The sequence below is a fragment of the Falco biarmicus genome, chromosome Z, assembly GCF_023638135.1.
Source record: "Falco biarmicus isolate bFalBia1 chromosome Z, bFalBia1.pri, whole genome shotgun sequence".
NCBI classification, from domain to species: domain Eukaryota; kingdom Metazoa; phylum Chordata; class Aves; order Falconiformes; family Falconidae; genus Falco; species Falco biarmicus.
The window spans coordinates 69,263,918-69,408,096 of record NC_079311.1 but is presented as its reverse complement, the minus strand read 5'-3'; the positions used below and the strand labels follow the sequence as shown (position 1 = coordinate 69,408,096).

The 144,179-nt window shown below is 38.0% G+C and overlaps 1 protein-coding gene across 1 annotated transcript; it reads right to left on the bottom strand.

Annotated features, from left to right (window-relative positions):
- Positions 1–25,414: 25,414 nt before the first annotated feature.
- FGF10 (fibroblast growth factor 10) lies at positions 25,415–92,461 on the bottom strand. The gene is made up of 3 exons (XM_056325697.1): positions 91,851–92,461; positions 31,644–31,747; positions 25,415–27,671 (listed from the first exon to the last, which is right to left on the bottom strand). The coding sequence occupies exons 1-3, from the start codon at positions 92,182–92,184 to the stop codon at positions 27,474–27,476; spliced, it is 636 nt and encodes a 211-aa protein (XP_056181672.1). The 5' UTR covers positions 92,185–92,461; the 3' UTR covers positions 25,415–27,473.
- Positions 92,462–144,179: the final 51,718 nt, after the last annotated feature.

Sequence of the window (144,179 nt, the reverse complement as noted above, 5' to 3'; positions counted from 1 at the left end):
TTTTTAATTATCCTGTGTAGAATACCTCAGGAATGTTGTAAAGTCCCATAGGACTCCATGGAAGCTGTTCTAAGAACTGCAGAACCCAGTATGAAATGCAATTCTACTTAACATCATTCACCTGTTCCTGTGGTATGACAGGTTAGCATCTGGTAACAGATCATAGCATTTCTGTATACCCAAGCCTGAGGATGCTCCATAAGGAAGGTCTGAGTAGTTGTGATTAATTAACTTGTCTGGAAGAGAAGGCAGAAATACATGATTATGTTCTCTATGAATGTGAAAGGTTGTTAAGAGTAAGAAAATAAAGTCTTTTCTTAAGTTGATATGTTTATGCAACAGTATGGGAAATCTGAAGTGAACAGGAAACAGAAACCCTACAGTTTCTAAAGACAGATAAATCATTAAGCAGATTTTTTGGAGATAATTTTGGGATCTCCATAATGGAATGCTTCAGAAATTGGATCTAAAAGGTGTCATTCAGGAATGATAAAGAGAGAAGTTGATTCTAATTTAGACAGGGCAGGGGCATAGGCTAGAAGTCCCCACAAGGCATTTTGGACTGTATGTATAGTTTTCTATAACAAGGGTGACAATTTTACCTCAAGATGTGTATCTCAAATCATAAATCCTATAGTAAATATATTTGCATGTACAGATGTAGTCATTGTTCATGCCTTTCCATTCTCTAAATATATTTATTTTTGAAGTTGCTCAGTCTCAGGACATTAATTGGGGTGTTCTGCAGTGTATGTGGAAATCTGACTTTGGGTTAAATTGTTGCTTGCTTGAATAATGTTCACAGAATAATACCTGCCTTTTAGTATTGACGCATTTTTAAGACAACAGTCATATTTTGTAGTTCTAATAATCTGAATAAAATGAAAGCATTACAGTGCTTTGTTTAAAACATTTAGCCATGATGAAGAGCTATTAATTCTAAAAGTAAAAGCCTTTTCGTATTCCTATACTTTTGTTTATATTTTCAAATAAAGTGCAACTTTATGTAATTTCTTTAGAAATTTAATGTTGCAATGCTTGTTTATTGAACAAGAATCAGTGATGTTGTGTTGAATTCCTTTTTCCATTCCTGTGTTGACTGGCCAAATCCTGCAGAAGTGCGAATCATGTAACATACACTGAACTGAGTGGTGTTCGAGTTTTATGGACTGAGGAATGACCATAAATATATGGATTCCAATCTTCTTTCATCTATGTCTCTTATGGGTCAGCTGACACTTCTACAGGGAGATGGTATGAAGACCAGGTAAGTAGAAGGAAAAAGGATATTCAATTTTTAAAGCAAAGAATATCCTGGTTATGGGTTGTCTTTTGGTGCATGATTTTTTTTAGTGGTAAACAATTTCTATGATCTGGTGCGCTCTTGATACAAAACAGTCCAGCAACGTTCCCCTCAGCTGATAATACTTCAGCTTTTCTGGAATGGCTGTGAGGCATTTGCATCTGACAGCATAACTACTGCTTTGTAAGCAACTCCATAAAGCAGAGTGGGTGAGGAAGTAAGCAGTCCAAATTTAATTTGGTTGCAGTAAGACCTAAAAGTAAGATCAAAAGGGAAGACATGGAGGTCTTTGCATGCAACTGAAAAGATGCTGAAAATAAGAATAAGAACTGGATGTAATTAAACTGCCTGAAGTGAAGTGGCAGTAAGAGAGAAGAAGGATAAGGATAGGCGTGAGAAACAGATGCAACATTTTATACAGATTATATTGGCTTTCAGTCAGTTCTGCTTGATTTCTAATAAAAAGAGAGCCTTTGAATGAGAATGGCCTAAATAGATGAAAAAAATAAATGGAAAAGGTAAGAAAAGAGGAAGAAAGATATGAAAGCATATAGATTGAATATTCCATTCTCAAAGTACTGAATAAAACTGCCTTAAAACATGATAGACGTATAAAAGAAAATTGCCCCAAAGTCAAAGACTTTTCCATTCAGATCACAAGAGTTCCATAAGCTATGGTGGGATCCTAATATATCTGCCCTTTTCTGCACTCAAAAAGTGTTGAAACTATAGGCATGGGTGCAACAATGCAAACCAAAATATGCAAAACAAGGCAAAACAGAAATAACTACTTTATAACCCAAGTTACTCCGCATTCAGTATAAGACATTTGATGTCTTTCAAGGAAATATAATGTCATCGTAAAAATGGTTTCCCAGTCTGACACTTGGGTATTGAGTCCAGCAGCACATTTGTTTTCATAATATTTGAGAAACCCATTTTCTTTTTCAAATTTCAGTAGTGCAAATGAATAAACACAAACAAAACAAAAAAAAAAAAAACCAAAACAAACCACCCAAACAATGACAGAAGTTACTGCTTTAAGGTTTTCTTCCACACTTCTCTAACTCAACATTGCATTGTTTTTTTGCAATTTTTCAAAGTCCTCCCAATCCACCCTGTAGTGGTTGTGGAGTCGTACTTCTGGCTACTCAAGGAAATAAACATTTTAAAATAACTAAATGCATTATTTTGGAAAAAATGTTCCTGCACATGTTTTGCCACAACACATTAAACCAAAAATGTCAGACAGTTTTAGAAGTGGAACATGTGGAAGTTGCACGGAGACATATAATAATAAGCCACAACAAGGGTGCACATTAGCAGATTGCTGGTATACTACTTGGATGTGATGTGAGCCTGGAGACCAGAGGCCGAGAGACTTCAGTATCCTCAGATGTGGGTTAATAGCACACTGCTGTACATCTTGACATGATTAATTAGTCTTAAATGTAGCTTGCTGCTAACATATTTGATTGAACTCTCTAGAGTTTCATGTACCATATCTTTTCACTATGAACAATAAAGACCAGTAGAAGAATAAGAGAAAAAATAGCTGTGATTTTCAACATACTCTCTCATTTTAAACAACTTTTCTTCTCAGCCTTCTTGGCTTATTCAGCCCTTTTTTGATGAATTCTTTTTGCTCCATTAAGCCAGCCTGTCCTCTCAGTAGTAGTTTCAGATGCAATAGCTATTATCTAAAAATATCAACGGCCAATTTGAAATATTGATGAGATCTGCTTCACCTATTGTTTGTGTAAATTTAACTGTCTGTTAATGCTTATTGTTATTATGGACTCAATGTTATATTTCAGTGTAATTTCCATGTGATAGAGGTTCTGCAAATGCTTCTGGTAGGTTTAACTGAAAATGCAAGTCTATTCAAATGCCATGTTCTTTTTCACGGGCAGAACAGAACTCCTCTTGGGTCTTCGGTTCTTGGGATTGTACATAAGAAGTAGTAGGAGGAAGATTTTAGTTTTCTGAATAGGTATATATGCTTAGAAGTGACTTCATCAGTGGTATCCGAAGTGCAGACATGTCAGAGGTGTATTGTAACTGCCCTTACTCATTCTGTTTATGCTCAGTTAAAGAACTATACATTTTGTGGAGAAGTTGTATGTATCATTTCCGCAATATGCTTCCCACAGAAACTGTGAAGTGGTGAAATTACGCATCACTTGATTTTAATGGTCTTTTTTTCGTTCATGGCTACGGAAGTGGCCTGTGTCTGAAGAATGACTGTCAGTATATCTGAAAGTACACATTTAATATTGTTGGAAAACTAAGGGTGAGATTTTTCTCATCTGCTTTCTTAGACTGATTGACTCCTTCTGATGGTCAATGGAAGGAGGTTGTCACCTCTGGAGAATAACTCATCCTAAAATGTAACTTTGTACACTGAATAAAGAGGGGTCCCAGTTGCCAGTTAGATGCCTAAAGATAAATCTTTATCTTTATAGAACCTATATCTATAAATCTATTTATACCGTCTGAACTGGCAGGTTTAGAAATGTACTTCAGGAAAGAGTTTCTTATATAGCACACTTTTTATTTAACTAAAATGTAGGAAAACCAAAGATATATCATATCTGAAAAAGAAGTGGAAATTGCAAATATATCTGTTTAATAAGACAGAACCATGTTAAAGGATCAAAATAACGTTTAACTATTTATAATTTTGCAGTCTGACAGACTGTCCATTGTAATTAATGTAGAGGTAAAACCACAGCATTACAGTATCGCTTCTACAAAGGAGGATAGCATTCTTCCAGATTTCATAAACAAATGCTAGATTGGCTACTATCAGTTTATATGGTAAGGATCAATATTTTCATCACATTTTTCCAGTAGTGTGAAATTACACTAACTGATTATATTGCAATGGTTCTACTAAATGGTTGAAGAAAAGTATGTATGTGTTCTTAAACTGTAATTAGTTTTTAGCAGAGTATAAACAAAATAAAGAATCTTTTCTAATGTGCCATAATCTACTAAATTAAAGTCTGGAAAACAAGGATTCATCTTCTGGGCTGCCAGCCTAACCACAAATTCTTTGTAAAATACCTGGCTCAGCATATACTATTTACTTTATGAGGACAGGGAATGCCCAGTGGCATAATTTCCTTTTTCTTTTAATATAAAGGAGACTGAGAATGTAAGAGGGTGAGTTTTCCTTGAGCCATATTCTTCTGTGAGTACAGGTACATACTAAGAAGTTTCTAGCAGGCTGATAGAGGGCTGAATTCCTTTCTTTTCCCTCAAGTTTTTAGTGCAAGCTTGTCACAAACAATTTTTCATTACTTTCGCTGGATGAAGAATCTAAATCTTTTAAAAGTTGTTTGGTTTATGTAACTTTAAATCTGTGCTGTTTTCATTTTCTGTGAATTGCATTTTGACCTTTGGAAGCAACTTCTTACGTTCAAAGACAACAGCCATTCTTCTCTGAGTGAGGCTAGAAGACAAAACATATAGCTTCGCACATAGGTATGTCTTTTTCATTATGCTCATTTTGCAGATTTCATTGTGCAGGAGTGCTCATCCCAGATTCAAATTCTGCCTTGGAGTTAACACAGACACACTGAAACAGATCCTAAGAAGATATAAACCAGCATAGATGTCATTAAGGCAAGTGGCACAGTACCTCGTCAGAGAAGGGTGTGGTCAAAGGTTTCTCTGTTTTTTCTTTTCAAACTGAAACCAAACGTAAATTTACTACAAACCATCCAAATATCCATCCAAACTATCCAACACTTTTTATTCTGCTAGTCAGGATCGATTCAGCAGTAGGGGCCAACAGACCTGTATACCTGTGACCATGGCTTTGTGTCATGCACACTCCAAATCTTCAGTTGGTGGGAGAAACTGCGTTTCTGAATTGACAACAGCAATTCTGTGGTGATGTGCAGTCCTGGTAGTAATGAGAAAATTAAAAAATAATGGAAGGAATGGCTGTTTTTCAGAAGTTTTTGCAATGAGACAAATGTCAGTATTTTTTAAATCAAGTCAGCAAAACTAAAATGTTGTCAATAAAGTCAAACTGTGGGGCTGGTAAGAAAAAAATAGCCTCTTTCTCCATGTGTGACTCAAAAGTTAGCAGTATTGAGTCTAATAGTAACTCAATAGCACACTTCTCCCAGAGTAGCAACAAAAACGGTTGTTTATTATACACAGTATTAGAGCTGTAATGCTGTCTAGCACTCAGTGAAAGTAAAGGCAGTCAGTATTTGTTAAGATACATTCATATTATTGAAAATCCAGGATTTCTGAATTTCAAAGAACCCATGTGGGACTATCATATTACAGATTTACTTCCCTAGTAAGATTCAGTCATAAAACTAAGACAATTGTCAGCCTACAATCTGCAAAAAAGTGAATTCCTCTAGAAGACTTTTTGTAGGTGATGAACATTTTGAATAAAAGAATAAGGTATTTTATAGTTATCTCTTTTTATGATTTTCACCTTTAGCTGAAAATTTTAGATCAAATATTTTCCAAATTTCCTTTAGTACCTCCAGGGAACTTTGAATTAGTCCCTGAACCAGTCTTTTTCAGACAGTGAGGGAGTACAGTGTATGCTGGCATGCTACAATGTAGGTATTAGAATTTTTCGGTGTTTACTGTCCCAAATATTTTTCTTTATGTTGATATATTAACTTATTCTTGTAAAAGCTACTAAAGCAGCATATTACAGTCCGCAGGTAAGTTTTTGCTGTCATTGCATTTAATTAGAGGTATGACTGTGCTAAGCTAGTTTCATTTCTTGTTAAAACATTTTATCAGGACATGAAATAAGTGGGATACGGTTTCTGTGTACAAGCTTTGTCAACATTAGCTAGATGGGGATAAATCATTGGAATCTGAGTGCATCCTTAAGTAGAAAATAGGAAGATTTGACCATCAGATCATTTCTTCATTTCTTTTTCTGAATAACTTCCAGCCCAGCATTTCCAAAAGTTTCCTGTTAGGATGTAGTCTCAATGGGCCACAAACTTAAATGTCCTGTGTGGGTTTCTATGTACCCTGCCTTTCATTTTACAGGGTTCTTTCCATCACTGATCCTATTTCCAGAACTAGGTATTGTGCAGCAGGGCAGAAAATCTTCTACCTTTGATGTTGTTTGAAATTTACAGAGCCAGAACCAATATGGTAAAATCCTTGGACTTAGATCTGTCTGGAGTTATTTCTCAGATATGTCAAATGAAACCACTCTCAATACAAATATTAACTGGAAATTATTTAAAAGTAAACAAAGAATACAAATAAGAAATAATGATTGTATTAGTATAATTAGAACATGAAATTGTATTCTAAGATGCAAAGTCTGTACTTAGTTCCTAAAAGTCACTACAGTAAATAAGAGCTTTGTGTCTTTGTGTTCTTTGTGATACATTGTAAGAATCCAGGGGTACCATAATTAAGTGCCACTTGCCAATATTTTCCAGCACTGTGTAAAGTTAACTGCACATATAAAACATATTGTCTCCTGCTGCTGACTTTTTATGGTCCTGTGTCTGTATTAAATGCTGGACTGGTATGCTTAAGGATATAATTTTGTGCAGGAAACCACAATAAGGTCTGAGAATATTTGCAACACAAGACCAAGATTAAAAGATAGAATTTTGCAAAAATCATTTGACATTTTTATCAAAATGTTTTCTCTAAATACACTAATTGTAATGATCAGTTCATGTATAAAGATAAATGTTAGCAAGAGTAACTGACATTTAATGTTGCCACACACCAAAACAGTTACATAAGGCTTGATCAAGCCATGACATTCCCTTGTCATCTGATTCAACTCTCGGCTTGAAAACCATTTTGTTATACTATTTTACAATCCTTCTAGCCATGAACAGTTTGGCTTTAAAGAGTATGTGTTAGATACAGAGTTTGGCTCAGTCTTACATGAAGCTGTTCTTGAGGAGAATTGCCAGACCCAGAGATCTAAACAAGACACGGTTTAATATAGTCTGCCTTCCATTATAGTTTATTCCAATGGAGATTTTCTTTCTGATGCATGAGGTCAGGAGAAAAAAGCTGTTTTATTCATCGGCTTCCTCTTTGTTTTATTCAGGAGGCCTTCTCTCCTTGATACAAAGTGGAAGGTTACCCTTGCCTCCCTGACCCTTGCCATTTTGCACAAAATTCCCTTTGAAATATTTTTTCTTTCCTTTGAGAGGGAAAAGATTTGATTTATGGTTCCAATGTTTCGCAGACAATTCAAAGCAAGTCCACAGCAACAGAACAAGCAACACTGTAATCCATACAGCATGTGCCATCTGTAGAGGATGTAATTGCAACAGTGTTATAAACTCTTCTCTGTGGGCCAAACATGTGGAACATTCTCTAGACGTTATGTTTGGCTGAAAATGTTTAATGTCGTGGTATTTTGAATTGGGATGAACATCCACTAACAATGTACTGTTCCTAAGCATTGAACAACTGTATCAAACACGGCATTTGAAGAAGGGCTTGTAAAACACAAGAGCTTATAAACCCCATACAGACCTCCTTGGGGTCAGAATGGAGAAGCTGCACTTCAGAGCTTTGGTATAAGATTCATGAATTACACTTAACTGTGTTTAGTTAAACTAATCTCATCTTGATCTGAGGACTTAATTCATACCAGTAGGTCCAGTTGGACCAAAGAAATAAAAAATGAGCGGCTACTTTCTTTCTGTAGTGGGCAAAGAGTAGAAAACGTCCATTAGTGCTTTTTGCTATTAAAATGCATTGCTTAAAATAATGGATAAATTCAGAAAGTTCTAATTTTTAATAACAACACCTTAATTGCTATTTGTTGCCACAGAAGCTCCTATCAAGATTATGGACATTCTGTGGAAGGAAGTGGCACATAATAAATACAGTAGTTTTCCTGAAGAGATTAAAGTCTTAGTTGGTCCAGTCTGCCTTTAGCCTTATGGAAGTTAGTATCTAGTCCAATCTGGATACCTAGGCTTCTCTTGTGACTAATGGGGAGACAGCTTACTTCTCAGGCAACACATTTCAGGCTGAGAGAATTTTCTGAAGAGCATAGTTAACCTATATTGAGGTAACTTCCTGGAAGTTTATTCTTAGGACCCTTGGAAGCATCGCTGCTGCACATGATCCTGCCCATGACAGGAGGAAAAGGCTGCAAAATGGGAAGAACAAGTTAATGAAAGACAAACTTAGAGCTCTGCCTAAGTCTGCAGTTTCAAGAGAAATCTTCACGATTCACCATTTATTTCTATAAGAAATGACAATTATTATTTTTTTTAAGTGCAGGACAATAAAACAGAACAGACTTGAACATAGATTTTCTACTTCCTTGGCAGATAATCTAACCTGTAATTTAGTCTAAGCAGTAAATTAATCACTAAATGGGCCATAGGTGAGTCAAGAACATTGTAGAATTCTTATGCTAGCCAGGGGGAGTTGACTACTGTGAAGTACCAGAAGAAAAATTTTACAAGCAGTTGTTAGTCTGTCAATTTAACCAGTTAAATTAAATGTATTTAGTTGTTTCCTTGGTAATTGCAACTGCAATGTGATGGACAGAGAGAGGGGATTTGTCCCACAAGGGTGGATGAATGCCTGAAAAGGTCATACTTACCAAAGTTCTGAGAACACTGTTCTGAGTGATAGATGAGGATAACAGCTCTGCCAGCCACTGCGTTGTGGAAGACAGCAGCCATTTTTTTGCTTGATTTGGTTTTGCTGATGTAAGATCAGCTGCCCAAATCCTCAGCTCCCATGAGTACCTAACACAGAAGAAAAACATGTTTAGAAGGGAACTTGCAACTGAGATGATTAATCACAATGAGAGGTACAACACATACAATGTAGGGACTCTTGACCAAAAAGACAAAAGTGCCTATGGAATTTAAGCAGCAACCAAATGAAGGCTGTCATATTACAAATTCTGATCTGGGCACCTATCGTCTGCTGCGGACATACTTTTTAATCTTTATTTTAGGCATTTTTATTTATATCTGACTCTGCATAGTTTTTCAAGTTCATATATAGCCATTCTGGTGGCTGAGATTTGAGGTCAGAATTCCAGTCCAGTGTGCCTTACCCACAAAATTATCTTTATGCTTAGATACTAGAGACATCTTTTGAAAAGTTTGGTTTGTGGTTAAGATTGCAAACAGATTTCCTGTCTTCTACAGTAAACATTTCAAAGAGGGATAGCTTTTGGTTTGAGGTGACATGAGGATCTAGCACTCAACAGTTGCCCTTCAGAAGTGGAGCATAAAGATGTAATAATACATTTAATATGGGTGTTCTTCTGTTCTCCCCAGCTTAGGCTGGAAAGAATTTCATTCTGTCAAAGACAAAAAAAAAGACAAAGAAGTTTCATATTATTTCACCTGCTTTCCTCATCTGTGATTCCTTAATGCTTCAGTATTCACATGAGTCTGAGAACATGCTGAAAACCATTTGAAAAGCTTCTTATTCAAGGCCCTAATTTCAGCAGTAAATAATTGCAAAACTAACTAGTCATTTTGTAATTAAAGATAGACATTTAAATCACATCACAGCACCAGTCTTGGCACATTAGTTTCAAAATCAAGCAGGCTTCAGTAAGGCACTCTATTCAGCAACCTGCTCTTAGGATGCACCATAATATCAGAGCCTCTGTAGATTTCTAGTTTCAAAGATAAGCTAATCTTCATACTGCTCATTTATCACCCAAACACAATCCACTGTATTTTAAAGATCTGTCTCACTTCCAATCCCTCCTGACCCCCTGTATCATGGATTCTTAACCTCTTGCTTTACTGGAACAGTGGCAGAGAAAACATCCCAGACAGTGGTAGCTGAAATCTTAGCAGATATATTTACAATGTTTTCCAAGTCACATCCTGCAAAATTGTAGGCTGCCTTCTATCTATACATTTTATAAGTTTTTGCAGCTGATGACTTGCTGCTTTTATTTGATAGGTTAACTAAATCTCCCAAGTGTCTTTTTAGAATAAAAAAGAATAGCTTATCATTAAACAACAGAAAATGAAGAAAAATAATTGTCAGAAATAGTATTTCCTTTGTCTGTTTCCATGAATAATGTGAACAGATAATGATGCTTTGACTCTGTATATGGAGGATTGACACTGTAGGGTGCAGGCATAGAAGTATATGGAGTCTGAGCTTAAAGAAAAGAAAGATGAGTAATATATTACTTATAAAACTTACCTAGTAACTACATAGTGACCAGTTCTGGAGAATGGGTTATCAAGGCAGTTTCTTGATACTTGGCCTTGAAAATAAAGGTCAAAACCTGAATGAAGGATATGATTTTTCTAAAAATTAAGAGGAAGAATTGGAGGTGTACTGGGTTTCTTGGCCTGCACAGCAGAGTGATGGTGCCCAAGCTGACTCACAGAAGTCCATTGGTCTCCTTGCCATACATACATCTCTGCTTTCATTGTGTGTGTGACAGTAGGGTTCACAGTGCAGAACCAGTCCCTTATAGATAAAGAGTCTGGCTAAAGGCTTTATACTTCAAACACCATTGACTTTGTGGCTACTTTTTATTAATTGCAACTAGAAAAGAAAACAGCTCCACCAGTCACCTTTCATATAATAATCTGAGGGCACTTACCATTCCCTGGCTCTTAAGAAAGTGACATAACCATTCATTTAGAAGGTGTGCAGGAGGTGGCCATTGTCCAACATTTCCTCATGAGGATACTGCTGTAGGGCCAAGGGACCAAATTAGTGTGGCCAGAGAGGAAGGAAGGAAGGGGAAAGTTCTATCCATTTCAAGGACGAAGATACTTTCAGAGACAGAGAGTGTCCTAGGTTCTATTCCTTGGTTCCAGGACATTCTTTACATTAAGAAGCAGCTTGATGTAGGCATGATAGCTGCTATAAATTGCTTCAAGTTGGACATAACATCATAGGGAGAATGACAGAATAAAATTCAAATTTTCTGCCAACCTTCACATCCCTTCTTCAAAGAACAATGTTGCTAGATTTGCTCAGTGTAAGCTGCTCTAATGTGTTTTAAAGACAGCATGTTTTTAATAAGGAATGTTGCTTGAACAATGTTCTTTTTCACTTCTGACATTTGGCTTCTTGTTTACTAAGTCTAATGAAAGGTAATTTGCATTTTGACAAAAAAAAAAATCAGCAGAGTAAGATTGCTCCAATAAACTTGTAGGTGGCATGCAATGATGAAAACTCTTTGTATTTGTCTACTCTGTTGAGCTGAAGTGTTTTGCATTATGACACTAATTTTCTGGAAAAAAAATTATTCCAGAATCATATAATCCTTTAGGTTGGAAAAGACACTTAAGATCACCAAGTCCAAACATAAATCTAACATTGCGAAGTCCACCACTAAACCATGTCACTAATTGCCACATCTACACTACCTCCGGGGATGGTGACTCCACCATTTCCCTGGGCAGCCTGTCCCAATACTTGACAACCCTTTTGGGAAAGAAATTTTTCCTACCATCCAATCTAAACCTGCCTTGGCACAAACAGGACATTTCCTCTCATCCTGTCAGTTCTTACTTGGGAGAAGAGACACTCGCCTCACTAATGTCTCCTTTCAGTTAGTTTTAGAGAATGATAAGGTCTTTCTCCCATAAGCCTCCTTTTCTCCACACCAAACAACCCCAATTCCCTCAGCTACTCCTCATAATACTTGCACTCCAGACCCTTCACCAGCCCCCTGCCCGTCTCTGGACACGCTGCAGCCCCTCTGCGTCCCCCTGGCAGTGAGGGGCCCAACCTGAACACAGGAGTCGAGGGGCGGCCTCGCCAGTGCCCAGTGCAGGGGGACAGCACTGCCCTGGCCCTGCTGGCCACGCTGTTCCCGGCACCAGCCAGGGTGCTGCTGGCCTCCTTGGCCACCTGGGCACACGGGGGGCTCATGCCCAGCCGGCTGCCGACCAGCCCCCCCAGGCCCTTTCCCCCCAGGCAGTTCCCAGCCCCCAGCCCCCAGCCCGCAGCGCTGCGGGGGCTGGTGTGACCCAAGTGCAGGACCCGGCACTGAGCCTGGTTGAACCTCACACAACTGGCCTGGGCCCATCGCTCCAGCCTGCCCAGACCCCCCTGCAGAGCCTCCTGCCCTCCCGCAGATCAACGCTCCCCCCAGCTGGGGGTCACCTGTGAACTCACTGAGGGGGCACTCCATCCCCTCGTACAGGCTGTCGATAAAGCTATTAAACAGAACCGGCCCCAGCACGGAGCCCTGCGGAACACCACTGGTGACCCCTCGCCAGCTGGATGTAACTCCATCCCCCACCACGCTCGGGGCTCGGCCAGCCAGCCAGCTTTATACCCGGCGCAGAGTGCACCTGTCCAGGCCACGAGCAGCCAGTGTCTCCAGGAGAATGCTGTGGGAGATGGCGTCAGAGGCTCTGCTAAGGCCCAGGTAGGCAACATCCACAGCCTTTCCCTCATCCACTAGGCGGGTCATCTTGTGATAGAAAGAGATGGGGTTAGTCAAGCAGGACCTGTCTTTCATAAACCCGTGCTAGCTGAACCTGATCACCTTGTCCTCTGTGCAATGTGTGAAAGAAGAACCATGCAAGGCAAATTGTTACAACTATACCGGCAAGTAGGACTAGTAGGTACAAAGAAAATACAGCAAGAGTGGAGGAGAACAACATGGACAGTGTAGAGGGAAAGCTGTGCCTTTATGAAAAAATTATGAATAATGTGGTTTAATCGATTCACAGTACCTTTGTGGTATTGTGTACCTGTGTTTGCAAAAAGGACTTTTTTGGTCCTTGTACACATACAGCTGTTTCTTTGCTCTAGTGTTATTTTATCTTGAGATTTGTCTTTCATGAGATCAGTATGGAATTATTGTTGGAGTTCTGAGTCCTGTGTTTTGTATTTTCTTATTACACATAAAAACAATCATAGGTATGCTCACAAGCTAAACAGCGTGCATTTCATGGATGTGCTATGTCCTAATCACTCCTGTTCTAAGGCAGAGAAGCAAAAATGGAAAAGGCTTTCTAGTCCTGATCTCAATTAATCAGCTTCTTATAACCATGACAGATGTTCCTGTTTTTCTGTATTATATAATACTGGAAGTAATGTTCAGAAAATGGCCTTTCAGAGCATACAAACGAAATACTTATTCCAGATATTTAAAACATGATACTTGGGATGTGTAGGATTGCTTTAGATTAGTATAGATGCAGTTAGCTATCAGACACTTAGGCTTGGCAAGTGTTAGAGTAAAGTAAGCATGTTACACGTGTTACATGTTAGAGTAAGCTAACTAAAGTAAATACTTGCCTATATAAGGTTTATGTGAAAAAACAACCAGTTTATCTTGACTCTTACTTTCTGGATCTCAAGAAGCAAACCTGTTAATTGAATTGTTAGAGCAGGAGTAGATAGAAGGTAGATAAGCATCTGTAGTAAGTAAGGTTGGAAGGTGGAGAGAGGAGATTCTTCACTTATTTGTATTTTGGCTGTGGATGGTAATAATCACAGTCTGGATTAATACTTATCTGCACTGGTTGGATGCTTTCTCTGCAGTCCTCTGTTCTGTGCTAAAGCAAGCTAGGGACATAGGGTCTCAGTGAAACTAGTATAAAGTGAAATGATTGAAAACCACCTTACCTATCATTTACTGACGACATGAATAGCAAATGGCCAAGAACTGGCTTAGCAAATGCAGGAAACATGTTGGGGACACAGATGAAAGTGAATATGCATTTATAAAAGAGGCAAATGTAATTCCAGCAAGTTAATAAAAACATGTCTCTTGTTAGATTTAGGATGTGTTTATTTCATGCTACCTGGTATTGGTAAGCACTTTTGAGGGAGGGGGGACAATTTTTCTGAAAGGCACAGAAATTGGAGATAACTTATCATAAATAATATGGATGATAAGCAGTTTAGAAAACGTGACCTCCAAAGAAAGTATGAAAGAATTTCATTTGTTTAGTCTGGGAAAGAGAAGAATGAAGAAGAGGTATGATAACAGGCTTGACATGTATAAAAGGTTATTGCAAAGAAGATGGTGATCAAGCGTTTTCATCCTTACAAAAGATAGAACATGAATTAGTTAGATTATTAATGAATTGTAATCAACAAAACCAACATGGATTTTCTTATTTGTTATGTTCCTACAGCAACCCGTTGTCTTAGTGATTAGATGAATAAAAATTTTCAGCCCATTTATGGATTCAGTGGAAATGGAGATTTGAACCTATGTTGGCAAATTAGGCATATTGGTGATAGATTTTTTCTTAATCCTTTGGATTCTTTATGAACTATCTACACAGAGTACATTCTAAATTAGTGAATTAAAACAGATTCCTTATATGTAGCACGTAAAACTGTAATTATCATCAGAAAGGCATGTGGGATAACTCAGGGGTATATAAGCCAGTCAGCTTTATATAATTCCTGCTACAGTATTTGTGACCCAGAGAATGAAAACACAGTAATAGCTAATGGGCCTCAAAGGAAATTTAGACCTTATGAATTAAATTAGATTTTCTTTGGTAAGATAATAAGTTTGATAGATAAATTAAATGTGTAGATATACTACACTTTATAAATTTTAGCATCATATCATATTGTAGCTACAAAAATCAACATTATGAAATAACAGTAAAACACATGTTAAATGATACACCAATTGGCAAAAAATAGCAGTCAGAGAAGAACAGTTGAATAGAGAGTTTAGACTGGAGTTCCAGAAGTGAGCATATTAAGCCTGATGCTATTCAGGTTTTTGATCAGTGACCTGAACATAAACTTTTGACATATCTGTATGAACTAAGTTATTAGAAAAGTATTCTGTGGCAAAATGTGAACTAGTCTCATCCTCAGACTACAAGTAGGGGTGTTAAAGTTTTGTTAGAAAGTTTTGTTTCACTTCTGCATGGTAGGATACTGTAGACACTATATATGCTGCCACACAAAAAAGTCCTAAAACATTATCAGCGAAGGAGCAAGGTACCGTATGCTGATCAACTGAAAGAATTCTGTCTATTCAGAAACATTGAGAGTGTTGTTATTCTGGTCCTTAATAGAGAGTAAAACACTGGGTATTACTGCCTTTTACCTCCAGTGGAAAAAGGTAGAATTGAAATAAAGATTTGCATAAAGCCAGACAAACACAAATTTTAAACACAGTATGTAACTGGAACAAAACTGGACTCAGTCTCTCTTCAGATACTTCTGTCAAGGTAAGATCATTTTCAAGAGGATATACTTTAGTCAAACACAAATTAGACTATAGTCAGTCACAAATGTATTGAGCTAAATATAGCTACAATAGAGAAATTTGTGAAGATGAAGTGACATTGCCTGCCAGCTTCATGCTTTTTGGGTACATGAGAGAAAGATGAATAAGTGTCTTGTTGGCAAGAGTAATTACTGGAAAATTCTATATCTGAGTATGTGTATGAAACTATTGGTGAAATAATTATTCATGACTGAAGGCACAACAGTCATGGGAGTGTGGAAGCAGTGGTTCATTAAACAGTGTCAAGTGTTTTCAGTGAATGATCAGATTGTTTCTTGCACTGATGGAGTTCTCTTGGTTACTACAGGTAATCACACCAGTCCAGGTCTTCCAGCCCACTCTGTAGCCAACTTCCTGCATTTTCTACTTCAGCCTTTCTCCTCTTGTGTCTTGACTTCATTAATTTTTCCTGAAGTTTTCTCTCCTCTTGCTTATGGAACCAATATTTAGTATGGAGTGGAGTCTTTACCGGAACGTGTCATATAAAACCCTGACTACATCAGCCTTATCTGCCCTTTTTCCACTGTGTAAACTACTTCCATTCTTGCTTTACAATGCTGCTCTTCCAAAGAGTGAAGTTTGATGTTGTGTGGCAACTGAGGACTGCTGCTAAATTGAAGAAGTTATTTCCCAATGGATTTTCTCAAGCATGTTCAATGATAGAGATCTGGTTTATCACTCATGTTAAACTGTTTCAGTGTCCCCTGTAGAAGTCCCTGGGTTGGCATGGATTTCATATCATCTACCTGGGTAAACACAGGCTGCTGCATAGTCCCACAGTCAATGTTGTGGTTCCGTACAGTACTAGCTATATGAATTTGCGGGGAAGAATAGAGTGAGAGTGTGTCTTGTTCAGTTCTACCTAGGTGACAAGAAATCTGTTGTGGATTTCACGCTCAATAAAAAAAGACAGGAAACAGCACAAGATTTCTATGTATTGCAATAGTACTGCCAGCTGTCCTCTGTTTAATTAGGGCTGTCCTTGTTGCATGGTGTTTGTTTTAAATGTGATCTGGCTCAAGAAAATTCTCCATTTTTATATAAAACACAATAATGTTACCAGTAAAATGTTTAAAACAGACAATCCAGAAGAGTCTGAAAGAAACAAAAATCACATTTAATTTATTAATTAGAACCAAATAGCAGCTTGCTTCTAGGACTGGATTTGAAGAAAATTTGAACTTCTCCCTAAGGCTCAGGCGCTGGCCAAAACTTACATTGGACTTTTTCTGTGAGGTTCTGCAAAGTTAATTTAAATCATTCTTCCCTATACTCCTTATTACCACTTCTGTTCTTCCTGGCCACATTTAAATTCTCCTGTTGCTTTTGTGATGTGACGCCTGTCCTTGCCCAGCAGTTCCTTGCAGTGATCCCCTATGCATAAATCTCCTTATACCACCTTACTGTACTTAGGCCATGCCTTCTAAGTAATGGTTAAGGCTCTGATTTTGCTCTACAATGCTGATACGATCCCTTTTATTCTCATGTAATATAGCCCTGAGCTAACTATTTGTTTAAACAAGCAAATAGAGGCAAAATTTTTCAATAAGTTTCATGTGTGGCTCTAGATCTATCCACTCTTCCCTCTCTGCAGCTTTTGGTCCACACAGTTGATCCTGCCACTTGTGAACAACATTGACAATTATGTTGGTCATTACAGTGCATTGGCAAGTTTCATGTTATGCTCCTCTGAAATAAATGTAATATTTTCTTCCAAAGCACAACTGTATTTGCATGATTAATATCTTTTTCTCAGTAACAGTTTTCTAAAATAAAATAATGAAGTCCCATTTAGAGACCATTTTCCAACAGGTAAATACCAATTTACTTTCAATTCCTGCCTGAACCTACTGAGAAGATGTGCCTTATTCTGAGAAGACCATAATGATCACATACTTAAAGGATTTTGTCCTGTTACTGTTTGGCTGGGATGCCAGCTGTACTGTGTCCCCACATTATGAGCATTAAGGAGACAGCTCCTAAAATAATTCTTCCATCACAGGGCTTGGCAACCCTTCATTGTCTTTCTGTCTTTGACCACGCTTACAGAAGAGGGCTCTATAAGATTTTTTCTGATCTGCCTTATATGATTTACTGATCTTATGATACTAGCTGTGACTGGTATCTCTGACTTCAGTATGTCTGCTAGGGTTTAGTACGTGCTCCTTCTTTTGGTCTGAGGAAAAAGAAAAATCCTTCAAATGAAAATCTGTATAGATTTTACTTTACTTGTCATAAATCTCTCCCTGAATTCCACCTTTCAGTAAGGACTATGTATATAATGCCATCCTCCATGATACAGATTAAAGGTATGCATAACAATACCTTAATGATAACACTCTCATCTATTTATTGTTCTCTGTCATATGCCACCATATCAGATAAGAAAGTTGTAATCATACTGGAGCAGTAACATGTATTCTCTTACCTTTTATTGTTTGGAACCTAAACCAATGGAGTTTTGATAACAGTGGTAGCAGTAGCTAGCAATTGTACTTTTGCTATGACTAGTGAACTGATAGCTGCTAAATACATAAAGAAATGAGAACACCTACCTTAATGACTTTGAGGTACAAGGTTTTGTCACATGCATTTGTAAGAGCTGTGAATCGTAGAGATGGGTACTATCTTCAAAGGATGCTGATTAAGCTAATTTCCTACCGAATTTACAGAAGCAACAGGAGGGGATAACACCGGTGCTCCTATGGGGTGAAAAAATGAAAACAATATAATTAATATGGCAGGAAACTGCCAGTGGTGTAAATGTGTGCATTTGTGTGGTACTCATGACTACTGGGTATAAATATTGTTGTATGCATTAACATAGACCTAATTTAAGAAAATGAAGATCAGGATGTGTAGTATACTATATGTTTCATGATATATCTGTATCTGGTTAGTGCTAGCATTAACTGAAAAATAGTTTTACCTTCTTCCTCCTGTAACTTAGTTATGCTGAATCCTTGACACACTTGCAGAGTCTAAGCAGTAACAGAATAGTCATAATCGTTGTATATTTTCCCTCTTCCGCAAAACAGTACTTCTTTTCAGGGCTTATATAAAATGGTGATACAAAATCTAAGAAGAAGAAACTATGAGTGGCTAAGCTGTCCCCAGTATATACAGAGGACTCTATATTCTAGGGTCAGACTGTCATTTGATCAACTGCCACACTTACTTTAAAACTGAACAAAAGAAAATAAACATAAAATAAGCAGAACAAATTATTGAGCTGCCATCAGATCAAATATTAAATAGAACAAATTGATTTACTGGTTAATTTATAGTGCCGTTCGTGATAGATGAAATAAGTAAAGATTCTTGGACAGTATCCATAAATCAACCGATATTAGGGCACAGTATATTTTGAGGAGTGGATTAATGGAGAGGTTTATTCATTGTGGCATTATTCTTGCAAGAACCACTTAAAAATGTAGCAATTATCTACAAAAATTATCAGTTCATTTTTGTGCAAGTTACTAAATGTCAAAAGGAGGTGGATACTGACCTTTGCATATTGTAACTGCCTGGGTCAGTCTTGTTTCCTGCAATCAGCGTGCAACGGAAGCTTGAGTCAGACCCAGATTGCATCTCTCTATAATGGTTAGTAAAAAGGGACCAAATACCATTTTGCTGACGTTTTCTGGAAAGGTTTGTGCTGTGCTTAAAAAACAAACTTGGCCTGCTTTTAGCCACTCTGGTTTCTTTTAGTTAGAAATATTTTAGCTAATTATGGTTTTGTCCTGTTCAGCACTGCAACACACTCGTGTAAAGTAATTGGGGTGGATGGGCAGGGGCAACTGGATTGCTCTTGGTATTGTTTTATAGGATCTCTGCATGCTACTGGCTTAGGTTCGAGCCTGTCGGTAATAATTGACAGTTATGACTGCAGCTTACTGCCTAATGTTTTATATAGATGCAGCTGGTGATTCATAGAATCATAGAAAATACTGCAGTAAGGGTTGCTGGAAGAGAACTATTCCATCCTCTTGTCTGTGGCAGAATCAACAAAGTAAACCATTCCTCATAGTTCTTACATGTTTAAAACTTGGAAAGAAAGTTGTACAATTATCTAATGAATTTACTTCAGAGCTCTTAGTGTTAAGAAAGTTTTTCCAAATATTTAAACTTAAATTGCCCTTACTTCTTGATAATTGCATGCACTTACTTGATATTTGTTCTTAAACTAAAATATCCCTAAAAAATAGGGATATTTGATTTATCAATGTAACATAATAGCCTAACTGGACATGTATCAAAAATCAACATAGCCAGTTTTGACTGGTCTCAACATATTTGAAGGATTAATGTGTTCTAATGGTTCTGGAAACAGAACAGCTTCCTCAGTAGTAGTGGTTCTATCTCAAGTCAGATGAGGCGAGAGGTACAGGGTGATATGGAAATGCTGCCATATGACGGTGACAAGCATTGTAGCTTTTGAGAAGAGCTGACTCTCTAGAATTATCAATCCAGGATTATTTTGCAGAATTTGTTACTGGATAACTCTTTCAATGCAGTTTGATTTAGTAACCTAATATAAACATTTTAGGCAGAAATGTTCAAGTATTTCTTATGTAGTGATATACGTTTTTTTATTTTCTTGGACACAGATATTACACGTAAAGCAGAAGCTGAGGGTCTGGCTTTCTGGAGTATGTTGTATGTACCATGTCTGTGTTTCACAAATTACTTGGGTACATGGGGTCAGTCTGAATGGAGCTGGGCATGCCCAGCTACTGCAGTACTGCTTGTGTGTTGATCTGCATATGAGCAGTGGCTAGGTGGGCATTTTTTGGAAGTCTAGAAGCCAAAATGGAATTATTGGTGTGCAAATTAAATACAAGAACAGATCTATTGTGCCAGACTGAAAATTATCCTCTAAAATGTTCTGCCTCCAATAGTAAGCATAAATGAGTGGCAAAAGGGATAAGCAGAATGAAGCAATTTTATATCATTTCATTAAAGTACACTACCAAAGTCCAGCACCAAGAAGCTCAAGTACTTCCTGTGCCAAAAGATGGTGTCTTGTATTAATATCCCTCAGTGGACAAGCTGAAACAACTGTCTGAAGTCCTTTATGGCAAAATAATTCACAGGTTTGGGAAAATCTAATATATGTAAGGCTTAATACCAAACAGAATACCTGTCACATAAGTGCTGAGGAGTAGCCTGCTCTTACATACAGTCCTGTGTCTCACAGGCAGTTTTCAGCAATGCTTGTGTTTGCAAGGTGCCACCTTGATTTTTTGTCACAAGTGAATTTTCATCCTTACTGCTTGGTGTACATAAGATGCCGTGTTAGAAACCTCACGCTGTACTGCATTCCAAGTGCAATGAGGAAACACTGTATTTCTGTCAGGACTCAGACAAGAAGTCCAGGGAAAATGTTACAAGAGTGAAGGGGAAGAAACACAATTGCTGCAGGTGACTTAAACTCAGTCACTGTCACTTTCTGACTGAAAATAGAATTTGCTTCACATTCTACATCTGTACACATAATCAATCAAGTTTTTTGTAAATTTAATGTGGAGAATGGTTAAGACACTAGAGACGTCAAGGGAACAAAGGGCCTACCATTGCTTCTAGATAACTGACTTCCTGCATCTGGAGGCCCAGGCATTAATTTACAACTTGATGGTGGCTTCCAGTATGAATATAGGCTGAACCTCACTGCAGGATTTGGTATTGAAGTATTTTAACTGGCCTGACACTGTACCTTCCCACTGCACCTCCCAATTACCATGCAAATGTAATCATTGTGGCTATCAGCAAGACTTTTCTTTCATACTGTATCATTCATCTCAGAACATTTAAGAAGCAATCAGTTAAATAAATTAATGTATTAAATCTTATCAGTCGCTGTCAGGCAAAGGATACAGTACACATTTAATAGGATAAGCAGAGCTATATCTCTTCTTCCTAAGCTGGAATCTTTTAGCTTAATCTATATTTAAGTGAGCATAAACTGTATGCTGTATCAGTAGCACTCAGTAAGTCAAACTGGCTGGCCATGAGGAAGAGAAAAAGGCTGACCTTTCTTTTACAACATTGCTGGTATCTCTATTCTGTTTCATCACTGAAATAAGATCCAGTCAAAGACCAGCATAGGTCATGTATTGGCTACCAATTAAGAAAAGCAATGAAGAATGTAAATAACTATAATATATTCTTTTCTTTTGTTTCTCTTTTCTTTAGTGAACCATGGAAAGTGAAAGAAGGTGGTAAATATGTTTTCCTTTGCAGTGTATCTTGTGCACAGTAGTTGTTATATTAGCCAAGCTATCCTCACAATGCATATTTAACTTGTGAACGTAATTTGCATGTTTATATTACGTATATGGATAGTTTCAGGGGAGCCAAGATTTATTAAAACACTGCAGTATCACTGGGTCTCTGTCATGTTCTACATCGAACCAGAAATGAGAGTTGCATTTGTGGCGTTAATGAGTGTGTACTGCAGACACCAGTTGTGCAAGCTCGCTGAGCAAACCATTTATAATTTTTGTTGTTTGGGGGCATCACTACATGTAAAAGAAGGAAAACATCATAGAAAATTACCATAATTGGACAAGAAATATACTGCACACACGAGTACAAAAGTAAACCAAAAACTTTATATTTTGAAAATATTAAATGAAGATTGTAGGGTTTTTCATGCTCCCATTTAGTGCAAATTTTAAAATATCTCACATGAATACTTAAGTTCTGATTTTTATTTACACCCAATACCATAATTTTTCAAATTGAGATTTGTTAGAAATATTGCCTGAAGGGTTCTAGCCTATTGACCCTAACATCTAAAAGGTTTTTATTGATTTTTCTGGAAGATTCTGCTCTTCCTGAACTAGTCTTTCTACAACTGAGTATAAATAAAACAGTTTTTTTTGAGTAGTTAATTGTATCTGAAGCTTACTGATATGGATACTAGAAGATCATGCTCAAAACATTTTGATTGACCTGAATGGATTATTTCAGTACAATTTGGAAAGAATGTTGAATTGTCTGTACAGTGTCCTGCTAAGGCAGTTCCTTTTCTGAATGCTGTCTCAACTTGTTAAAAAAAAAAAAAAAAAAAAAAAAAGGAAAGAAAAAAAAAAAAGAAAGAGAGATAAAAGGAAAAGCCAAAGTGCTCATATGGTTTTGTGATGTACATTTGGGAAACATGGGGAAGTCAGACTTCTAGAGTATTTCTAATACAAACAAGTATACAGATTTGGACATCATGAAAATAACAGAGCAGAGAGATTCACTTTTCATCCCACTCAGATACACCTCACTGAGTAAGGCAAGTTCCTGTGTGTACAACATTGAATGTAATCTGTTTTTCCAGCTATTTATAGGTAGAAAAAAGTGCAGATTCAGGTGTAGACCAGTGTTTGGCCTTTTCCCAGGCTTCTGTGAAGACTTAGCAAATAAAAAAGTTGAAAGTTCATTAAGCAATTAATTAATTAGAAAATTAAGCATTTTCATAATAAAAAAAATAAATTAAACCAAGCCACAGAATAGTTTGGATGGTGAAATAGTACATCTGGAGCTTGAATGAATAGCTACAACAAAGGTAGGCACACTTTACATTTCAGTAGTAATAAAGAACCTGTAATATCTTGATTCTTCATTTACTATGTTATCAGAAGATAAATATAGAGTCTGAGCTTTGATGTAAATATAGACTCTCTTTCCACTGTGGTGCATTTTCTATATACTATCAGTGCCCTAAATATCTTGCACAGAACCATACAGTGGGGTATTATCTGTGGCTTTTTTCAGATATTGTGATTCTCATAACCTCATAGTTGAACAGTGGTCTGATAGGACATGTATTTCTGATGTCACTACCACCATATGCATTTATTCAATTGCATGAGTTAATATTTTGCAGTAATGAATACATTTTATACTGGCATCACTAAAGGTCCTGGTGAGGAATTTCAGAAGTGTGAATTCCTCTCATTTGTACCGCAGTAACTTAAGAGATCAGTGTTCCCATAGCAGTTACTTGAGGCTTAGTAAAGGTTCCTTTATTTTGCCTTTCACTGGAGCATATTTTCTTTATGTTGTTGCGGTGGGCAAAGGAAAACTGCATTTTTTTGTCTGGAATTAATGAGTGAGAAGACATCAGTCAGGTATCTGATACCTACCATGTTTCATTAAAAAATCTCAAATTTTATTCCAAGAAATCTTCCATATATTTAAACTTGAAATCCAAATATTTGAGGAGGTAAGCATAATTATAAATCATAATCTGATAGACTCAAACCCAATTGATTTTTCATATTCTATTTGTTGCTTATAGTATGAAGGGAAACACCTTTTTTTTGCATGTGTTACTTGCAGTTGCACTGAAATTTTTCTAATCAATGAGCTTTTTCTGAAAAAATAACATCAGTCATCACACACTGACTAGCTGTAGCAGAAAATGTGTTTGTGTTATGCATTGTACTTTTATTTCTCCAATTTAATAGGAAATTAGCAGGATGAATTCTGTCCCAAAATCTTAACAGAGTAAATAATGATACTTGATACTTCAAAAGAGGAGCTGTCTTCATGCATTAGTTTCGAGATCACTCCTTGAAGCAGTTACAACTGATGTGTGAATAGGGAGAATCAGTTTCAGCAGGGGCATGAATTACAAAGTTATGCTCATATACTGGTATTCTTGTATTACTAAAGCTTACTAACAGTTAAGGAACTTTATAACCTGAAATGTCTTGGATGACATCTTATATAAAATGTAACTATTTTTCCATATCTGAAGTTTACTTTAAAAATATGAGTACATGTTCTTCCTAAATCCTTCATTCCTTCATAAAATGTGCTTGCTTTAAATTAGTTGCTTTTTACACTGTATAAACTAGATGGATTTGAGTATTTTCAAGAAGAATCTGAAGCATTTGGTTGTTATTAGTGTGGAGATATCTGACTCACACATGCAAAACATTAAAGAAACTTGCAAATGTTCAAGAAATTTTTGTTTTGTTTTGGGGCTACACAGCACCAAACCACATCCTGTAGTACAACAGATATTTTCCCTTTTCATTTTTATTGTATAGTATTATTTCAGGTTCATAGAACAAACAAAGACAATACTCTTATTCTCTGTTCCCCATGTTTTATTATTTTTATTTAAATACAACATACTATACATTGTTCCTCAGTGATTTTTATTTCCCCTTTTTTTTTCTTAAATCCCTCCCTCTGTTTTCCTGTTACTCAGGAGTCTGTTATGCTGAGGGTGATTTAAAACAGAGCTTATGGTTGAAGATCTGTGATATTTTAGATAGTGTCTGCAGTTTGCTCCCACTACAGTGGGTATTACAGTATACCAAACACACAGGAATCATTGATTCCTTCAAGTGTTTTATTTTTATTTTGGTTAATTTTCAGAAACCACAAATAGCTCCTGACGCACTTTGGAAAAGTGATATTTCCCCATATTGGTCTTTTAGCAGCATGGTGTTTTAAGTACTACGATAATATTTATGTACAATTCATCCCCTGACCACATCATATAGGTAATTCTGTCAAAAGAGAATTTCATTTGTACCCTAAATGTTCTTTAAGTGGTCATCCAATATTGCATTCACCCAGGCCCACACTGAATGTTCACTGCGGGTGGTCCATTATGTCTTGTCAGTTTTAATTATGATTACAAATTTAAAGAGAAACTTGCCTTTATCACGGCAGTTAAGTTTTTCTGTGACCTGCAATTACATTTAAAATCTGAAATCCTTATTTCTTTTCAAAAAAAATCTCATTTGTGAAGAGAAAGCTGGAGATAAAGTACCATCAAATACAATGTCAGCTATCAGCTAAAATGTTGTCTCTCAATGAATTCCTAGTTTTAAAATAGTTGACTTTATTTAAGGACAGAAAATACAATCTGCCCATTTTGTATTTTTTTTGCTTTTTTCTTTTTTTAAATGGCTAATATTTAAATAACAGATTAAGATTGATGTGCTGGTTAAACATTGACTTAAATAAGTTATAGAAGATTCCAACAACACCAGCCTTTATACAGGTTAAACATTCTCAAAAAGACACATTAAGCAAGGCTCTCCTTTGTACCAAAATACAGTTTCCAAACAATAAAAATAAAACCAACTTTTTCACAACAAGAAATATTGAAGATAAAACTGCAGCATCAATATAATCTCATAGTTATCACTTAAAGTATTTAGAACAAAATAATATTATACTACTTTTGTTTCTTACTAAAGACACTGCAAAGACTTATTTATTTACTTAGTGGAATACAATGTGAAGACAGTGGTACAAATTGTTTGATGTACTGTTTTCTACTTATCTGCTCTAACAAAATGAATCTCAATATGGTTACATTGATGAGCTATCCAGAGCTCTCTAAAATTACAGAGTAAAGCAAAACATAAAACAAACCTTATGTACCTTTAACTGAACAAAATTCATATTATGCTTAACTTTATTATACTGCAGTTGCTCAAGTTAAGCCATGGGACTAGTAACACGTCCTAAAAATGTGCTGGATATTATGTATTTTGAGCCACCAATTGCTATGATGGATATGAAAGGCATGCTAAAGCTGGATACCAGCACAGCTTTTTAGTTGGCTCTCATATATAATATATGTGTGAGTAATAATTTCTGATAAATGCATGAGCATGATTTTGGATCCCCGTCCCTCAGTCTTTACTTAGGTATCACTCCCACTATATGCCCATGATTCTGCAAGCTGGTAACAAGGACAAACGTGCTGAATGGGTGTATTAATTAAAGAAGGAGTGCAGGACTGTGTTGCCTTATTACCTACCTTTCAGAGGCCAAATTTTACACTTGGGAATTACACAGTGAAACATTTGCAATCTTAGTGACTTTAACAGGGCTGTCCACACCTAGGTTCCAGCCCAACGCTTCCTGCAGAATACTGCACTGATTGCAATGCGTTAGAACTTAGCTCCACATTGAAATCAGAATCAGATGAATATATACACAGATGCATTGACACCAAAGTACAGATGTATCCCCTTCTCTCAATTTCAGAAAAGCAGAAAGACCCTTTGAACAAAGTATTTCTTGAAGTTTGTTCTTGAGTGCTGGTAGAGTAAAAGAAATGCTCTGCCATAGAGACACCCAATACGATAAATCCAAGCGCTGCTCATTTGGTCTTTTTGCTTAAGTGCAAGACAGTTTAGGGAAAAAATGGATTATACACATTAAAATCTGCCTTTAAAGCCTTGTCTAATACCTATTCTCAGAGTACTTCTGAGGTTTTGACATTTTAACCTATCAACCTCCAAGTGAAGTACTGAGAAAATGGGAAAGTAACAAAGAAGCAAATGAGGAAACATTTCAAATCAAAAAGATATTTAACATCCTATTAAATAAATAACTTAGAGAGAAATAAAAAGAAATGAATTTAGAACATACAAGCAAACCATACTATTCGTTTTGTTAGAACAGTTTCACACTACTTTGCTTATATTCTTTAATCCTATTCATTTTTCCACAAGGCTTCTCCAGAAATTTCATTATTTGTGCATATGACCCAAGTGCTTCCAGTAAATGCTTGTGTATCTAATTGTTCATTGGATCATTAGGCTTGACTGAGCAATTAAGGTCTTTGATATGAGTTAGTATTCCATAAATAGCATTCCCCATGAAGATCATTCAACAGATTGTCTTATGTCCCATAAGTTCTGTTGAAGAGGTAAAAAAACAATTGTTCACACTGGCAATAACTTCCATCCCATTTGATCCAGCTTTTATCTTGACTATAAGATATGACACTGAACTAAAAAAAAAGTATTTCACGTGCCAGGAATGAGTACAAAACCTTCAAAGGCTTCCCCTGCTCTCTTTTCAAACAAGCAGATGTCTGCACTATTTCTTTGCACTTACTCTTCAGGATTACCAAATATTCTTGAAATAAGAGCCTTTGGTTCAACTGCATCAATAAAATAGTTCCTTTATCTAGGACATTACTACCATTGGAAGAAAGTGAGCTGAAGTATTTTTCCTTCTTGTTTTCTGCCCTCTCTTTGTGGCTCCCCTTCCATTCAAGGCCACAAACATTTGCCTTCCATTGTGCTTCCAATTTAAGGACGCGTATGTGTTATAACCATTTTCTTCTATTCTTTCCTTCAATTTGCAATCACTGTTAAACTCCTTCTGTTAAAAGAAGAAAACAAATTCAGAATAAACATAATATTTAGAGTTGCAGCATACTGCAGGTAAATAGTTTCTAAAATTCTAAAACCATTTTGGAAGATTTCAATGTTCTGTATGTGACACCTTTTTAGGATTCCACAGTGTATTTAAAAAAAAGTTTCAGTGTGCCCAGAGCATTAAAAGCAACATCAGTTAGACTGAAAAAATGAAACAAAAAAAAAGACATAGTCAATTATTCAGTACATAATTATAGCAGAGATATGATATAATTCACTCACAGATGAAATTAAACTTCTCTGTATTAGAATATGGCAACAATATTAAATCAAATTCCCAGTCATAAACTCAAAGTATGAGGTGGCAATCTCAGAATCATTCATCATATTCCAGTTCTAACAAATATAACCATTAAATATCCTGAATGAGATTATTGATACTGTATGTTAAACAAATACGCATGACATAGGCCTACTTCTTATTTGAAGTAAGATCCTTATCCTTTACACCACACTGGACATGAAAAAGGGCTTTTTTGGTTGGGTGTAAGTCACTGTTATGCTGCTGTTACAATGGAAGTGAGGCCTGTTTACTCTGCTGACCTCAAAAGGGGCTTAGTCAAAAAAGAATAATGTACCATCCCGTATCTTATTGACTAAAGAAAGCAACTCTGCATATAGTACTATGGTTTAAGATTTTCTGTTTTTAAAGGAGAACCAGTTACCAGTTGGGTAGAAAGAATAAAAAATAGAAGCATGTAGGAGGAAATGTTGTTTGTTTTTTTTTTTTTTCTGTTAAAAGCACTCTTACAAAGATCTTCTTCTCTATAATGAAGCCAAGAATGCTTTGTTTTCATAAAAAAATAATCCCTACATATAAAAACCTCCACTTTTATCAAGTTACTTATATTCCATTTAGAAGGCCTTCAAAAGTGCAACATTTACAACATCCTTAAATTACAACCAAAAATTAGCATTTTGTTATTTCTGTATTTCAGAAAATGTCATTTCACACCTCAGGCAGAAGCCAGTCAGAATCTGAGAGTATGATATACTAACTACATGTGGCATTTTTAATGTGTCTATTAACAAGGTAAGAAATATGTCTGAATAATAAAACAATTTTCATGGCACAGATAAGAACTTCTGGCATGTTTTATCTTTAATTATGATCAAATCCCTCAGATATTCAGCTATTAAAGACACAGAAAGTATCCACATTAATAAAAAAGGACATACGAATATTAAGATATATTTTCTATTCCTATTAATTTAAATTGGAATTTTTAAAGTAGTTAATGTTCAGTACTTTGATACAGTAACAGTTTTTGGGTCTATAATTAATGTTTTACTTAGCTGCTAGGAGCACAGAACAAGTTTATGTTTTCCTAACAAAACTGTGCATAATTAAACTCAATTTGACTTCCAACATGCTCTTTGACATTGGGAATAGTAGTTATTTGAACCACTGGTGGGGAAGACACTATCAAGAGAAGAGTCTACAAATCCACGCTTGATATTTCTGGTATTCACAAAGCTACATATAGGTCATTTAATATTTATTTACTGCAATACATCACCTCTGGCATCAAGGTATTAAGAATGCAGCTGGACATCAGTCACAGATCCAAACTGCAATAAGTTCTCTGACCTACCAGCGGCTTATTTTGTTAAAGAAACCAAATAGTGAGTCTTCTTTTGCTCCCTCAAAGTCAGTCAAATTGAACAGTATTTGATAAACATCGAGTCTTACTTGTTTTCCCAGATGCAGAATGTTACTCAGATCCAAAGTTTTATCTCTATTCTTAGATAATAAAGAGAGAACAGATGATGTTGTGATGTGGTTAAGAAGTCTTATTGGCAGGGGTCTGAATGTTAGGCCAGGACTGCTTTGCTCATGTCAAACAAATGTCAGCATAACCCTGCACCAATGTCTATTGTGCACATGCTTAAGAGTGTTTTTAAATTTTTTATTGGTTCTGTTTTTCATATCCATCTGCAGGCTGCCACAATGTAGTAATATAGGTCTAACTGCAAGTCTTGGAGGATGAGAAAAATAATAACAGAAGCATTCTTGAAATCTCTGAAGCATTATGGAATAGGTTTTGATAAGTCATTATGCTGTGATTTTATGATGTGAATATTGAAAAATTATCTCAGCTGGAATTAAAAAAAAGGCTTTCCACATTCGTATCCTCCTGTCAACACTATTTCAAATACACTATGAATTACTGAACCTTATGGCAGCAGTTTCCACCTATGGTACATGAAAGATACTTTGACTTCTTTTGTGTGTATGTGGGGTTGGGATGGACTCTCACCACACAAGCCACAGCTAACAACTTGGGTAGGAAAACTTAACTCAGGCTTTGGGACAGGCCATCAAAAATGACTAAACACTGTAAACTGAGATGTGTGAATTGAAGATGGTGATTTATCCTGACACCTTCGTATGTGTACAGAAGCATACCCATGATCAATGAGTGTAGCTTAACTGACAGATAGTAACTTTGTCAGCAACTCAGTACATGCTTATACCTCTCAATGGTGCAGGACTGAGCATTGATTGTCCTGTATTTCTGATCACTGTGGTTCTAGAAGTTAAAAACCACATTTACAGGAGTTTCAGAAACATTTCTCTATTCTGGCCTTTCCTTAATGTGGTTCTCTGACACTGTCCAGGAGTTTAGAAAGTCAGAAGTCACCTTCTGAACCAGGAGTGACTAGCTACAGTGCAGATGAGGGAGGATAGTTTATACAGCTGTATGAACTAAACCCACCTATAAAAATGTTTCCTTAAAAAAGAGGGTCAAATGACTTCAAGCTCGAGTCTTAGTTGAGACTGGCATTACTTCAGTATTTTCAGCAGAGGCTTAGCTACATTGCCTAAGGATAAACCCAGTGCCAGTATCCATCCGTGACCTGCTGTCTTTAGAGCATCTATGGGTGCTCTGAACACTGAGCAATGTGATCAGCTCATAATCTTTGCAGATGACTTGAATAAGTTTACATTTCTGCGGGCTCAAACTCACTGGAACTGGAAAAAGTTGCAAAATTTTAAACCAAATCAGATATAATACCAGAACATCTGGTGTTTGTGTAATCATGTGGATGTGTGAGGGTACACTTGAGTTTAGCAGTCAGATTTATAGACCATATTGCTTCCTATTAAAAATATTTGGATAGTTACTGGGTTTTGTAGGGTTGGGGTTTTTTGTTTGCTTCCCTCCCACCCCCCCCCCTCCCCCCCCCCTCCCCCCAGAAAGTATCAGTAAGCCCAAACTTACATAAATGCAAATACAGTTTTCAAATGATACCCAAATTCTGCTCAGACACGAAGCTTATTCTGATAGAAAGTGCCCCTGCTTATGGCAGGGGGCCTGGAATTAGATGATCTTTAAGGTCCTTTCCAATCCAAACCATTCTATGATTCTATAATTCTATGATGTATCTGCTGATATATAAGTCCGTGCCTGTCTGTGTTGCCCACAATCCTGTTTATTAATTAATACACTCAATTTAAAGCTGGCTACTCTAGATATCTTCCCCTTCAAAGTCATAGTTTGATAATTTGGTGTGTCTGCTCCACCAGCTGAAGTTTCAAAGATTTCAGGTGCACTTTATCCCTCCAAGATTTGCTGCTAAATGTGAATGTACTGCAGAAAACCAAGGAAAACCAGCCCTAAAGATTACATTTTGTAGGATACTCTCCATTGGCCACTACTTAATAAGAAACCTGAGTGAAACAGTAAGCATGATAAATCCCTGCAGCTGCTTTGGTATGATATGAGCTTACCAAACAACAGGGAGCTTGTGCAGACTGGGGCTGATGGTTTAGCAGAGAATGAAATTTTGATGAACAGCTCATTTCAGCTCTAATTAGTAGTATATACACAGACAAGTGGGGTTTTCAGTGGGTAAGAGATGGAACTGTGCTGTCTGCTTCAGTCCCTTTGCAAGGTAGAAAAATACTTACAGAGCCGTAGACTTTTCCTTTCTTGTTCATGGCTAAATAATAGTTGCTCTTAATGGACTTAACTGCCACAACTCCGATTTCTACAGATGTTATCTCCAATATGCCTAAAAAATAAAATTTGAGCTATTTAATCTCTTCATTAGAGGATCTTCTTGCTATAGAAATCACAGTAAACCTAAAAAATACTAAACTTATATTTGGAACCAACTGACCAACAAACTTCAGCAAAATTCTTCTCTAAACCATTGCAAGAATATATACAAACATTGTTTCAATTAACATGTTTCCATTGCTAACCCTGCATTTTAAACCCCATAAATACTGAAACAGCTCCATTCTTCTTAGCGTAGATTTTACTAAAATTTATCAGAAGAGACATCTGAACCACAGCATTAAATTAAATCTATAGCATATGTCAATAGAATGTGATATTTCTCCCAGTCTTCAAAACCAGTGGTAAACTATTTATTCCTTGTAGGACATTTAGATAAACTAAATCTCTTGGCTGCACTGAGCTGGTAAATTCTTTTTTGGCAAGTGTGTTGACATTTTGGGATACAGTAAGACTAACCCTAACGGCCGTGTTATCTTTGTCTTTCAGATATCAGAAACATTTTGTTCTGTTTGTAATAAATATGATTAATTTTTTTTCTTTAAAACAAACTCTTTCTGGGATAGTGGATGGCTCAAGGGGCCAGTAATGGGAGACAGAGTTTTTCACCCCTACGTTTTCTGCCCAAAAGCATAGTGATCTGGGAGTGGTAGAAGTTACTACAACTTAGGTAGTGACTTCAGAGATCCCTTTTCAACTACTGATAGAGTACCTAGATGGCTATGTTGTTTCAGCATTGAGTCTTAACAGAGGATAAATATGGCTCCAACCAAACAACTTCTAAATGTTTTATCCCGGTTGTACGCCTGGCTGTAACATTTCTCCTGATACTAAAGTAGTAGTCAGAACAATAGCCCGTCTAACCCAGTGGTCACTAAGGGCCCAATGAGGAAATTACAGGAGGGGCAGAAAAGGACATCCTAGGCTGAGCCAACAAATATAGTGAATAGATCAGCTGGAATAACGCTGATGACTTGTTACCTGTTTAAAAAATAAAAGAATTTGGAGTAATTTCCTCCTAAACATATTCTATACTTTTTGTCTGAGCAGAGTAGTACTGAAAAATCCATATGTTTTTTCATTTACTTAAAAATTCCTTATGGTAACTACACATCAAGTGAAGCCAACAGTGTCACTTGGGATTCAGTGCTTTTTCTGTAAATGCTGATATTGTGTCCCTGAAAAATGAACGCATTCTGTTCAGCCTGCAGAACCATGTGGACTTCAGTGTGCAGAGACATGAGGAGGAAGTTTTTTCACTGTATTTTTTTTTTAAAATGGCTGCTTTGTATGTGGTACAAAAGCCATTCTGTATGGCCATTGAACTGGTCTGTGCAGTTCAGGAGTGTGGCTGTTATTTATTCTGTGACTGGAAGTAGAGGCTTTGATGTTACCTGGGCAGCAACTGTGAATCAAGCATGAAAAAGTAATAGCTGTTTTTTATTCAGAAGTAAACATTATGTAGTTTATGGATGTGAAGAAGAGGGAGAACATCAAACTAGGCAGTTTAACATGAATGACCTCCTTCTATTGTCAAGAAAGGAGAGGTGGCCTTTCCTGGATGCATTTTTCAATATATTTAAAATTCTATATTTATATATGAAGTACTTGATATGAAGATATATAAATTCCAATGCAAGAACCAGAGGCTCTGGGTTTACTTAGCAAGAAACATTAGCTTGGCCACAGTCACCAGGTCTATAGTACTTGCATATGAGAAAGACTTCAGTGAGAACATCAAGAGAAACAACAGTAGGTCTAGGATGTAGTAAGCCCTTCAGAAAATGGACCATATTAAACCAGACATAATATTTAAAAAAATTTCCTTGTCCAAACCTATGAAAAGATGCAAGTGGAGGATTATTTTGTTTAAATACTCATATGAAAATGCAAATATAAATGTTGATAGACAAAAATGATGATGTAGTATTAAAAAAAAATCAACTGATAAAGCCTTCTGCTGTAAGATTTTTATGGTAAGAGTCTTAATTGCAGCATGAAAAATCATTATTGCTAAGGATGCAGTTGCATATATAAACTAAAACTTCACCTACACTGTCAAAGATCTGAATTGCCCCTGAGCTTCTTAGAGCCGTTTGAAAACAGTTCTGCATGAATTGCCCCTCAGGCCTGAAACCCAGACTTGAACAAACAGAGTGAATGCACAGTTCTGTACAGCACTGCAAGTCTGCTACCTGTGAGGGAGTAAAAACAGCAGTTCCCAAATCAGCTCACTCTGCCATCAGTAGTATCCAACTCCGTAGCAGCAAAGGTCCCTCTAATAGCTGGAGCTGTCTAACTACTGCAAAGCAGAAAAGTTATGGCTATTTATTTAAATGAAAACTCTAAGCACAATTTCCATTATTTAATTATATGTAACGTTAGCTTGAGAATTAACACAAGGTGCTTAGGTGTAAACAAGAGGATACAACTTAGGGGAACTGTCATCTAGGAAGACCCAGAAAGAGTCAGTTAAGGCCAACGATCTATTTCTAGGGCTAACTTGTCTACTGTTGCAATGCAGACATATATCACTTTCCGTATGTGAAATTAAAAGAATTATACTCTCTAATCTCAATAGAAGTTGTGAGGGCTCCCTAATTAAGTCTTGATGGTCATCTTATATATACCACTGTCATGCCATTGATACAAGCAGATCAATGAGTCCAATCCAGCCAAGGCCTATTATACTTGGATTACTCTTGCACAGCTGCTCATTTTCACAGCAAAGAAAAGCCAGTTTCTTTCTTGCTTTTCTGTGAAAGCATTAATACAGAGCAGTGGACTTTAATACTCCTTTCCCATGGGACATCTCTTCAAGTATTTGTGCTCAAAACCAAACAGAATTAAGCGGAGAACCTTAGGCTATGTGGATGACGAGCTACTAAAAGGTAAGAATGTGGTGCAAACACTGCTACAATGCCCATTTCCTTTTACAGAGTGATGTGTATTTTGTATTTTCCATGCCAAAAAGTGATGAGAAGAATTTAGTTAATTCTTTCTACAGAAATTAATTGCTGTAATCCAAATGTGGCACCACTAAAACTAGGCTGGGTCCCTTTCTAACAGCAGCAGGAACAAAAAAACCACCACCACCACTAAAAGAAAAAAGATACTGGCATAACATGTGCCATCATTACTTTTTATGTTGAAATGGATTAAACTGAATTACATTTTGTCACATTTTCCTTGTAACAAAACACTGTATTAGACCATTTCAGCTATGGTTCAACATTTCAAAACCATGACTATTACACTTGCAGCTGAAAGAGAACAGTGCTTAAATAAGAAACTTGTTCTGAATTAACCCGTTTTAAGTGTCTTGCACTTGAATGATGGAGATACACTGCTCTTCAGTTCAGTACTTAAGTTAAAGCCATGGAAGTATATGAATGTATACTAATTAATGAAAATATAGTATTTTTTTCTGGTAAAATTTGTTTGCAATCATACTCCATTATATCCCAAATACATACTTACTCCATTATATCCCCAGTGGGAGAGCTGAAAGGAGGTCATGAGGAGAAATGTTACTACATTTACATTATATCCACAGTAACTGGCTTGATTATACTTAGTTACACTATTTAACTGGAGCCAAATGTAGCTGAATTCTTGAGAACTATTATCAGGTTGATCTCATCACCAACGATCCTGGATTTATTCTTACTGAGTGTGCTTTGTGTATTTGGAAGTTGAAAAATTATAGTCTTCAGTGACAATTTTGCATATTCTAACTTTTGCAGTATTTTGGGAGGAGAAGGGGAAATTTTAATGGACGTTTTTCCTTACAAATTAATTTAATACATGATCTATTACCCCTTGGGTAACAGGGACCTGATTTGGTATTTATCTACCCTGCTACTCCCTGTATACCCTTTATCTACCCTGCTACTCCCTGTATACCCCAGAGACTTCACTGGAGTTACATGCTAGTTAAAGCACAGAACTAGCTTTTGTCTAGATTGCAAATTATTTAGTATTATTTACAGATTTTCTCAGGAGAAGATTGTTACAGGAGTTTTATAGAAATCTACTGAAGGCAATAGGAATCTTTTCATAGGTCTCAGTGATGTAGACACAAATTTCAAATGTCAGCATGAAAGCACCAACTCATCTGAGTTGGACCTACAAGCAGAAGTCATAAGGATTTTTCAGAACTTTGAAATAGACTGGATGTAAATCAAATGCCTTGGATGTAAGGGTGAAAATATGTATTTGATTATTAAGTCATTATTAAATTAAGAAGAAACATATAAAAATATAACTGACATTTACATTATGAAGGTTAAAACTGTAGCGTTTTTCTCACCTAATGAAATTGACTTCTTTGAGGGCACAAAAATTTTTGCATTTTCCTCAAGGTTTATGTAGTAGAGTCACAGGCTCTGATTGGACTTATATACTACTGCAATAAAAAAATATAATTTCCATGGGCTCTCAAGATCAATTTGACACAATTTCATATTCTTCAAGAGCTGCAGGATTGGAGGTATGAGCCTATGTGTAGTCACAGCCTATACGGCTGAAAGGATGCCACATCACTGTGGATACTCCACTGGACTTAATTAGGAAAGATATTCTTGATGGATGGTTGTTCTCAGACACCTTCAAAACCTGAGATTCTATAACCCCCTGGTAGCCTATTCTACCATTTACGTTAGAAAATGTTTTTATTGTCCAATTTAAATGGCCTTGTAATTTGAGCCCATTAATTCTTGTTTAAACTGTAAACTAACATGAAAGAGATGGTTTTTAATTTGCAGTAACCTTTTACATATTCAGAAATTATTATTAAACCTACATATCTACCTACCAGCTTTCACTGTCTAAACAAGCCCAGCTTTAAAATGCTTTCCTTAAAGCTTTCAGGTTTTCTAGACCTTTGAACATGCCCGTTGCTTGTGCCCACAGCATGGCCATAGTATTTTAATGAAGCCTTACCAGTGTTGATACCTGAAGGAACATTTCATATTTCCTGCAAAGGATATATGCATACTCATACATTTATGCATAATTCCTCATTTTTTACAGTAATATGCTAACAGTGATTCTTGTTTGATTTGTCATCCACCACACTCGGATACACAGAAGGAATGTAAGCAACTATTTCTCATTCTATAGTTGTGAATTTGATTACTCCTAATTAAATGTTGTACTTTGCATGTGTCTCAGTTGTGGCCTTTTTGTTTGATAATTTCTCCAATTTGTCAGTGTTTTGAGTTCTTATTCAGTCCTCCAAAATACTTTCAACTATTCCAAGTTTCATATTGCCTGCAACTTCTATAATCCTAGTTTCAATTCCTTCATTCAAGTTCTTAATTACTTTTTACTAGGAGATATGTTGAAGAGACTCTTGTGTAAATTGATGCCTCTGTTCAGATTGGCAGTGAACAACTGCTCATTCCGGAGTACGGCTTTCCACACTGTAAGGCTTTCACTTAGATTTTGCTTGCTGATCTTGGTTAAAAGAATATCATTAGGGACATTAAGTTTCAAAAATCTTTCCCAAATTTATGGTATCTGCTGCTTCTTTCCTATGCATGAAGATTTTTATCTCACCACAGATGAAATTTAGGTTGGTTTGGTATTGTTTTTATTTCATTAATTCTTTAATTAATTGGGTTTGGCTGTTAATTTACTAGGTGCTTATAAACATTTATTTAAAAATTACTTTTGCTGTATTTTTTCTTAGGATATGCTGACTTGTCTCTAGGTCTTTTTCCCTCCTTTTTTAAAGACAGGTATTACATTTACTACATCCTCAGTTATCTGGGGAGTTGTTTTTTTCCTTGATTTCAGAATTATTCTCTAGAGGCTTGGCCAACCTACTGAGTACAGCAAGTAAATTTTATCAAGTAAAAAACAGATAAATCATCCAACTCATTTTCATTTTGTTCTTTTTCTATTCCAACTGATGAAGACCGAAACAAACAAGGCATTTCAACTTACTTCCTTGTATGTATCTTTTATCTGATTTTATACTATTGCTTGGGCTCAGCCATTTCCAAGCATTAAACTTTTCACTCCAAGAGAATGTGTAAAGTAAATAACTTCCATGTTATAATGTGACTTGTAATTAGGTTTGATAATAAGCACTACAAATCATTAATATTATTGGGGGGAAAATTCTTGTTAGTAGTTACTCATTTCTGGCTTTGTGCTTTTTAGGAACTTGGAAAGGAAACTAAAATAATTAAAAGAAAAAAATATGCTGTGGCCTCCATTATGGTTTTAAAGCAGATAGCACACTATTATTTTACAGCCATAACTCTGTAAACTTCAACAATTATAACTAATCCCCTTTGACCACATCCACTGTAAAAGCATAGCTTTCAATACCCAAACCATTTCCAACTCATTATAATTAGAAACATTTCAAATATCGACTTGAAACGTGCCCTGTAGCTATGCATGTGCTCCCTTTACAGGTCCCGAAGGCTAGAAACATATTCCCAATAGAAACCAAATATATTTAACTTAAATAAACTATTTTTATAGATTATAAAAGTCATCATTATATAAATGACAAGGCAACAGAAAGCTGACTGGCTGTCTTGCTCTGCACAGGGTGGCTATAAAAAACAAAAGTGAAAAGTGGCACTTTCATAATTCTGTATGGTAATTCCAAATGTCCCGTGTTTTTATAAAAATGCTGGTAATATGAAGCAAAACATTTACAAAACATCCTAGAATGTGAGTGATTTGTTAGGAAAGCAATTTGTTAGGAAAGACAGCTTGACAGAGTACCAAATGTATTATCAAGGCAGTACTGCAATGGATCCAAATATAACCTGCAATGAGGATCACTTGATTCTGGAACCAAATTCAACTACTTTGCAGTGTGAGACAGTGGCCATTTTTCTGTAGCTGATCCTGTTTGTGTAATAAATTCTTAAAATGCACTTTAAATGTCTGTAACCCTAGTTGCAGTCCTCTTAATGTAGAGGAACAGGACCACCTTGTATCTTCCTCCCCCTTTCAAAGATTATCCCATATATGTGGCGATCCACAGACAGCCCCCCCCTTGCTTGCATTTTCTTCTGTCTACAGAAATACCACAGATGAAGAGTGAGTTCATCTGGATGGAATGTGAAGATGACTGATGGCTTCCAAAACTTCCCAGTTTCCCAAATGGTGACAAGAAGCTGCTGGGCCTGTGACAGCAGCTGCTGCTCTTGGTGGGTAACTGGACAGGACGAAACTTGGTAACATTCCTCTTTTCAGAACTTTGGTTTGTGCACCCTGCAGGGAGCTTCTCTGAAGGGGTACCTTTGACTAACGTTGGCTTGAGTCAGATAAAGTTGGTGATAAGGCATAATGTTAAAGATTTCATAGTTCAAAAGTTTGCTTTTAGAAGGTGGTTTAAAAAAGGGTGGTTTAAAGAAATGAGAAGACTGGTTGGATGTGGTCATGAAAGAGTGAAGTACTAAGCAATATGAGGCCACTGACCCTGTTTCTACTCTGTTGCACCATTTACATCTGCACAAACTAAGCTGAAAACATTCCCAAATGAGAAGTTATACAGTTATTCCTATCTCTTATTTGTCTTGCATAAGAATTATTGACAACAGAAAGAGGAAGATGGTGGAGTAGAAGATAAAATAAACCTAGGAAACTGAAGATGGGCTAAGCAAGATGTGCCTTTAGAAGCTTTATAATGAAGCAAAGTAGTTCCATTAAAATGTAATCTTACAGGCTTTGCAGTTGCCTTTGGAAGGCATTTTAAGATAGAAATCTCACAACCCATGATACCACAGTTATGGGCAGAAACCTCAAATAATGACCAAGGTGAACCATAACCTCAGCTGTCACTCAGAACTAAAACTTTATTTGAAGTTAAAATCCATTTTGTGCTTGTTATTATTATTTTCTGAGACCTCTACCCTTCCTGCTCTAAATCAGAAGTGAAAGTACTGAAAGACCACAGAACAAGCTGCTAATGTGTCATATTTAAACTATAGCCAAAATGTGAATGTCCCACGAGCTTTCCAGTCCAAATTCCCTCATCTGATGCATTTGGATAAGATGTACCTTATACATGTATCCAAACTTCTTGAAGACTGTGGGAACAGTATCTCTAAGCCCTCCTGCATTAGCACAATATTAGCGTAAGGTGTGAAGTCTCTATGGTGCATAAAGACCATGTAAAAGATTAGTTATTCAATAATTTTCTCAGAACCACAAGGGGATTTAAGGAAACTAAACCACTTCTCTTCCCTTTTCTACTGCTTTTATGTCTTTAATTCCAGAGCAGAGCGAGGACCACTCAACCAGTGATTCTCTGTAGACCAAGTAAATGGGAGGGTGGCATAGCATGGCAAGAAAGGACCTCTTTAGTGATGCAGTAGTGAGAGCTGTTGGTTAGCAAAGGAGATGTTTAAGTTTACTTACAAGAATGGCAGGAATCAATTTAGCTAGTATATGTCCTGACATGTAACAGAAACAAATAATTCATAAGCACAGTTAGCCTATGTTTTCCCCTCTTGTCAGTGAAAAGAGGCGACTCCAAAAAACAATTCCAAACACCAGCACTCCTGTTAAATGTCCACAGTTAGACAGGTTAAACTTCAGTAAAGGAAATGCAGGAAGTGACTTCGAGGACACATCTATGCTGCCAGTTAATATGAGTTCAGAGCTGTCCTCAAGGGCACCTGGTCCATCACTTTCATCACCAGCATGCAAGTATGCCACCAGATTTAGCCAAAGTCCTTGCAGGAGGGAAGATATCACATTTGCTTCCTTCACATGGATTTAATTCACGTTGTGGAGGTGGAATGGCTACAGACAGAGCCAGCTGTACTGAGCTCTATTAATCAAAACCCAGATTTTTTGAGCTCCATGCTTGGGCCAAGATGGGAAGATGTATAGACAGCAACATGAATGTTGATGGAAAATATGAGGGTCTGAACACCTCTGCATGCTTGACCCCAACATTGCAAGATTTGATAACTTGTAAACCGGACAGAGACAGTGTCAGAATTCATTATCAGATCTGTTTCTGGGATGAAGAGAAAAAAAGAAAAGCACTACTCCCCGTCCCTACCTCAGTATATATGGTTAGATGTATGGTTGTAGTTATCTGATTTGCTAGATCTCTTGACAAAGGCGGCAGCTTAAGGAGTCTCCTTAAATTCCATTCCCCCAGGTATTTTTTTCTGCCTCTGTGCTGAAGTTCACCAACCCTTCAAATATAACTGTTTGTGGAGCAGCCCTATAAACAAAATCATTGGAAGGATCTGGCTTAAAAATAACTCTCAATAGAAAATAAATCAACCTATACCCCTAAGGATTAAACAATCCAAGTTTTTTAAGTCATTGTGAGTAGTATATGTTTTCTAGACCTCCTATTGCTCTCCTTCTGGTCTCTTTCCAATTGGCTAATTTTTTTTTGAAGTGAGATGCCCAAGACTGGACTGACGTTCTAACTAAGGCCTGATGGGTACTGAATTGAGCAAAAAGATTACTTCACATGTTTATAAGGAATCTTGGATCACAATCCAAATCCTAATTGAAACTTGGCAGTCCATACATGTTTCCATTTAGCAGACAGGACCAGGCACTCAGGATTTCTGTCAAATCTTAAATTTCTAGGTCTCCACAGAAATACACAGGAGAATAGAAAGCTTATAACAGACTAGTACAACTCAGTAAATTTTCTAAGAGTTGTGTGGAGCTGCCTATTTCAATCTGGGTGGAATGCCAAGTTATCTTCCACACTCATGATCATTATGTTTTCCTCCTGCATTTTACCATTTGTATAAATTTCAATATGAATAATTGCAAATTGTAAGAAACTGAATGGAGTTAAAGCTGTTCACTTATTGCCCATCCTAACACACAAGGAAGGGACAATGCAAAAGAAACAGTCAAAGTGCATGGTGACTGCCAGGAGAAGTAGCTGTCCATCACCTGCAATATCAGGAAAGGCAGGTCTTCATTGCTCAGGCAGTCAGCTGCCGTTCAGTCAGGAGCTTCTAGCAGATACAGTAAACATATTTACAAATAGGGCACAAATTATAATTAAATCAAGCCAGTCCTACTCAAGTGCTGACAGCTATGAGCAGACAGAAGTGAGCCTGGGTGCTAAGGCAGTGTATAAACAGATGAAAAAAGGTATCCCTATGAAATGTATGGAAGTTGTGAGACTTACAAAACCAGTGTGCTGCAGATGGCCTCTGCTACTTGTCTGTCAACAATCTTTATCCAAATGACAGGTTTGTTGCCTCCTACTGAGACTGATACATACTGTAGCTGTTCATGTGAAGGCTGCTCAGCTGCACATCAAAATGAGACAATTTATTTCAACAGTTATGTTTAATTTTGGGCCTCATTTGTTCTTATTATGGATCTCAACCTGACTCCCCATTGTGTAAGACAACAAGACTGGAAAAATATAGTTTCTCATTTGCTAGTTTCAAGTACTTATCTTCTTGTGGAAGGTGGGAGACAGAAGGAAACTCACTGTGTAACTGTACCACAAAGATTAGCAATGTGCATTGCACTGTCTGTGGCAAGTAGGATCTTTTCCTAAACCTGTACGGGCATAATGACCTAGTAATGGGGTAGAACAGAAAAATCACAAAGTTCTACAGGCTTTTTTTTAAGAGACCATGACCAGATACAGATAACAGCATCCCACTACTGCTGTGTTTCTCTGAAAAAAAAAAAAAAAGTTTTAGTGTTTTCCCTGCAAATCAGAAAGTTGCCAAACACACTAATTCACCACATCAATTAGCTGTTGGTTCTAATGGTTTATGTCTGTCTGCCTAACACAGGAAAAAGGAATCCGTGGTATTTTAAAATATGTGATCCATATGTTTATAATGCAAGACTACCACTGGACAGCTATAATATTCACTGTTTCACATAATTATCCTTGGTGGCAGTTACTCATCAACACTTTCAGCAGTTTTATGCTACAACGCAACAAATATTCCCAGTATTGCTTGGTCACAATAATAATTCTTTTAAAGGAAACTTTATCATGACTGTGGGAACAGAATGAACACCTGAGAAGTGTAGATTAGGGCAGCTGTATAGTATGGGTGATCAGCATTAAGAAATGACTACAAAAAATATTACAGTATATTTTAAAATAGCTAACTGTTGGTTTTCCCTCGTAGCTTTTTTCTGTCCACAAATTATTTTCTTAACTGACCTGGATGTGTTCAAATGAAAGACAGGTCTCTGACCTTAATACTCTTACCAACATAGTCTGGGTCAATGTTGCATATGATTTAAGATGACCAGTCACAGATTGTGGGTAGCTCATAACCCCCTGGGTACTTTGCAAACAAACTACTGTCCAAACTTTTTCAGCCAAAATATTTATTGAAAGGCACAATTACTATAACTATTGTTATTGGACAGTCTTGGAGTAAATAAAAAGAAATTAATTACCAGTTGTTACTACATGAAAAGAAGTTAAGGTTAATAGTTTAGCAGCTGAAAAGAACTGTGACCTCTGATCACCAGTTCATTGCTTTGTTCATTCATTTTTTGTTTTCTCTGACATAAATATTTATGTGTACTTAATTCATCCTAAATTACAGCTAATCCAAACTAAACAAAAAGACAACATTCAATAACTGTATTATTCTTGTTATAATGCTACTTGATCAGCTTCTCATTTTTTAATGCTAGATTTGTACTTCATCTTACATATTCTGTACATTTCTTTCATCATCAAAGGTATGTTGAAACACTAAAGCAAGTATCAAGATCTATATTCTTGCACACAGATGTAAACTATTGCCTGCTATAGTGCAAGCACCTGATATATGTCTTTCACAGTGTTTTCATCTTTAATACTTGACTGTCTCCTAACCTGGCTGGAGCTGGTATTTTCAGTCTTCTAGTACAAACAGTTTTTTTAAAACTTTGATGAGCAGCGATAAGTGCTGTCTTCTTAAACATTCATTCAACACCTCATGAAAAAGCAAGATGACAAAATCGTCAATCTTGCACAGAAACTTAAAAGGCTGATCTGCAGAGCACAATCACTTCACACCCTTCTGCTTTCATTATCTTCAAGTCTCTTTCTATATTGTTTCTCATCTTCCCTGCTGACATTCTCACATAACAGTTAACAAGCATGTTTTGCACACAGGATTATGTGATCTAATTGCACGTGCTTCTGCCTCATGTCTTGTCCTTTTATACAAACTCTGATTCCCTAGCCTGGGCTGCTGAAATATTTTTGGTTTTTCCTTTTCTTGAACTATGTAAGTCTCTTGCACAAACACTCAAAAACCTATGCCTGGGACAGTTAATGAATGGTACGATTCAGAAGGTTTGATACATTCTTTCCAGCTTTTCTACTCAACTTTCTCTATTTAAATTGATTTTTCTGCTTGCTGGAGTCCAACAGCACAAAATCCCGTGCAGCCAACAAACCCCAATCAACCACTCAACTGACACTGCATTTTCTGCTGTGATTCCAGCAGAATCCTTGCCAGGGGACATGTAGAGGGCAGGCGAAGAACCTCCTATCTTCTCTATGTACTTTTATGTCAGGCTCAGAGATACCTTTGCTTACAGTACTGTCCAACATTGCAAAGAGCACCTGGCCCCTAGGCCATTTGGTGAAAACTGGCTGACAATCATATTTGCACCTTCTAGGGTGGTCTAGTGCATCCCTGAGAGTGCTTGGTTCAATTCTCCTCAACTATTACCTCTAGAGACTTTACCCATAGCCCTCAGACATGTCTGTGGTTTTTCTGTTCTGTGTCTGACATACTGTGGAGGCGTGTGGCAGCCCACTAGTCTGCTGTTTGTATAGTCTGGTGTCAAGGTCAGGTAGACATCCTCTTGCAGGGCTGGCATGAAAGTGTATAAAACCAAAGGAACCAAAGCCGGCTTGGTCTTGTCCATACTCCCTCTTAGGAGTGATCCCTGCAGTGAACTGTCCTGGTCCCGAGAATTTTGTGGAGGTTCATTCCAGGAGGAAATAGTTCATGTCAAAAAAAGGCTAAGTGTGAACTAACATGTGCAATGCAAAAGGTCAGGAGTGCTGGATCCGAAAGCTACCCGGGGAGCTAAATTATTTGACAGTGTAAAACTAGCCTTAGACAGCTATGGAGATGAGCAGCTGAAGAACAGAGCTGCCACGTTTCTGTCTGGGATTTTGCATGTGAAGACAGACATTTCTAAGCAATGTCAGAGCTCAGACACGAGCTGTGCATGCTGCCTGTGCAGCTTGGCCACAGGCAACAAATACAAAACCATGTAAAAATGTCTTATTGCTTGTGCATGAAACAACTCCACAATTGTTTCAACAACCATACGCATGTTGTGTAGCTAATGTATAGACAACAATAAATAAATAAGTACTGGATTAAAAATAGGGAACAAAATTAATCAGTTTTCTCAGGAAAGTAATCAGCAAAATCCTGGTTTTGTCTGTGCTTAATGTTTTCATTAATGATCCACAGTAATGCCATGACAAAAAGTGTTATTTACACTAAACTATTCAGGATAGTAAAACTGAAGGTACTGAGAGTAACTGCAGAAGAATCTCAGGATTCAAGCTGACAAGGCAATAAAATACCAGATAAAATTCAATGCAGGTGAATGTTGTAAAAAGTGGTGCACATAGGGAAAGTAATGTTCGGTTTATAAACACGGAATGTGTTACAGAATGGCTTATGGCCCAGCTATCACTTCTTGGTCTTCTAATAGATAACAAAACAAAAATTAGGAATGTACAGGACAGGAGTAGGGAATGTTTCGGAAATGGGTAATAGAGCAACAAAGTTTAAATTCATCTGTGCTTGCATTTTGAACACACATGCTACCCTAGTCTCTCATCTCGTAAAAAATGAAGCAGAACTGGAAAAGCTACAGGAAAGATCAACATGCAGCTCAGAAATAAGGATTAACTATTGTTTGAAGAATAACTAAAACCTAGGGCTTCACAGGGTGGAACAGGAATTAGTTGAGGGGGAATCTATAAAATTGTAGGCAACCTTGAGAAAGTGAAGAAGGGGCAACTATACACTGAATCTTAAATGAAATTGTTGGGCAGATATTTAAAACAAAAGAAGGTACTTTTTCACACTTGTTAGATTACAGCCATCATTGGTAGGATGTCCATTTACATGAACTAAAAAGCAATCAGAACAACTGATTAAAAAAATGTGTTCCTAGGACAATTAAAGAGATGTCATCATTAGTCTTTGAATTGCATACTGATGGACACTAGGAAAGTGTAACAGGCAGTTATCACTTTTTCTTCTCTTCAAGCTTCTGCTACTGCTACTGTCAAGAGACAGGAAACAGACTGACCTTTAGTCTGAAGTAGGGGAGTTGCCCTTTAGTTCTTACTTACACATTCCCTCATATAGAGAAATGAAAGAAAGTAGAGAAACAGTCAACAAAGATTTTTCAACAGCAAATTCTCTTAGATCTTATTCATTTTATGACAATATGACAGGTCATTTCAGGGAAAGAGATACATAGTTAGGCTTTTGACACTATCACATTACATTATCATAAATACAGTAGTTTCATATAAAACTGTATTTTAAGAAGGATGAAAAGCAGGTTAGAAAACTGTATTTAGAGAATAATTCTCAATTATTCACTGCCAAAATGGAATGAAGTATTAAGTAAATACATACACAGGTTGAAGAAAAATGAGATACCAATTTTACAGAAAAGTGTCTGGGTGGTTAGTGGGCCACAATCTGGACTTGAGTGAACAATATGAAAATCAAATATCTTTCTAAGATGTATAAACATGAAAATAGTGTGTGAAACGTAGAAGAAAATCTTTCCACATCATCCAGCATTTGGAAGGCTTCACCTGGGCTCCATGCTCATTTCAAGATGAGGAGGGTAACCAGCATGGCCATAGAAAATATGATTTGAAATGGAAAATTTAATAAATCCAATCCTGTTTGTCTTAAGACAAACTGTGGGAAGAGAAAGCATACCAGTAACTTTCAAATACTTAAAAAAAATATCTGGAAAGAAGAGAGGAATGTTCCATTCAAAAGGCAACAGAAATAATGGACTCAACAGCACAGAAGAGTAACAGAGGATATTAAGAATAATAAGATTTTAATAAGGGTGGTAAAAACTCTCTGTATTCATTAAAGGTGCTTTGGAGCGTGTGCAGTCTTTAAGAGCAGGTAATAAAAGTGTCCAGCAGAGCTGATGATAGATATCATCCGTATGTACATTGTGGGACAAGGGAATGCACCACATGATCTTCTGAGATTTCTTGCAAGCCTATAAAGCTGTGTTTCCACACACAAGAAGTTAATCAAATGTTTCTGAAAATGTTGGACTTAATATGCTATAGAGCACTATTCTGTACAGTATTTGCATAGGAAGTCAAACACTTCTGGAAATGTATGGACTTACTGAGTGCATGATGTGCAGCTGATATAATGAAATTTTCACAATTTATGGTTACACAGAAACCAGTCAGAACTACTGTATGATACTTCTGATCAGTGCCTTGTAATTCCAGAAGAAATGCAAAGAATCGTTGAAAGGCCCAGGCAGCAGAAGAGGTCAATTCAGATATGTGGCAGTTCTAGGTGACAGTAGGAGTGTGATAATTTAGATTTTGCTCACGAAAACTTCAAAACTATAATCTGTGACAAGTGCATTGTCTTTACAAATCATGTATAAACTTTGGAGATCTTGCTTTTAAATTGTGGAATTTTCATCCCTTATCCTCGTGTTCTTCATTTGCAGGTTTGTGCCTGTTGATTCTAACTGATATCTTCTGAACACATGCAACACTAATCGTAATTCCTTTTTGTTTTATTAGAAACTATTCAAACACTGTAGTCAGTGTTCTTTAGAAATAAGACACCCATTTATTTCTGTATTATGAAAAGCATAATTATGACAACAGTACGAGGACTGCCACACTGAAATTTGAAGGGACTTCTACTTTAAAAAAAAAAAAGAGTTTGCATACTGGTACATCCTACAGAACAGTATCTGAAAGCTGGACTCCCAACTGAAGTTCCTACAAGACTTACAGATTCATGGGACTCCTTTCACAAATCAGGCTCATAGACAGCTGGTCTTCTGCAACACAAAGCATGAAGATAACAGAACCACTTCTAACAATTTTGATTCTTACAGTCCATGTTCCTCTGCCCACCTCTAATGAATTATTTTCTTTCTATTCATCATTTTCCTGGTGCTTCTTTTTCCCCTCAAGCCCACACTGTAATCTCCTCTGTCCTTGTGGTAGACACTAACAAAAGAACTTGATAGAAAAAGATTAAGTTGAAATGTATGGCTAAGAATCGCAGTGGCTTCCTTTAAGCTGTCAGTCCATTTATTTACTTTATTTACTTTGCTGTTTTGAAATCCGTGTGTGCCAAGACCACGCTCTGGGAGCTCCTTGCTGTGTATAAACTAACACAGTAATCAACAATTACAAGACGCTGCTAAATCTATTGTCATGCATCTGCACAATCATAATTCACTTCAATGCAACTACAAAGCAATTGGACTGCCTGACTCTGCTCAGTCCCACCAGCTGCACTGTCAGCTGCCTATGAAAAAAAGAAAGCCCTCAGAGAAAGCAGAAGATAATATACCAGTATTTGGTATGAAAGAGAGAACGAATTTTTGTATCAGGATAGAAATTATATTGCAAATATTTCCTTTGTTATGTCAATAGGGTAACATCAATACATTACTGACACTATTTGCAGGTGATTTTTTTATTTCCATGTCCTGTATGTTTCACGTACATGCTGAGCAACAGCTAGTGCTCTGTAAAATCTTTAACAAGACAGAGATGACAAAATCCTAGCTGGCAAACTGCCTTCTCAGTTCTCTAGTGTTAAAGTGGAACAGTTCTGGTGCAAGGAGTCTAGCACACAGCCCGAAGGATCTCAGAGCTATCAGTGCCACTGCTGCAAATCTCAGTTGACAAGACTCAGCGCCCACTGACCTTAGGAATCCCTTCTAATTGATCTTAACTCTTTGAATATCAGCCTCTGATTTCCATTGTAACAATTCCAGTGCTGTCAGGCACATAAAAGGGACATCTGTGGCCACATTCCCAAATCAAGGAAGACTACCCACAGTCAGGAAAACCAGAAGTTTCCAAAGGCTGACCTAAGTTTTTGCCAGATCTATCCTTCCTCCTGAAATACCATTTCAACAAAAGATGTTAGACGAATTGGGAAGTGCCTAGTTTGGCACAGTTCTCAGCTGGTTCACCATTATTTGATCAAAAATATCTTAAGTCCAGTGCTTAGAAACAGAAAGATTTTAATAAGAAGTAAGCTCTGATTTATGAAGCTTCATCTCTTCTCCTTAGTTAATGTATAACTTGTAGAGCCAGTGATCAGTACTGTACCAAAACATGCTGTAATAATCAGCCTATATTCAGCAATTCCTTATTTCTGTGTTCCTTCTGACAAAATTACATAACTCTGAAACAAGAAACGTTCTTGCAGATCTGTGGCCTACAGTTGATTAAATCTACAATTTTTCTTAGCTTAAAACTAATAATTTGTCACTTCTTTGGTTGCTTGCCTATTGTCTCGTAAGAGCTGTATCTCTGAGCTATTCATTAACAAACCTGAAAGAAAATTTCCAGCAGATGCAAAAGTTATTAGAGACAACCTGCACGATTACTTAGATCCTGCTTCTTCAAGAAACTTGGCTTACCTCTTAGTAACAAGTGAGCTAAAGGAAATCACTGATGGATTTGTTATAGGACCATTCTACAATGTCTTTCCACTCTGCCTTCATAAAATATTTTTATCATGCACATCAAAAACAGGCTATTACCCATTTACTCTTAATAGACATGCCCCTGAATGCCATTTCCCCTTTATGTATGTGTTAGTATATATACATATTACAATACCTGGAAAAAGTGTGACCCTCATTCCAGGATCATTAGGTATCAGAACCAGGAAGCTTATACCATTGACTCAGAAGACCAACAGCTTTGCAGCAGTGACCCAGCAGAATAATAACAAAGTTTCAAATAGGACTCTGCTATCTGAGTTCTATTTCAGTATTTTATCCAGCGAGGCTACAATATCTAATAACAGCAATCTTCCCTGTTTATCTTAAATGAGCTGAACATCAATCTCTGATTCCCAACTTTAAAATTCCAGTGTTGTGGGACACAGATAAAGATTTCTAGATGCCTTTCCAATTCAGACAATAATTTAGGTTGGAAAAGGCCTTTGGAGGTCATCTGGCCCAAACCCCAAGAGCCAAATTCAAAGTGTTGTTACATTGTTCTAGTTCTTCCTTTTGGTATCTATGTTATCTTTAACATGGCTGTCCTGGAAAAGAGTTAAGTGTCTTCCATGACTGAGGATCGTTTAGAATCCTTCTCTGTCGACAATCTCTTGCAAAACTGCATCTGCCATTTGCAAACTGAAACCTCAGTGGAAGTCGCTGTGGTAGAACTGGCATTAGATGGTCCTGATTCCACTGGAAATGAATCAGAAGCATTAAGCTTGGAGAAGATCACTGACTTTTGACAAGAAGGTGGCTAATGGGGCACTGTAAAACATACGCAAAAGACAGTGACAGCTGATTCTGATTTCTTTTCCAACATGTGGATTATGTTACATCCACCCAAGCGCTAAGCTTTCATCTCAAACAGCTGTGAAGGTGAAGGCTTCTGGGGGTCTCATTCTCTAATTATGCCTGACTTACAATTCACTTCACTTAGAGTAACACGGATAGGAAGTCAAGTTCTGTTAGCTGCTCCACCTTTCACCTTACCACACATCTGGGAAATATTCAGATCAAGATCATAACCTTGCATTTTGGCATTAGCTACCTAAAAAAACATTAAGATATCACCAACAATTTGCCTTTGACTTGGAAAATTAGAAGCATATTTGAGATGTAAACACTGCCGTGGCACTAATATTGCTGGTAATGATTAAAGGCTGCTACTTTAAGTATAATGGAATAAACCAAAACTGACAGTCTTAGTCCATGCCCATTTTCAGTTTAAACAAGATAAGGAAATCCCAGTGGTATATCATATTTTGAGTGAAGGGGAAAGCTGGAAATATTTAGAGATGAGTATTTGCAATGAAGTCTACAAAGGGAAAGCAGTATGTGTAAAGTACTGTAACAAATTTGTGGTTACAAAGCAGAAGTGGGGATAAGACCCAGTTCATTCTGCTGTAACAGGCCTCTCTGCCACTTGAACTTAGGAAAAATTGTCTTTAATTGTTACCAGGCTAGACCTATGCATACCCTAGGGCTGATGCAGTAGAGGGCAGCATTCATTAGCCAATTTATTTCATATTCATTAGCCAATTTATTAGATTATCATCCGCATTATTATTGTTATACTTCACAAAAAAGTTATCAAAAATGAGAAGCTGGTAACATGGGAGTTTGAGGGAAACAGCAGCTGGGGCTATCCACAGGCAGGAATGGGGGGAGCCAAACTCCTTTTTCCCTGCTGTTTCCAACTCAAACTTCAGAACTCAAGTCTAAAGTTGGGCCTATGTTAGGAAGGTTTGCTATCACAATCATACTGGCAAATTTGCTCACTTCTAGGATTATTTCTGTGTTGAAGTTTCTGCTCGTTTAAAAAAAAAAACAAACAAAACCCAAAACACTGGCTGCCTAATGTAAAATACTCAAAGACTGAGCAAAGTCAAATTGTAGAAGCTGAAGGCAGTAAAATTAATGATGAATGAAAGCACTTTAATGGAAAATTTTGATGAGGCTTTGGTACCAGCTATCAAAATAAAAACGAAGATGCTTTATATATCGATGTGTTTAAACCAAGCCTGTTTGGGATGTATGATTAGCTAAATATTAGTTATGCTCAGACTGGAAGTTACGCTCAGACTGGAAGTTACTATTGTCTTTGCAGTATTAACTGTAGGGAATGCAATAGTTTGTGATATGTAAGCAGTCAGACTAGATGTTATTGATCTATCCATACAAATAAGAACTCTAAGGATTGCTGTACATAAGCAATTTATTATGTTTATTTACTTTTTTGTTCTTCAAAGTTGTATTTTTAGGTTAGAATTGTTGTGAAAGATGAGATTTCCCTGCAGAAACAAGTGTTTCCTACTGTATCAAATTTTCACCTCAGTAAGCAGCCAAAATAGTAACTCTGACAAATCATGAAGCTGTATATGCCTCTAAAGATGGTGAAATGAGATACAGCACATGTTACAAAAGCATCTGCCTCGCATGTTTAGTTTCTTAAGCCTTTGATGTGTTTCATATATTGGTAGGGCCTTTTCCTCATCTTCCCATTGCAGTGCAAGTTCAAAGAAAACATAAAAAAGCTAAATTGTAACAAAAGCTTCCTAGCAGCTTTGCACTGCTGCATACAGCTTTAGCATTTACAAGAAATGCTATAATATCTAACCTAAGATAACTAAACATTTTTTGTTGGTTGGTGACCATTTATCTAAAACAGGAAAAAATAAATGAGGGTGGTGGAAATAGACTATAGAAGCCTGGAGGCATCAGGAGTATACAGGTAGTATACTGGCTATAGGATTTATTGTGACAAATTCAGTTCTGTAAATCAAATGTATCAACCAAGTTTAGCCAGAAGAAAGCAGAACATTCTAAGCATGCAAAAACTTGGTTCAAGATAAAAATAGTTATTTTATCTTTAACTGGATTTGAATATCATTTCTTCTCACAAAAGTGATACACATAGCTCATAAATGAAGGAACCACTAAATGTAGGTAAGCTCTAGGAAAGGCAGAAATAGATGCAAAAAATTGAAGCCACAGCTGAACATCACCCGACAAAGGGAGGAAGAGGGACACAGAGAAAACATAACTTGCAAAATCCAAGAGGTAAGGCATTTTCATAGTTCCCTTCCAAATAAGTTAAGTTAATCAATAACTTATTAGATTTATCTAGTCAGTATATGCTTCAATTTTAATATCAAAATTTAGTATGTTTTCTCCTTTGAGATAAAAAGAAAGCTTGCCTAATTCTGCCATGTTTATTCCTTAAGATTCTCCTCCATTCTCCCTCTGTCGCTTTGCCTGGAAACACAGGACAAATCAATATTGTGCACAACGCTGCATACTTACCATTACTTCTAGGTATGCAAGGCTAAAATAGTGAATGCTAACACTTAAACTAGAGTAACTTTAGCAATCGTTTCCTTCAAACAAGCATTGGTTTCAAATAGAGTTTTTTGAACATAAGTGACAATAAAATTCTAATAGGTATGTATGATGTGCAGAAGCAACACGTATAATCAGATGTGTAGGTGCTGGAGGTAGGAGTTTGCCTGCCAGACAGAAATGAAAATACCACTGTGTGAACTGAAAACCACTCTTCTGAAATCCTTGGAATTCATTAGTGTTTATGACTAGAGAAACTTGAGTAACATCACTTACCAGAACAATTAAAACAAAACTACAGAGGTTTTACAACAGTTGAACCAGTACAGAGAATTTTTTAAAAGGAAATGTGATTTGTCTGCTTGTTAAGATATCTCAACATCTTGAAGAGCAGCCCATCTGTGTGACAAACTCCCATGCAGGCTAGGAGCTTGTTTAATTTGAATGTAATGCCTTTAGAGGTGTTACATTGTGTCTAATAAAAAATAAAAAATAAAAACCAAGCAAATAATATGTTTAATGTGATCACATTTTTCAGAGGAACCATCTCCTATTTTGTACTTGTACTGTGTTTAGTGTAACAGGATTAGCACCACGGATTTCGAGTGCTCAGCACGCAATGCGTTAGCTCTGCAGAGTGATTCAGCCCAGTGGCTTGATTGCTGCTGATACTCAGGCTAGATAGTTTACAGTGAGTTTGTACAGATTTGAAATATTTTTTGGAAAAAAAAAAAAAGTGAAGAAATCCTTGGTCTATTTTCCAGAATACCTCTCACCCTTTCTGTGTGACTGATTCTGATTCTCTGTGCTTAGCCGTTCTCCTGCATTAGATGCTATCTCTTTGTAGGCCATTGGTCCAGTTGGCTGGTGGTGTTTTCACTTTTGTTCCTATCTTACCACGTCTTCAGATAATATTTATAAACTGGCATCACCTACTAAAGGCTAAGTTTCCATGAACAGTTTTGCATGTCCCTTTACCCAAAAGACACCAGAATAACAAATGTTTCTTTATAACCTTTTTATAAGTTATTTCTAAGTTTTATTTATTTTATATTTCATTATTAATATTATAATTTATTTTATAATAGATTATTAATATTAGAAATATTTTTATATTTATAAGTTATAAAGTTATAAGTTCTGCTATAAAACTTAACTGATGGAGTTCCTATCTTTATCTATGCACCTGCAAGTATCTACATTCATCTTGCTCGCTACATTAAACTGCACGTAGGAAAAGGTTTTTTTCACATATATATTTTTGCATATGCACTAAACATATATATAATTGTATGTATGTACCTCACTCTGCCTCTCTGTAAAAATACAGATCCAACCATATGAATGTTAGCTACTGAAATACTGTTTATGAAGACTTCTTATATAGAGACAGCATTTCACATATAATTTAGAAATGTACTCCTGAAGTCTGAAGTACATCTATTTGTATGAGAAATCCCTGGTATATTTCCTATCAGCCGCTAAATCACTGCATAGCTAGCAAATTGTTCACACTCAAATTATATTCAATGTGTATAAAGTGCACTATCTAGACAGAAAATTATGCAGAAAAAAAAATTACAGGATTCTATGTGCAGACAAAATGATAGTGACCTCTTGTAAATACCTCATGTGATCCAAGGACACAGGGTGAATTTGCTTCTCTTAAAAGTTGGTGTATTTCAACATAAGCATGAGACACCATTCGTCTTCCCTTCTCATATTTCTATCCCCAAGACAGATGCCAATGTTGTCTAATAGACAGATCCCATCTAAGCTATTTCCCATCTGGAGGCAGGCCAAACAAAAGAAATAACAGCTAGAACCAGAGGAGGATAAGTTTCAGAACATATTTTAAGCTTTTAAGTAATTATGGGCATCTTTTCAGCTCAGCTGTGTTTAGCCAAAATTTAGCAAACATCTATGAAAAACATGATCTGGTTTTGGTGACATCAGATAACACGTATGTTTACATTGATATATCCCTAAAGATAATAATATCTAATAATAATAATCTAGTTGATTAATATTAAGCTTATTAATGCAGGTGGTTGCATCTCTCTCCACACCACAAAAATTTTCTGCCAGATGTCCCAATGCATGATTTTTCAGTATAAGTAAGCAAAAACATTCTCAAGTGACACAAAAGAAAATAAATAATGAAAACTGAAACTGATGCACTGTATTGCAGTGTGCACTTTGGCACAGGGCTGAAGTGTATTCACACAGTATGCTCACAGATTAACCACAAATACATCACAAATGCATCATCAAAAATTTTGTCTGTATAGGGACACTTCATTAATAAAGAAGAAATCACAATGAAACATTTGGCTGGTTTTGCTGAAAAGGAATTGTGGAATCTAATCATGAAATGCAGTGTCTGAAAATGGGTGCACAAAATGGCTGGAGTTTATAGTTTTTCTTCCTGTGAGCCATGAGCAGGGCTGGAAAATACAGTGGTGACAGCACTTTTAGTAGAGATGTGTCAGCTATAGTTAAATCTGAAGTTTGCTCTCTGACTTCTCCACATAAAATACTTTCACTTTACCACCTGGATGTCTTGCCAGCACTGGAAACAATCTACTGCTTCAGAAAAGGCTCAGGTCCCTGAAAACATCATGAAAAATCAGTGTTTAGTGAACACTGCAGAATTAGTAGATATTATGGTACACAAGAGCATTCACAATTCATCACACAGCTTCCTAGGCAACTTTATTTTGCCTTGTTTATTGCAGTAATATATTATGCGTGCCAGTAGAGTCAGCAAATAAGGTAAATGCACAGTGACATTTAAAACTGGCCTAAATGTAAACAGTTCATTCTTGTGCTAAATCTGCTTCCACTAAAATCAATGTTTAATTTCTTTCAACCCTGCATTACCCCTACCCATTTATAATATTACGCCTCCTCAGTTTCTACTGATCGCGCATTTGGCTCTTAGATATATAAACAGATAGTTCTTTGTAGTGGGGTGTACAAAAATCTGAATACAATATTGGGTTTTGTACTGGTTTTGGCTAGCATAGAGTTAAATTTCTTCATAGTAGGTTGTATGGCGCTGTGTTTTGGATATGTGATGAAAAGACTACTGGTAATTCAGGGATGTTCTAGCTATTGCTGAGCAGTTCTTACACAGAGCCAAGGTCTTTTCTGCTCCTCAACCCACCAGCGAGGGGCTGGGGGTGCACAGTCGGGACAGCTGCCCCCAGCTGGCCAAGGGGACATTCCATACGTCATGCTCAGCATATAGAGCTGGGTGGGAGAGGGTTTTTGGCCAGGGCTGCCATTGCCTGGGGGCACTAACTTAGCTTCAGTTATTGGGTGGTGAGCAATTCTTAGGGTTTTGTTTTTCTTTTTGGGTTTTTTTTTTGGGGGGGTGTGGTGGAGGTGGGTGTTCATCACTTCTTTTTCTTGATTTTGTTTCTTTTCCTTTTTATACTTTTTTCTTTTTTTCTTTTTTCTTTTTTTAAATTATTAAACAGTCTTTCTCCTGACCCAAGAGTTTTGTCACTTTTACCTTTCTGATTCTTACACCTGTCCCACCGGGTGGGAGAGTGGGCAAGTAGTTGTATGGAGCTTACCTGCTTCCCAGGGTAAAACCATGGCAGTTTTTAATGATGGAAGTTGCTTAAATATTTATTATAGGCAATGCTACAGCACTCCCCATTATTAAAATGTCCACCATGTGTCTCTCTTGCAAAATTGGAAAAACAGAAGTCTGTAGCACTAGATTTTTTAAAAATAAAAAACAATCAGTGTTTTTATTTACTTTTGATCTGATATTTACTTAGCTGGTTTATTTTTCATTTAATAAATACTATCTAATGAGAACTGCTGCATGACAACATATTAAGACTGACACTAAGATCATGATCTTAAATTAAGTAGTATAAATGCTAATCAAGTTAGGTGTCGAACACCTGAGTAGTAAAGGACATGGATGAAACACTTTGTCTCAGAGTTTCAGCAGAGAAAATAACACCTTTGTTATGACTTATTCATGCCCATAAGTCATCCTTTCAAAGTTAAGAAGTGATTAGGATTTTGAAAGATAGTGAGATTTGTAACAGGAAAGAAACTAATGATTAAAAATAAGGTGTCAGAAGGTGAGTTCCTACTACTTTTGAAACTTCAGAGAAAACAGTAACCAGAAACAGTTTAGCTCACTAACTGCATACAATCCTTTTGCTTAATATATTAGTCCATACTGAATGCAAAGCCTGTTTTGACAAATTACCCTTTATGTTTCCAACATAATGTCATTTAATGTAATTTAGTTAACAAAACAATGGTAAATTGATGGGTTTTAATTTTTTGTAGTTATATGATAATTTCTTGACAAAAGCCATATGTAAATAAATAACTTACCATCCACCATTTTCTAGAAAAAACAAAAAGGAAAAATTGCAAATGTGAATAACTGTTCATTAATCCATGTAACTATGGATATACAAATCTGCAGATACTTTGTGGTTAGTAAAGAGGAGCCTTAAACTATCGAACAGTGAGAACCAACAAAATTACTAAAATAAACAACTGCAAAATCATTGTTTTTAAATTAAATACTCCTGTTGGATGCTTTAAATCATGGGAGTATATAGTGGGGTAGTAAATCTGAGCTCAATTACTATATGAAGCAACCACATCATATAATCATTTCATAAACAGATAAACCTTAATATCTGCTTAGTTTTTTGTTGAAAGTGCATTTCAAAAATCTCCTGTACTGTACAATTAAAAAACATAAATTCCAGCAAAAATTTGAAAGGGTCAGTTTTTACCCATTTTCTTCTGTATCATTATCTCTTTTAGTGTAACCAGTCATCTTGTCTCTTTCCATATCTGTAAGGTTACTCCCTTCTATCTTTCTGCTTAGATATATTCACAGAGAAGTCTTACATCCTCTTTCAGCCTTTCTTTTGCTTGTTTAAACAAGTAAGTTTTTTTCAGAATCTCTGAAAAGTGCCTCCCCATTGCAGGGCTATCCACAGCGTCATATCTGCCTCAGCTCACATTTCCATTTTTTTTCTTGACTAGAATAATGCATTTTATTTCAGATCAGCTCTTAACAGTGCCAGAGTGGAACCACAATTGCTCCACCTCTACAGGAACTCTCTAATGCAGAACACTAGAAGCTTGTGTTTATATTTTTCATAGCTGCATCACATTAGAAATTCTCACTCATTCTGTGATGAAGCTGTATGCCAAAAGCCTGCTTTCAGATTAATCTATAGTTGCCTATACTATATATTCTTGTTAGTAGCCTGTAATGTTATGTCTTGCCCTTTAAACTACCAAATTTCCTCTCACCTCTCCACTCAGGAGTCTCATGAAGTACTTCCTATATACTTCTACTGGTTTATATTTTAGAGATTTCTTAATGTCACACCACAAACTTTAATTTGCTTTGTTGCCCAAGTTACTATGGAAAGCAATGAAAACAGATCAACTCTCCTGAAGTGCAGTCAAATAGATGAGATCTCATTTATTTTCCTTGTCTAGAAAAAACAATCATCAAAGAAAGATCACCCTGACATTACGCTCTTTTGGAAAATCCATGTTAAATTTTATCCAATTTTCTATTAATTTCCCTGCATTTAAAGTGAAGAAAGTTGAAGAAAATAATTATGTGTTATGATTTTTAGATTATCTGATTTTTAGTTGTGTGGATGAGTCAAAAGGGAAAATTGGAATGGAATGAGCAGAAGAATCTAAGAGCAGTCAGAAACAACAGTCTTTCTTCTCCTAAACCAGCACTAGATCCCAACATGGCTGAACGTTTTTGCCTGATGACAGCCAGTGGCAAAGCATCCCATTTCATTTTTGACACCACTCAGTAAAGAATATATAATGGACAGGTGTGGCCAGCTACCACAGGACAGAAGGCTCAGGATAAAATTTTTTGCTAAAACCTGCCTTTAGGGTTCTACGTCCTTTGAAAAACAGCTCACCAAGTGGTGTTTTTCTGAAAAAATGCCTGAATTCATCTTGTGGGGAAAAAAAAAGTTTGTCTCCTACACAAGCAGGATGGCACTGTAAAGAACCACAGTCTGTCCTTCTTCATCAACAGAAGGAAGTGAAATTACAGGTTTGTTGTCTTCACGCAATTGAAAGGGTGACTTGCACATGGAAGTAGGGAATGAATATACTAATGGTGAACAAGACAAAATGATTCCTCTTATAAATATGCTTAAGCTGACCTAACATGCACAAAGTTTTGTGTGTAGGAGTGAATTACACCAGACCTTTGTCCATAACCATATCTTTACATGGTCTTCCATAAACCATCTAAAGCACGTTTCTTGCTTCTTTACAATGACAAGAAGCATTTTCCTAACATGGAAAATTTGGGCTATGTAGGCAAGTGCACACATCAAAAGTATTTCTGTTTAGCTGCAATGGTGCTTGGACATCTCATGTAGGATGTACCTCTCTATTTTACCAAGTTCTGTATTCATGCTCATTCTTGCAATGACCCTGGTCCCAACAGTTTCCACCCCAAAAAAATATTGACAAGATGCAACAAATAGTATGTGAACACAAGTTAACATTGTAACAGTGTGGTGAGGCCAATTAGCAGGTTTTCTGAGTGTGCTATGCTATATGAATTGGAAACAGAGAATGGAAAGGATGGTATAATGGCTTTTACAGACTTTTTGAAAGAGTGAGAAAGATGAGAAGGAACAGAAAAGAAATAGCAATGACATTCGCAGAAGCCGGAGTAAATGGTAAGTAAAGACTAACATGGTTATCAGGAGCCAAACAAAGCTTTATGAAGGTAACAGTTTTCAGAATTCGTACTGACAGACTTTGTTCAATGAGTCATAGCTTTGTGCTTTTACCATTTCTTTGTGCAGATAAAAATATTCCAATGATTAATTCTGGGAATAATAATGCCTTCGTGAGAAAAATGAGTTGGAAATTGTTTGAGGGAAGATTGGTGGGATATGAGAGAGAGCGATGACAGTGAGATCATCTCCAGATGTCAGAGACCTGAATCTTTGAGGTCAGCCATGTGTCCAGTAGGGCCCTTTGAGACAAAATTGTGTTCAGAATAAGATAATGTCAAGAATGAGTTCAAAGTCATGTTGAAATTGCTATCCAGGATCATTTTTCAGGAGGACACATGCTTATCTCTAAGGCAAAGCAAGATATTTTATACTTTGCAATCCATCCCAAGCATACAATAATTTTTAAGAATCATTAAAGCTTGGAAACATAGAATGGGAATCTTCTGGGGTACTCTGAGAAAGAGGGATATAACGGTTGCTGGGCTTTTCAACCTTTTTATCTAAAACACACTTTAATTCTTAGCTCTATTTAAAACAAATATTCTGCCAAGACAGCCATGTTAGAAGTTGATTTATCTCGAAAGGCATTTAAACCTGATTTAAAAACTCTCATTTAAGAGTTAAGGTAAAGAATAGTTCTTGAAGACAAGAGGCTTAAAAAAAAAAAACAAAATAAAAGTCAACTGTTTGTTTGAAAGATTTTTTCTCCTGACCTCGCAAAGAAGTACCTGCCTTTTAACACCACATTTTAACAATGTAGGGAGCAACCTCTCTCACATAAAATAATGATTTACACAGAACTGAATTTTTTGTGTTGAAACTAATTGTTGTTATCTTCCAGTTGTGAACCAAAAGTGCAGAACAGTATGTTCAAGTAGGCATCCTAAATTTGACATTCATTAGGGACCAGATTTAAAGTTCACTGGAGTCAGCAGAAACATTTCCATGAACTTCAGTCTGGACCCTTTAATGGCACATATCTCAGTGAAGTCCATTTCCTCACAACTGAAACTCAACCCTCAATCAGAATAAATATTACTTCATCACAATCTGAAAATGTACACACAACACAGAAAATGTCTGTAAAATAAAACATACCAAAATTATGTATTAATGGATGTTGATGATCAGCTATGTCTGTGCCAGATACAGTCAACAGTTGTTTTTTATCAATCTACAATGAAAAACATACTTTTCCTCAAAAAATAATAATCACTCTACCAGCAACACTCAGCAAACATATGCAATGGGGCACTTCCTATCTGACCTTTTAAGAGTGGAATATTTGAATACCAAAAGCAAAATAACAGAAATGCTATCAAGCCTTCCCACTCACAAACAAAAACTTGTGTAACTCAGTAAAAGGGTCAAACTCTCATCTAGCTGATATCAAAGCTCCTCCTCTGTAATCAATAGAATATCTTCTTTTGTCCCTCAATGAGGTCTCACTGTGTTTATTAATGTTTTTGGGTAGTATAAAAAACCCCCTTTTAATTAGTTTCTTGGATATGAGGTTGTTTGGATTTTGTGGGTGGGATGATATGTAAAGGCCCTGGTGATACATAACAGTCTAACAAAGTTTTTGGTTTCTGGCATTTCAGTGATTTAGTAACTTTCAAATAGGGATGGCCCAGAGCTTTTGTCATCTCCGGAACATTGCTAGTAGCCCACAAAGAACTAATGCCCAGAAAATGTTTTTCTGCTTTATTTCTATCCCTGACACCAAATTAAGAGGCTACTTAAAAACACAAAACGACCTCAGCAATTTCAACAGAGATAAATAAGCTTGAAGCTAAGGCACCCAAGAATCTGTCTCAAATTGTCAGTTTGCACACTGCTATGCTATTGCTTAACTGCATAAAATAAAATGCCACTCTAAGACAAAAAAGTGAGGCTTTCCCTTGCTGCTAATGAAGTGGTCTCTCTACTAAGATTTGCTATGCACCAAGACCACTTTGGGAATGTGTCTGTCAGTGACTTCTATCTAGGGCAATATTTTTTCTACGGATTATTTCATATGAGACAAAATCTGTGTGACAGTTGTGACACTTCTACACTTGCAGGTTGTGAAAGGTAGTTCAAGGGTTGCTTTAAAAGTACCATTCTTCTTCAGAAATCAGTGGTTTACACTCTGGTGAAATGTAAGCTGTCCCTACTCCCAATGAAGTCAATGGCAGAACTGCTGCTTTGAACATCAGGTCCTGCAATTCCAGCTGCTACTTACTTACTATAGTGTAATACAACAAAACAGATGCACTAAATCCACTGAGGACATGATACTGACTTTGTTGGAAAACTAACTTTTGCCAGCCTAGGAAAGAAGTTTAAAGTGGTGTATTTTGTTACTTGATACCTATCACTGATAGGAGATTGCACCACAGTGTAGCAGGAAGACAACTTTGATTTACATTATAAAGAAAACGTTTGCGTTTGATTTAAGTAAGAGTTTAGTGCTTTCCACCAAAGAAACAACAGGGTAAATCAGAACTGTGCAAATTACTTGAAGTAAAAAAATAAAAAAAAAATTAAAAAATGTTCCCTTTTAAGGTTTATTCTGCAGTTTTCTGTCTAAAAAAACCACACTAACATGCATTAACTGTTGAACTTTGCTTCCCTTGTAGTGAAAGTTGTGGTTTCTAGCATACTGCCACTGTTACTCAAGCAAACAGAAGGGCAAGGGCCCCTTCTAGTGCCTTTCAGTGCTCAGTTCCCTTAGTTTAATTCTCTGAGTTTGCACCAAAAACTAATCTCTTCTTTCCCTTTCATCCAACTCAGTAAATGTGCCTGGGGCACGGCTTAGTCCAGAGCATGTTGCAGTTGTTCTACTCAATCTTCTTACCCTAAGCTTACACTTCGAGAAGAAAACCTTTTGCTGTTCCTAAAACTGGGAGCAAATGACTCATTTTGTATGCTTAAGGTCCTCCAATTACTACAACAAATCCTGAAATCCCCAGTTTGATGAAAATTCCTGACATGTCCTCTTCCTGTTCCTCCTTTCCTTGCTGCTTCCAAAGACACTTGTGCTGAGACTGTGCTTTCTAAAGTGCTTGTACAGCACCTTACAATGAGGCCCATGTGGTCTCAGAATCCAACTTCATACAAATTTTCCCCGAACCACCAAACGACTAGAGACAATGAAAAGGCAGCCTGACATCTTTTAAGTCTACTTTCAAAAATATTCAGTACTTCATTTTGTGAGACAGGGTAACATTATTATAGAGGAGAATGTATCTCATGTCTTTAGCTTGCAAACACACACAATTTAGGGAAATCTTTCTTTCAACTGCAGCACCAGAAAATCAGATTATTTTACTGGCTGTTTTATTAGGAAAAAGGAGGTTGCATTCACTAGGTGCTTACTTACATACAAACTTGCACTTGGTTTTAATTCACAGCTTTGGTTTTCCTAAGGTTTGGAAATAGAGGGATAAGTTACTGAATGTGAACCAAAACAAAATGAATTATCAATTGCAACTGTCTGATTTACTTTGATATTTTTTTAATTAACTTATCATATATATACTTCCTTTTTTTTTGCTTAAACAGTATCTATTACAAACAGCCGAATGGCAACGTCTGAATGGCGGTGTTTAGCACTTCCATACAGAGTTTAGACTCCTCAATCTCTCCTCCTGTTTTGTTTGTACTTTTATTATGCTAGGCAGTAGTACTTATGAAGTAACGAAATATGGTGACATGATGATCATGTAATTTTAAGCAGTTAAGTGACAAGAATACTTTGAAAGCAATCTTAAAATGAAAACCAAAAATTCAGATTTGAACTAGAGGATACACATTGAGGTGCCGTTGTGAGGTTTTCTGCATGGACAAGCACACCTCCATGCTCAATTACCTCTCTGAATTGCTTGTACATCTATGCACATAGCATAGGGAATAAACAGGAAGACTCAGAGACCTGTGTGCTGTTGCAGGGCCACGATCTCATTGCAGTTACAGAGACACGGTGGGATAGCTCACATGACTGGAATGCTGTTATGGATGGCTCTGTACTTTTTAAGAAAGACAGGCCAGCAAGGAGAGGTGGTGGAGCAGCTCTTCATGTGAGGGAGCAACTGGAATGCATTGTGTTCTCCCCAGGGGGGGAAAGCAGAACAAGTTGAGAGTAAAAGTAAAGATTAAGGGGTAGGCCTACACGGGGGACACTGCTGTGGGTGTTTGCTACAGGCCACCTCATCAGGAAGAGGAGGTCAGTGAGGGCTTCTGTAGACAATAGGTGGTAGCCTCATGATCACAGGCCCCAGTTCTTATGGGCAACTTCAGCCACCCCGGTATCTGCCGGAAAGACAACACAGCTAGGCTCACACAGTCCAGGAGGCTTCTTCAAAGACTGATAATAACTTTTTGACACAGGTGGTGAAGGAGCTAATAAGGCAAGGCGTGCTCTCAGACCCTGCCTTCACAAACAAAGAAGGGCTGCTTGGGGATGTGAAGGCTGGGCTGAGACTCTGCTTTCTAAAGTGCTTGTACAGCACCTTACAATGGGGCCCTTGTGGTCTCAGAATCCAACTTCTTCATATAAAGAAAACTGTTCCAAACTAGAAACAGTGAAAGGACAGCCTGACACCCTTTAAGTGTACTTTCAAAAATATTCAGTACTTCTTGGCTGCAGTGATGATGAGATGGTGGAGTTCAGGGTCCTGCATGGAGGAAGCAGGGCAATAAGTAGGATTGTAGACCCAGACTTCAGGAGAGGTAACTTTGGCCTCTTCAAGGATGTTCTTTGAGGAATCCCATGGGCTCTAAAAGGTAGGGGTATCCAAGAGAGCTGGCTAATATTCAAGCATCACTTCCTCCAAGCTCAGGATCAGTGCATCCTGATGAGTAAGAAATAAAGCAAAGGGGGCAGGAGGCCTGCACAGATGAGCAAGGTGCTTCTGGCTAAACTCAAACAGAAGAAGAAAGTTTATGGGATGTGGAAAAAGGATCAGGCCACTTGGGAGGAATATAGGAACATTGTCAGAATGTGCAAGGAAGCAACAAGGAAGGCTAGGGTCCATTTGGAATTAAATCTGGCAAGGGATATCAAGGACAACAAGAAGGGCTTCTTCAAGTACAGCAACAGGAAAAGGATGACAAGGGAAAATGTGTGCCCCCTGCTGAATGAGGCAGGTGCCCTGGTGATGAAGGATACAGAAAAGTCAGGGTTACTGAATGCCTTCTTTGCTTCAGTCTTCACTGCCAAGGCCAACCCTCAGGAATCCCAGACCCTGGAGGCAAGAGAGAAAGTCTGGAGAAAGGAAGACATTCCTTTGTTGAGGAGGATCATGTTAGAAATCACTTAAGAAAATCTGACACTCACAAATCCATGGGAACTGACGGGATGCACTCCCAAGTGCTGAGGGAGCTGGCAGATGTTATCACCAAACCACTCTTCATCATCTTAGAAAAGTCATGGAGCACAACAGGAGAGGTGTCTGAGGACTGGAAGAAAGCCAACACCATACCAGTCTTCAAAAGGGGCAAGAAGGAGGAGGCAGGAAACTACAGGGCAGTCAGCCTCATCTCCATCCCTGGAAAGGTGATGGAATAGCCCATCCTGCATGTCATCTCTAAGCATGTGGAGCAAAAGAAGGTTATCAGGAGCAGTCAACATGGATTCATCAAGGGGAAATCATGCCTGACCAACCTGATAGCCTTCTGTGATGAAATGACTAGTGGAGTAGCTGAAGGGAAAGTGGTGGATGTTGCCTATCTTGACCTCGACAAGGCTTTTGACACTGTCTCCCTTAACATCCTCATAGGTAAGCTCAGGCAGTGTGGGTTGGATGAGTGGATGGTGATGGGCACTGAGAACTGGCTGAAAGGCAGAGCTCAGAGGGCTGTGATCAGCAGCACAGTCCAGCTGGAGGTTCATGGTGCTCCCCAGGGGTCAGCGCTGGGTCCAGTCCTGTTCATTTTATTCATCAGTCACCTGGATGAAGGGACAGAGTGTAGCCTCAGCAAGTTTAATGACTATACAAAACTGGGAGAAGCCACTGATACACCAGAAGGTTGCGCTGCCATTCAGCGAGATCTGGACAGACTGGAGAGTTGGATGGAGAGGAACCTGATGGAGTTCAGTAAAGGCAGGTGTAAGTTCCTATTAGGAACAACCCCACGCACCAGCACAAACTGTGGCTGACCTGCTGTAAGGCAGCTCTGCAAAGAAGGACCTGGGAGTGCTGGTGGACAGCAAGGTGCCCATGAGACAGCAGTGTGCCCTGGTGGCCAAGAAGGCCAGTGGGATCCTGGGGGGCATTAGGAGAAGCGGGGCCAGCGGGTCAAGGGGCTTTATCCTCCCCCTCTGCTCTGCCCTGGCAAGGCTCCATGTGGGGTGCTGTGCCCAGTTCTGGGCTCCCCAGTTCAAGAGAGGCAGGGAACTACTGGAGAGGGTCCAGCAAAGGGCTGTGAAGATGATGAGGGGACAGAAGCATGTCCCTTCTGAGGAAATGTGGAGAAAGCTGGGCCTGTTTAGCCTGCAGAAGCGAAGACTGAGAGGGGACCTGATCAATGCATACAAGTATCTTGAGGGTGAGTGTCAAGAGGAGGGGACCAGGCCCCTTTCAGTAGAGCCCAGTGACAGGACAAGGGGCAATGGGCACAAACTGCAACCCAGGAAGTTCCACCTGAATCTGAGGAGGAACTTCTTTACTTTGAGGGTGACAGAGCACTGGAACAGGCTGCCCAGAGAGGCTATGGAGTCTCCTCTGAAGATACTCAGAACCCACCTGGATGTGATCCTGCGCAACGTGCTGTAGGTGAACCTGCTTTATCGGAGGATTGGACTAGATAATCTCCAGAGATCCCTTCCAACCCTGACATTTCTATGATTCTGTGACCTCTATCAGCTTTTATATTTTATATGAGATCATGATATAGCATCATTAAAAACTGCTGTTTCAAAGAGTTAAGATCTGTGAGTATTAAACCTTCAATGTGCCCCATGAAATGAGGAAAAACTCTTAACACAGTGAAGCCTAGAGTCTACTTAGACCCCACAGGTATAATGGGAGTGGGATAGTAGTATTCCATGCACCTTACAAAAGGAGAGGTGGTCGTCTGCTGTCTCCAGCCACATTTGCCTTTGGGCCAGGCACATAATGGAAGGCCACAGTGTGCAATACATGACTCTTGGACCTGAGGTCTCCAGTGAGGACCGGCTATATGAACCATGACTTATTCTTTCCCTTTTCCCTCACAATACAAGAACAATATTTTCTCAAAGGAAAAGAATAAGTGATATTTGCCAGAAAGTCATCTTCTAACTGAGCTAAGATCTGTATCTACTGGAGCGGAACCAAAAGACTTCTCAGCTCCTTGGAGCATATTAGTTACAAAAGACAGGTACACAGCTCAGATTCCTGGTTTCAGCTCACAAGTTAACATGGCAAGATATGTGACACTCGGTCGGCTTCCAGCCAGTCTTTATACAATGGAAGACATCTTCAAACTGCTATTTATCAATTTCAGGGTGACCCTGTTGCTCTCATACCTTTGTGCCATGAATTTCTGAGAAGTGCCAACTTCAGAGCTGACAGCTGCCAAAAGTTGTCTACTGTCTGTTCCCTGCCGTGTACACAGAGCACTGCAGTGCTCTCCTCTGCAGGAGTCAGCCAGAGGACTCCGCTTTTGTCGGTCCTTTGCTTTCTGCATGGCTGAGGTTTTCAGCCCTCAGAGACACCAATTTGCCTGCAGGCCTGAGTTTGTAATGAAGGTCTTGGTGCCAGGATTTTGTACATTCTATTCTGCCTTTAGTCAGGATGAGGAAACTTTCAAAACAATTATCCAATTTTAAAGACAAAAGTAACAAATGTGTACCCAAGGAGCTGTAAGGTTCAATATAGGGCATTTCCTCATACGGTTAATATTGGCCTACAAACACCAGGCCTAAGTTTAGCAGTGATTAAGATTTAAAACTCTGCAGAGCACAAGAGAAATAAATCTGTATTGAAGAAAACTGCTGTGGTGGGAAAGCTGCCCTCTACACATTACCACCCACAAAGCCATATGGGGATTCCATGGATAAATATGACTGCTAGCAAAAGCTGGGTGGGAAACCATCTCTCTAGCCAAGGAAACATTTCAAGATTTCAAAAGTGTTCTCATTCTGCATCAAGGAGGCTGACCAAGCCACTGCTACCACTGGAATCAGATAGGTGGCTATTTGTGTCAGAAGTAAAATATGTTACAGAGAAAAAGATATAATGACAAATTAGGTTTCAAAATCTACAAATTTGGGAAAAAAAATTAAATTATACTTTCTCACCTCTACAGCCTGAGAGCAAAATTAAAATAAGAGAAGTGTAATTGGAGTCTTGGTAGCCTGGCAAAAATAATATATAGTAGAATAGACAAAGCCCATAACAGTTACAACACAGTTCCCCTTTCTCTTTTCAAATGTAAATTCTCTAGTGTGATAGCATCTGGTCATTGGATAGGCTAAGACAGTTTAGGAGTAAGAAAACCCTGAATGTCATAGGGCAGATTCAGAGCACCATAATCAAGCTGGTGGCAAAAGACCTGCTACCCTCTTTCTTGATGGCCCTGTGACAGAAGCCACAACAAAATGTGACTGTTCCTGATGTATGGTCTTGATCAAATAATAAATGACAATCCATTCTCAGATCAAAGTGATGGTGATGTGAGGTCCTTCAGTGCCGCTCTACTTTTCACTAACTCTAACCAAAAGTTTTCATCATAGATTGACAACTAAATTAGCAGGCTGTCCATGAAGTATTCAATACCACATCCCACAAATGCTCTTGATAGGCAATGCTATTTTGTATTACTTATAAACAAAATAGTCCCCTAACATGAAGGCAATAGTCAGACTAATTTGAGAAATCAAAATTTTTCACAAGAGCCTCACAAGGCTACTAGGTGTGAAAGGTAAATTCCCTTGACATCTGTCATAATCCTTATAATCATAATTTTTCACTGGTATCAGATAGCTCAAGCGAGTCTGGGAACAGAACAGGACATAAACTGAGAATGATGCAAACAGCAGTAAAGCTAACAGGAGAATTTTCTGCATTTTAAACAGATATTGATGGAAAAGCCTGAAATTTGAAAGTCTTCATAGAGAAAAATGATGGCTTTGCTTACTGTAGTATTACTCCAGCTAATATTCAAGACAATTTCCCATGCAGACATGTAAGCTGATTATGTTATCCTGCTACATCACATTCAAATCACTACAAGATTTTTATTGCTTCCTGTGCTTTAAGAAAATTAATTAGCTTATGTTGCTATAGCTTTGAAAAATTGAAATACTAATGCTAAATACCATTCTGTTCAACAGGTTGATTAGTATTACATTTAATTGTACAGCTTTGATATTTAAGAATAAACATGTAAAGTTCAGGACAAAGAGATTTTTTTGGCTGGTGAAGTGTGCTTGCTCTGCATTTCTTTGGCACACCTTGTACAGAAAAGAAAACAATACTTTTGCCAAAGCCTCCTGATCTATAAAAAGGAAGAACAGACTGAAGAACAGTCTAAGTATGAGACACCTTGGAATGCTGTGTTTGACAGCAATGCTGCAACAACATCTCAACTAAATGTTCCTCCTGTATATATAAGAAAGAAGCCCTCAAAGCACGTCGATGAACTTGAGTGTCTGATGTATACAATGCAAATATTTTAGTAGCAGTGAAACATTGTCCAGCTGCCTCTTTTAAGCTTTCAATCCAGTTTAGTAGGAAGCCAAATGGACCTAGGCTGCTACATAAATTTGGTGACATCTGAAAGAAGTGGTGTGCTCAGCTGGACAGACAGGTTTTGCACAGGAATATGTTGTATTAGGAAAGTTATAAAGCAGCTGGAGATTTAATACAGAATCTGTGATGGATAAAATCCAGGGCTACTGGCTGTGCTACTGCCTGCCCTTAGTCACACCATCTCTACTCAACCAACACATGCAACATATTAACAATGCAATAATTAGTACACATTCCTGTCTGCGACTTAAAACTTCACTCCCAGATGCTGCTTTGGTCTGATCTCAATTTTATTACCTTTGATGATTCCCTGCACTTCGTAATACCAGGCCCCATTGCTATTCATTAGACTCAACCGTGGTTAGGCAGACACTAGCTGAAGCCAGGTTTCTAAGAGGAATGCCCTTGCTTTTATTTCATGTGGCTAACTTCTGTAAATTACTGTAAATCCTTCCTCCAGATCCCCTGCAATGTATGCTCATGCATGTGTGTATCTAGGCCAAATAACTGCAGCCATGAGAACAAAACGAGAAAGCCAGTTTACAAGCCAAGTGATTAAAACAAACAAACAAACAAACAAACAAACAAACAAGCTATTTTGCAGTAAGCCACCTAGAGTAAGGTGACTTTGGTTACTTAATTCTATTCTTTGTGTACACACACACACACACTCACACATATACACATCTACTCCTTTCAGCTCTCGCAGTTTCTCTACACCCATAACACTACAAGACACCTAATACTCTCCCACAGCTGGGCAGTCACACCTGGTCATCTTATGTAAATATTTCTGCTAAGAAAATGCTTATGAGATTTACATCAATGATTAGATTTTTGTTTATAATTTTAAATAACCAGATGTCTCATTTTTTATCTTATTGTTCTGGGCCTTGTCTCACCTTTCTTATTTTCTCCTAACTATTTTGTTGCAATGTATGTGAGCAGAGTGAAATTATTTGGCACATCTTTCTGGAGAGCAGCTATAAATATTTGAATGTACAAACAAGTATGCACATTTGGACACTGTCAGTGGATACTCAAAGGCTTAGCTTCCAGCATCAAAGATTTTTAAGTTCTTTTAATTTAAAATAAATATGAAGGGAAAGATTTCATACAAATACAAGCTGCCAAGGTTTGGCTTGAATTCATCCAAAAACCCCCACCCCACTAAAACATCTTTACCTGCCTCTTTGCTTACTGCTACAGCAAAATATGCTAAGTGAAAGGGAAATAGAAACCCAATTACCTAGTTTGCAACAACTGGAAGTATTCACAGTAAAGCCAGAAATTGTGAAGCTTAGCAGATGTTGACTTTAATGAACACTTTGGGATTGAGTTGCTGAAAATGTTTATACAAATCATTCAAAAAGAAACCTCGCTGGTGTTTTTGTCTATGTGAAAATCTTTCTAGAACCTGAATTTTCTTTTAACATTTTTATTCAGTGAAACCCCAAATAGAAAGCTAATTCTTGGATGAAAGAGTAGTATACATCTAGATTGACAGCACAGGCTCTTTAAAACTGCTGTCGTTGATTTTCAGACATCTTTATTTCAAACTGGCCTAAATACATTGTATTTTCAAATTTGGATTTATTTTCTTTTTCGTAGAAAAGCATTTAATTTCATCTTCACACTTCAGAGATATTTGTAGCTACAATTTCAATCTGTCCTTCTCTTTTTCTGATATGTAATTTAGTAGACTGTCACCTCTCATTGCACAAACACGAATTTAAAAATAGTGCAATGGTTTGACTTCTATTACCCACAATGAGCAATTTTTTAACATAGACATTTCACATCATGTTCTGTTTCAAGATACACCTTATACTACTCTACTTACTGATGAGATGGAATAAATAAACAAAACCAATAAGCTGCTCAAATTCCTTAGATTGGACAATGACTAATTAAGTGTTAGTGTCCAGGAAGGGTGTCAAACCAAACAAGGGACGAATGGAGCTTGTTTCCCACACTCTCAATCAAAAAAACCTACTTATGAAACATATAACTGGTCATCTTGATAATGGAAAAATAAACAACAAACATAACTCATAAAAGCTAGGGTGTGCAGATTTTGTTCAACAGAAATGCCTTGGCAACTTGCAAGGAAAGCAAAACCAATCCCGCAAACTCCTCCATTCAAGTGATATTTAACCTCAAGAAAATTATCCAAGTGACTACAATAGGGTTTTGATGTAAAGAATGAGATCCTTTAAACTGTACTTGTACTCTAATTTAAAAAATATGGAAAAGGACACACTCATTTTGAGAACCAAGATCTCATTTGACATAAAATAATAAGGTGAGCTAATTCCCATGGGCAAGTTTCCACTACTAAATATTTAACCCTCATTTTTTGACTTGCACTATGAGATAAAAGACCTTTTCCACAGCACATAGATCTCCTGGGACCAGCAACATCTTACCTGTCCAAAAGGGAAGTTGACTACACAGACTCTTGCTTATAGGGAATAAAAGCTCCACTTTAAACTATTCTGTTTTAAAGTAAACTCTCAAAATTGTATTCTTAGAAAAACCTACTATTACGTAGCAGTTAATTGCTATTTACAGGCATTACTGTATCAACAGCTTAGTCTGTTTCAGTTAAGACGAAGTAGAATTCAACTCTCCTTCTACGCACTCTCCCCAAAAATGATACTAAATATGAACTCAATTAAACACCAATCTGCCAAAATTTAATAACTTCATTAACTGGACTACCTAACACTTTTATTACACAACACACTAAATTATATAAACATAATTTTTGGCATATGTGTATTGTAATTCAATGCAACAATTGGCAAATCACAATCTTATCTTGGCTTTTGTAGTAATAATGTCTAAACAAAAGTAGACATTTACTGGCAACAGCAAACAGCAGAACTTGTGTCTTTTCCTTTTCACAATTCACAGTATCATCTTGGCATTTGTTATACGTTTCTAAGCACATTTTGACAAGCTAAAATGTCCCACATCATATCTCAATGTAATGGCTGTTTTATATTATATTTTTGTATCTAATCCACTTAAAAAAATGATGATTCAATTATTTTTGGTACAAATGAATTCCTTCAAAATTCTGGTAATTAAATCTAGCAACCTGGAGAATTCTTTGAGTGTCCTACGATTTTTCCCCCCTGTGATCTCATATAGGCAAATTCAAGACAGTTCCTATGCAAGCTGTGTCCAAGTTGCTTCAAGCATACAAACCATATCAAACAGATTTAAAAGATTATTGTGCTGCTGCTCTGAAGAAGCAGGAATGAGGTGAGACAGAAGTGAATTGCCACACTTGGAGCTCACTGACTGACCTTCCAACCCTTCCACAACTTGTTCCTGCACACTCCAAAGCATAAAGTGCTGCCTCTTCTCTTCAAAAAGAGTAAAGAAAATGGTGTTGGAATGTAAGAAAACATCATAACAGGAGACAGAGGGAAGCAGGTACTTGCACTTCCATTTCTCTGTTTTGCACAGAAGATAACTGATTTCACTAGAGTTTGGCTTGAAATAAAAAAAAAATCTTAAATGAGACGTGATTGTCCTAAAGACTGCTTTTGTTTGAAAACCTTATGTTTTCTGTTTTTAACCTAACACCTACAAGGATCCCTGTAAAACAAAAGCAATGATTTATTAGTATGCCTACAATGTACTCTTGACAGCTCTTGTTTAATAAATTTCACTATTTTCCCAATGGAAGATATCTTCTAGGTCAATATGGAATTTTCACAGGACAAAAGAGTAAAAACATTTTTAAACCAGCAAAATGTGATCACAGAACCTCAAGAATTCTCGACAAGTACAATATATGCAGGTGTTCTAGTAAAATTGCTCTAAGCTTTTTATTAAAAAAGAAAGATTACATACTTTAAATAAAAAGAAAGCTCTTAGAAAGGACTGTTCAGGTGTTACATTTCTGGAGGATAGGTAGGAATCCTTTTCCTTGCTTACATGAAAGAAATAGCACACACAGGGTGTGCAGCTGACCAACAAATTTATGTGAATACATAAATGACTCATGCAAAACGTTCAGCCATGTGTGAAGGCTTCAAAATGCAAGCAGATTGTGCATGAGCTGGGCAGGCGCTGCCTGCTTTGCTAATGACAGCTTCTTTCAGATTGTTTATGTAGTGTGCTGAGAGTGTCAACTGATGTGGACAGTACTGGAAACTTTCAGGCGTAATTAACCTCTGTAGCCTCTTAATGCAGTTTCACCTATAATCCACAGGTCCATATCAGAGAAGAGCAAAGACTTTGTTCAGGCCCAATTGCAACATTTCACAGAGAAGTCACTGATTAAAGCCAGATGTACAGATAGTAAAAGAAAAGGAAAACAGGAAAAAAAAAATGTCATGTGCTGCCTGTTATCTCCATAGATCAGCTGCAACAGTCCACGCTTCTTCTATGACATCTTGATGCATCAGGGGAGTACTAAATAGCCTTGGCTGATAGATCAATCTTAGAATGGCAGGAACATGAGAAAATATACCTAAAGGCTTCAGGAAATACTATATTGAAAAGATCTGTCATAATACGAAAAAACCTGTAATTGTCAACACTTCTTTTCACCCTTTCTTAACACAGAAGCAAGAGACCTGTATGGATTATATCAAATGCAAATACACAGCCACATAAAAGCCACTGATTCCTAAAGTGTTTTTCTAAATAGAAATGCGTGTTTAGCATAAAAATGATACAACTTCATGAAAAAAAAGGTTTTGGTTCCTCAGCTTGCACTGTATAGGGCAAACAATGCTTTTGCTTGGGAGCAGAAAACAAGCATGTTTCCTAATACTTATCCTAAACCCATTGATAACACTGATGAATGAAGCCAAGAAAGTAAAGGTAGAGCTATGCCTGTTCCCTTCTACATGTGGGACAGACAGATAACAACCCATGGGCAGGTTTCTGCATGGAAAGCAACAGTTCTGTATGCAATGTTAAGCCTTTATGGGTATGTGCCCCAACTCTCTAGTGTTTCTAATTCAATAACTCTTAGGGACTGAAGCTAAGACTAGCTGGAACTGTCTATTCCTTTATCATACAGATGTCTGTGCCTTAGAGCCTCAAGTATTAACTTAGATGTTTTACAGTCAAACTGCTTGCCTGGACCAAGAACTTGGACACAGGCCTGTGCAAAACACAACATAGTAATTCTCTGTGTTTAGCATCGTGTCAGTGAAGAGCCTGATTATTTTGGCAAAGAATACTGCAACCCTCTTCTGAGCATTTATTTGCTCACTCTCCAATTCTTTTCCTATTTTGAAGTTAGCAAGCTATAGATGGTACTTTTATGACCAAAAATTATTTCATTTGAAAATATCACTAAATAAATTTCATTTCCCCATAGAGATAATGAGCTTCAACCAAATTTTCAACTCCAGTTTCTAAAAATTATGATAAAATTCATTTATTATACTTCTAAAAGAAAAAGATAAACATCTTGTTAAGCTTACTATAGTAAAAATAGTATTTCAATTTGGACAGTTTTCATTACATGTTTCTAACTAATTCCCCCAAAATGTCATGCTTCATCTAAGCAGACATTATTTTGGACTTTGATTTTGTAGGAAAGTCTGTTTCAATATTTCATATTCAATCCAGTTGGAAAATGCTTTGGCATTTCAACGTCTTTAAGAAAGGGGGGAAAACAAGTTTCCTCCCCAAAATACCCATAAAACAATATTCTCCTTTCAAATTTCAGAAGTCTTATACGCAAATCAATGACAGTAGAAGACCACATGATAAATTGTTTCAATTCACCTTTGTCTACATCAGCTGTATTCTGACCATCAATCAACAGAGTACTTAAACCTTTTCAACACTCTGCATTGACAAACACACCGTAAACCAGGCCCATTTCTGTAGTCCACATTTCTTTTACTAGTTGGGCAGAAGGCATCCTTTGCCAAGTGAGAAGTGAGGTCTGTTTTGGGGGTTTGCTAATTTTGGTAATCTTGGAATTATTCTTTTAGGCCTGGGACATGGTGTGTAGTTTTGGTTTACGACCAGGCACCTAGAAGCAGTTTTAGAAAGACAGGAGAATGAAAGCATTCTCTCACAAGAAAAGGGCATGTCTACACGGAACCAACCAGAAAACCCACAAGAAATACTTCAAATTAAACTGCCCCAGAAAAGCTATATAACTTAGGTTTGGAAAGCAAGACAGCTACATTTCCAGGGTGCCACACAGGAATTAATATCCTCCACCAAGATGCATAGTTTATTAGCGTATGTGGATGTAGCTACATTCCTTTCCATCCAGAATGAGCAGGAAGATGGTAAGTGATGTCTCAGCACCCTGTTCTCTGTTTAGCAACGAACCTGGCATACCACGTTTAAAAAAGAGAAAAAACAAGGAGAGAATATAACTGCTTTCTATGTGAAAATGGTGGTGGCGAACTCTAAAGAAGAAAAGCTATGAGGCAGTGAAGGGTGATACTAGGGAAAGTAGTGCAGATTATGAAGGTATTTTGACTGAAAATAAGAATTATTTGTAGCCCTTAGAGGAGCAAGACTGTGGAATAGCCTTCTGTAAAATACAGCTAAGGAGTATGATGAGCAAACCTAGCTGGTGTTAATTGAACTTGATATAGTTCTGAAAAAATGTATATGACAATCACTGGTGATAAGGGGGCTATGTTAAGGCTCCCAGGAGGTTCTCCTTGGTCCTGCTTTCCTGTGACTTGACACATTTTTGAATAACAGACACACACTGACCAAATGCCCATGGTGAGGCTGTGCACAAAGCTGAGCTCCTGAGTCATCGTAAACTACACAGTGATGCTGGCTGTGTCCTGATCCTGGGACACAAGGGCTGCCTGACCATTTTAAAGTGGTCTACCAAAAGTTGATGTTAAAAGAAGAAGCCACAGGAAGATGAGTAGAGATTGGTTTTGGTGCCATAAGTTCACTGGTTATACATTACATGGCTTTGCAGAACTTCCCTGTTTTAGGCCAAGAGCCAAAAATCACTCTCCACCTACCTACAGCTCTCAGACTGCCAACAGATAGGATGTTTGTAGGTGGGAGAGGCCACGTGGAAGTGCCCACAAGAGTGGATGAGAGTGTTCCAGAGATGTTGTAAAGATGCCATTGGTACCATGCATAGGCTGCTGTTCCACAGAAACTGTCAGCTGAAGCCATTCAGTAGGAATGGTTCCAATACTGGCATTTCACCTTTGAAATTCATGCTGATAAGGAGAAGACAGAGCTTCTAAGGTAGCTGCAGGGCACAAAAGATGAGGAGCTTATTGTGTGAATTCAGAGTGCTCCTGCCTCCCCACTGCAGCCTGCAGCACAAAGAATTCTTCTTTCATTTCCTTTTCCTCTTTAGCCCACAACTCACCTTTTCCTTCGGCTATTTCAGTTTACTGTAAAGCTGACATCTGCAACTTTTTCCAGGATTGGCACAACCCATAAAATCAACTGGTATTTTCTCCTGGACTGGGTTCTAAGGTGGTATTATTACTTTTATAAGGTGCTGAAATGGTACTATTGGTAGAAGCTGAAATCACAGTGCGAATAAATTGGCTACTTTACATTGCCAATTTCAAAGAAATGTGAGGAATGCATAACTAAGATCCTAGACTGCTACACTTAGGTACAGGGTCAAAACTCCATCCTCTCTATTCAAAGTCTAAATGATTTTGGTAATTTTATGTCAAATGTCACTCCTTTTAACACTTCCTTTACTTTTTTTCCTTCTGAAACATCCTGCATCCCTGCTATGAATCATGACTAAAGGGGAAAAAAAAAAAGTGTCTATGCCAGCCAGTCTTTAGATGGAGCTTAGCTGCCTTCCAAACACTCCAGTGTACACTTGCTTTAGATAATACCAACCAGCCAGGATGGCTGAAATCTTGAATTTAAGCTAGTAAAGCTAAGATGTGTAATTTTGCATGGGGAAAATTATAGAATGCTAACATGAGCTAGTGAGATTTAGTAACCTCCAGCAGAGGAGTTCGAACAAGTTCCTGGAGGGCTTCCGTTCTAGTCACTCACTTCTGGTAGTGATTCTCTGATTGCAACAGTATCTTGATTTTTTCAGTGTCAGACCTCTTTCCCCTGCCTTTCTGTAGGCAATTTTCTTTTGTGCCTGGTTGAATACCTTTTCTTCAGTTAAATATCTCCTAAACATTAACTCATCCATAAAAGCTCAACAATATGAGAAGGAAGCAATTAAAATGATTAATTTAAAATCCATATGCAAAATCCGCTGGTTTTCAGACTCTGTACTTCCAAAAGGACAGACTCTCTACAGCTGGTATCTGTAGTGAATACATTAACAGCACTTAAAACATTCATCTTTCATGATAAAACAAACTCAGTTCCCAAACTCTTCCAAAGGATAGCTTATGGGTTACCAGTAGCTCCTAGCTTTGCTTATTAAGAACAACTCATTTTCAAACATTGCCAATTTTCTTGAATCCATGGCTGACAGGCATTTTTACCAAGAGAAGACACTTTCCAATACCTCTGTCTTTAGACTGAATTGCTTAATGTCTCTTTTGAATCACTTCTGTCAACTTTTCTTCTTTCTGTGTCTTTACTGTCTCTACCTTCTGTATCTTTAACCAGTGTTAAAGTCGTCATTTAATCTGTCATACATGTACATCTATGTTGCAGAAACACTCTGTTATACAAAATAAATTACACTTTACCCTTCAATTTCCATTTCTATTAAGAATGTTCATGTCATCCTTTGTATAGTGAACACAAACTAAGGAACAGAGTAGAATCATCAGGCCAGGATTTATGGTGGAATAAGATTGAATAAAGATAAGAGAAATTCTTGGTCTTTAAACTCCCTGCCTCAGTCACTGTCTCTGAAGACAGGGAAAATAATACAGCCATACAGTTGACTGGTCTTTAACACATGAGAATTTTAACTACTTGTTACTTTCGGTTTTGCTGCAACTCACCAAACTTTCTGCCACTACTTATCAAAAGTAAACATGGAGTTACTGTTCTGAGTATAGATGTATCACTATAGTAAAACAGTCTGCTGGCCTAACACAGGGCTCTGTAATACTGCCTTTTCCTAAAGAGCTCTTATCCAGTTGAAAAGTTCACTTTACCATATCAGTTATTTTTGTTTAGAGATATTTTAACTTCTTGTTCCTAATGGAAACCAGTTAGAAAAATGGGGGCAAGAGGTTAAACATACATCTGGTCTCCCTATTTAACATAGAGGTTTATCTTTTGCATGTTGCTGATGATAATTTAGAAGGGGGGCACAAAGGAAAAGAAAAACTTCCCTGCCCTAACACTTGTATATTTTTGTGTTATGAAAGTGACAGCCTCCATTTCTCATTTGACATATGAAATAGCTTTGCCATAAAACCCTGTATTTTTCAGCTTTTTGTTTAATTATTTGAGCCAAGAAAACAAGGTGAAGAAATAAGACAGATCTTGCTTGGCTGATACTGTTTGAAAAGTAGGCTATGGCAAGCATGGCTCTCATTATATTTAAATGGATTAGTCTTTTTCCTTTAAAAAAGGAAGGGGGGGGAAGGAGAGATTAACAAGCCACCAAGGGCCTGCTGTAAGATTTTGACACTTTTAGTGGCTTGTGACATATTACTTGTGAGTATCAGCTCTCCTTCAAAATCAGAAAAAAAAATCTTACCATTTGGATAAGGAATGCAAAGAAAAAAAAAAGAGAACAGCAAAAAACCTCTGCTACAAAGTCATGTGGTCATGTTAACTAGGATTCATTAGCAAGGTATTTATTGGACAAAGAGAAGAAGTTCTTTCACTAAGCTGAAATTATTATTAGATATCTAGCAGTCTCTACCATCCTTTGCTAGGTAAATTATATGCTATGGTCCTTGTGAAGACAGTAATCTAATCTGTCTGAATACTATAATAATGACACAGATGTCTACTTGTACTCAAGATGTTTCACCTCATGACAACTTTTAAGCTGTAAACTCAATGGAGGGAGCTCTCAGGTGTGCTCAGAGCAACAGATGCACAAGGATTACACTTGTCAGAGCTGTTACAGACTCTTTGGAAACTCCATTTTATGTGGTACATTAGTTGCATCACCATGCAATCTACTCTTGCACTATCAGTATGGCTGTGAGTGCGTAACAGGTGTTTTGCACATAGAACTTCTATAGTTTGGCCCACAAAACACATCTATAAATGAATATATATATATATATATATACACACACATATGACTGGCTACTGTGAAAAGCAGAAAGCTTCTAAACTACCACTGAAAAGTATTTAGTTGAAAAAAAAACAATACCAATACTAGAAAATGCCAGGCTGAAATTTACTCAAACACCCAAATTATTTTTCCATCCCCGTTACGGACTTACTGAGAAGTGTTGTAATCTCAGCTGTAACTACCTATATTAAGTACAAGACGGTTTTACGTACTGGTTTTCCTGCTCTTTATTACTGATACTTCTTGATTCTGCATTGGGGTGTGAGCACAGCGCTCCTTATATCTGTGGCTTGCTTTTTAAGTATATTAAACTGTGATGAAGGTCTGGAGGTATAGGATAGGAGAGCTGACAAATCCTTCTTCCATCCACACAGTGGCTTCTTTTTTTTTTTTGTAGCATTTAATAGGCTTTCATAGTTAAACAACACTAAAGATCTTCCTGAATATAAGCACTGTGATTCGCTTTTTTTTTTTTTTTTTAAGTTCATCTTGGACACAGGAGTTACTATAATTCAGTCTGTACTGAAAAGCTACATCAGCCTTGGTTATGCCCTGAGTACAGTCGAAAACAAAAACGTTACATCTTGCTGACCTTTATGGTCTACTGTGTACATTTATAAAATCAGCAAAACCAAAAAGGGAAGAGTTCCACAGAAAAATTACTACAGATACTGTACAACAGTGTTTGTCTCCAAATCCTCATCTTTGCAAAATGTTTCCTGTTTCATAAGCAGAATCAGCTGCAAGCAGAGTCCACAAATGCATGTGTGGCAGAACTGAAGGAATAAAGCAAGCATGGTGAATTTTGAGCAAATCTGGATAATGCTTTGAGGAATTATTTGGTGTGTGGTCTGAGGCAAGAAGCCACAGAGAGGCGGAAGTTAATCTTATGTACTCCCCAGCTGCAGATATGTCTTTTTTGAGAGCAGACTGCAGCAGGAGACACAGAAGAAATGACCAAGAGACCAGATTAATACCACATGAGCCAAGTGTCAGCCTCATTAGATATGTTTTCACTAAAGTTGAAAAGACTTTAACTTGGATGGCTGTCATTTCAAAGAGAAGTTGTGACATGTAAAAGTAACTATAATAAATTAAAATAAAAGAATAGTGTCTGTAACACTAAAGGGGAAGTATCAATAATAAAAAAATGGTAGCAAAAGAAATAACACCCAAACAAATAATTCCTGTAGCTTAACTTCAGCACACAGACAGAATTTAATAGAAATTAAGGAAGTTTCAAACTTATACAATAGGTGTAAAGACAATAAATATTAGGTGGAGATCACGCTTGATTTTTTTTGACTGATAGACCTGACAGTCAAGTGAGTGAAATCGCAATTACATTTCAACTGTTTAATCATAGAAATTATATAGATCCTTGAGCTGAAACATCCCAATGCTCATACCTTTAAAGCAAAGTAAATTTTTACATCTCTCATGACTATAATGTTCATATAGCACAACCAGACCTAGAGCTCTGCTTGGCAGAAGGACAGATCCAGTTTGCACCTATGGTTATGCTGTTTGGTTAGGAGCTATTTTGCCATTACCTCTTGTATACATGCAATAAATTTGTTGAGTAATCTTGACACAGTGCTTGCAAGAGAGGCTATAGAATATTTTTTTTTCCATGGAATCTTGTTTTTTCTAGTCAAAAGACAAACACCTAAATCAGCAGAAGAGTTAAGAAGTAGCCTACTCTTTCTGTTCTGTAAGAGGACAAAACTGCCCTTCCTATTCCTTATATCCAACCCTTCCTGTAAAAAGAGAATGATTACCCTCTGGGTGGGCTTTTTTTTCCTGGCACTCATCACAGTGTTACTGGTGTGTTTCACAAATAATTTGTTTTCATAATACCCTTGCTCATGAAGGAAGTATTACTATTCTCATTTTATAAGCAGCAAAGAGCCAAAGAGAGATTAGAGTAAAATACATTTATAAATATTGGGCTACAATGGATAAAAAACATATATAAGGATCTGATATTTCATAATACCTAACACTTCATGGCACTTGTCATACTCAAAGTTTAATTCCCACAGACTATCCTTGTGCCAAATTGTCTTCTTCCCTTTCCCCTTAAGCAGATTCCTCCTGTGTTGCTTGACCATCAGTAGGAGGAGCACAAGGGACACAGAAGAGTCCTCCAGCTCCCTTTATGCCCAGGGTGTCTTCACAGCACGTGGTGAAGCACATAAACCTTTAGTTCCTCACAATCCTACATCATTATTCCAGTCCTTATGCATTTCAGTCTTGCTTTGATAAAAAAATAATCCATCATGGTCATTAAGAATCTTTCTAAAGTTAAAAAAACCCGCAAACTCTTCTGCAAAGAAAGCTGGTGTTGGACCTTTTCTTTCCCAACCAATTTGTTGCAACCTTGATGCAGTAGCTATTCTGTAAAGTATACCAACAAGCTGAAACGCATTTCCTTATCCAAAGCTCTATAGCAAGGTATTTAACACACTGCATTTACTAATAGTAATCTTTCTGTCTTCCACACAGTGATCATAAAATGGTTTTAGTAATGTCAGTGGGTTCAGTCTCATAGCTCCTTAATAGTTATCATCAGCTTTGAAGCAACTGGCAGTCCCTGTTCTTGCCATATGAGAAAAGGAAGTACCAAGGAATAAACTAATATATAGCTGTTACATATTACATAGTCTAAATGTCATGAGATGTACATACTGGGTTCCATTTACCATTCCTCGGGTTATTGAAGCACATGAAGCTGAGAGAGGAATGGTACATTTCTCTACATAGTACTTTGAGCAGAGATTTTTGTTAGTATTGTCCCCCTCCCCCTCTCCTGCAGTATCTCCCACCGTATGCTGGCAATAGGAAACATCATCATTGCCAGGATGTATAGAATTGCCAGTATGCATGATCTCAGCATCTCTGTCCATCCTCCTGGGCCTAGGACTAGGGCTGCCCACAAAGCAAAACCCACAGGAAACAGCAAAAATGTTTGAACTGAATCCACTTCTGGGCCTCAGAAAGGGCATTATTGGCACCTCCCGGTGCTAACCTTAGTAAATTACATTTTAGCTGCTTAAGTGGTTTAATCTATACATTGTCCTAAGAAATGAGTCATTATTTATGCGTGCTTACGGGTGTTTGGAAGCAGAGGTGATGCTGGTCCACAAAAAAAACTAACAGACATTATGGCAAATGTTATTGTTTGTAATAATCAGGGTACTTTGCACATGTGCCTTCACCCAGTATCTTCATCTCTAAGAAGGTGAATCATCATTTTCTTCTATTACATGCTACTCACTTTCAAAGCTACTTCTGTCAGAACCAGGTAAAGTGATAATTTAAAGAACTTGCAATGCTTTAGATGTCTGGTTGTATCAGAACGCCTGGTAAAACACAGCTAGTACTAACTTTTAGCTCCAGTTTACACATGGTGTTGCCTTAGACCAGTTGGTCAAATTACCTACTGCTGACCCAGCTACTTGGGAGGGGAAGAACCAAAACAGCACATGTATCTTTCATGGGAGGAGGTTATCTTTTCAGCGTCTGAAGAGGCAGCTGAGCAACCCACCCCTGAAGCACACTAACAAAAAGCAGCCACAGCTTGGCTCATGTGGTTAGCTCTAGACTCTTTCTGCCGCTTCTCTTCATGTCACTGTTGGTTTTGCAGTGACAGATCCTCAGTGAGCACACAACTTCTGTATTGCAGTTATTAGCACTAGTGTTTTGACAAAGGAAAGGTGTCCCGTCATCACAACATGGGCTGTGCACCACACTCCTTCCCCTGAGACAGGGGAGAGAGGCACAGAGAAGTCTGCTAAGGTTACAGTTCAGGGGAAGGTTTTCATTAGCTTCCTTTCGTCCAAGGGACAGGTGCCACAGGTACTAAGATACTTCATGCAGATGAGAAAGGTACTTCCAGACTGACAATGTCTACCTCCAGGAAAACTATATGGAAAAAATGAGTAAGTGGGAAATACAGATAGAGCAAACTTAGTTCTGTTGAAGTCAAAAGGCTCTTTCAGTGAACATCAGAAGCTTTAACATCTCCTAAAAAGTCATAAGAATGTATAAAAAGGTAGCACTAAAACCATGGTCTTATAAAATCCACTTCCTATTAAACACAGTCATCCTGTACCCTGTTCTGTTCTAGGGCATATACTCTCTTGCTGACTGTAGTAACAGTTACTGAATATATGAACTGATAACTACATTACTACTTCAAATCTTAAAGATAAGCTTACAAAATACGACTTACTTGGTAATACTAAATGTATCAATCACAAAAATACCCTATTCCTCCCTCAAAAGATTACAACCCTTAGAAGTTTAGGATATCTTGATGTCCTTCAGGTGTATGTTTCTTATAATAAATACAGTGGATAGTACTAGTGTAATGAAAAATTGAAGAAAAACCTACTTAATAAAACCTTAACATTTTTCTTCTTTAATACAGGTTTGCTCGTAACTCCTTTAAAAAGCTTATTACTTCCAAGGGCAAGTTTACCCACCTTTCTGCTTGGAAGTAGTCCATACTGACTTTAACATTAGGAATAAAGCAAGTTGTTAATCCTCTGGAAGAGGATAATGTGAAGAAAAGAATCCCAGAGCATGCATCAAATAGTATCTATTATCTATAGAATAGTGTCAGAGAAGACACAATGAAACCACGAGTTGGAAGAGTTTATATCCCAACACTGATTATGCACTTTTGAACAAATTCAATAGGTACCTTAGTGACTTCATAGGTTGAGTCTGTGAGCAAACTGATGAGTCAGTGAGATGAGACAGGACAATTCAACATCACCAACACTTCTCCGCTGCCAAAATTGGTAAGCCACATTGCCCCTTCTCCCCACACCTCTCTCCCACTCATGACACATGCCACCCCTATTTCTTTCTTGTCATGCTTTCTAATGCTGCTCTGGCACTCGTCACACTTCCCATTGCCTTCCTCTAACGCAGGCATGCTTTCATTGATTTACACCCAGCCTCCACTTGGCAACCATGCATTAATTCCAATTAAACATGATCTTGAATGACTGCAAAATGCTTGTGTTCCCTCCTCAGCTCCCACACACACTGACTACACTTGACTACAGCTGCACAGATGTGCATCAGGAACCTGAAAGAAAACTTGAATTTCCTTTTTTTCTGTGCAATGTTTGAACCTCTAATATGTGGCAGAAGAAGGAAGAGCAATTAGACTCCTCGGGCCCCCCATTTTCACTTCTGGTCCCCATGTAGGAAGAGGAATCAGGAACTGCAAAACCCAACTAAGTTTATTGTCCTTCACATATGTATTGCACCATGAAAGGAGCAGGCATCATATTGCTTTACTAAATCAAGGTTTATGAAAGATATGATCTTTGTTTTTATATAAAATTCACGAGCATTCATGTTTCTAGTATCCATAGCCTTTTCCTGTCTTGCACTACACCAGAAATTATGGAAGGGGGAAGGGAGAAAAGTAATGAAACTTTTTGGTGCAGTTTCAACATCTCCTTTTTTTCCTGAAAGTCAGCTTCGATGTGTGTGAAAATTCCTCTTAAACTGTAGAAGATATACACTACTGACAGATTATTTAGAGGTATATGTGAAAGGGGACAGGCTAATAATTCTTTAGGCTAACTATAAAATAGGGGAATGCTTTACAGCTGACATTGTGAGTATATCAACCAAGTAATTGGATGCACGTGTTAGTAGCAGTAAAAAGGCACTGTCCAGTTGTCCACTTTACATGGGAGTCTACTTTGAGTGTATTCTTTGATTTACTGTTGCAATTAGAACTGAATGTTCAAAGAAAGAACACAAGTGACCTAATTTAAAAACAGAGTGCCTTTAAAGCCATTATTTAGCGTGTGACCTCACTCACTTGTAACATTTTTTCCCCCTGCAACTTCTATTTGTTGCATTGTACTCATGAAGTAGCATAATAATAGCTTTAATAATCCACTCAGCTAACAAATTCAGTTTTAATATCCATTCAGTGATTAAAGATTAAGCCACCTCCTCCTCACTCCTACCCTTGAAGATTTTAATTTTCTTCATAAACACAGAGTTTTCCCAGGCTGATTTTTCAAAACTTTATATAATAGTGTTTCCGGTCTCCTTTTTACTATGTTGTAACTAACACAGACATTTTACAACAAATTGGCAGTAGAAACACAAGCGATTCATACAGCTAGGAAAGGATCTTTCTAGTTAACAAAACTAATGGTTGCAAGTACCATTGACTTCTTTTCTGTGTTCAGAGCAGCTGAGCAATAAAGGGCTGCAAGATATTTAAACACTGCATCACAATAAGTTGTTCAAGCAAAAGAAGAATCTGTTTAATACATACATACAGTCAGACTAGTAGTACTAGTATTGATCAGACTAGTATTGATCAAGAAACATATGTGCTAACGTTAACTAAATGCATCCTCCATTTCTGATCTAGTAAGTTGGTTTCCATAGCCCAAAGCAAGCAAAGGTTACTTTTTCACAGTCTCATCAGGCTGAAGCTGGTTGTTAATGCTGATAAACATTGAAACTATTTGTGCTATTCAAAGTGGCAAAAAGGCCATTAGATGATAAGCCTTGGAATATTAGAATAAAAGTAGTTCAGTGTCTTATGGTGACTGCAAGCAGTGGTAGCAGGTGTTCAAAATGTGCAAACTGAACTTTCAATTCAATGCAATTTTGGGGAAGAAGGGACTGTAAAAGCTTCAGAAAGCTCTTCAGAAAATGAAGAAAACCAAACAAAACTAGGCCAGGAAGACAGCATTATAGCAAATACCAAGTTGACTGAATAATTTCTCTGCTTTGCTGACACACTTTCTCTATCATCCCAAGTATTAAGCTCAAGAACCTAAATACAATATTGTTTATAAAGATTATTTTTCCTACGTGGAACCTTCCTTGTACAATTATATTACTTGCTCAGAAGAAAAGTCAGGAATCCACCATGAGAGGAGATGTTGCCCTATGTTCATACAGTTACCTGCTATTTCTAACTTAAGACATACAGGTTAACAAGATTTGCTCATAGAAGGGCTCCACCTTTTCCAAAATGAAAGGTTCAGTGGAATAAACTCCCCTATTGCAAGATCCAATCTGACTCCCTTTTGAAGTGAAAAGGCCCCTATTCACACACACAGCTCAAAGACATCTGAAAGTCATCTTAAAATGCTTTATTTCAAAACAGAGGATCTTATCCTATGAGTGAATGCATCCAAGATGTTTCAGAAGTATAAGCACATTCTGTAGTGCTCACTCAGCTAATGCCATCTTCAAGGGAAGCTTTGGCCAAGCCACTACTTGAGAACCCTCTCATTAGAGCAACAGCATGGCATCTATAAACCTGCATGCCCCTTGGTTTCTTTCTTCTGAGGTTTTGAGAAGAACAGACTTTTTCCCATCACCACCACTCCCCCAGTGTAAGTGGCTATAAATTAGATTTATGAAGAAAAAAAGACTTCTTACAACTCTGTATTTTGAACAGATTTATGACAGGGTTACAGTACCAGTATGAAGGGTCCACAAGGCAGGAATGCAGTAAGGGGAACAGGAGAGTGTCATGTAGACATTAAATAGTACAATTCTTTCCACATTCATAAATCTTAGTGCCTAAGGTTGTATACTGCTAGTTATAAATTATATAACTGAGCTCTGCAGAAGGAAAAAAAAAGAAGAAAATAAAGACTTAAAGTACGATATCATCTCCATAAGAACTTACACATTGCCTATTAAAGAACCAAAGTTCCAAATAACTTCGCTAAAACAGTATTATTTCCTATTTCAAGTCTTTTGATTTTATTAATAAATAATCCAGATCTCTATGGAGTGTAAAACAACAAAACACATATGCCTACTACTCAGTCTTTAGAAAAACAGAAAATTTCTCACACTAATTTGTAAACACCAGCTCACGAGGAGCCCATAACCCCAAACAGCTAGCTTAAAGACGTTCAGTAGCAAAAGAATGTATTTTACCAAGTATTCTTATCTGGTTTGAGCTTTACAGCTGAGGTTGAGGTACCCATCAAGCTTTATGACTTTATTACACTTAAGGTATAATCAAAAAGCTGAGTATCAAACCGAGTATACTTAACCAAAACACATTTAATGCTATTTTTATGTATATAACCCAATACATAGTAAAAATCTGTATTTATATGTAATATACATATGCACACACTTAAACCCCTCAGTAGTAATGTTCAGCACTTCTAGTAATTAAGAGTGGTTGTTTACAATCTTTTGGGCTACAGAATGAGACTCAAAACTTTCTTGCTATTAGTGACTATGTTGCTAATCTGAACCCACGCTAACTAAAATAAAGCCAAAGGTTATCAGGGACTTCAGCAGATCCTAAAGCTATATAAAAAACATAATTGCATACTCAGGGGAAAAACCTGGAATAGGTTAGCTCATGAGAAGTAGCTAATTGTTTCATGCTTGCTCCCCAGTAAACACTGTTATTCTGCAATCACAGCGCCTTTGCACTGTTTGGATCCATCCACTTTGGAAGCTCAGAAGGCCAATTAATGGACTCTCCGCTGGTGTAAAGCCCTTTTAGCTTTGCTTGATCTGCACTAGCTCATACAGCTGAGGATCCAGCCCCTTCTAGTCCACCTACTTCGAGCGGAGGTGACACCACACAGTGACTGTGCCGCCATCTACCGTAGGTTTTGCATAGCACTGCTTGGTCCAAAGCCCGCAGGAACAGCTTCAGCATTCCCACTAACATCCAAGCTCTGTGACATAGACTCCAGTCCCTAAACTCCCACCTAAATAATGGCCTGATCCTGCAGTTCCTGCTCAGGCAGAACGCCGTCCACACACTGCAGGTTAGCAGCTGCTAATTAAGCACTGCATATTGTGTTACCGTTCTTTAGCTGCTAAGATCTGTCCTGTACATTTGAAGTCTGTGCACTTCATAGTGCTATTAGCAGCTGCCTTAAAAGTCAATTGAAAATACATTCAGATTTCCCTCAACCAGCTTATCATATATCATGTAGTCCAATAAACGCCATCCATTAAACCCCAAAAATTTCAGTATCTTCAAGAGAGCTTTCTGGGTGCAATAAAGGCAGGATCTGCACACATATGGTTCACTCCCAATTTTAACATCTAGCTTAACCTTCTCTTGGTCATCCCAGATATCAAGTTGTAGTGAAAGCTTTTGTAATTCCTCTTTGGAAGCTTTTTGGTTTTGTTTTTCCCCCATGTACTTCAGTCACCAGAAAGCAGTACAGGTCTCCTTATTCATGCATGCAAATAGCTCTGTCAAGCACAGGGGCAAGGGAACTCACAGCTGTGGTGCTGTGGGAGGAGCTATCAGTTGCATTTTGAGGACAAACTTCCAGACGTAAGGATCAATAAAACAAAACTTAAAATGTGTTCTACTTCTATGTACTGACAGACACCCTCCAGATACACCAAATGCTGCAAGTTCCCCCAGCCTCCTGACAGAGCAGTCAGAAGCTACCTCTGTTCCCCTTACCCTGTAGGTAAAGAAAGGTTGATGGAACAGTTCCAAGCAATTAAGTTGGAAACCATCTGCCAGATCAAACTTCAATTTAGCACACTCTACACAATATTTACAGAGCAAATTATGAACGCTGCATGAGCCATTTAAAGGCTGAAGACTAAATTCTGTTTTCTGAATGTTTACTCTGACTTTCTCCAATTGTTCTTGCTTGATAGTGTTCAACTGGCAGCCAGACATGAAAGTTGTTACCTAATTACGTATCATGATCTTACAGCCCTGCAGATAAGGCTTTACTGCAACATAAATGAATTTTAAACATTAGCATATAAGAAAAAGAAAATTAGCCCCCAAATTAGAATATTTCCAAGTCTTGTGTGTCAACATTCACTATTATTTGTTTAGGAAAGCATGGTTTCAAGAGAGGAACATGTATTAGAGATTAAATAGCCTCTAATGTTCAACAGGCTACAATTTTGTAGGCTGGCTGGCTGACTCTTCAAGCACGGCAGGAATCTATCCACATATAATTATGTATTTCAGACTATCTTAAAGATACCATATATTTGTATGGAATCAGTCCAGCTCAGGGTTACAGCAGTATTATGATAGCACAGCTACCTTTGAAATAAAGGTGCTGTAAATATATTCTTAAATTGTCTCAGACTATGTACTTTTACAGAAAACAATTTCACGTGGCATATTGTAATGACTACTAAAGAGGAACATACAACTGTTTGACTTATCTTCTAACAAAATCCTAATTGTTTCGTATTTAAAGATGCACACTAGGTCTGATTTTGTGATATAAGTGCAGTTAGCAAGCTGCAAGTTTTAGGATGATCTGAGTCCTTTCTTCACCGCACATAAATTTGAGGGACAGGATACAACTATGCATAATGAAGTCATTGTTTTGCTTTTATATGAAACAAATTACATTCTCCTCTGTTTCAGTAGATACTTGCAGATGTGACAGTAACCATGACACCACCAGAATGCAAAGTCTCTTTCTGATGCATTGACTGGAAAACCAGGGGAAAAGGATCACACTCTATAGTTGCAGTGGGTTGTTATTGTACGTTGACTGAAAGTAGAAAGATCAGTATGTGCATTTCAGTGTAATCTACCTTTTCTTGGCAAGGTCTCCCAGAAGCACATGCATGCATGCAACTTTACTGACTGAACAGTTTTGCTGGCTAGGTGGGACCGCTCAAATGAGTAGTTACTTAGCTCTGAGTACATTGTTGTCCGATTGGGCCCCTTACAGCCTACTTGACAGTAATGCTCTACACATAATGGCTTGTTACTCTCAGAGGTGCACACAAAGCTTTCAGAATCCCAATTTTGGGGGAATGATGCTGTCCTCTGCCAAACAAAATTAAATCTAAGAAATACAGTGCTAGGGCCTCATTCCACACAAATTTATCAAAGCGAAGCCTTCATCGTAGCTCTGTTTTCCAATAATTTGGCTTTCTGTGGAACACAGAACGGGAGGTATTAAGATTAAACTGCTTTGACATCTAAAGTTTTTATGAATATTAAGTGCATAATAAAGTATGAAGTTGCAAGGTGGAGCAAGTGAAGTAATGACACATGACACTGCAGCCCTCTCCTCCCTCTTTGTAAGCCTACGTTATGGGTATTTAATAGAAAAACAGCTGAATTAACAGTCATGTCTGTCATATAGCACGGCAACCTGCTGAAGTACTCCATACTTTACACATTAGCTAACAAGACCTACTTAAGTTACTTTAAGTTGTTTTAATTTAACAGAAGACTTATCCTCAGATTTATTTGGATTTATGTAAACCAGTCCAAGAACCAAAATGTGGCTGTCCACCACTGAAGCCCATCAGAGAGTTTCCTCCAGCATAACAGAGCTTACTTTCTCAGCATGCTACTATAGTGGGATGCAGTCACTTAAGAGTTACAGTGCAATATATTGTGATTTACTGCACTTACTTCAGCTTGAGATTGCCCAGGCAGGAAAACCCGAATAAAGGTTACATTTTGAGCACTGACAGCCAGAAATACATTACCAGGAGCATGCTATTACTAACGGTCTAATTAGAACTACAGAAAAGCTCAAAACTTCAGCCATGGAAACAGTCATATGCCTTTTGCTTTGAAATAATTAAAAAAAAAAAATGACAATGAAATGCGTGTGAGGTCTGCGCGAAGCCGGCCCCAGATGTTTACAATGGAGCGGTATAGCGGCGCTGCGGCCCGGCAGCGGGCGGCGGGCGCGCCAGGACGCGGCTGGCACCGCACCGGCACCGCCGCGCTGCGGGCGGCCGCGCACCGGCTCCCTGCGCCCGCCAGGCGCCCCCGCGGCATGGAGCGAACCCGGGCACGACCCCAGCCCAAAGGGACCCCCCCGTTCCGGGCTCGGGGAGGAGGGAGTGCGGAGCAGACAGCTCTTGTGCGGCTCCTGGAGAAGAGCGAGCGTGTGTGCATGGGGGGAACTGATGCATTGTTCCAATACAGCGTTCTCATCAAGGCACTTTAATGACAGGGGATAATAATTTTCAGATTCGGGAGACAATGACCCCCGCCACTCCGCGCCACATCCTTGCACATCTTTCTAATTTGCTTTGCTTTTCTGCCAGGCAAAGAAACAAACTGTGCTAGGCGAAGCCATTTGCAAAACAAATGTAACCGAGGAGACTTGCAGATACGGGCTAGCGGAGAGCTGCGTCCCGGAGGAGCCCACCCCACCCGCGCCCCCTTCCCGCCGAGGCGTCGCCGTCCCCGTCCCCTTCCCTCCCCAGCGAGGGGGCGAGGGCGCCGGGGCTGCCGCGGCCGGGGCGCTGGGCAGGCGCTGCCCGGCAGCGCGGCGGCGGAGCCGTACTTACTGAAGGGGCAGTTCTCCTTCTTGGTGCCGCTGACCTTGCCGTTCTTCTCGATCTTGAGAAAGTACTTGTTGTAGGAGTAGAGCTTCCTCTTGCGCACGTCTCCTTGGAGGTGATTGTAGCTCCGCACGTGTCTCCCCGCACTGGAAGGAGAGGAGAAGGACGAGGGGAAGGAGGAGGATGATGAAGAAGAGTTGGTGGCCTCCGGGGACAGCATGTCCTGGCCGAGGTCATGGCAGGTGACAGGCACAGAAGACACCAAGAACAGCAGCAGCAAACAGCAACAAGGCAGGTGGGAAAAGGCTGAGGCACCATTTGTCAGTATCCATTTGCACATTGTACTGAAACTCTGGGCGCTGGAAAATGTCTTATCAAATGAAACATACTGGAAGGGTAAAACCTGGTAAAAGGCAAGTGGAGAGCCGGTGGTTGCTGTTTCTGGTTAGATCCCTCTGAGCTCTGATCTGGCCTGAAGTTAGTGCACCAACATCCATAACTCAGGGGACAAATCGCCTCAGAAGTTGCTGCCTTTTAATCCTTCGAGTCCTCCCTCAGAAAAAAGAGCTGTTGGTTTTTTTGGGGGGGTTGCTGTGGTTAATCCTCTTTCCTTTTGCTCTTCCCCACCCCACCCCCCCCCACATACACACACACTCCCCAACCTGGTTTGAGACTTCCCAGTAGTTATTTTGTTCTCTTCCTCACTCCTTTCTTCACCATCTTAGATGCAGAAAGGTCTGAAAAATAGATGACAGCATAGTGAACAACAACAAAGATAAATAATAACCAGTGGAGAGGGGTGCTGGAAGGAATTTTTCACACATACCCCTTTACACACGCACTCACACGTTGTGGCTTTGCACCTTCTTCTGATCCCCACCCCCTTGCCTTTTTGCAAATCCCAAACCAGTTGCGCAACCCGTCCTTTCTCACTGACGACCCCAGAGGAGGCAGTTTCTTTGTTTTGCTTTGAATTCTCTAGCACAGTATTAAAAAAAAAAAAATCCAGAAAGAGAGGGAGAAAAAAAAAATCCCACGTTGTGTCTCCCCCCTCCCGCCCCCCCTTCCTTTCCTTCTCCCCTTGGTTGTAAACAGGTTGGAAGCCGTAGCCTAAATGTTAGAGATTACAAATCAGAGGTGGGATGTGCCTCTGGTGGTCAACCCTCATTTGCGGCGGGTCAGGCAGCGGTGGGACATCTGAAACCCTTGGAGCGAGCGGTGCCTGCTGCGGAGGCAGCGCCGGGAGCTGCCCTCGCCTCCTCCGGGGCTGCAGCGGCGGCAGCCGCCGCCTTTGGCTGGCTGCTAATTGCTGCTGCGGCGTCCTGCTCCTCCGCCGGCCACCAGCATGGCTCGGAGACTCATGCTTTACTAATTTCCCTGTCTTCCAGGCTGAACCAATCCCCTCCAGGGAGGCTTCCCTCCCTCTTCACCCCACCCTCCCCCCCCCCCCCCAAGAAAAAAAAAAAAAAAAAAAACCCCAAAAAACTTTTCTACCGGAGGATTTTATTTTATTTTTTTGGCAGTGGAGCGCTTGAGAAAGCCACCTGGAGCTTGTTGCCTGCTAGATCCCCCCCCCTCCCCCCCCCCCCCCCCACTGGAGGAGGGGTTGGTTGGAGAGGTTGGAAAGAAGTATATACTACAGGCAGACCCTGGAAAAGCAGATTATATGCTGGTCAGAGAGAGTAAAAAGGGAAGAGACATAATTAGCTCCTTTTTCTTCTTCTTTGCCAGCTTCCATGGAGGTCTTTCTCCCTCCATTAATGAATCACTGATTTCTTGCTTCCGTTGCTGAAATAAAAAGTTCACACTTTAGCCTGCTCTTCCTTTTAAGCCTCTCAAGATTTATTGTGTTTCTTTCCCCACCCTCACCCTTCTTGTCTCAAAAGAAATCAGGGCCCTAAATGACCATTTACTAATTGCTAACATGAGTCATTTACCGAATCACACATCTGACTTCAAAGCAAAAGGGGTTTTATTGGAATTGCAAAGGTTTCCCCATAAAATCTGTCTGAATATTTCGCTGTCTTTATTTTTTTTTAAACTAATGCAGTTTTCTTTGCCAGAAAGAAATAAATTTTCCATTTTCAAGGCTATTTTAAAGCGATTTTTCAAGCTATTATTTTCATTGAGGGGTGTATGTTGTTGGTTTTCCCTTTGATTCCTTCTCTCCTAATGGACTTGTCGTTTCACATACTGAATGTTACGACAGATTAATATTTCTAGCCCCTCACTCAACTGTTAACTTTCCCAGTAATTGGCGGGCATCTTCCATATGATGTCTTTTAACACCAGAATAAGGGATCATTGGCTGGGAGGGTGCAAGCAGCATGCAAGACATTACATTTCTGTTCAGCATTTAGTATTGTTAAATAACCGTATTGGAATGCAAGTAGGTGGAATATTCACTAAGAGAATGAAATAGAGGAGAAGTGAAGCAGCACATAAACACAGTGAGTAGCTCAATACATAAACCCAGATATTTGTTGAAGGCAGTTTATTAATACAGATCAGTGGAATGCAATGGAAAACTGCCTATGCAATTACATTTGGCATTTGGAGTAAATCTTAATTTAAACAACAGAAAATGCAGAAAAGAACAAATAGTTCTAAAATTAGACTGATGCATTAGATTAGGATGTTAAATATATTGTGAACTTCACAACAGAAATTAGAAAAGATTTTCTCCAATTATGGTGTTTATTCTGGAAAGAGCTGGCTCCTAAATTTATGATTTCACATTCTGGGGGTGACATTTAAACAGCCTTAAAAATGAAACCATTTAATGTTAGAATCAATATGTTTTATGGTGTTGTTTATGATACTTCAGAGTATTTATTCTGCATGTATTTGCAATGAGTGCAAAGCATTTCAGAAATTTTTTTGTGAATCTGATTTAGGCTTTCCTTTTGTGGCAACTAATAAAAAAAAAAAAAACACCAAAATGAAAAGCAAAAGCCTACTTTTCAGTGAATGCCTCACAGCTTATATATATCCACAAAACTGATGTCAATATTTGGTTGCTGTCTAGGTTATGAAGGGCACAACACATTATTTCTAAAACTGAAGTTCTTTTGATTCCAACAGCTTAAATTGTAAATAATTGCTATGTCTTGAAACTATACATTTGAAGAAACCTTTCATTTTTTTCTGTCTTTTTTTCTTTTTTTCTGTAAAGTGCTGGAAAATACAGTGAATTGGCATTTTAGGATCTCTGGTGGCAGGAGAAAAATAGTAGTTTGGGGGTTGAGCAGAAGTATTTAACCCCTACTCATTAAAAAAATAGGTACTGTCTTGAATTTACTCAAGAAGACTTCTGCTTACATGTATTTCTGGCTTGTTATTGGCTGTATGTTGGTTGTAAGATCTTGTGGTTAAGAACTAAACCAACATATCAGGAATTTCATATTAAATCTGCTTCTGGCAGGTGCAATATTCAGTGCAGTACTTAAAACTACTACAACGCATAGAGTCCTTTTCAATCCTGTGTGATGACAGGGAGGGCATTTACAAAACAGAGTCCAAATGAAAAGCTGACATAGCTTTTTAGATTGTATCTCATTCTTTTTTCTACTTTCTGTATAGCCTTTCTTTTATAGCACAGTTGAATCCCTAAATACCCCACTACTTTGTATTGTCGGGTCACCTCTTAGGTTAGCCTGAGAAAGCCTGAGAAAAGTTCCACAGGAAAGATGCACTATTTAACGGAATTCAATCTGTCCCAATAGATTTGAATCACTAACATAAATGTATGAATGTAGATTATATCTCTGTAATGAGGCCTGAATCATTCTCAGTTACTTCAAAGGACTGAAATTCAACCTTCCTTTTTAGCAGCAACAATCAGACCTTAATGGGTTCCTTTATTAATTGTTCCATTGCTAAGCTTGAAAAGCAGCTACCTTCAGCACAGGTCCTAGACTAGAAATGGTACCTGCTGCTTCTAAAACAGTGTTTCTGTTTTGCCTTTTACCACTCTTAAGATTCTGTGAACAGTATCCTGCACTGCAGTTTTATGAATCCTGAACTACGTTGACTCATCCAGAATGAAATAAAGAAAGCTCTTTTCAAAAAAATGTGTAAAAAGTAGAAAATGTATTTTAAGAATTTTCTTTTTGGTCGGTTTACTTTCCAAAGAATGTTGGAAATGAGTCGCAGAAGTGAATTGTAATGAAAAATAATCTAACGAAAATATTTGTTTGATACTTGTAGTGATAACTTATGTCATGTTTTTGTCTTTTGATCAGCAAGGAGCAATGCTTTGGGGTTTTCTTTATTTCTGGGCTGGGTTTTTTTTCCTTGCTAAGCAGGTGACTTGAATCAGAGAAAGAATATTTTAAGGTAGTTGGAATAGATTTTGCCTTGTATGATTTTCCCTAGGCAAGGCATTATCTTTTCTGGTGTTGTAAATAAATCTGTCTATGCCTTTGAGTGTTAATGTAATCAGCTCACTCTTGGATGTGTAATCAACTCACTCTTGGATGTGTAATCAACTCACTCTTGGATGTCACTGGCCCTGCAGTTTGGATTGCTACATAGCGATCAGAACATTTACTGCTTACAGTATGACGAGAGAGATGCACATACATCTCCTGGTCATGGGACCCAATTCTGTTCTTAATTCAAGGTGTTGGGGAATTTGGCAGTGGTTTCATTGAGAGAGATTTGGGCCAGGAATGTCACTGCCAGATAGGCAGCTCTGCCAGAAATGAGGTGAGGAATGCCAAATGCTAATGACAGCTCAGATGCCTCCATCTGTATGTCAGTTCCAAACTGATGAACTTGTTAGTGCTGTAAAACACTGCTCTTACTTCTGAAGAAAAGGCAGTGGCACATAGTATCCACAACTACCAGCCAGCAGTAAGGCAAGCTGTTTGTTTTGAGATGCAGTGTTATTTGCTGAAATCTTTACACTGTGGAGTTCATGCCCACCAACAATGGGGACTAACGGCCATTGTATTTTATCTGAGTAAAGTATGTCTTAAAGCGTGAGGGGAAAAAAAATCATCATTACAGTTGTTTTCTTATGAGAAATCTGAGAAATCTGAAAAATCACTGTCATTGAATTTATCTCTGTTTTCCACCATTTTATGCACCTCCATGTGATTTAAAAGGTGTTAAAATACTGATATCATTCTAATTTTATGTATAGAGTGAGGCATAAAATAAGTTGTCGAAGACCAAGACTGAAGGCAGTGTAACTCTTTTGTGTGTATGAAGCTGGAATAAGACACATAAAATCAGAATACTCTTTTAGCTGCCCATCATAGTGGGATTTGGTAGTGTGTGGAGCATACTCCTCGGCTCTCCGTGCACTTTCCTTTCCAACTATTTATCCAAAACTGGAGAATAACTCAAGCAGAGTTTAGCAGAGGTTAATAAAATGCTTCTTTCAGCATTGATTTCTTATTTCAAACCCACTTGCATTTCTAGGTCAGGCATAACAACAGACACGTGCAAAACAAGTCTGAGATAACCTAAATGTAGTTCAGCCAGAGCTGGTTCCACCCAGCCTACAGTCACTAGTGAGAATGGCCAAGTGCCCTGCCTGGGCTGAGGCTAGTCCTCAGGAGGAGTAGGACAGTTAAGATGCTACTCACTCCATGAGATCTGGTAGAAGAATGAAGAGTTGGCTAGGCTAGCGCTGTCACTGGTGATAAGTAGTTTGGTGATAAGATTTGCTGGAATATACTCTGTTTTATGTTTTTCTTTTAAGAAACAGAATCAAAATATGGCAGCTCTTAGAGCTGCACAGGTTGTCGTCTTGTGAACAAACATATAAATTGTGGGTCCAGACAGGATTTGCCCCAAGACTTAGATCAGTTTCTTTCTCATGAAGATATTGGCAAAACTGTCTGAATGCTGTGCTTCAAGCAGACAATTAAGAAAATTGTTTAAAATGCTAATTACGACTATTCTTTTAAAATAAGTGTATAGTCATGCTATGTCTGACAAAAATTACAAAGAGATGCGTGACATTTGAAAATATCTGTACGAATTTTGTTTGATAAATACAGCTGTTAAAAAAACAAGAAGAAATAAGTAAAAAAGTGCATTCTATGGAGTCATCTGGAAGAGACACTACAGACCGCCAGACATTGAGCTGCAGTACCGTAAATAGCTATGTGCGTGGGTTGGACACTGACCGTGTTTAGTAATGGTCTGCTGGCAGCCAGTTTTGCATACTCTGTGGCACAAATGTAATTAAAAAGGCAATATTTTCAAGTAATTACTTTAATCTTGAAGATTTGTTTTTCTTTCTCATTTCATACAGAACTACCATGAATGCAGGCCACTTAAACACTCTTACAAATATGAGTGATTGAGAACAAAACTGTCAGAAACTTCCAGGAAGAGGCAAATGTCTGTCAGGCTTTTGCAGATTCTTTCTTCCCCATTTCCTGTGCCCGGCCCGCCCCCCCCCCCCCCCCCCCCCCCCCTCAATCTTACCTAAGCCTACAGTTTCCATGGGCAAACCTAGGAGGACTCTGAGGAAATCCTTTGTACATTCTGATATACCCTACCTCCACATATACCTGTACATCTGTGAGTTTTCCTTGCAATGGATAATGCTGACGGTAATTAACACCCCCACCCCACCCCGGTTATTCTGTTTACAGAAGTTCTTCTGAAGATACACTATAAACATTTTCACTAATCATTCCCAGGATCCAAACCTTCAGCTGAAACAAGATGTTGGCTCATTTGTGACATTGAAGCTCTGGTTCTGTGGAGGAAACTCTCCACAAATAAAGACAATTTGGTACTTAAATTTAATCCTTGTATCTTCAAATTGTATTCTAGTCATTTATTGGAAAAAGTCTTTGTGTGAGATATAACTGAGACAAACCCAAAAAAGTTATACAAGCTTTTTTTTATGAACAGGGGTATGTACCCTGAAGGTGCCAACTATCAGGTACTCTGCCTAGATCCAACCAAGACCCCTTTTAGAAAGGCAACAAAAACACAACTCTGCAGTTCTGCTAGGCTCCATTCTTCTTGAGTGCTACTGGGAGTGAAGAAGTCAGTTCTAGACATTGCTTGTGTAGCTATTTGAAACAGAGCTGACAGCTAGGAACATCAGCCCAACAGCTGAACATGCTTGCCTCACCACAGGCAACCAGGGTAGCCAGCTGGGCTCCCTCTGAGCTGGTTAATAGTTCACACATTGCAGGGGGAGCTCGCACATTCCCTCTTCTTTGTCAGTTAATTTGTAGCAGTCACTGGAATTCTGTGAGTAAGCACCTCTCAGCGTGAGGAAGGGTTGTGGAAGCGAGCCCTCTGCTAGCGGAGAAGCGTGGGGCAGCGCTGGGAAGCAGGGGACAGCTCCCCATGCCTCCCACGGCGGGGGCAGTGCCGGAGCTGCTCGCAAGCCAGGCCGGGCACCTGTCAGCCTTCCTAAGCATGGCATCATCCGGGAGGTAGGTTGCAACCGTATCACTTACAGGGTAGGTTCCACACGCATTTCCACAGCAGCGCTCTGTGGCGTTGGCTGCCACCTTTGCTAAGACCATAGCTTTTCATATCTACATGACAAGCATGTCTCATTGAAGCTGCCATGAAATAAAAACCAAATGTGGACTCAGGTCAAATATACGAGACTTTTTCTTAAGCACTTCATAGCTTAGGGCATACTATAACCTTAAGGTTATTAGTAAGAACACCATACATAGTGTACATAAAGAACACCAGATACAATTGCCCCACCAGATACACCCTTATTATCTGGTCCTGGATTTCAGAAACAGCCAGGCTCTACTGCTGTTCTAGGCTCTGTGTCAAAGAACAAGTCCTCAAAGTCAGCTCATTGCTGAGTTGTGATGTTTTTTGAGATTATTTTCTTCTGTTATAGGGCACTCTCCAGCTGCTGATTATAGTTTTGGAAATGCAGCTTAATTAGTTCTGTATTTATTAGCAGATTGTTTAGCTTTTTATTAAGATCAAAACACAAAGGATAACAATATGGTATCTTCTTTCTAGCATTATTTAAAATGTTTACAGCATGTTAAAGATTTAAGCAACTCTCTGAAAAGCAGACAACTATTCTGCAAGGCTTAAAGGGATTATTTTTCTTTACAGCATATGGGTAACAACTGGCCACACAGATCCAAATTATTACAGATTTTAACCATGTTGCCAGTTACTGATTGTAATGATTAGCACCTAAATGCCAGATTCAGTAAACGTGACATCACATTTTATGCATCCTATGTCTAGTTAAAAGCAAGGGACTTTGGAAATGACACACACTGGTTTTTGCATGCCAGTAATTGGTAAATTCCTTGGATATTTCTTAATTCTAAAAAAAACTGCTGCAATTTTTTTCAAGTGCAGATTAGGGATAAGCATCCCCTAAACCAGGATGGAATTTGCCAGACCAAGAGACATTACTGATCACAACAAGCAGCAGAAGCCTGTGTATATGGTATAAGCTCATTCTGACTACTTCTCCAAAGAATACAAGAGTTTCTTGCACCCAAAGAATGGAGGGAAGAAGCCAAAGGAGAGACACCTCTGTTTCTTTCTCTTCTAAACTGTTTGTGATGCTGCCTTGTCTCTGGTGTTCCTTCCAGCCCTGAAACACCAAGTTATCATATTTATGTGATTACTGGGAAAAGAATATAACCTTGGAGCCCTCTTTGTATATCTGAAGGATAAAAATACAAACAGCAAGAAGGAAGTTACTTAGTCGTGGCAAATGTTGACTGTTGTCTGTGGAAAAGAGCTAGTTAATACAAAACACGGTCTAAGCAGAGGAGAGCATATGGAAGGGTTGAATAAATAGGCCAACCTACAATATCCACAGATGATGCAGGGGTAAAAATATTTGCATAATTTCTGAGGCATTCAACACTAGTGCTTTTAATGTCTTGGGAACTTCTATGAGTCTGTTGTACAAATGATTTAACAGAACAGGTGACCCTTGCTTCAGCCTGCCTCAGGTCAGCTTCACTTGGTGCTTGTGCCAAGTACACACCAAAAGGCAGAAAACTCTTAAATTAATTAGCAGTTTCATTCTTTATTTATTTTTTTATCTATCTAATTAGCTAGTCAGTAAAGTGGCAGGTAAATATTCCCTACAAAAAACTAAGTGTGAGAGACAGCTAGTTAGATACATAGTTACTGAATGACCATTAGTAAGAAAAAATTTAAAAAACATTTACAAATAATATATTAACTCAGGCCATAACATTTAATTACCAGACAGTCTTTCTGGTCCTGGTTCCCTACAGACAGGCATTCAAGTTTGTCAACAAATCACATCGTTAGATAAGACACCACAAATCAGCTCTCTAAGGAGAGGAGGTGAGGGAAATAAAGCTCTTTTTTTCTCTACAGCTTGCAGTAAAATTTGCTCCTCCAGATGTCTTAGGCTGGGAGCTTATGCACAGCTGCACTGGACAAGTTGGTCCCTGGTGGCCTTCAGAAGAAATATCCTTCCGTTCTCTTGCAATTGCTTAGTGTCCTCAAGTGAGAGCTAGGGAGCAGCCATACATCCTCCAGAACTGAAACTTGTCCTTGATGATCTGTTCAGAAATGCTCAGTATTGTGGACCCTAAAACCATATCCTATTCCCAACATGAAGCATCCACGAGGTCTGGGGTGTTGTCTCCCCAGGTTTTGATGATGGCTGATGTGTAGATCTCCTTTCTGAACAATGAATAGAATTGCAAGTAGGGAGCGGCCTGGAACCAAGAATGACTATGTCCAGCCTGGATTTCTGACAAAAGCAAATAGATTAACGTCAGCTAATGTGTAAAAAGTATTGTCCTCTACAACAGGAACCAATGTGGAAGTTCTGTCTATGAAGAGATAGTTACTGAGGTTAATCTCAGGGAAATAAATGCAAATCAGTTCCCAAAATCATGACATAGAAAACACTATCCATAAATAAGGCTCTCTAATCTATTGGCAATCTTCAAGCAAAGCTGTGGCTTGGCGTTATAGGACTTGGAGCCATTTGTGAGCTGCCTGGACAATTTCTTACACTTGTACTTAAGCACCTGTATATTCCAATAAATTTCAATATGACGGCACACATGTTCAAAGCTAAGTGTGTGTTTAAGTACTCTTAGGACAGCTTTATTCAGCTTTTTCCATTTAGACTTTCCGCTAGCTTATAAAAAGTTCCTTAGATGTGGAATTCTTCTTGCAGAAATCTGGGCATCAGGAGTGAGATTATCGAGCTTTTTAAGGGATTAAAAATTACCTGAACTGTGAGAATAACAACCTGGTTTTGCATGGCATTTTTTCAAGGCTGAAAGATACCAGTACTTTCATAACTGGAAAGAATGGTACCAAAGTAGCCATTATGTGTCCTCTCAGGAGAAGATTATTATTATGGACACAATGTTTGATGTTTTTGATGAGTGTTAAAAGGAACCAGCAGGTTGTATGATCTTTTTCATGGGATGTTTCAAAGGTAAGTTAAAAAGAAATTTGTTGGGTTGTTCTAGGTGGACTGGTCTCATGCAGGGATCAGTTTAGGTGATTCTGGATTATTTTCTTATAGTTTTTCTGAATTTGAAGGAAAAAAATAGATCTCAATTAAAAAGCTTAACAAAATGCTTGCATTACTAAGTGACATCTGCAAAACTACAACACAAGCAAGAACAGAGCAAGCTTTCTCATCCTTTCACAGTAATTTATTTTCCATTTCTTTTTATGAGGATCCTCTCTCTCTAAAACTCTAATTCTGTGAAACTTAGAGAATAAACAGGACTCAAATTTCAGTTGATTCTGGGCAGCTGACTTCAACAGATTCTATGTGGTTTTCCTGCACTGACCAACTGCAGAAAATACATCAGGGCGTGGCAATTCTAGAAATTCCCTGGAAATTCCCAGTGTGGACTAAGGAAGAGAGTAATTAATGCTCATTCAGTGTATGCTGGCTTTTTTCATTCTTCTTATATTTTTTCCACTGTATCATATTTGTGTCATGTGTGCACATCCACTAAGAGTTTGATTTAGCAGTTTGTTTTACACAGTACACAGAGTACCTGTCAGACATATGAATATTTGATCATATCTAAGTGAAAAAAATCAATACCATAGCAGCAAAAAGTTTCTACTTTTATTTCTAATCCTTGGGATTTTTTTAAGCTATGTTATGCATTCACATAGAAGGTTTGCTCTGTGTTAAAAAAAAAAAAAAAGGGGGAAGGGAGAGGGAAGAAAAGAATGCTAACAATGCTAACAATCCATTAAATTCTGGGACACAAATTTCCTCTAGATTAAAAATGACATTTGCTTTAAATACTGGTTCCTCCCCCCCCCTAATAATTGCTGGATGATTTTGATTTAGAAAGACAAGTGAACAACATTTCAAGTCTTCAAGACTTGCTATTGCATTACTGTAACATATGAATAACTTTGCTTGTTAAGTGAACATTTGCAACCAATTAGTCTGAAGAATGCATCCTTACAGCTGAGAAAAAGAGGACCTCTTCAGCTACCCTTGTTTCTCTGTCTTGGACATTGGTCTGCTATGGCAGCCGTAAGTAGGAGCTATGTGTGCATGTGCTTGGTGCAGCAAGTTATTTAGCTGGGGATGGTGGTAGCAAAGACTAGATAGATCGAGTTCCTTTTACTCCTCTGGTGCTGAGTTAGAGGAAGGAGTCTTTTGCTCATGGTATTGTCAGCCCTCATGGAAAGGAGCAAAAAAAGTCATGAGAGGCTCTCTGACTCAGAATGGCTTCTGTCATGGTGCTGTTTATTTGCTACTCTTACTTAAGGCTATGTTAACAATCCGGGTCCTGTAAATGGTTCTCGACCCATTCTGCAGCCTGTTCACTCATAGAGCTCCTGCTGGTTTTAAATTGTGTCAAAATTTTAACTGTGTTAATTGTCTCAAAAATTTAACTGTGTAAATACTCCAACAGTTTGAAGTAATCTGGTCTTTGCCTTTTATTGATCCAGATGTAGTGGTATTTTCTGTATAGATAAAAGACGTGAAAAACAAGGAACTATACCACAAATCATATCCTCAGATAGTCGGCATTCAAACAAATAGTTCAATAATAAAAACTCAGGAAGCAGTAATTTATACTGCCAAAATCCTGACTGAATCAATCTCTTCAGAAATGTGTGTGTAAATACACCCCCTTACTCCCCAACCCTTCAACTGATGGCTTTTTGTGACATTCTTGAAAATACCTATAATAAATATGACAGTGGGTTAAGGTACTAAGGACGTGAACTAGACATGTACAGTGTTTGACTCATGTCAGATTACTTACCGATTATGCTTTTACGTGACTGTAAGGATGTAATTTCTTACTGGTAAATGCAAGAAAACTTAAAATAATACTCCCATATATATTTATGAGAAAATGTATGAGCCATGAAGTTGGAATCTGAACTGGAACACTGTAAGAACCTCCGAAAATTGCTGGGTGTCTGGAGACATCACATGTCTACAGGTGAGCTCCTGTTTCCGTGCAATATAACTACCATAATCTATTAATAATAAAGGATTCTGGCAATGTGATATTCATCATCACAGTCCCTAAGCATCAGATGCTTGGCTTCTCCAGAAGAAGCTACAGCCTGGTGCATCTAGGTTGTTGTCTGTTTCTAAAAGGAAGCATTCTGACCTGTTACAGTTCTGTTGGAGACCTAGGTGCTGTTTCCATACTAGAGGAAGATGTCGTCTTCTCCTTTGAATTAAATCCTCTCTTTTCACAGGTATGATGGCTAACACTCACTGGATTGAGTCCCTCATGGAAATAAGCAGATCTAGCTTCACAATTGCAGTAGGAAGTACATGGGCTTACACCATAACACAAAGTAGGCACTAGTGTGTAGCGTTGCTTGGTCCTGTCCAGTTTTAGGTGTTTAGGTGTTTGATCTGTGTTTGATTCACACTAGGAGTTGATCTGTAGGTGCCAATGCACCTTTGTTGAAGCCTGAGACCCCTATGAATTTTAAACAATCTCTGAGCAAAGGCTGTCAGAAGTTCAGTTTGATTAGGTGCATGTCTGCCTTAAGTCCCATTTTGGGTACCGGGAAAAGTCCTGGGTCAAGATTATGTGTGCAAGGGTAGTATAGTGGAATAAATTATATCCCACATGCCCAACCTATATTTTGCTTTCAAAAAGGATAAGTTCACAGTAAAATATGAAAACAATACAATTTAACTATGAGAGATTACCAACAATGCTTTTCAGAGGAAATCCACATTACATAGTATGAAACTAAGGTACAAGCTGTGGAGGTGACTTGCTGAAGGCAACGTAGAAGGCTAGTAGCAGAATTAAGAGATAAATCTCCAGAAGCAAGTCTGCTACTCCATCTATTCAGCAAATTCTTTCTTCCCATGTAGTGTCCACTTACTTTGGATTGTAAAATAGCTGACAAAATAAGATTTTGCTCATCTGCTTATTTTTTCATTTGCTATTTTGCTCATCTGATGTAGTTTAACATTTTAAGAAATAAACCATTGAATTTGCTGTTCTATTTCCCAATTACATCTCGCCTTTCTTTTTAAATTGCTACCAGCTTTGTAGCTCTGTAGCTTTCTACATGGTAGGCTCTCTTTAAAATATGGAATAAAATTTAGAACCGTTACTGGTAAAGTTTCTATTTTTTTATAAGTGCTAGAGCCACAAATAACTATTATGGCTATTAGATCCACTTTGTGTTCTAATATATCAGTTCCATCAGTTAAAAAGAACAAAAACTCAGCTTAATTTGTGTCCATAACCAACAGATGCACTCTTTTTGTTTGTGCCATGACAAATCAGCTTTTTAGCTCTGATGAAAGAAGAATGGGTTTTGTGAATCTTATAGAATCTTATAGAATGCTGTAGCTTTTCTTCATTGAAGCTAAAGATAGCAGAACTGATTCAGTTGTAATTTTTGTTGTAGAATATCAAAGCTGTGGAAAATATTAATGTTATGTAAAACGAGGGCTGACATTTCTACATCACCGGTCTTCATGTTAGTCAGAATGAAATGGAAGAAGACATTGCAGTGAATCAGATCTTACAGTGCCAAATTTTTCATATGCCATTTCCTTTAGAAAAACATACTTGCCTCATTTTTGTGGAAAAAAATTGAAAAAAAAAAAAAAAAGAAATGAACGTGTGTGAGCTCATGGGTTGTTCTGTATGTTTGAGTTGTTAGACTTAGTTTTCATTTTCTTTCCACGAAAACCTTAGAGAGAAAATTTCTAAATAATGAAGACAAGACTAAACAGTCAGTTTGTCTTTATTTAAAGTTTCTTGTTGATGTAAGATTAAATGTCAGAAAGCATTAGAAATAAAAAGAATATTTCAATGAAAAGAACAATCTGTATTAATTCCTTTCTAGTGCTTTAGACTGTACTACCCCCAAATGTCCCAGGTAGGTGCTGCTGTCATAGTCTTAATGATTTAAGTTCACACACTGAAAGAAACCCTACTTACACAAACAAGACTGTTTATAATTCCTGAGCCAAAGGTCTGTCACATCAGCTGGAAAAAGGTCTCCATTGATATCAGTGTTTTCTGGATCAGGCTAACAGTATGTTAATTTGGGGGTGTGTACAAGTCTTTGCAAGAGTAACACCAGACTGTGGTATCCCAGCCTGTTAGTTGTTGCAGTAGTGTAGCTGTTGGTGAGTTTTGACATCTTTCTGTGCCAATCTCAAGATTTCAGAGGGTTTCCACTGTACAGCTGGCCTGTTATCCTGTTGGCCAAGGTCCCCTGTAGCTGCAAAAACAGTAGCCTCAGAAAAGGCATTGACAGTGAATCTGAGAGATTTGGAAAGGAATTTGCTGTGAAGAATGGTTATTTTTACCCTCCTTCTTTCTTCTGGGTAGTTGATGACAGATCAGCTACCAAGCACTTTAGTAGAGGGGAAGAATCTCTTTCTTGCTTTAATATTGTCCAAGACATTACAATATGCTAAAAGTTGCATATCCATATAATAAATGATAGGTCTTGTCCCACAGAGGGACCTGCATTTCCTAGGTAGATGACACAAGCAATCATCTTTTTAGTACTGTATCCCACTGTCACTAAAAAAAAAAAAAAAAAAAAAAAAAAGTAGTTTAAGCTGTTGCAGTCAGATTTATCCTTGAACCAATATCAGGGCCATAGGGTCTCCTGTGCATAGATTTGATGTAGAACTGTTAAAGAAACCTGTAGACCATGCTAACAGGCAACACTTTTAGGACAACACCTATGAAACTCTGGAGACATTCAAGATACCAGAGGTTGGGAACACCACTGCATATTCTGTTTCTTTTGCTATTGGTTCTATGCTGTCAGCCTCAGAAACATTTTTTTATTGCTTGTTTGAAATACTGCCCAACTCTCTTTGCCATGCTGGCACAGTTTGGGTCAAAAGAGCCACGCAAGCCTGAGTCTTTCATTCTGGGAAAGCTGCAGAGGTAATTTGTACATCTGGCTGTGACACTGGAGTCACTGTTGCCCAGAAGTGTCCCTTAAAGCACCTGTTGTAATTGATGGTTGTTTTCTTTCTATACAGCTCTATAGTTTAACAAGTTGAATTGTTCTAGCCTCTGAAGCCTGTTACTCATTTAAAATATGCTAAATCAATCTCTTTACTAAGTTTGTTTATAACAATACACCTTTAAGCCACAAAGTATTTAATAAAAGCAGATTTATCTAGAAGCATTGACTGTATCAGTTTTAAGAATATGCCTTTAATTGAATGGCTGCTTCTCACTGTACAGGCACAAATTTCCTTTCAAGTTGCTTTTCCTTTAAAATCCAACTTTAATGTGAAAGGGCAATTTGCCTTGTTGTAGCCCAAGTGGGACTTCCTACTTAAAGAGAATGTTTATTCTTTGCAAACAAACAAATAACCAGACTGTACCAACACAAAAGCCAGTTGAAAAAACCTCACCTACAATGGGCTTACTGAGTGACTCCAAGTCTTTTTTGATCTTTCAGCATGGACCTCTGAACTCAACAAAATAAACAACCCAGATTATGTTCTAATTGCTCCTACTGAGCAGAGCTGCAACACCTGGGTGTGTGGTTTCCCTTTATAAATTAAAAGGTCAAACTGGCTCCTCCTCCCTTTAGGAAAACATCCTGTGCCTATGCTCTCAGTGGCCTTAGGCAGCTAATCAGTTTTACGCCAGTGGGTTAGTTGTGTGTGTGGGTTGTCCAGTTTGAATGTATTTCCACCCTGCATTTTATTCTCTGCTGCTGATTTCCTTTAGAAATATTCTATTTAAGCATTAAAGGTATGATGGTTAACAAATGGGAGCACTCCCATATCAAGCCCTGAGCTCTGCAGGGATAAGATGAACCTTCTGAATAAACTGCTGTGATCTGCATAAATAGCTATACTAGTGTATACAAGGTACGTTGCCTCCCTAGGTCTATAAGCAGAGACTCACCCAGTGGGAATGAATTCCCAATCACTATAACAATCCCAATTCCCTTCTGTAACAGAAATAAAATAATTAAAAAAAAGGAATATAAAAGTTTCTTAATTAGAACACAGCAAAAAGGTAAGATAGTAACTTGCATTTAAACAGAAAGTTGAAAACAGTGTAAAAAAATATATCGTTTGCTGGAAAGGAAATACTGAGTCGTTAAACCAAATTAGCGACTGAGGACAGAAGGGAGCTCGGCAAGGCATCTACCATGTCTCCATTCCCACATTTCCTTCAGACTCTCTTTCAAAAGTGCATGTTGCTCCTTTCTGTTAGTGGGTCTAAAGTTAGGGTGATTGTACTGGAAAACAATCAGCATGCTGCAGCCATCTGTATGTTTTTTTAGAAAGGTAAAAACATTTTATCAGACTACAGTGTTGAGAGTTTGCTTTTTCACTTCTCTACGTAAAACCTGCTAGTCTTTTTGAAAGAACTGCAGATATATTTAACTATTCTTACAAAGTAGCATTTCTCTCTATGAAAAAAAGTGTTTTGGAAAAATCAACAATTAAATAGTCAAAGTCTTGACATGAAAAATGAGAATATCATAGATAAGTATTTGGTGTTTGTATCTAACTCAGCTGAATGCTGTGCCATAGTCAAATCTCATAGAACCTTATGTAATAGCAGTTCAATAAGTAGATAATAAAGTGTGGCTTTTGACTGATAAAAGGCACTTGTTCCCTGAAAGAAAATAATGTAAATATACATCTAGATACAGCACTTTTTTACTGGGGCTGCTAACAAAGCAATGATTTTGAGATAGTTACAAGTGACTTTACAGTGGCTGCCAAAAACGTTACATTAACATAACTTAGGTTATTTTTAACATGTAAGCCAGATCCAGATTGTTATATTAAATTTTATCTTTATCAGTTTATTTTCTGTGTGTTTCTGTGGAAACAAAGCTTGCTGGTAGTATGTCATAGACTGGACACATTGGTTATCTGAGCTGGGTGATTTGACATCAAGACTTGGTGGGGTTAGTTTTGCTCCATGGGTATTTGGTTAAATCTTTGTACTCTATATTCATTTCTATACCAAGAAAACTTAGCTGGGATGGGGGAAGAATTTTGCTTCACAGACAGCATAATCTAGGGTATTTGCAAGCTTTATCTTAAATTTACATTTCGAGATCAATGACACTTTTTTTCAGGGAATGTCGACACAAAAATGCATAAGAACAGTGGAAAAAAGTGGCAGGTTAGATTTATTTGAAAATCACCAGGGCATTAATAATTTTTCATAACATGTAAGTTCTTCAGGGACTTTCAAATGAAAGATTCATAATCTAATTTTCATGTCTGTGATATAATTAATTCCTCCGTTTTATGCAATATAGAAATGATTCTTAACTATGGGGCAAAGGTGTGTGTCTATACCTGTATCTACACACTGTTATGCCGAAGGGCTGCTGTGGCTGAACTTGTAATATTAACTCATCTCACCTCCTTTTCTCGGAACACCTTGTGCTACAGTGTCTTCCCACCTGTGTTTTCACTCACGTTCTTTCTAAAGGTTTGCTCCTAACAATGACGACAATTAATGACTATGTTTCAAGGCTTCCCAGTACATCCTGTCATTTCAGAGCCTGTCTTCTATACTGTAGGCTCTGAGAGCCAGTATTTGTTTTCATGTTTTCTCTTATGCGATGCCAAGCAATTCATTCTGTTCAACAAACAATAAGTGGGTGAAATTTCACTCAATGTTATACTTTTGCAAATCTTAAGCCTTTTAACTCCATATAGAAAGGAGCAAATAAATATATTTCATATGCATTGTTACACGTCAATATATGTCTGTGCAAAGCAGAGATCTAGTAGATTTCAGAATGGGGAACTCATTTATGAAGCAAAGCAAAGCACATGTTTCTCTTTATCGGCAAAATCAAGTATTTCCTTTGGTCACCTAAAGCATTCTACTTTTTTCATATTGTTTAAAGGATCATAGAATCATAGACTTGTTTAGGTTGGTATAGACCTTTAAGATCATCAAGTCCAAACATGAACCTAGCATTGTTAAGTCCACCCTAAACCATGTCACTAAGTGCCACATCTACATGGCTTTTAAATACCTCCGGGGATAGTGACACAACCACTTCCTGGGGCAGCCTGTTCCAATGCTTGACCACCATCTCAGTGAAGAAATTTTTCCTAATATTAAATCTAGATCTCCCCTGGTGTAACTTGAGGACACTTCCTCTTGTCCTATGTCTTGTTACTTGGGAGAAGAGACAGACACTCTCCTCACTGCTGCCTCCTTTCAGGTAGCTGTGGAGAGCAATAAGGTCTTTCTCCCCTCAGCCTCCTTTTCTCCAGGCTAAACAACCCCCGTTCCCTCAGCCGCTCCTCATAAGACTTGTGCTCTGGACCCTTCACCAGCTGCACTGCCCTTCTCTGGACACGCTCCAGCACCTCAATGTCTTTCTTGCAGTGAGGGCCCGAGGCTGAACACAGGAGTCGAGGTGCGGCCTCACCAGCGCCAAGTACAGGGGGACAATCGCTTCCCTAGTCCTGCTGGCCATGCTATTTCCATACAAGCCAGGATGCTGTTGGCCTTCTTGACCACACTGAACACACAAAGAGAGGTCCTTTTCCACGAGGCAGCTTTCCAGATGCTCTGGCCCAAGCCTGGAGCATTGCGTGTGGTTTTTGGTGTGACCCAAGTGCAGGACCTGGCACTGAGCCTTGTTGAACCTCATACAACTGGCCTGGGCCCATCGCTCCAGCCTGCCCAGGTCCCTCTGCAGAGCTTTCCCACCCTCAAGCGGATCAACGCTCCCCCGCAGCTTGGCGCCCCTCGGCAAACTCACTGAGGGGGCACTCCATCCCCTCGTACAGGTTGTCGTTAAAGCTATTAAACAGAACCGGCCCCAGCACGGAGCCCTGCGGAACACCACTGGTGACCCCTCGCCAGCTGGATGTAACTCCATCCCCCACCACGCTCGGGGCTCGGCCAGCCAGCCAGCTTTATACCCGGCGCAGAGTGCACCTGTCCAGGCCACGAGCAGCCAGTGTCTCCAGGAGAATGCTGTGGGAGATGGTGTCAGAGGCTTTAGTAAGGTCCAGGTAGACAACATCCACAGCCTTTCTGTCATCCATGAGGGAGGTATCATCTTGTCATAGAAGGAGATCAGGTTGGTCTGGCAGGACCTGCCTTTCACAAAACCATGCTCTGGGCCTGATCACCTGGTTGTCCTGCACGTGCTGCGTGATGGCACTGAGGATGATCTACTCCATAACCTTCCCTGGCACTGAGGTCAGGGTGAAAGGCCTGTAGTTCTCTGGGACCCTCCTTCCTGCCCATCTTGTAGGTGGGCATCACACTGGCCAACTTCCAGTCCACTGAGACCTCTCCAATTAGCCAGGACTGTTGATAAATGATGGTGAGTGGAGTGGCTTGGTGAGCTCCTCTGCCAGCTCCCTCAGTACTCTCAGGTGGAACCCATCTGGCCTTATAGACTTATGTGTGTCAAAGTGGGGTAGCGAGTTGATAACTGTTTCCCCTTGGATTATGGGAGCTTCATCTTGCTCCCTTTCCTTGTTATTCAGCTCAGGTGACTGGGTACCCTGAAAACAACTTGTTTCACTGCTAAAGAGTGAGGCAAAGAAGGCACTAAGTACCTCAGCCTTTTCCTCAGCCTTTGTCACTGTGTTTCCCCCCGCACCCAATAAATGATGGAGAGTCTCCTTAACCCTCTTTTTGTTGCTAATGGATCTATAGAAACACTTTTTATTGTCTTTTACTGCAGTAGCCAGACTAAGTTCTAGCTGGGCTTTGGTCATTCTCATTTTCTTGCTGCCTAACCTCATGACATTCTTGTAGTCCTCCTGAGTTGCCTGCCCCTTCTCCCAAAGGTCATAAACTCTTTTTTACCTTGAGTTCCAGCCAAAGCTCTCTGTTCAGCCACACTGGTCTTCCCCACCAGCATGTCTTTCAGTATGTGTGGATGGTCTGCTCCTGCACCTTTAAGATTTCCTTCTTGAGGAACGTGCAGCCTTCCTGGGCCTCTTGGCCCTTCAGGACCAAGGGACTCTGTCAATCAGGCCCCTAAACAGGCCAAAGTCTTCCCTCTGGAATTCCAAGGTAGCAGTTCTGCCAATTCTTCTCCTTACTTCTCCAAGAATCAAATATGATCATTTCATGCTTGCTATGCCCAACACGCCCTCCAACCACCACACCACCCACAAGTTCTTCTCTGTTCATGAACAGGTCCAGCCAGGTGCCTTCCTTCATTTGCTCACTGACCAGCTGTGTCAGGAAGTTCTCTTCCAAACACTCCAGGAACATCCAAGACTGTTTCCTCTCTGTTGTGTTGTACTTCTGGAGACATCCACTAGATTGAAGTCCTCCACGAGAACAAGGGCTAGCAATCTTGAGACTTCTCCCAGGTGCTTGCAGAATGTTTCCTTTGTCTCTTCATCCTGCTTGGGTGCTCTATAATAGACTCCCACCAGGGTATCTGCCTTGTTGGCCTTCTCCCTGATTCTTACCCTTATCATCAGCTTCATCAAGCTCTAGGCAGTCAAAATACTCCCTGACATACAGGGCTACCCCACTGGCTCTCCTTCCGTGCCGTGCCTGTCCTTCCTGAAAAGTTTGTTGCCATCCGTTGCAGCACTCCAGTCGTGTGAGTCATCTCACCATGCTTCTGTGACTATGGCTATATAATAGTTTTCCAGTGTACAGTGGCTTCCAGTTCCTCCTGTTTGTTGCCCCTGCTGTGTGCATTGGTGCAGATGCACTTCACTGGGACTATTGATCCTGCCACCTTTTTGAGGGAAGAAGCCCTAATTCCGGTGTGACTGTTCTCAGGTGTTTCCATGGTTTATAACATATCAATAACCCTTGTGTTTTTGCTGCTGCATGGATCTCCATCCCCTACCTCCACCGAGACAGCAGACCAAAGGACCTTGCTAGCACACTGTCCCTCAAACATTGCTGTGCTGCCCCCAGGCTTATCTCTAGTGCACCTGGTTTTATCCCTTTCTCCCTCAAATCTGGTTTAAACTTCTTTCAATGAGCCCTAACTCCTGTGCAAAGATCCTTTTCCTACTTTGAGAAAGGTGTACCCTGCCTGTCACCAGCAGGTCTGGTGGTGTGTAAACTGACCCATGATCAAAAAAACAAGAATTCTGCTGGTGACACCAGTCCTGGAGCCAGGTATTGATCAGCTGGCTCTTCTTGTTTCTTCTCTCATCACTCCCTGCAACTGGAAGGATAGAGGAGAACATTACTTGCCTTCCTGATCCATTAAGCAGTCATCCCAAGGCCCTGAAGTCTCTCAATTGTTCTTGGACTTCTTGTTGCAACTTCTTTGCTATCTACTTGAAAAATCAATAATGGATAATGACCCCAGGGCTATACCAGGGTAGGAAGCTTTCTCTTCACACTTTTAACCTGGGCCCCAGAGAGGCAGCAGGCTTCCCTAAGAGGCTGGTCTAGTCTCCATATCAGGCTTTCTGTTCCCAGAATCATAGACTCACAGAATGGTTTGGGTTGGAGGGGACCTTAAAGTTCATCTAGTTCCAACCCCCTGCAATGGGCAGGGACACCTTCCACTAGCCCAGGTTGCTCAAAGCCCCATCCAGCCTGGCCTTGGACACTGCCAGGGATGGGGCATCCACAGCTGCTCTGGGCAGCCTGTGCCGGTGTCTCTCCACCCTCACAGTAAAGAATTTCTTCCCAATATCTAACCTAAATCTTCCCTCTTTTATTCTAAAACCATTACCCCTTTCCCTGTCACTACAGACCCTACTAAAAGGTCTGTCTCCATCTTTCTTATAAGTCCTTTTTAGGCACTGGAAGGCTGCTATAAAGTCTCCCTGGAGCCTTCTATTTTCCAGGCGGAACAACCCCAACTCTCTCAGCCTGTCTTCATAGGAGAGGTGCTCCAGCCCTCTGATCATCTTTGTGACCCTCCTCTGGACTCATGTTGGGGGCTCCACAGCTGGATGCAGTGTTCCAGGTAGGGTTACATGAGAGCACAGCAGAGGGGGAGAATCACCTCCCTCAACCTGCTGGCTACATTTCTTTTGAGGCAGCCCAGGATACCGTTGGTTTTTTGGGTTGCAAGCACATGTTGTTGGACTATGTTGAGCTGTTCTGTCCACCAGCACCCCCAAGTCCTTCTCCTCAGGGCTGCTTTCAATCCATTCTCCACCCAGCCTGTATTGATACTGGGGGGTGCCCCAACCCAGATGCAGGACCTTGCAGTTGGCCTTGTTGCACAGCAGGAAAACCTTTTGCTGTTGCTTCTTCCCATATTTATTACAGCTTCACACTATCCATGTATTATAACCCAACATCGCATCAGTGAATGCAGACCTCTTCTTCCCAGTCTTAGTTGAGCTCTTTCAAAGACTAAAGAGTTTTGTCTGAAACTTTTATTGTCCACATGGTTTGTGACATGTACAGATGTTATATTTGGTAATATGCTGATTATCAAAACATGTCCTGTTGCTCACTTGAGGGTTACGACTTGATGCATAGATCTGTTACAAAAATTAATAGTCTTAATAAATGCTAACCTACCAATTCTTTAAATGCACAGAAATTTTGTTGTTGTTGTTGTTTTTTTTTTTAAGATGCTAGATGGCACTGCTAGTCCAGGCTTTATTTTGAACAGCTGGGTTTCATAAAGCTAATTCTGCAAGTTATGAAAAGGGCATGTAAGGTATTAAACTTGACAGCTAACACATTCTGAGAAATATATACCATGATGCATACAATAATGTTTCCACTCTAAGAGTATTCAGGCTTAGGTCTATAAACTCTATTTAACCGCACTCAAAACTGTTGTACAAATATACTTGTGTTTGCATTTTGTCCTCTGTGTTTCTTCTTCATACGACACTTCATTTTGTAGTCATTGAATTAGCATAGCACAGAACTTGTTACATACTTGAATTTTTTATTCAAAAGGTTCATTGTGGTACTTTAAATGCTCTTTTAAATTTAAGAATTAGAGATCCAACAATCAAAAATATATATTTTTTATACTGGAATAATTTATTTCATAAACATTATGCCACACATGTTGAAAGTCATAAAACAATTATTTTGGAGTTCTGCAGAATATTTAACTATCTGTTACCATAGTGCTCTCCATTTTCTTCATTCACTTTAAATTCTATTTAGTATATGGTTTACCTTTCTTTTATAGAAGTGAGGGATTCAATAGTGTTCTCTGCCAACAGGTGAGGCTTTCATTTTTGAAAAATACATTTTACACCTGAAAACTGAAGGGAGGAAACAAAAAAAGTAATCTCTGCAGTGAAAGACTCTAGTAACATGCAAAGTCGCTCCTTCTGCATAAAGATTTGTGACTTGAAAAAGTTTATACAATGTAATTGACTATTCATTCTCTGTTTAGTTAGTATCAAATTCCCTTCTTTTGTTTATTGTGCAGTAAGCTTACAAAGAAACTGCAAATTCTCAGCCTTTTGGGCAGACAGTTGGATACCATGTCTAAGCGTTCAGAGCAACCAAATGGAACCTGCACCGTCCTGACCACTGGCTGGGTCACTGGCTGGGGCTTAAAGACTCACCTGAGTAACTCGAGAAATCCCTTCAATCTCCCCTTTTGATTTGCCTTTCACAGGCCAGTACTTTTTATTTCTTCTCATCTGTCTGCTATCATGTTAACAAGTGAAGGAGAATCTCGGCAGTTCATTGACAGCATAATAAAATGGGATTTAGATTTCAGTATTTGAAGAATGGCTTGCTTTTAGGGTTTTAAGCTTTCGTCTCATACTTGTATTGCCCCAGCGATCAAAAAAGCCCCAAACCCCACAATGTATGTCATTGGCCCTATGAATTAGTCACCTAAGCTGTCCAGTCATAATAGGCAGAATATATAATGTATAACAAACTTTATGCAAAATTTTGCATATTTCTCTGTAATACTGTAATATTAAACAATGAATATCCTGTGGGGCTTTTCTCAGGTAATTATTTCCATCTAAATAAAGCTGAAGATGCAAAGTCTAATTCAACACAGTTGAATAGAGAATAGTCCAAATTCATTCCAGACGTGAATTAAGTGAACTGATGAGGTGAATTTGGCCTTGTGTATCTGCATAGGAAAACTCATACTTTCTCTTGGAAACCCAATGCAAATGTAACCTAAGATTATTGCTTTGAAAATCTGTACTAGTTGATGCTCTCAGGTGAATATTGTGCTAAATACTTCATGACTGTTGAGAGATGTTGCTTGACAATGTTGTGTTTAGTTCCCAGATGAAAATAAACACTGCTTTGTGAAAACAAGGCAGGAGTGAGGATTGGTAGAAGGTTATTTATTGTTGATGGAACAACTATACTGCAATGCAGTGCTGAAACATTTGCAATTTAATATACTCTAAAATACTGTAAAACTTCTTTTATTTTGTAAGACTGCATTATTGTTTTCAAATTATGCTTCTGTGTATATGTAAGTTAATTTGAATATATTTTATCTGAACAAGAGTAATGAAAGTAGTATCAATCTAAATGTCAAGTGTTGTGGCATCTATGGAAAAACTCCATCTATATATAAAACTGCAGGTTTTACTCAAAACTGCAGTTCACCAAGTATGCTGGCAGCAAATACAATGATATCTACTAGGATAAACAGTCATGTGTATTAGTTTGTCAGCTATTCCTGATTCTGCATAATTTAGATGCTGTGAACTGGAGAGGTGTGCATTATTTATCAATAATGTATGTGTGGATTAGTTTCATGTGAGAGAAATCTGAGTAAATAAAACCATTCTAATGTGCTTTATCTATTATTAATCAGTGCAACAGAAGAACTCTTAATCCCAGTATGCAATAGGCATCAGTATCAATTTTAAAGACTTGTGACCTATTCAGTACTAAGTTTTTGAGATCCTTGTTTAAATTATTGTGATGCTATATCTAAAAATACCCTAATGTAGGTTTTGTTGTGATTTTTTTTTAAATAGAAATATTTATTCATCTCACTTATTCTAATTTTAAACCATGTCAGCAAGGGAGAATTTCAAATTAGGGCCTCCATTCTTCAGAAACTCCATAAAGGGTCCAGTCAGGAAGCTTTCAGTACAAGGCCAAGCCTCAAATTGACAGAGGCTGAGCACATCTTAAGGAAGCTGCATTCTTCTTTTCAAACTGGTGCCTGGAAAATAACTCAGAATTAACATCAATTCCATACAGAGAAAAACCTCAAGATGGAATTCAAACCAGTTGATCAGTCACCCAAGATAGTCTGGGTCAAATGTGATGAGCAAAGGTGCATTTTTTTTCTGCTTTTGGATATTTTATATATTTTATTATATTTTATTCAGGGTTTTAGAGAGAGATGTCAATTTGGAAACCTTGTGGAGTGCCAAGTGCATGGGACATTTGAGCATGGCCACTTCGTGAGAGGTGAGATTGTGGGTTCGTGCTGAGAGGTAGGTTTCCTGCAGAAGAGAAAGGATGCATTTTCTTGTTCCTAGAGTCTGTTCAGGAGACTGAGGTTTTGCACGTCATGCTGCAGAAAGCCTTGCTCCTTCTTGCTGTCTCCTTCCACCTTGATAAATTTTTTTTGTTTGTTTGTTTGTTTGCTTGTTTGTTTAGTGGAACAGCTTCATCAAGAGGGTCTGAAACCACCAATTCCTTATCTGACATAGTCATCAGACTACTCAATACCTGAAGGGCTTTGGCACATCTGGGGACATGAATTCAAATGTCCTCAGATAAAAAAATTATTCTGTCATAATCTACATGTGTGCTTTGATCACTTAGTGTAAAAGGGAAGGCAGTTCTTCCAGACATCTTTTAAATTAAAGGAATTGTTACTGCATTTTATACAGATCCTGCTTTGGCTGGTGTTCAGTAGATGTGCTCTGAGAATTGTGCTTGATAAGAGAAATAGGAAGACTGACCCCGAATGCAGAGCTCTTTTTATCTGTCTCTAACTCTGAGATAGTTGTCCTGTTGAATATAGAGTGGAATATGTACTATAATTTCCGCAAATCTTAGCAGCAGGTGAGTTGTGTCCCAAACTCTATTAACTACAGTGACTTGATCTCCCTTGGCCATAGAAAGATTCTTGCTGACAATGTCAGAATGGGACACCTACATTGTAGACCCCCACAGCCTGATGGAAGGGTCTTGGCCCCAGAGCCTTGGGTCTATATCTGGCAATGGCTAAGTGGTAAATTAAGCAGGGAGCAGTATAACACTTAAGAAAGAAGCTGGAAATATATGTTCATAATAATTGAGGCACTGCAAAGTTTAAGAAGTTGTTGAAGAAGGATTTTTCAGAGCTATTATTTTGGAATTAAGTGCCTAAATTGTTCTTAAACTAACATCAGGCATCTAAAGCCTATTTTATTAAAACCTGAGCCACTATATAGCTAATGTATTTATTTCAAGATTTAAGATTAATGCTAAAGGCTAATGCCTGATCTGCCTGCACTGGGGACGGACTTTTGCCATTACCTTCAACAGAAGCAAAATTGGCTTTCATTCTGTGCACACATAGTAAATCTGAGGTATCAACAAGCCCTTCCTGACACTACAGTACTTTTTAAAAAACTGTTTCATTTTTAACCAAGTTAATTAGTTTCCAAGTGAGTAGGATGCTTTTATACCCTCTTAATATTCTCTTTGCAGTGTGTTGGTTGCCTGGGGTTGAAGTGTTTTTGATTAGCTCTATGCGATAATGAAAACCATGAGAATGACCTTATGCAGAAGTTCTCTCTTTCTGATGTTACATATAAAACAGCGGAAGTCTTACAATATTTAACACACAGCTATTTCTCTCCTCCTGCTCCTTCCCCAACACCCCCCAAGCCAGAGCTCAAGCTAATTATGGAAGTGTTAGAAATAGTTGTATACTGAGACTTTAGTGTTTTGTAAGGTGTGTCAAAGCAGAGAATTTGAGAATTTTTACTGGGAAGAAGGGACAGCACGGTTTGATAAGGACACAAAACAACTGCAATGAGAGCTGCTTTGTTTACTACAATGTCCTACAGTGTGATTGTGCGTGACACTCAGCTGAGCACATGTGTGCTTAGGGCTTGCTAATGAAGCAAGTGGGACACTCTGCTCCACTTGCACATTTGTTATTTTTTCAGCTAAATGGTGTTGACTTTTGGATCTTTCCTACATCCTGAAGCCCATGAAATGGATTATAACTAGCCTGTTGGGACTAAATAAGACTGCCAAATGGTAGGGGTTGAGAAAACAGTACTGACTGTCTGCTCTGGATTCTGTGTTATGGACCTCATTTTTTATGTTAATTCCCATTGCAAAAATACTTTTAGATATGGATGATTCTCATGTAAAAACATGCATAGCAGGGTGTAGTCTCTAGTAAAGATCAGAAAAGATCTGATTCTTCTCCCAGTGAAATGGGCAAAGGTTTTGCAATTTCCTTTAACTGGGGAAGGACTGAAATCCTTGAAAGGCAAGCATATTTTACTGTCTCAAAAGGATTTAAATTTCTATTAAACATGTAAATTACAATGGCATTCAAATTCACCTTTAAAAATATTTTAAGGTTATTAGGTTTGTATCAGACTGAAAATCTCAGCCTTTCTGTGTCAGTAGTGGGAGGAACTCTGTGGACTGTTGTGGTTGATGGCAATCTCCCAGTCTGCCTCATAGCGAGTTCTGAGCTCTTGAGAAATATTATTCTAGCTTGCTTTGGAGGGGCAGGGGGCAAATGTGATGGCCAAAGTTCCTTACACTAACACAGAAAGATTTGGAGAATTATAAATCTAAAAATAGTTCTGGTTATGATGTTGAAATATATGATGCAGGTTATTAAGCTTGCTGGATATTGTTGCATATTGTGTCAAGAGGATACGATGTAATGTGGATTTGTACCCATGGGAATTTTGCTGCAGATGATCACTGAAACAGGAACTGAAACCCATGTATTACTATTTGACATATGCTACAGGAAAAGATTTGGGCATATGTTGTATTTCCTTGTAATTTTATTTTTTCAGGAGGAGAGCTATGCTCAGAGTGGAAAAAAGGAATCAAGCACAATTGAGAATTCATTGATTCTGGTTTATGCTAACAAAATGATCTCCAAACTGAAGCCAGTTTAGAAGAAAAGAGAACTGTTGTAGATCATAGATTTGAGCATTGCGTACTAAAACTGAATGTGCTCTGGGCATAAACTCTTTTGAAGTGAAAATAATCCTACAGCTGTTGAAACTGGCATGTGTAATCCTGCCAGGGCCATGCTATTAGGGCTTTGTAAAATGTTGCTGTATCGAGCTAAGAACTTCTTATAGCTTGTTGGCTTTTTACATTTAGGGGAACACTTTTGTTGGTATGTTAATTAATTTCACATAATTTGGCAAATGGGTAAACATTTCAGTGCAGGACTGTATGTAATCACCTTTTCTGTAGCAAAATTAAAGAAGGTATTAAAAAAAGCTGAAACAGCCTTTGTCAACAGCAACAGAAGAATAGTGGATACTGCAATGATTAGATAGAACTGGTGCCATCCTTTTTTGGGGAAAAAAAAAAAAAAAAGGCATCTCTGTCTCATTAAAATCCTTCCTCTGAAACCACTTAGTTATCTGTTCCTTTAGAAATGCTGTACTACAAAGGTGCTAAATTGCAGGGATCAAATTAACTCTCAATACATTCAGATTATTGTTTCTCTGAAGTGAGCACCACCTAAATGTTCAAAGTAAGAGCAGTGGCTTTGAAAAGGTGTTTGGGATAACTGTAGTATTAGTTTTTACCACAGCAGTATCCTGATGGCAAACAGACACATCACAGCATGTCACCTTTTGGCAGATAGCTGGCTGGGCTGTAGTTTGCATCCCTACTGGCTCTGCATGGGATTCCAGAGTGTAAATCTGGGTAGAATTTGTCCAGTGTGTCCAAAGAACATTGCTGTGAAAGTTAATGGGAAATTCAGTAATAATTTTTACTGTTGGGAGGAAAAGTAGGAGATCATGCCAAATATGACTCAAAGCCAATTCTCAATTCCCATTTAAATATTAGCAGCCTGATACAGCTTAGAGCCTTTTATTGCTTTAAAAATCAAAAGTAACACTGTCAGATGTGAGAAGTATGAGTCAACTTTCTACTGGCTATAAATGGCATAAACCAATATTTTAAAAACATTTGTAACTAATTTAAAAACCAGGAAACCAGGACAGTTACTTATTTGTTTAATTAGACAACCTTTAAATACAAGTCCAAATTATTTTATAAATGTTTAGCTTTCCAATAAAGTTATATCCAGATATCAGTCATTTGATAGGAACCATCTGCAACATTTGAACTTTCTGCATGTTCAAATTCTTATGTCATTTTTTTGTGAAAGCAATGCTTTTTTTACCAATGTTAACAAAGTGGCACCTAAGTGAGATCCCAACTCCATGGCATGATACAAGCACATAACTCAGAGGCCAAACATGGATAGCTACTTTGAGTTAGACAACTGCTAAAATTCCTTGTAGGTCATTTGGAAATGCAAGTACTGTAGATAGGAGACAAAAATCACACAGAGAAGAGACTGATTTAGAGATAATGGTCCCTTCTGATCTTTTTTTATACAGTAAAATCTCTGTATTCCTTGGAAGTTATTTTGAAACTAGTTAACAATTTTTATAAGGATAATAAAGCAACCCATGACTAGAAAGCTTCTAGTGATAATAGTTTTTTATCTGCCAGTAACCATGCAAATGCCGGAAACTACTAATCTAAAGCAGTAGCAAATACATCTTTTGGTCTTTTGCAACTTTGTTCATTTTACCTTTACACCTTCCGTTGATATTCCCTCTAGCTATAGCAATGTCATCTAAATTTAAAAGATAAGCTATTAACTGAAATATTTCTTACTGTTTCACCTGTTCAAGTCAGATTTAATAAACTAAAATATTCCATTACATGAGATGAAAGGTACATATTTCCTGACAATAATAAATACAGTTCAAAAGGGCTTGTGTTTTCTTTGATGTGGTTTGTGTGTGTTGCTGTTAAACTTTAGGATAAACATCTGTTGTCTGTGCAGATTTTCCATGATGGTTTGATGTCAGGTGCACAGATTAGGACTTAATCGTACTAACCTCTGCTTAAATACATAGCCAGTGATCAGAGGCTACGTACAAGCCACAATTTTCAGCATAGGGACCTCTGTGTTTTCTGATGATAGAATGTAAATTGTTTAGTCTGAATAGCTTGTAGCATGCAGTTGCTTCATATATAACTCATATGTAAATGATACTTGACACTAAGCAAACTGTTGCCTTTAATGTAATTGCTTGCATTACAAATGGAAATTTTTTTTTGAAAAGACAAAACTAAAAAAATGGAAGAGGCATATTACTTTTTCTCCCTCAGACACTTCTCTTATGCTTTATAGCTGTAATGCTGATATTATACAAAAATACAAAGACATTTCATTAAATATTGCAGTAATATCTGTGTCTGTTCATGAAAACTGCATTTTTAGTGTAATACACAGTGTAGACATAGAAATCACTCTTATGAAGTACGTTCAGAGCTTAATGCATCCTCAGCATTTTTGCTGTAGTTTGTATTTCCAGACTCTTGACTTTCTTGAAGAACCCCCTGTGTCAGCCTCTTTATGCATGTTTATTTTCTCCTGGCTTTGCTTTTTATTAAAAAGCTGTTTCTCTGTTCTTCATGAGCATTTAAAAGGTTGGTAAGGCTGGAGTACCTCTACAGCAGTCTCTAAGCTTTATCTGCTCAGTGAGGTTTACAAGTTCTTACTGATGCAAAATTAGGGCACTAATTTCTCCTGTTTTCTCCTCACCCTGAGCACTTGCGTGGGGAGAGAGAACATTATAAATGGGATGGAAAAAGCTTAAGCATACTCACCCTGCAGGGCAGAGGATACAGAAGATCACATCTGTGTCTACCTCTTGGATCTGGATCTTATTAATGTCATCAAGCAGTGAATCCTCTGTAGCTGTAGGCTGGACTTTTCCTGCTGTTAGCAGGCCTCAGAGCGAACTGAAGTTCACCAAACCTTCTGCAGCTAAGTAAACCCAGCATTACTTGAAAGATTTCTCCAGAGCCTGAGACGACAACAAATGGGATAGTGTTAGTACAACAACCCCATGGAGCTGTTGACCGGAGTGCAAAAAGTGTATCTCCTGGGGGCTGCCCCTCCCCCCCAGCCACAACCTGCCCCTCCAGAGCAGCAGCAAAGCTGCGAGGCTGCGGTGCGGTGCGGTGTGGTGCGCAGCTCTGCCCCCGCACTGCCGCCTGTCCTGCTGCTGCCTTCACCGCAGCCAGCGCTGCCTTTGCTGCCTGGCCTGTTCTTGCTACTTTTCATGTGGGATGGACAGACTGGAGACCAGGGAAGAGGAATGCAAAATGCCCTTCCGCAGGATAGAATATATATGAAAACAGTCAAGCTGGAAAGGGGCTGCGGGCGGGTGAGCAGCTGTGGATGACAAAGAAAAAAAACCTCACCGTGCACACACACACCCCCCCCCCCACCCCCCACTTTTGAACTATTTTTTTGCTTAATTGGGCAGTTAGTAAAGTGGAAGCTCCTTTCCATGAAATGTGTTCCTGATAAAGCTGACTCCTTTCTACTGTGGTGTTTCATGCTATTTATAAAAACAGTCTAAACCTGGGAAAGCAGCATCAACAGATATCTTATTATATGCTGAGCCTGAAACACTTGGGAAAATATACCTTTAATATCTATGGAGTTCTACATTATTTCTGTCATGAAAACTGGTTATCTGTTATTTGAGACTTTTTCAATAATGTGCGGTATTTAAGAACATAGTTTTTAATTAGCCCAATCACATTTCTTGCCTAATGCCAAACATTTTCAAAATGTCATCAAATTGCCAGTAAGAATGGATGGCAAGAAATAAATGTAAAGTAGCTTTTCTTTTATTAAAGGTCCTCAGCACTGCTATTTTTAAAAGCCTTGGACTATAATAAGAAGTTGAGCTAAATACAAGAGACTGATAACACCAAGGGTATTCTGGGGAGAAATTAAAAGTGACTACAGATGGAAGTGTCATCTGAACGTGATAGTACATTAAGTGACTCCAACACCAAGAAACAAAATAAATTTTGCAAGATCACATGATAAGGAGGTGGGATACTTTCCCCCCTCGTGGCTGCTTTACATTTTTTGGAAAGCAGATCTGCTTGCTTATATACACTCTCTATCTGTGAAATATGGAAGAGGCAGTAAGGGACACAGTTGCCACAGTTTAGTTACGTCAAGACATGTCATAAGCATGGAAAAATACTGCTATATATTTTCTTCTAGGTGAGACTGAGGCACACAGATTAAACCTGTCACAGGATGTCACTGGTACATTTGATACTGCAGTCTAAGTTTCTGGCTTTAAGTCCACTAAAGAAATAGGTGTCCTGTTTCAGTGAGTTCTTGTTCATGGATCCTTGTACAGCAGTGATGCCCACAAAGAAAGAAGAAGAAGGAAGGTGTGAAGGGTGCACTGCAAAGAAAGTGTCATCCATATATTATTACAGAAATCAGCATATTAATGACAGGGCAGCATAAGTCTGAATTACCTACAGCACAGGGCAAAGATTTTAAATTTTGTCTCATTAAATAATTCTCCATGCAGATCTGGAGCCTTTGTTCTAAAGCATCTCTCAGAGCTTTTACAAATTAATACTCCATTGAATGTTTTCAAAGGTTCCTTAACTTGAATGGGACCCCACTTAGAAAGCAAAAGCATCTTTAAAATATACATAAGGACCTATATCCTCTCTAACAGCAGAGTATGTGAAGTTTGTTGTATGAACTGAACCAAAACAGGCTGGTTGAAATGTCTGTGGGACTAAGGTAGTTCATGACCTAGATTTGCCAAAGAATGGGTTAACACCACACTTTTGTCAAACAGTACAGTGGTATTTAGTGATGAAGAGTTACATTTTATTTGAAAAAGCCTGTTCACAGAATAGTGCCACCTAGCACCATATTAGGACATCAATTTGTATGGCTGGAGGAAAGAATGTGACCTATCCACCAGCCCTATGTGCCGCAGAATCCTGGGTTGGATGTCTTCCACCCAAAAGCTGGCTACACTTAGTTCTAACATCCTTATGGAATGTCAATCTGAAATGGAGGTTACTTGTGAGTGTCTTTTAATTCCTCCCAGAAAAGCTCTCTATTTGAAGTCTGATTTAGCAGAAAGATGGTCAAAGGATAAAAAAAAGTTTGGCCTTTGTAATGCAAAAGCCTGTTCAAGGTTTCAGCGGTAGGTTTTGTGGGATGTAGCATTTTGGTACAAACTGGTTTTTGAGACAGAATTTCTATAACAAAATTAAACAGGATTTGGAAGTCTCAGTTAAGTTCTGATTTGATATCCCCAAAATCAACCTCAGATACTTCAGTACTTTAGTTTTATTTAGCTAATTTATGATGTTGTTGATTTTTAAGTGCTCTTGGCTTGTTCTGGATCATGAACTTGGAAGTCCTTTAACCACTAAGTAAAAATTTTCTCCTGGAACTGAAAGCTGCTTTCCTAGGGAGGCTTACTGGAATTGGAAGCTAGTTTACTACAGTTTTCCAGACATCCCATCTGTAAAAAAATGAGCTAGAGGAGAAAAAAAAAAAGGTTGTAAAGTACTCTTTTAAAAGAACTATGTTGCACATCTTTTTAATTTAAACATCTAGGTTTTGGCCCATAGAGAAATACAATGCTTGTTTTCCATGATATCTTTTGTGTCTACTTCCTGATACCTGTTGGAGTGAAAAGGGCAAGAAAAAATAAATTTTTCACCTATCAGAAGATAAATCTACAGTGTTTATTCAGCAGCAGTTTAAAAGTTCTTCTGAAGAATCTAATTTTGATGTCATTACAACCAGATGAAGTAAGTTTATGTAGGTATAACAACATTATGTGCTGTTGGTTGAGTAGATTCTTTGAAAGATGTGTAAAGGAATTATGAGATCTTCTCTTTGTCTTCTAGAATATCTTGGAAAACAATTGAATGGCATTTACTCCTAATAAAAATTAAAAATTCCAAATCAGAATCCTGTCAAGTAAGTCAGTAAGTCAAGATAGTCAAAACTGGGTTAATGAATTAAAACTTTTAAATTCACTTGCTTTTGGGAAAGTTCCAAATAAATCCTCAGCTTCCATTTGTGTTTTTCATAATTGCTCCTTAACATTCTAGTTAGATGACCAAAGAGTTCCTTCTGCTCACTTCATGTTTGTATCTTCTACTTTGGGTTTCCTTCAGTTTTTTAGCTTTAGTTTTGTAGATTTGGCCTGCAGATTGGGGTTGTATGGGATCCACACAGCTGCAAAAAGAACACTAATGTAATATCTCATTTGGATAGATCAAAGAATGCTGGAAGGAAGAATTTAACTGGTGATAAAAGCTGCTAAGAGAGTGGAGGGGAAGGTGGTGAGCAACAAATTATCTTTCACATTTTCTATGTGAGAAGAGAACAAGTACTACTGCAGATTATTTCTTCAGCTATTCTGTGGCCCTGGGGTGTTATCCTTGTGATTTCTTTCAGGGAAGTTTCTTTGGCGCCAGCACAGTTTGGAAGAGTACAAATGAGATGAACAAAGAGCAGAACAAAAGTTGTTCTTATGCAATACTAGCATAAACAGAAGGCTTGCGTCTTCTTCCTTTATTGAATATTCAACTTGTTAGACACCAGTCTCCCCCCCATATTCAAAATGAGGACATTTTCCCCAGACGTGATATTTTTGTGTCTTTTTTTCCCCTTTTCTGTGGAAGGCTTTCTGCTTTTTCTTATTACCCTCAAGACAGAAAAGGAAAATAGGAAAAGCAGCAGTCAGGGGACGCTGGTGCTCTATTTACTTAACACTCTCACAAAATGGTGAGAAGACAGGTTAAAGTCGGAATTTCAAGACCTTCTGGACTACATTCCTATCATTTAGTTGCTGAATCTCATGATCCAGGCAGCCTTTCTGCAGGCTATCTCCATTTGGCATTTGTTCTTCAATTGTTACCTGTCTTGTGATTATTTGTGCTAATGAAAGATGTTGCCACTGACTTGAAGGAGGATGTGAATGTTTGGATTTATATCCTGAATGAGGTCCATGGAGGCACAGGGTGAATATAGTTCTCAAGGAAGCTAGTAAAATTTCCTTATGCTTGCTAATTCTGAAAGCCAAAGACTAAATATGAAAATACGAACAGCTAAGGAGTACATGTACTACAAATGCTGGTCCCATTTATCTCTGCCTTCTATAAACTTGCCTTCAGAAAGACCCTTGACATTTTTGAAGGTAAAACATTACACAGGCCAAATGTTAATAGCCACACTAAGACAAATTCATCTTGTAGTTCTATCAGCTTAAATACAATGTTACAGAGTTGCCTTTCAGTAGGCCCTGGGGAGAAACAATGCACATGCACTGAAACTTCAAAATAATTAAAATTGCTGCTGTTGTTCTTGAAACATTAAAGTGAATGATGAAAATGAGGAAATGAGTGCTGGCAAGAGGTTAGCAAGAGGCAGTGTGCAGCCATGTCCATGCAGCTATCCTGCTTTTCTTCCTTTGCTCATGACCTGCAACGCCCTAAACACTCTAGTCCTGGATCTTTGTGGAAAAGCAGTTGCAAGCTGTGCCAAACTGTGTGATGCTTTTGTGCTCTGAATACATGTCCTCCAGGGGCTAGGATGAAACCACCGCATTCATTTGCACTTGAGTAAAAACTACATTGTTTTTGCAGTCATTTGGCATCATGTTCAAAAAATATAAGGTCAAATTCAGCTCTGGTGTTGCAACTCAAATGATTTCAATGGCATTTTGCCCACCTACATCAGAGCTGGATTTGGCCCATCATCTGGATCTACTTAGTGAATACTGTGCTAAATGTTCAATGCCTTGCACAGGGTTTTAGTTATGTGCTTACCATTGAATTAAATAGGAATTGTATTCTTAGGATCTTATCCAAATTATGAGAGCGTATGATTGTGAAGGGAACTGTATTTTTGTTAAAATTTGTGCAGCACCAAGCACACTATAACTTCAATTCCTTATTAAAAGGAATATATTTTAAAATTTTGCCTAGATTTATTACTTAATGGATATCTGCAAAGTTTTGATGATCAAGGGAGCAACACAGTAAGTCAGAAGCTTTCAGAAATAGATTCATTACCTGTCACCCTGTGTCCAGCCAAAAATGATCAACTGGTTTTGGTCATACTTCTTTTTCATAGAAAATTAAGTTTTCAAATGCAGGGTGTTTTCTCAAAAGCATTGAATTCTCTATTAAAAAAAAATAAAAATCCCTCGACCTCCTGCAAACCTACTAGGACTTTGAAAATGCTTTCATTTCTGATGGTCAAAATGTCTTCCTTTGACAGAGGACACTCTAGCTGGCTCTAGACTACCTAAACCAAGTGCTTGACATGTGGTCCTCCAAGATCTTTTTGAAAACTGATTGCACCTTGGAACAAGATTTTTCTTTCCATTTCTATGAATGTGATTTCTCTAAGCATGAGAGGTTTCTAGAAGAGAAATTAACAAAAATTTTAGTTTTAAGGAAGGAATATTGTCCTCCTACACTCAGCTGATATTACTTCAGGTTTGATTAAACCAAATAAAAACAGTGATGTGAAATAACCTAGTTAAGGCACATAACTTTAGATTTATCTAGTGGTTGTTTTCATGTAGTTGCAATTCGTCTGTCCTGTCTAGTTCTAATGTAATAAATGATGTCCATAGTGTTATCATTTGGCATACTGTTTTCATGATGTTGTAGCCTTTTTGAAGCTCTAAGGCTATATGAAATACTTGTGATCACTCTTTTTTTTCTTCCTTTGCTGGAAGTTCAATAGGTTACAGGGTGGGTGAGGAATAAAAGAAAACATGGGGTGAGGAGGAAGGTTGTGGTGAACGTCAGGTGAACTCTGTAGCAATTACACATACAGAATACTGCTTAATCTTGGCAAAATGATCCTCTAAGGACAGTGGGACAACATATGGAAAAGGCCAACTCTACATGGGAAGGTTTCTTAAACCAAAGTAAATGAAGCAGAAATGCAAGTGCATAAAACTAGCACTGGATTGTGGCAGTGAATGCACTGGCATTTGAAATGTAAATGTTTGCTCTGTAGAGTACAGCTGTAGTCCTGAGAGACTCATGATTGAGAATACTGAGGCTGACCAAGAGTCAGGTAGTCAGAAACCAGACCAAGGATACTGGGTTCATTGCTGCAAATTTAATCACAGGCGAGCAAGAACTGTGAAGCTGCTGTGAGTCAGAGATCTAGAGGATGCCCTGGAAGAGAGAACTCAAAAAGCAGGAAGTGGCAATTGTAACTACAGTTCTCAACATATGCTGTTATATTTTCCAAAATAACAGAAAACCTGTGAGATTTGATCTTGTGCATTACTAGGACAAGCTTAAACCAAAGTGTGTTATTGACAGAAAGTCAGTCATTAGGACTTTATAGTGTATCACCTAAAAATAAAGAAACTAAATAACAAGCTGATTAAACATCCTTTACAGTAATAATTTTAAAAATGTGACAGAAACTGGAGGGCATGTGCTGATCCTGATCCCTAATACATAGGTAGATCATGACAGTTAACAGCTTTCTCCTGTAGCAGACATTGTAAAACATTGAGAGGGAAATATGTAATACATTTTGTTTCTTGCTGTAATTGAAGTGAGAAAAAACTCACTGTGGAATGCTCTTCGGATTCTCTGGTGAGCAGTAAGTGATCTAACCCAAGTTTTGGGGAATAGAAGATGTCCTCAAATACTTGGATTATTTCAGCTGTTTGTATGGAATACAGGAGAGCTGTTTGGTAGGAACTGGAGGGAGCCTAAAATTATCCAAATGCATGTTTCCAATTTAAGGTACACACCTTAACACAGAGGAAGAGGAAGCAAGTTTAAAGTAATGACATCCATGCTCCTGCACCTCCAGTTGCAAAACTGACCATTAGAAAGGGCTAGGAAATTTCTTCAAGACTGGAAGAAATTCATCAGTTTGAAAGTACACAAGACTTGTATACAGTTTGAATGAGTGGGCAATGCCATTACAGTGCCAACTAATTGAGTGACTTTTGACAAAGAACTAGCAAAAACGATTTGAATTGGTGAAGAAAGACTTTTTATGGACTAGATTGTATTTAAATTTCAAAATTGATCCTAGTCACTTGTGGCTTCTGTATGGGAAATTACTTTTATGCAATGCTGAAAGTTGCTGTGGGATTTGCACTTGAATAAATTGAGCTTGATTGGTGTAGAGTTTGGAGGCTGCAAATTAAACGCTTAAAGTCTTGGTGAAGACTATAAATGCTAGAATATAAAAATAACATTTGTTGTCTTTGCTAGTGTTTTATTATCCATTACTTCCCCAGAGCTTATTTTTGCACTTTTGCTTTCCTGTGCCTTAACAAAAAGGCACTGATAATTATCAGAGTCCTCTCTAGGTAGCTGTCATTGCAGTGTTGTTCTATCTCCTTCTTCAGTACAGTATTCCTGAATATAAGGCAGTTCTGAGCTGCAAGTAAAGAGAGCAGAAGCCCAAAAGAAATGAAAATGATTATATGCCCATCCTGGGAGCAGAAAATCCTTGGCTTTTGATTAGAAAAAGTAGCCAGGAAAAGAACTCCAAACTTAGTCCCTTTTGGAGAGAGCCTAGCCCAGCAATTAGGAAACTAAACTGTTTATTCTTGTTGATTCCAAACCCCAAAGCTCATTCTTTTGTTGTGGACGTGGTGCAGAGATTTAAGAAACGACCCAGAGGGGTGAAAAAGGAATCTGGACCTATGCCAGCAAGTTTTATGCCTAATATGAGATGGATTGTGGAGGTGAAATTGCTCAGGACTTGAGAGATCTCCTTGCAGCTGGTCTTGCTAAATGTTACTGATAATCTCAATAAACGGATAAGCAATACTCTCTGGCAGAAATTTGGCAGAAAACAAACAAAACCTAGTCAGGAGACACACTATTTGGATTTCTGGAATTTGGACAAAAATAAAACTTCTGTAGATAATTTTCTTTAAATGAAAGGGAAGGGTGAGAGAAGATGGGCTGTAATCAGAAGTCTGAGTATTAAAATCTACCAGTTTTTATACTGTAACCTTTCATACTATGTCTTCTTTCTGTTCAAGTTGGGTAGAAGGAGATTTAAATCTGCTTGTGCCAGCAGGATGCTTACTTGTCTTAATGAATAATTTCATTTCAATAAACAAGCGCTATAGTATGGGGCTGTGATAGCAGAGCAGTTAGGTGTTTCAGGTGTGATTACGTAGATGTATTGATCATCAGGACTTATAAATGTACTAGGAAATCACTTCTGATGTTATATACTTACATACTACTAGAGTGGTATTATGCGCCATCATCACTGATTTGCACTCCACAGGTGTTTAAATTGAACACCAATACTGTTTTGAGCACGGGGTTAATGGAGGCCTATGTATACATTTTTCAGATATGTTATTAATCTACAAAGCATGACTAGCTGTTTTATACTGACCCCCAAAAACCATATCTAAGAAGCATTGAAAGCACCATGAACAATACCAGTGATAACTAGAAGGGAGTACAAACCCACAGGAACTTTTCCACTAAGTAGATGGTAGAGTCATACACATTAGGGCCCATAAAGCTGCATTTTCAGAATTCACTGTCAAATTCTGAGTAAAATTTCTTACTGAATTATTTAGATAATTCACTATATAAGTACTTGCACTTACATAGCCTGGAATGACAAACTTAGAATAAAAATCCCTTTGCAAATTTTGTGGAAATAAGATTACAGGTTTTGTAGGGGTCTTCCAGCAATTTACCAGCATGCTATAGTACTGGTTTACAAATTGTTTTGAACAAATAATCATTTATGTATATCCCCAAATTGGCCTATTTTTTCCTTTACCAGATGGCTTTTTTAAAATCTGCTTGTTCCTGTTCTATGCAGGTGATGTGCGTGAAATGAAAGCCTAACATCTCTCTGCCTTCTTGCCATCTTTCTCCTGCAAAACCCTAAAGCCAGGACCTCACCACAAAAGTCCTGCCTTCCCACTGTGCATTCCCATTCAGACTTAGCTCTTTTACCAAAGCTAGTATACCTTTTAGCCTATATAGAGAGCATCTTGACTCCCTCCTCCAAGCAAGCTGTCTTGTGCTGACCCTGAAGAGCAGGTTCCCGTGCAGACTGTATTCTTGCAGCGAAAGCTGCAAATCACACAGGCTGTCAAGAGGTGACCTCTGTAGCAGCACTATGTCACTAGCAGCAGTGACATAGTAGGGATCAGCTGGAATTGCTTGTGTAGAAGCACTTCAACTCAGGTAACCCACCACCATCGCTGGAGGTGCTCTGCAAGCTCTGCTCAGAGAACCAGTTTGGAAACCTTTGCTGCAAAATCTTTGCTTGTGGTAAGGTTTTAATAGTTACCAGTCCATACAGAAGAATACCTTTCAGGTATTTTTGGTTTCAGCTGAAACCAGGACATCTGTCTACAGTTAAAGGGTTAAATGGTTCAGTCTATGAAAGGCATACTAAAAGCAAGAGCTCATATCATTAACAGACTAATTTGTATCAGTACTGTAATCTATGTGCATTCTTGAATTATTATTTAATTACTTAGTTTTATCAAGATAGTCCCAAAACCACTGTTGTGTGTAACTAATAGTACAAGGTGTTATTTATAACAAGTTATTATTTTAGGTAAAGGAGTTGTTAAAGCATATATTCTAATAATAAATACTACAGTAATTGATACATAACTTGAAAAATTTAGTGTACTACTGATACCTATGCTAACAACTAAGTTTTGTGGTCACAAGCACAATTCTTCTTTTCCTAAGTATCTCTTCTACCTACAGGTATATATTATAATGCAAACACATAGTTGCCTTTTTTTTTTTTTTTTTTTTTTTCTGGCATGAAATGGAATTAGACTTTTTGCTTCCCGTTATGGCAGGAACATCGGGAAAGTCCTCTTCCTTCCTGTGGAGAGTGATTTCAAAGCTAGATATATCAACTGACATTTCTCAAAATTGCTTTCTCTGCTCCAAAGCACCTTAATTTACAGCTTTCTATATTTAGAGTGTTTCATAAAAAGAAATTGTGTTTGACTTAGTTGAATGAAAGTTAAGCAGCTTGAAGTAAGGTATCTTCAAAGTAACAAGAATATTGTACAAATGCTTTAAAAAATAAAATCAAATTATCATAATCAAGTGTTGCTCAACTGTGTTTGGATCCTACAAGCTAAACTCTGATCAAACTGTGTGAACAAAATTCTGCAAAAGCTAGCATGGGTTTACTGGTGCTGTCTCTTCTTGGCCAAAAGCTTAGAGATTTGGATTCTAGCTAGAATCATTCCAAGAGCTTTGTGAACAAATTTAATCAAGTCTGCTTCTGATGTTACTTTTTTTTGTTTGTTTAAATTAGGCTTTTTGTTTAAATTAGGCTTTCATATCTTAGCCTTGGAAGGGTTGAATTGCCAGGTGAGCATTCATGCCTATGGTTGTTTAGCTTTGTGCTGTTACTTTACATCAGGCAGCCCTCTTCAGTTTTTTCTTAATGCACTGCTTCTTATCACTAAGAATTTCTGTCTCTTGAAAAAAATATGAAAGAAAGAGAAGACCAGTATGCCTACTGAAAACTTACAGGTATCAGAATATTTTGGTATTGGTATTTCTGCTGCCAACTCTATATTGCCAGAAAGAGATTCACTTTAGATGCGTGTTTCTTAGGGAAAATTATGTGTTTGCTACTTCTGTATTTGCTTTCCAACCTGGGTGTGTTATCTTTAAAGATCACCTTTTTTATCCTTGCTTTGTCATTGGACTGTGATAGTTTTGTGTGGAAGGACACACGATACAAGGAGATAACTTTTTTTACATCAGTGTTCTACTTTTTTGGCTTAGACCATCTTGGAGGTTTCTTTGTGTGCCTGAAGCTTCACCCAAAGAGAGCAGGGTATGCCGTTTTTGTCAGCATCCTGGACTAGACTAAGTGATAATAAAGTCCCGTATCTCCTCTGGATTGCAATAGGTGCTCTTGTTAAAGAGGGGATTTCCAGTATGAATGTGCTGGGCAGAGTGGTCAGAGACCTGCAGCCAAGGAGCAATTGCTGTAAGGGTTCAACTAATTTTCCACTAATGCTTCAAATGTGTAGCACTGAGCCTGACTCTAATGAGCATCACTTGCACCCTGCCCCTGCTCCAGAGTTCACTGGTGCTCCCTTCACTCTGAAGAGCAGGTTTGGTTACACCAGTGAATATAACATGAAGAGAGAACAGCAGGTTATTCTGATAGCTTTTCTTCTAGTTTTTATTATTGTGTAAAGGAATTTCAACATGGGGAGTATTGTTTTGTTTTGGAGGTATTCTACATTTTTGGTGTCTATTGGCACTTGTGTCTTGTATATTTAACATGATAAATCTTAATGGATTTAATTTCAATAATTACTTTGACTATTTGTTAAAGGGTAAGGTAAAGAGGGTCATTTATTATAAATGATCTTGCTAGACTCAGAATTTATAGTAAGTTTTAATCTTACAAGAGGTTCTTTATGATACTAGCTGGAAAAGCCATAGATTTATGAGAGGTGTTTAAAATTGTATCATTTTAGCTAGTCTTACAGAGGAAGGGAAAACTTGCAAAATTATACACTTTGAAAAAAATGTCCACAAGCTGCTACTAGTTATAATTCTGTGTAATATGAAACCCCATTAAAGTTTAATAAAGTTTAAAATAAAAAAGGGAATGGAACATAAAAAATCTTCAATTACTAAATTTTGTTTTTTTCAAATTCCATAGTTTAGGATCAAAGCAGGGGTTCACATCTGAATCTTACAATGGCTTCCTCTCCAGTGGGCCACACAAGCCATGTGTGGAAACCTCACATTATGTGCAGTTTAGGCATAGCTAAACCCACTGGATCCCCCATCCACCCCTGGGTGTAATGGTACCTGTAAGCCGGCAATGCGTTATGTCTTTTTCAGTCTTGACTTTGCCTTTAGTAGAATGCAGAGCTGCAGAAAATGAGAAGGATTTTATGACAATGTGGTGACATTGCCGTTGTAACTAGATTAGCATGAACTTCTGTGCTTTGGAGGTGCTGTATCTCCTAGGATGAAGCTGCCTTAGTTTCCTAATCCTGCACTTCTGCCTGAGTAATGGTCCTTTCCATTCCATTTTCACTGTTCTTGGCCGCTGCTACTGCAAATCAGTTCAGCTTAAGAAGGAGACAGGTTAAGATGAGATTCTAAGTAATTGCTGTTGGAAGGATAGCTTTCATGTCTGTCCTAAGAAGAGTATGGAATATGCAGATAGGAGATGTTTTTCTCTGTGAGCCTGCATAAACAAAATTGCTGGTCTCTTGGTTCACTGACTCCCGTGGGGCTATTCATTTGAGTTAGGAAAGTAGAGTTTTGCCCATATGAAACTTGAGTCTTAGTGAGCTCCTTCTGATTCAAGATTATTACAGTCCATCTGAGTATATTTACAGTTCCAGCTAATTCTTTGCAGGTTCTTTAAACTACATTATGTAATGTGTGTTTTTACTTTTATTGCTCTTCCTGAAACTCCAATGTTCTCGTTAATACTGTTCTGAAAATAAAATATCCATGTAACAACACTATAATATTCTAAATTTTTGGGAGAGTTTCGAATGTAAAAAAACATGTCAAGGTGAATGTATAATGGAATGAGGAATTGTCCTTGTATAATCATGATGCCTAGTCCAAAGCCAACTGAAGTGACCTTGGAAAGGGAAGTGGAAGCCTTTCCATTGGCTCTGGATCCATTGTGTTCTATACCTGAGCAATCTGAAAGCTGATTGTTTTTATCATTTTTGTATTGCTTATTGAAATCTTGGGATCATCTATGTTATAAATTCACATCTGGGGATGTAAAGTTTCTTTTGGTATGTCAGTAAAGTAATTTCTGAGAAAGCAAATACTAGTTTTGGAACAGTGTGCCCTGGAGAAAGAGGTCTGGAATCCTTGGAGTTGCTTAGGGGGTTGGTAGAGTGTATTTAAGCTAGGACCCCAGGAAATGGATCAATAATGACATACAGTCAAACTCCAGGAACGATCTGAATTTCACATAAGATTATTGTAAACTGCCAAAATTAATCAGGGCAATGGCCATCCAGTCTTCTACATTTATATTTGTTATTGGCCATTTCTTCACAGGAAAGAAAAATAAATTGGTTTTTAGTGCCTGGTTTTCAGGGGTCAGTGCTAAGGGTACCATGGAAAAGAAAAAGAAAATGAAGAGAATAAACCAACAACAGATTGCAGACACACACACAAGCTTTCTCCATGGTCAGGAGGACATATGATTTCCTAGTTATTTTTTTGCCTGCTGCAGGAAGGTAGAACATGTTTTGATATTTGAAGAAATAAACAACTTCTATCAAAACCATTGCAATGATCAGAGAACACAAAAATGTCTAAGACTGTCTTTTTTTGTTGACAAAATTACCATTAGATCATCTTACAGATTTTTTTTTAACTCTTGTTTTTAATGATAAATCTGTCCAGGTATAACTACGATAGAGCTATTTCAACATAGACTTCATTCAAAACCTCCTGGTGAGCATTTTGTGTAGGTTTGTCCCTTTATTTATTCACAAAGGATGAGTTGTTGCAGATCCTGACCATAAAATTTTGGCTCTCTGCATCAGCTGCTGTGGTCTGTAGTTTTGGATCTCAAGGTCACTTCTTTGGGTTTGGGTTTTTTATTTTATTTTATAGATTTTTTCCTTTTTTTTTAAATTTAGAGGCTATAGCTGAACATAACAGAGAATTATTAAATACTCTAGTTTAATGACGTGTAGAACTAAAACTATTATGTGACTGAGTGCAAAGAAAATCTGTTTGTCACCAAAATGTTAGTTCTCAGGTTTCACTGGGTTGCTTCTCACAGTGTTAATCAAATCCAGACTCCTCTGTAATCATTGCACAGTGCCTCTGAGCTCACCCTACTAGCTAGGTCCTACTGATTATCAAAGTCCTGGGAAGAATATTCTCCATCCAAAGTAGAAAACCATATGTTCTCCTCTCAAAAATCATCTGTCTCTTAAAGGTCTTTTCAATGCCCTCTTTCACCTCTTACCCTCCACCTGCCAATTTGGTGTAATAGGCCCAAAGGAATATCCATTGGAATCTAGAGCCTAGGAATTAAATTCAAGTTCCCTTTGAATTCTATCTTATTTCCAGGCCCAGCAGAAAAACTGACTGCTCTGTTTTTCTGAGATGTCTATACCTGCTTACAATTCATCCCTACTTCTTTAGGCATTTTCTTCCTGGACATATTGTATTGTGGTTGTCCACATGGATGACAAAGTTGAAGTAAGACAATAGCATACACCTGGTTCTCTGGTTTAATTTTAATAATTTTAATTTTAATAATCCTAGCTGGACCCAGTAACTATGAAGCCACAGACATGCAGAAACAGTTGAAGTATAGGCTGTCGAGGGAATCTTAGTACATGTTTTGGTGAGCATATGCTTAAACTTATACCATTGTTCCTGCTGTCTGAATATACATAAAAGTCTGATCCCAAAGTCTATTAAAATTCTTGAACCTATTTCACTTTATCAGCATGAGCATTTGGATAGACCTTTTTATTCCTTACAACAATTGCTTAAAGCCAATTAATACATATAACAGTTCTTTTTTTATAAGCAAAACCATATTCTAACACAACAGCGGCCAACTCCTGCCTTCCTGCTCCAGGTAACAGACATCAACTTTCACATTGCTTTGTCTGAATAAGGGTTAAGCAAGGTTTGCTGAAAGCACTGCCAAGTAGATTATGTGCAATTTTTGTTTTCTCCTACATAGTGTAGTTAAGCATAGCTTCCTCCTCCATGCTTGTAAAAAAAATAAATCTGAGAAGAAAGACATAGATCTCTATTAAAAATAAAAGACTATGATTAAATTGCTTCTCAGGAACATCCTGGACTGAAAATTTTCACATTACATTATAAAAGCTTTATATAGCAAAGGAGTCACTATAGTGACCCAACAGCAGGGAGTTCCTATTTATCCTCTGAATGCAGAGGTATGTGTCTGGATACACCTGCTTGAGAAGCCTGCACAAGACCACAAACAAGTGAATAAATTTGAGATGTCTCATGCAATACATGCTAGTGCTTTTTGTTGTAAATCTAAAGGAAATCTGAGTCCTTGCAATCTTAGAATGTAATACCAGTCAAATGAAAACCAGACCACAAACAATGAAGCCAAGTACATCATTATAGGTTGAGTAATGTGAATGACTTACATAAACTATGGCTGAAACTCAGGATTCAGCAAAAGACCATCACCCTTAATTGCATCAAGGACAATTAAAAGCTCATTAGTCTCCAAGTTGTCCATCAGGAATAAGAATCTCGTCAATCTAAGTCATAAATATTTAAGAATAGCAATTTTTCATGTTGATTTAACTATTTTCCTTTATCTTACCTTTCCTCCTATGTTATGAATTGCCTTTCATTTATCCACTCTCTTTCCCAAAATGGGGAAATAATTGCACTTTGTCTTCACTTAGTCTCCATTTCCAGCAATATTTTTCAGCTCAGGATCTTTAAGGAAATCCTCTGTCTCTCTGTAAACCATTTTTGTTTAACTAACAATGCTCTCTCATAAGCAGAGTGTTATGTTCCTCCTTTTCTGATTCATTTATTCCACATAACAATAATTCAAGTGCTCCTAACACTCTCTTTAAAAAAAAAGTGGTATTGGTAGCTGTAAGGTCCACAGGACTTGTGATAACTTTGTTTCTACTCTTTATTTAAAAAAGATAAAACCCACTTAACCACCAGCTCCTGTTAATGCTAGCTAACATCACCATCAGGCATTTGCTGTCTGCACTGGATGAAGTAATTCACTAAGAAGCACCATTTATATGACACACACCCACATGATTAAATACACACCCACATGATTAAATAAACCACAGATTATCAAAGGCTTTAAAGGTTTTAGAAGACTCTGGGTGAGACTGTGAAGAGAGGAGGTATCAAACTGAGAACAAAACTTAAGTCCTGCAAGACAATGTTGTAACATCAGTGTGTTGTCACACAAGCCACATTAAGAAACTCTCACTTCTCCTTAAGTTGTCTCAAAGACTATGGAAATTCTCTGGTGGCAGGAGATAGCAGACGCTGAAGTCCTACTAAGAACAAATGCATCAGGGATTTCTGTAATGTACATTTGAAGTGGTTGGCCATGTGATCTAAATGTGTGGAGGCCAACTATCCCATCAGACATTTAAGTGTGGTAAACACTCTTGCGGGACTCAGCTTAAGGGTTATAAAGATTTTCTAGAGATAATCCTAAATATGTGAAAAGTCCACTGATTTATGAGCTCATGATGCTTCTAAGAACAACAACAAAAAATTACAGAAGATTATTTACAGGGGTGTAAGTACATTTGAAACAACTAGTGTCCAGCTAGTTGAAGAAAAGACTTTTTTTTTTTTTTTAAGGAAGAGCTGCACTAAATTAAGTCTGACAATTGTGTGGTGAAAACATTCTTTGGATTTCATAATCATAGGACAACTCATAATCAGAATTAATGTAGAGAGGAATTTGTTTGCTGCCATCATAGATAATAAGCAGAACAGAACAAACGGTCTCTAAGCAGTAGCTAGTTCAACTTTTTACAGCTCAAGTTGTCCAGTTCTTATTTTAAATACCTTAAGAAGCAGCAACAAATCTAATTTCACTTCTGAATTTTCTTCCTAAATTCCTCATAACAGACACCACAGAATCTGAGTAGAAGACAAGAGACAGGGATTTGTTGGTATCCACTGAGGAGATATTTGGTAGAAGTGACATGTGTTTATAGATTCATTGCAGCAGCTATTTTTCACTGTTGTCATTGACACATGCTTTATTGTAGTCTAACTACTTGATTTCAGGTATGAGAAGAGAGTTCATAACCTGGCTTATTATTTGTTGTAAAGCAAAAGCTCTTACCTAGTTCAGGGAGAGTGGAGTCCAACTGGAAGAAAAAGCTGGAGGCTTAAATCCATTTTCTGTAATTGACAGACAGACTGACGATGATCTATGATCATCACATTCGTGAATCCATCCTATCTGGTGGTTGTAGTGCTTCTCCACATTCAATGATCAGATGGATGTTAATACTAACTTGGCTGAAGAATACTAGAGTGGGCAACTTGGTCTACTCATAAATAGCTCTTGCTGAAGCATGTTTTGGTAAGTCCTGCTAGATTAAATAAGCTGCTGAAAGCTTCTGCTCCAGTGAATTTTGACAAACTAGATGTCTGCTCTGCTTCTGTAGCTGGTTCATAATAACATCTGGTACAGTATGTTCTCTCTGGGTTCCCACAGAGAGATTTGATACTATTGATTCATCTCACTGGGTTCCAGACATAACTCAAAAAGAAATATTAGAAAGTAGAAAATTAACATATCAGGTTTTGTAAATTGAGGTAGCAAAGTATTTTATTTTGTACAATTAGTGTCCTTGAATGACTTGAGCAGCCAGATGTTCTTTTAAATCTGACAACAATAAACTTTGAGTTTATTTCATTATGTCAATTCTGATTTCATTCGTTTTCCAAAAATTACAGACCTATAGAATGTTCTATTTTAAGTGTCAGTCACTGTTCCAGAGACGGCTAACACTGAACTGCTTTTCCAGTTCAATTATAAATGCAATCCTGGAAACTAATATCTATGGCAACTTTGTTATCCAGTGTGATGGATTTGTCTGGGTATTTGATAACCTGCACTTCTGATCCCAGTGGAGTGTTGTAAAGAGCTCATGAGAATCAAAACACCTACTGACGTACTTCTGTATTCTTAATAGACACCAAAGGTTTCTGAATTAGATTAAATGAAAAAGTGAGGCTTGGCTGTAGTATCAGAGTTGACAGTCATATATATAAAGATTTTTTTCCCAGAGTTTTGGTTTGATTTAGTTTTTTTTTAATATTTTTTTTTATATTGGCTTATATCGTATCTTGTTCTGATCATTGTGTATCTATCTTTTTTGACATACTATAGGCCTTTACAGTCCAATTCCTAGAAATATAGCTAGGTTCTAGAACAGGCATGGGCATAGAATCTTGCTGTCAAATCAGCCAAAGCACAGAGCCAGGATGTATGCAGGCTGTGCAAGGGTAGAGTATTTGGTGTAAAACCTAGAGATAACAATTTAATTAAACAATATGTTTTGAATGCACCTGAAGTGCTGTGTTACTTTATAATGCAACCACACTTTGTGACTCATAGCTGCAGGATCTTTGATCTAGAACTAGAATAATGTTCACATTTTTGTTTTAAAAATGTTTCAGGTGTCCTGTATAGTTTCTTATCTTTTCAGCCCATTTGACTTCATTAACTAGGTCACAGGTTTCTTAGTTCACCCATCTGAAATGGAAAGCTTGCATTGCAGCTCTGCTTTTGTTTATTCTATTAAAGTAAAGCAACTCATGATCACTTCTTTTGTCATGGCCAGCTGTTTTATTATGGCTTTTACTATTTCCCTGAACAAGAAACCCTCACCTTTCATGGGTTTATTTGATTGTTAGGTGAAAGCTACATCATCCAGGGCTAACTAGCCCTATGTTATTCATAGATTAGATAGCCAATGTTATAGTTTCCCATAATGTTGCAAATTTACAGTAGTATTTGTCTCAAATAAAATTACCAAGGTCTTTGTTTATAACCAAACCTGATCTAAAGGATTCACAGAGAATCCCACCATTAATCCCAATAAACTTGCACCATCATTCTTCATCAGAGACTGATTTTTTGACTCAGTTAGATTTTCTTTTATTTATATTAGTTCTTATTCACGGTGTCTGTCATCACTAGCGTTCAGTTTGGCACCTTCATCCTTATGTTTGTCTGTTCCTCTAAATCCTACACCTATGCTTTGGTTACAGTAGCTGTTTGTTATTTCTGCTGTCTCTGGTTTCATATCCTGGACTAGGAACTCTTCATCCATTTTTCTCCCAGGCTCCTTGTGTTCATACAATAAAGGTTTCAGTTGTTTTTTATGAATTGTACCTAAAATTTCCCGAGAGCAAGTTTCCCACACACATTTCTTGTGCACAGAGTTGGCTTCTAGTTTCATTTTAACAAAAGTAGGTCTTTGTCCCTTTCTCCAAATACCATCAGAGCATAAGTTCAATTTTTTTGCCTAGCAAGCATAGCACAAAATCAAATAACATTCTAAGAGTATAGTTAGGCCTGTGACAATAACTGCAGTGAGAATAAAATTCAAGTGTTACTCAACATTCTTATTGAAATAAGAAAGGATAATTCCTTTTAGTGCTAATTAAAATTAAAGCTGGATTGAGAAACAGTCAAGTTTTTGTCCCAAGTCACAAAAAACCTCCAAAAGCCTTCTTATCTCTGAAACAGATTTATTTTTTTTGACAAAATTAAATGTAAGTACTGGTCTGTATTTGCTGTCCCACTGCCCTACAGCAGAATTAGGAAGCCTGGAAATGTCAGCTCAGCAGCAGCAGGCAAGACCAGGAGGCTCTGACATAAAGGGGCTGAACCCATGTTGACCTTGAGCACCGTGCCTTGCTCTAAGGCTGGCAGCCTCCAGGGCTCTCCAAATTCACAGTGCTGGAAGTCTTAATTTCCTGGCACTTTTCACATCTTCCCCAAAAGTTTGAAAAGTCAGAATCAACCATTTTCTTCCTAAGAGCTGCAATTTTTAGAAATTAAAATATAAATTTCTGCTTGGAAAAAAAATACTTCTGAAAGAAAATTCCAAAACTGCTCTAATAAAAATACCCTTCAGAAACATCCCTCTTCTATTGGAAGATTTAAATCTATGTTATGCTTGGAAGCAGATCAAAACCATCACTTTGGGCCACAGCTTGGGAAACAGGGACTATTTAACTGGCATCAGTTGAAGGTTTTAATTCTGATAAGGGCTGAAAGCACTTCCTCTTCCTGGACCATCTCTCTGAGCCATTAACTTCCAGAGGCAACTGCCTGCAGCTGGTGAAAATTCTGGTTGCCTAGCTCATCTACCCTAAATATCAAAGTACAATTAGGCTTTATTTATTCTAATAATTTCCAAGGAGCAATATTTGAAATAGACTTCTAGATCCATAGGAAAAGAAATAGGTCTGAATGTTCAGCAGCGGTTCAGCACAAGAAGGAATTAATTATGTTATTGCTGGAATAACATATGAAAATCTGGCCCCTAACCATGGTACAGTGCTCAAAAGCAATGGTGCTATGACCTGACTCAGCATTATCTACTTGTGCAAGAAATTACTAGATAGTTAACAAAGTGATTGTGAAACCCTGACTGCTGGCAATATCTGTCAGAAAGATTTAAAGGTGACATAAATTGTTCAATAGCTGCAGTTTCATAATTAAAATCGTATCAATAACTAAAATATTCATTGTAATTAAATATAATTGCAATTGTTTAAAATGTTACCAGTTATTCATCTAGATATTAAGTTACCATTTACTCATTAGTTGCCAAACAATAGCATGGTGAAAAACAATTCATAAAATATTCTTAGTATTTTCAAAGAAGTTTAAAATATTTTCGGTTAGAAAAGGTGGAAAACAAATTCTGCTCTTAATTACAATCAATATAATTCGTATTTTAATTTATTTGTATTTTTAACTGTTAACTTTGACGTATTAAACAACATATTTTAACATAAATGTTTATTGTGACACTGAATAAATGTAGCAAAGAATAAAAACTGAGGTTCTACATAGTACAAACTTTTCCAGGAAGGATCATATTATAAGAAGGAATTCCTAGTGGTGTTGGAAGGACATCCTGTAAATACCTACTTGAGAAACAGTCCACATTCTTTCACCTTCTAAATAAATAATTACCAAATGAAAAATTTTATACTATACATGATTTTCACAGTGATAACTTTAGAATTTATGATATGCTTCTGTAAAATGCATATAACATTTTATAACACAAATCAATATTTATAAACATGACTGTATTTTTTAAAATTGTATTTTTAAAAAATA

Coding starts and splice junctions, on each gene's coding strand:
- FGF10 (XM_056325697.1), bottom strand. CDS start 92,184: ATGTGCAAATGGATACTGACAAATGGTGCCTCAGCCTTTTCCCACCTG. Junction 31,748..91,850: donor GAAGGAGAACTGCCCCTTCA/GTAAGTACGGCT, acceptor TTTATTTTTTAG/GCATATTGGAGATAACATCT. Junction 27,672..31,643: donor AAGGAAAAGTCTACGGCTCT/GTAAGTATTTTT, acceptor TTCTTTTAACAG/AAGGAGTTTAACAGTGATTG.